Source organism: Pleuronectes platessa, chromosome 12 (genome assembly GCF_947347685.1).
Source record: "Pleuronectes platessa chromosome 12, fPlePla1.1, whole genome shotgun sequence".
Lineage (NCBI taxonomy): Eukaryota > Metazoa > Chordata > Actinopteri > Pleuronectiformes > Pleuronectidae > Pleuronectes > Pleuronectes platessa.
Window position 1 is genome coordinate 10334602 of NC_070637.1, and position 143384 is coordinate 10477985.

At 43.3% G+C, this 143384-nt stretch overlaps 5 protein-coding genes, 2 long non-coding RNA genes and 1 other non-coding gene across 17 annotated transcripts; 7 read left to right on the forward strand and 1 right to left on the reverse strand.

Annotated features, from left to right (window-relative positions):
- Nucleotides 1–3684: 3684 nt before the first annotated feature.
- b3galnt2 (beta-1,3-N-acetylgalactosaminyltransferase 2) lies at nucleotides 3685–18366 on the forward strand. 2 transcript variants are annotated; one of them, XM_053436968.1, is made up of 13 exons: nucleotides 3685–3796; nucleotides 4397–4523; nucleotides 4904–5004; nucleotides 7635–7834; nucleotides 8051–8146; nucleotides 9331–9438; nucleotides 9527–9605; nucleotides 10085–10268; nucleotides 10606–10731; nucleotides 10906–11065; nucleotides 11161–11217; nucleotides 11757–11927; nucleotides 16309–18366. In XM_053436968.1, the coding sequence occupies exons 1-12, from the start codon at nucleotides 3688–3690 to the stop codon at nucleotides 11892–11894; spliced, it is 1485 nt and encodes a 494-aa protein (XP_053292943.1). In that variant the 5' UTR covers nucleotides 3685–3687; the 3' UTR covers nucleotides 11895–11927; nucleotides 16309–18366. The 2 variants fall into 2 exon arrangements, with proteins under 2 accessions (XP_053292943.1, XP_053292942.1); XM_053436967.1 differs by lacking the exon at nucleotides 16309–18366 and having other exon boundaries at nucleotides 11757–13549.
- A 2092-nt stretch (nucleotides 18367–20458) lies between these two features.
- ggps1 (geranylgeranyl diphosphate synthase 1) lies at nucleotides 20459–33112 on the reverse strand. Of its 4 annotated transcripts, none has more exons than XM_053437057.1 (4): nucleotides 32580–33112; nucleotides 29381–29473; nucleotides 28256–28326; nucleotides 20459–22059 (listed from the first exon to the last, which is right to left on the reverse strand). In XM_053437057.1, exons 2-4 carry the CDS (start codon nucleotides 29451–29453, stop codon nucleotides 21256–21258), a joined length of 948 nt encoding a protein of 315 aa, XP_053293032.1. In that variant the 5' UTR covers nucleotides 29454–29473; nucleotides 32580–33112; the 3' UTR covers nucleotides 20459–21255. The 4 variants fall into 4 exon arrangements, with proteins under 4 accessions (XP_053293032.1, XP_053293030.1, XP_053293033.1 ...); XM_053437055.1 differs by having other exon boundaries at nucleotides 29381–29478; nucleotides 32580–33109; XM_053437058.1 differs by lacking the exon at nucleotides 32580–33112 and adding an exon at nucleotides 32364–32571 and having other exon boundaries at nucleotides 29381–29478.
- A 183-nt stretch (nucleotides 33113–33295) lies between these two features.
- On the forward strand, nucleotides 33296–75930 carry arid4b (AT-rich interaction domain 4B). 6 transcript variants are annotated; one of them, XM_053437049.1, is made up of 24 exons: nucleotides 33296–33510; nucleotides 35617–35665; nucleotides 45456–45566; nucleotides 51109–51174; nucleotides 51458–51548; nucleotides 53074–53153; nucleotides 53477–53568; nucleotides 57063–57204; nucleotides 58305–58384; nucleotides 61836–61912; nucleotides 63292–63440; nucleotides 63522–63594; nucleotides 64427–64521; nucleotides 64632–64729; nucleotides 65025–65223; nucleotides 65357–65547; nucleotides 68729–68911; nucleotides 69877–69961; nucleotides 70043–70241; nucleotides 70354–71601; nucleotides 71741–71851; nucleotides 72042–72266; nucleotides 72460–72606; nucleotides 73691–75930. In XM_053437049.1, exons 2-24 carry the CDS (start codon nucleotides 35660–35662, stop codon nucleotides 73834–73836), a joined length of 3894 nt encoding a protein of 1297 aa, XP_053293024.1. In that variant the 5' UTR covers nucleotides 33296–33510; nucleotides 35617–35659; the 3' UTR covers nucleotides 73837–75930. The 6 variants fall into 6 exon arrangements, with proteins under 6 accessions (XP_053293024.1, XP_053293025.1, XP_053293026.1 ...); XM_053437050.1 differs by having other exon boundaries at nucleotides 70354–71589; XM_053437051.1 differs by having other exon boundaries at nucleotides 70043–70178.
- A 1076-nt stretch (nucleotides 75931–77006) lies between these two features.
- Nucleotides 77007–79443, forward strand: tomm20a (translocase of outer mitochondrial membrane 20). The gene is made up of 5 exons (XM_053436058.1): nucleotides 77007–77199; nucleotides 77503–77549; nucleotides 77644–77725; nucleotides 78412–78554; nucleotides 79024–79443. Exons 1-5 carry the CDS (start codon nucleotides 77079–77081, stop codon nucleotides 79066–79068), a joined length of 438 nt encoding a protein of 145 aa, XP_053292033.1. The 5' UTR covers nucleotides 77007–77078; the 3' UTR covers nucleotides 79069–79443.
- LOC128453940 (small nucleolar RNA SNORA14) lies at nucleotides 78596–78729 on the forward strand. Its single transcript, XR_008341573.1, has one exon. It is a non-coding gene; the product is annotated as a small nucleolar RNA SNORA14 (small nucleolar RNA).
- Nucleotides 79444–97738: 18295 nt separating the features above from the next.
- LOC128453922 (uncharacterized) lies at nucleotides 97739–100235 on the forward strand. The gene is made up of 2 exons (XR_008341568.1): nucleotides 97739–98140; nucleotides 99451–100235. It is a non-coding gene; the product is annotated as an uncharacterized LOC128453922 (long non-coding RNA).
- Nucleotides 100236–106942: 6707 nt separating this feature from the next.
- Nucleotides 106943–109557, forward strand: irf2bp2a (interferon regulatory factor 2 binding protein 2a). The gene is made up of 2 exons (XM_053436029.1): nucleotides 106943–108128; nucleotides 108437–109557. The coding sequence occupies exons 1-2, from the start codon at nucleotides 107300–107302 to the stop codon at nucleotides 109153–109155; spliced, it is 1548 nt and encodes a 515-aa protein (XP_053292004.1). The 5' UTR covers nucleotides 106943–107299; the 3' UTR covers nucleotides 109156–109557.
- Nucleotides 109558–123596: 14039 nt separating this feature from the next.
- LOC128453896 (uncharacterized) lies at nucleotides 123597–126472 on the forward strand. The gene is made up of 2 exons (XR_008341561.1): nucleotides 123597–123808; nucleotides 125238–126472. It is a non-coding gene; the product is annotated as an uncharacterized LOC128453896 (long non-coding RNA).
- Nucleotides 126473–143384: the final 16912 nt, after the last annotated feature.

Consider the following 143384-nt stretch of genomic DNA (forward strand, 5'->3'; position numbering starts at 1 on the left):
ATCAGTAGTATTATTGAATATTTGTTGCATAGCACTCACAGCTACATGATGTGTAGTGCTACTGAGCTTGTATGATACTTAGGAAAGGAAACATTTATAAATCATGCAATTATTGATACTATCTGAGTATTTTTTAAATACAACTCTAAGGGTCGGTTTACATTATATGATCCCTTCGGTGGTTCAGACTTTTGCATCATCGTTTCTGTAAAATTTAAATAAATTTTCTCCTGGTACTTGAACTAGCATTAGGAATCAAACTCGGATACTGGACCATCACCAACTCAAACTATTGGACTCAAATTTTTTTCAGGATAAATATCATTGTTATTATTTCCTGTGTGGACAACCTGAGACTGACCTCAGGACGCTCTCACTGACCTCATCGTAAGGATGGTGCCAATTCTGAAACAAGAAATATAACAGCTAGAGATGAATATTGCATGGATTTATTTCTATCTATAACAGAGAGAACTATTATGAAATGAAATATTGCCTCTTCATTGAATTTTCTGGGTGCTACTCTGCACAGAATAATCTCATTGGAGTGCGGATATGTCGTGCAGCTGTATTCATGAATGGTATTATTGTTTTGGGAAACAATAGCATTTAAATAGCAGGCTTTGTAAAATCCTACTTTGGATCAAATGAATTAAAGGAAAAGGGCAACCCAGATGTGCCGTGTCTTCACTATTTCTGTTCCGTGTCTCTCTTTTCTGGATACATTCTCACCGATCACACTGATAACATGAATAGAAGCTGCTGCCGATTGTCCGGCTCTGACAGAGTTACATGATATTCTGGTGCGTGCGACCTCCTGTGGCTGAGCTGAACCACAGGCCATCTGGATGCACTCTACTTGTGTCGTGTGTATTTTTTTTATTTTTTTTTAAAGAATATGATTCAATTCAGCGTCTGCCAGTTTGCCTGCCACAGTGTCGCAGGGAAATAAGCAATACATCTGCTGACTCCGCAGGTCGCATGAATAATGTCCCCGATAATGATTCAGTATTCCAGCCATGCCTGCATTTATAGCCTCATCTGTGACAAAACTGAAATTACTATTTCACTATACTGTAGGCCTGGTGATCATGTTGGTTTCAAAATTGCTTTTTTCCCCCGAATAAGTCATACAAGGAAATCAAGTTGGAGATATATTAAAAAACAGCACAAGTACAGGTTGTAGAGAACACTACAGACGCTGGTGATGAACGACATTGATAAGACCCTCACGGATTTCTCTGAACTGAACCCAAAGCAGCAGGATGTAATTAAAGAGAAGCAGAGTCACAGACGAGGATTGTGGTTTAAGGCTCATCACAGCTGTGGTGTCGATTATGTATCTACGTTTATTTCAAGGTAAAGACAACAAAATGGAATATCTCTTTTAGTTTCTTCCAATTAATGATCAGGTGTTACATGAACAAACTATTTTGTTTTTCTAACCCAGTGAGATTTCTTTTTTTTTTTACGCTCTTCCTACAAAAAAGTGTGACGTCACCAAACCAATGCACCAGTGAGAACATAGCATAACCACAAAATGATCTTTGTTGATGGGTTGTTTGGGGCTATGATCACATTAGATTAGTTTGTCTGAGAATATTAGGAGATAATAATAAGTTTCATCACTTTAAATTCAATTGTTGGTCATTTACTGATGACTAATTTAGCTTCTAGCGACTCATTTGAAAAGGGAAAACCAAGTATTACACTGTATTATGTCAATTCTTTCTTTCTTTTTTTCAGTTTATATCCACAGACAACACCTTCAAAGCTTTTATGGGTAAATCAATTATAGAGGAGAGATATAAAATGGATGTACCACAAACTAAGAGTAGAAATTCAATAAGTAGGACTGAATATTATTTGGTATGCACATGGTTCCCAGCTGGGACCTGGCTTGATACAAATAAATCTATATATACATGGAGAAAAAGTACAGTGAGTGAGGAGTGTTTGGAACTGTGCAACGTGAAAGACAAACTGAAAGGTACTGCACACACAAAGGTATAAACAGTATAAATATAACATAAATCTGTTTTGACCTCCAGATAAAAAGTGTAATAAGAGTTGAGAGCATTTCAAAATAAGTTGGGATAGATAAGGTTTGGATATCTGCAGTAGAGCGAGATGTTAGGTTGTATTTGAAGAAATGAAAAGCTATGAATAGTCTTTGCCTTTCAAATGAATAATGTGTTGCATAGAGAAAACTAAATCACTGTAATGAGTATATCTATGATTTTGACTCCAAAAGAATTATATAATGCACAGGAAAGTAATTGTCCCTTAGGCAGTAGGTTATCTAATATCAGGGATCTGAGCTGGAGCAATTTTACAAATTGAGCAGTGATCCACCCCAAAGTGTATGCAAAAACACACAAGAAAACTAATAATTTCTGATAGATTATTTATCCACAGCCTCAGCCGGCTGTTCTGCAGCAGTTTCTCAATGATTTCCTCTCATAACATCGGCACACAATGCAGTTGCATGCCAGTGTTTTCCATTACTTTATTATTTACCCTGGAATTGGATGGTAAGGTCTCTAAAATAACAATGATGCCACAATGGAACTCCATTAAAATCAATACAAATGAAATGTTTACGAGCATGGCAGCTGGCGCTCTCGGTGGCGTGGCCCTCTCGTCCTCTCATGGAGAACCACTGGTGCTCCCGGAGTCAGAAGAAATAGTCGTCAAGTGTCCCTCTCCATGCACAATAGATTCCACTTAAATCATTCATGGGAAGCAATGAGGACCTGCTTTAATATTCCCAAATCTTAAAGCTTTTACACATCACCTGGATCTTAGAGGGATGAAATTATTCATATGATTATTTTCAATCTTTGTTACACTTCATTCAATTAAGCTTAAAATGTTTTTATAAAAGGATACTCATACTTCCTCATACTTATTTGTGTGATAAACATGGCAACAGAAAAGACAATTATATATTCGGTGTACCATACCATAGAGATAAAAACTAAATGCTCTTGCAAAATTACAATAATTATACGTAAATTAATGAAATGTAAATGAATGCTTCTGCAGTAGTGATACATGTGTGATAATAATGTGTATTTTATATTTACAGCTATTTGCTTTTATATGCTTTCTTGTTTTTTGACTTATTCAAAGCATGTTTCCGCATTATTAAAAGCGTGACATTAATAACGTATATTATTACTACTACTGATAACACTATTGCAGCCACAAATGATAATATAATATAATATGGTATGATATAATATAATAATTTAATGAAAAAAATATTTAGTTGTGTTCATATCATACATACATATCTTCTTCTACTTTAGCTAGAATATCAGAGAGAATGTGTACCAAAAATCAATAAATAAATATTTATAATTATTATAAACTATTGTTTAATTTGAAATACCTACCCTGACGTATACCTCTGGCTCATGCTGTGGTTGATTGGCTCGAGAGGTGGTGATAAACGCCATCTCCCAGTGTGCACCGCGACAGGGCTCCTCGCCTCCCATTGGCAGGGCTGTCGGAGCGGCGGAGGCACACATGAGGCGGCGGTGAGATGTCGGCGGAGGAGGAGCAGCAGCTGAGATGAGGCGCACTCTCAGAGCGGCTCACACCGCAGCTCCGTGCGGCTCCGAAGAGGCTCCGCGCCGCCACCGCTGAGAGGCTGCTCCGGCTGAATGAAGGGCTCCGTCCATGCGGAGGCTCGCGCTCTTTCTGCTGCCCTGTGCCGTCGCCGTCCTGGTGCACTTGTGGTTGGCACAGCGACCCTCTTCCGCTCCGCTGGACAACAACACACTCTCGGGTACTTTGTTTCTTCCACCGCCGGTGTTCACCCTCCGCGAAGCCGCGAAACTTTTCCACAGCCGGGCGGCTAACTTTGCTTTCACCGCCCCGCTGTGTCCGCCGTGCGTGTTAGTTTGTGCAGGAACAGGTAGTTGAGGCGTGTGTGCGTGTGTGTGTGTGTGTGCGCGCGCGCGCGTGTGTGTTCGTTTACAGTTGCATGTGTGTTAAGGTGTGATTATAAGAGTTCAGAAACGTTGGGCGTTGCTGGGACAGTCTAATGTCTGGAAACAGGCTGAAGCGAGCTGAGCATCTCCGGAGGATCAACCATTTGATCCTCCGCATGGGGACATTTATTTCCGTGGTGTGAATTATGAGATGCATCACAGTCGGTGCAAAGCAAATCTGAGAGGAGAGTGCTGTCAGAATCTGGGCTCGGGCACATCAGTCAAGATTTTTATTTTATTAATGATCTCTGGTTGATGCCTCATCATTGTCCCCTACTGTAGGCTGGTGGTCACATTTCACCCCAGCATCACTGTTGGCTGCTTCCTGGGGTTTGTGGGAAGTTTTTCTCTCAGAGCACATGAAAATTTCAGGATGTATTTTTCCTTCTTCACAGATGAAGCCTTACCTTACTATGAAGTTCTGGTGGGGGTGCTGTCAGCGAGACACCACTATGAACTGCGACGAGCGATAAGGGAGACGTGGCTGGGCTACATCCGGCATCACCCCCACTTCCAGCACAGGTCTGTAGGCTGGATCTCCAACTTCACCTCTGTTTCCCTTTCTCTTTCTGTCTTTCCTTCTGCCAGGTCAGATTCACACAGGGGGAATTAGACCCTGCAGCCGCCAACGAATAAGCATCTGCCCCATCAATCCTTTGTTGCCTCACCTGACTAGTGCCCAACACCGTCCCCTCTGTCATTCTTCCCTTTTGGTCCATTTCCTTTTCATTCAGTGATCTAGGCACAGATAAGGTGCGATGGCCTTTAAGCAACCCCCCCCTGTAACCATGGCAACGGAGGGTGGATAGATGGACAAGCTTTTGATATCTTGTTGCCTAATATCGTCCGCACAACAAACAGATGACTGCAACAACGTGGTGGGTTTGTGCTTTGTTTTCCAGAGTGGGGGTGAAATTTATCGTGGGCAAACATGGGTGTCCCATTCCGGAGGAGGACAGAGAGGATCCGTACTCCTGCTCCATCCTGAACTTCACCGAGCCAGGTACCCCTAAAAAAAACACATACCTTAATTGGTGGAGATCAGCAGGTAAAATACAGAGAGAAATTCTATGTGCAATCTGTTGCTTCCATCTGCAATTGTTGAGCTGAGGCCGAGAAGCCTTGGAGATGAGCTGAAAGAATTAAAAGAATGCTTCTTTAGAAAAGAAGTAAAACACCTTTGTTCACGTTCCCCCAGAGCTCAAGGACACCCTTCTTTTCCTTTCCTCACCCAAGGCCACAGCAGAAATGTCTGACAGTCGACGCAACTGACTTGAACAGCAAACTAACGCTCGGAGAGTGAGGCTGTATCAAGCGCTTACAGACAGTATATATAATAATTGAACAGACTCACTGTCAGATTGAATGTCTGCAGTGAATTGTCAGTGTCTCTCACCTTCACAGAGCTGGTCCAATTCAGATATTTCACTAATCTTTTCCCTGAGCAGTCTTCCACTGTCTACTGCTTTCACGTATAAAATAACAAAATTTCTGCTCTTCAGAATAGGCAGCGGCCTTTAGGGTCATGGTGATGTTTTATTTTTTCCAGCCCCCTTTTCTGCTCTCTGGCGTGTAAATGGTTTTAAGTGTTGACGTGATTTGCTTGAGAATGGGAGGCGGAGGGGCGGGAGCTTTGGTGCGAGATGCTCGCTGTGATTGGAAGAGGAAGAGACAGTGGCTGCTTTTGAGCACAGTTGGTTACCTGACGCACGCGCCTGAGCAGACATATGATGGTTGCTGCAATATCTTTCTTTCCACTGCCTCGGAATCTCTTTTGGGGGATCTGGGTTTACAATAAGGTGAATGCTAATTAGCATCTCAGACTTAGTTATAGTGATCTGCTCCCAACATAAGTGAAAGAGTCAAACTCTATAATAATTGTTAGTTTTTTGATCATTGTTCTATTAAGCAGTTTGTCTCTATGACCATAGACTGTAAATAAGATGGATGACATGACAGCTTGCCACAAATGAAGCCAAAGAGTCTCTATTTCCCCCTGGTGGCTGGCTGCAGTATGGGTGCAGTATATAGATGGGAGATGAGCCAAACTAGCCGAATAAATATTTTCTGAAAGATGGTTTCTGTCATGTTAGGTAGTTATAATGCTGATGCATCTCATTCTCTGTAAGTTTGGGTTGAAAGAAGTAATGTGTAAAAAGTATTGGTTAAATGTCTAAAAGGAATTAGACTTCTGTTATGCATTTGTTTACTTGTGTACTTCAAATAATTTTGTAACAATGTTCAAACCCCCCCAAAAAGATCTCCTGTATTATTAAAGGTCATCATGGTCGCTTTTTAATTGCATATCGTAATATCTGCTTTTCTCATGCTCTTGCCCTTCTCTGCTATAACAGACAACGCATGACAATTGAAAACCACACTGTTAGTTAGTCTGCGTTTTTTTTCCTTCCACTGTTTGTGTTGTTCACAAATTACTCAGCGCTGTTTGCTGTGTAACATGAATATAACTTAAATCAACATAATTTGTGGCTGAGTCCCGTCAGGTAGATTGTCATCTGCAGTGGTGGTGAAGACGACAACTCCCATTATAGCACACCGCCTCTTGTTGTCATCAAATTAGGTCTCTTGTTATTGTTGTGATTGAGAGACCCAGATTGGCCAAAGATACTTGTCGTACGTTTTACAAGTTATTTGATGTTATAAAAACTGGTGAAACATCATGATTGACAGTGCTACTCAGGCTCTATATATATATATACAGTATTATATATAGATATAGGGATATTCTGGCTTCATTTCATTGGGAGCAAGTAGATACGTGTTGTCCATCTTTATATATAGTTGACTGTGACTATCGTACTAACAATTTCTGTAGCAAAAATGCAAAAGAAATTCCCTGTTTCCACATCTCATTGCCCTCTTGTCATAAACTGAATTGATGTGGTTAATGGACTGTTGCTAAATAAGCTATTTATAGACTTTATCTTGGAATCTACGCAATAAAATGTTTCTGTATTTCTGATATTTTATTGACCACCAAAATAAAGGAATAGTATGAAATGTATGATGTAGAATACTAAAGAGCATTATTTTTTTTATAATTTATTGATTTTCTTTTTAAATAATCCTGCTGAAGGGAGCCAGGAGAAGCACTGTTGTTATTTGCCTTGGCAAGTTTGCACAAACAAAGCATTTGTATTGAGTCAGCACAGGAATACTAAATATATCTTCACACACTGGGTAAATTCTGCAGCTGCATTAAACTCCGTCAGTGTGAGAAACATTTTCTTTGATGAACGGCCGCTCTTTCTTTGACTGTGATTGGTTGCCTCTAACTGTCTTTTATTTTGGAGCAGGCAGCAGAAGTTGTGTCACATATATAAAGTAAAAGCCTGGTTCCCTTTTACAGCTTTGATCTTTTCATTGATCTCCTGGGTAATAAACTGCTCTTTTGTAATTAAGAAATCACACTCACGAGCAGATGCTCGCTTTAAAGACAACCATCCCAAGAAGCAGCTCCTCAAAGTGCTGATGGTGTTGCTTTACCTTCTTCTCTGAACATTCTCCCTCTCCGCGGTCCTCATCACTGAAAAGAGATGCTCAGCATGTTAGGATCGTATTAAATTCCACCTGTGCTTGTGCAGTGACTGTCTGCCCTCCCTCCCGTACCAGTCACAGGACAGGATGCTGAGATCGAGATCGTGACCGTGGCGGACCCCTCGATGCTCGCTCTGTCCGACGTGTCGGCCATTGCCCTGGATTTCAAGGTTCTGCACCCGGTGGTGATCACCAGGCTGGGGCTGTTTCCCAGAGGGACAGAGCCTGAGCTTCAGAGCAACATAACGGTGAAGCTTCTCCAGCTGGACCAGGAGGTAACAGGGCCTGGACCTTTAAGCATAATGCATCTGTTATGCTGTTTTTCTGTGGAGCCTGTTGGATACACAGCCTGAGGGCATCTGCTTCTGCTGCTACTGTTTACTGCCAATGAAATTATATTCTGTGGTGTGGTATTCAGGCAAATTTACACTGAGGCTGAAAAAACAACAAAATAGTGTTTGTGATTTGTTATGTACAACAACTTTCTGCAGGAGGCTGTGGTTACTGCTCGCTTCAGTGCCATCAGCACAGGGACCATGGTGAACGGAGTTTGGTACAAACCGGTGGAGCAGTTCATCTTGCCTAAGGTCAGTTTCACATACATTTTTCATGACTGTAGAGACAATGGGCCTCATTCAGCAATATCCTCTTAGGATTTTTTTCTTCAATTTGTTCTTAGTTCATGGGATAGTTCACCCAAAAACGAAAATTCACTCCTTATCTACTCACCACTATAACGATGGAGAAGTGGGTAAAGTGTCAACAAAACCCTTTTGGGGTAAACGGTGTTGCAGTAAGGAAGAGGATATCAGTGGACATTAGGCTAAAACCATGATGCCGTTTGAGTCTGTGCATCTGTGTTCTTATATTGATGAATGCCATGTCTTTGTAAGTCCAATGTGCGAGCCCGTATTTCCTAATTAGCATAGGTAACCCCCCCATGTCCATAAAAGGGCTTGGGACTTCAGTGACGTCTGCACACTGTACAGTCTATGTTCTAAATCACAGAAAATTAAAAGATCCTTTAAGAGCTGCTAGGAATGAATGAACGTAAATCTATAGAAGGTGCCCCACCTGACATTGTATTTTATAGTTTCAGCAGTGGACATAGAATACCACAAAAAACGAAACCGGGGAAACGGTTACATTTTCATCAAAAGCTTTATGGGAGAAAGTCGCATATTTGAAGTAAAAAAAATCGTCTGATCTCAGATTGAAGTCAAAATTAATATTTTCAAACAAAGAAGAGTGAGGTAAAAGAAAAGGAAGTGGAATAACTGATTATTTTACACAAGAATAATTAAGTTGTCAAGTGTGCGTAAGAGTGCACTTCAGGGTGAGTAGACTCTGGTTTTGCATAAGAACCAATACCAGATAAGAATACTTTGGTGAATGTCAGAATCTTCCTAAAAGCTGCCCAAGTGGGCTTTAAGAAGACATTTCTTCTTCAGAACGGTTGGTGAATGAGGCCCAATGAGATCATGAGTGGAAGTTTCCTAACCAACACCTTCAAACGGGAAGACATTCTTGAGCTGTTAGAAATCTTATTTTCTGCAGGTTGTATTCAAAGCAGCAGTCCTTCCATAGAAAAGTTATTATACATATTACTATGTAAAGTTTTTGTACTCCTATGTACCTATTAGAAACTGAAATAAAATAGAAAATGCAATTTGCAAAAATGCATACTTGGGTATAATATAAGTTTTGTAATTGGAGACAAAACAATCCCAGGCTACACGTGCAACTAATGAAATGACTGTTCTTCACTCAGGGTTTTGAAGGGACGTTGGTTTGGGAGAGTCTGGACTCTTCTGGATTGACAACGGTCAACTCCTCCGTGCAGCTCAATGATGGAGGAGGCGTCCTCAAGATCTCCTCCGTACGTGTCCATGTGTCAAAAATAAATGCATAAAGTCAATATTGTTTCTCAAGTTTTGAAGTTAATTATTTTTTTCTCTGCATTGCAGATTGCAGAAGGCATATTGCCTCATAGAAGTGCTCTTGGGTTTCCTGGTTTGGCGGGAGGGTTCACATTTACCATCTACGGTTTGTTCAGCAACAGAACTCAATATGAACTTGTGAAAAAACATGAAAACAGTTTGATCAAAATCACTCTGAGCCGACAGTTGTAGAGGATTCGCTCTTTAAAAATTCCTCAAATCATCGTTCACTCTGGCAGGTTATGAGATTAGCTCCTTTTTGCCTCAGGGCTCTTGCATAGGAACGTGTCAAATAGGAAATAACATGTTGTTTTTCCTCCCTGTTGTGTTACATTATTGATTTTACCTCCCGCTCATGTTTGCGTTTGAGTTTATCCGAGAATGGATTTGTAGCCATTTTGGTGAAAGAAGATTAAATTCCCCCGTTCAATATCTCTGCAAACAGAACTAATGATCCGTTCTGTAAAATGTTATAATTTTATCACATTGTTTTGTCAGTCAGTGATTTATTATCCCTCAAAAGAGCCTGCCATTACCCCCCCCTGATGTTCCTCTCTGCACCCCCCGCCACCACCTGTTTGTCAGATGGAGATGGTCTGTCGGGGCTCCTGCGGGGTCGCCCAGCCAGGATCGAGCAGCACGCCTCCAGGCTGAGGCAGGAGGACGCCACCTTGCAGCGGGAGAGCCTGAGGCACGGAGACATGGTTTTCGTGGACGTAGTTGACACCTACAGGAACGTGCCTTCCAAACTGCTTCAGTTCTATAAATGGTATGCCAAGTGCTAATGACTTGATTCTCTGTCTCCAAATTGCCCTTGCCCTCTGAGGAAATCAGCAACCTGAAATGAAAGTGTGTCGTCGCCTCGAAACATCCCGTTGTTAGAATCACAATTGCAGTCACTCAGTCAGGGCGAAAGTAGTTGTGAGTCATCATGTAGCAACACACTCAGAGCGGTCTTAATCTTCGATTCGGCAAGTGTTTTATTTAGTTGCAGGACCTCTTGCCCTTCTCTCTCAGTGGTATTTGAAAATAAATCCACTCTGGGATATTGCAAAAGAAAATATCAGAGGTGAGCTTTAATTAAGGTTGCAAATTTCCTCTGTCAGGTCTGTAGGAAACGCTGACTTTAATCTGCTGCTGAAGACGGATGATGATTGTTACATCGACATCGACTCAGTGTTAATGAAGATTGACCACAAGGGTCTCAAGCGCAGCAATTTCTGGTGGGGAAAGTAGGTACTATTTTGTGTCCTTTCCTGTTGAAAGTGTTTTGATGTTTTGATTTTGCTTGTGATTCAAGACTTCTTTTGTTTGCAACTTAACTGTGTTTGCATGGACGAAACGATGAAGCGTGGGGTGAAAAGGAGACGGGACATGATGATAATGTATCTCCCATCCTGACCTAGTTTCAGGCAGAGCTGGGCAGTGGATCGCATTGGGAAGTGGCAGGAGCTGGAGTACGCCAGTCCGGCCTACCCGGCGTTCGCCTGCGGCTCAGGCTACGTGGTCTCTCATGACCTAGTCCAGTGGCTCGCCAGTAACGCAGAGAAGCTCAAGGCCTACCAGGTGGAGTAGCAAGCACCAAGCACGACTGTGGGGAAATAATGGGCCGGCAGTGATGAATATAGTGTAAGGAATGTGTCCTGGATGTCTCGTCACAGGGAGAAGACGTGAGCATGGGGATATGGATGGCAGCCGTTGGACCACAGAAATATCAGGTGATAGAGGAACGATATCCAGATCTGTCTGCTCCGATGAAGCATCACGAGTTGGTTTATTGACAACCTTGTTTACAAAAGATAACTTTGAGATAAGTTTGTCAGAGATCTACAGTAAGGTCCAGATCAATAAGACATTAGAAACCATAGTTTTACTCACTTAATTTGCTACGATTTAGTCATGTGTTCTTCACTAGATCAAATTCAGTAATGGAATAATACGCATCAAAAATGTGAAATGATAAATAAGGGTTGCAGGCTTCGTTTTTCCAGTCATTTTAATTGTAGCCTTTAGCAAAGAATGCCTACATAAACTTCATTGTGTATTTAGTTTGAAATTTAACTCGCTGTTAGTAAGAGGCTGTGCTAGTTTCATTTGTATGAATACAAGGGACCTGCTGATAATGTGTTGTTTGGATGACTTCAGCGAGAGTGAATCGAAGGTGCATGCTCTCAATTTAAGTAAGACCTGAACAAACGTATGACTAATAACCAGATCAGTGCGTCCATGTTAACACAATCACCCTTTCTCAACTCAGGACCCCAGCTGGCTGTGTGAGAAGGAGTGCTACCTGGACATGCTGTCGTCCCCCCAACACACAGCTGAGGAGCTGCACATCCTCTGGGACAGGAAGAGGGCCTGCGGAGACCCCTGCGGTTGTCCCTGGGGCCACTAAATCTGGCTTACACCACACGCACCATGTGGCACTGTGGGTAAAAATGCACTCAACACTGGTTGTCGTTTCATTTTCTATGGTTTCCTTCAAACCCGACTGAAACGTTTCAGAGTTTTATCAATAGTGTCACATGATTGAAATTAGATGTATATATTTTTTCAAATATGTGATTTTCTGTTGGAAAAATATCTAAAAAATGTTCCATTGCAGGTTCTTAGAGGGGAAATCTGGTATTTTTCAGCCTGGGCCCCATGTTTCTATATGTGGTTGTGTAAATGAATGGTACTTTGGAATCAGTCCGGTGGATCACGGCGGCAGTGGCCACAATTGAATCTTATAGGGCAACAATTGCCCACTTTTGCTCAACTAGAAAGTCTCACTGCAGCAGTTTGTTGTCCCTCCTCTGCTTGTTTCTGCTGTCTCTTCTCGTTCGACCTTCAATTTGTGGGAGGTATTTGTTTGTATACTTTGGCTCAAACAAATAAAGACAACCATCAGAGTCAAATGCTTCAGTAAAAGCAGAAAAAGAATCAGCCATTATAGTTTCTCTCAGTAAAACCCAACTCCTCTCTCCAACTCAAGTTTCTGCTTTTATCTTCCTGCAACAAGCCAAGTCTCACAAGTCTTTAGAGTTAGACTTCTCGTCGAGCTAGACGTTTGTAATGTTGCCAGACTTTTAGCAAAGACCTAGAATAACAACTTTAGAATTTTAAGTGTACATTTCATGGATTGCTGGAGTAGCCCAATAAGATTACATTGTAGCCACTGTCTTCATGTCTTGGCTGCTGGCGTAGGCAGTCCACTAGACCATCTCCTAACGTTTCTGTAAGTACAATGGAAACAGCTCATAGTGATCAAGTTTGTCCCGATTTAGTTGGCGTTGCAAAGCACAAATGAAAGAAACAGAGAGGAGCAGTTAATCACTGACAGAGCAGATCAAAACTGTAACTTGATTACTTGATCCTTATCACCAAATTATTTAAACAGCACCACTGTACCATTCATTCACACACCCATATTTAATAACATAGGGCCCAGGTTGAAAAAAACACCTTTTTAATATTAACAACATACCAACATCACAAACCATTGGCAGCTTCAGAATGCATTAAAACACATTAAGCTGTAGCATACTGCCAGTATTTGTATCATGAAATCAATCATTCATTTAAAAATGTCTTCAGTGGAACAGACAAAAGACTGTGATGGTGTGAAGATGTTTAAGTCATGTGTTATGTGACAGGGACCATGTGCAATACCAGGTCATCCTATACAGAATCACTGCTGTGAGACCTGAGTACTTTGTAGTATCATTATTACTGGTGCTCTAATATTTGACGGACTCAAACCTCTGGGTCTAAAAAGGCATATTTGATGGTATTTTAAAGACGACTTCTTTACATTGCTGTATTTTGTAAACTATTGTCTTAGGCTTTTCATCCCCTTCACTATTTCTAGATTTATGATGAGCTTTCTCACAACCCCACAGTTTGTACTGTAACTGTCATTGTGCAAATCGTGATGTGGCCTTACTGTGTTTGTTAGGCATCATACATTTGCAACACAAATTTTCTGAAACTTGACAAAGAGACTCGCTAGTTTCACCCTGGTTCTATAAATCCTTCCTCACAGGTAATAAAAAAACTCTCATGAGAGATTGATTGTCTGCTTTTCTTGTTTATTTTGGGGACTGCTGCTGATTGGGCTCCATGTTGGCTCTGAAGCTCTGTGTTAGCCGTCAGCCCTGCGCAGTCAACGCACAGTCAGCAGACAGACTTTGCTCAGCTGTTAAAAAGAAGACGTACGTTTCTTCTTTTCTTAAAAAGGAAATTTAAATCACTCTCCTCTCCATCAGTGAGTGCTTTCAGCGAGTCGCCGCCCACTACTTGAATGATGAAGAGGAAAACCCGTGGAGCGCCTTAGCCCCAAATTGATCAGTAGCTTCAAATGAATCAATAGGACCAAACACGTGCAGTCAGCAGACACTTTGAAAATGTTGACAAGAAGTAAATGTGGTGAGTTTTCCCTCTGAGCATTTTGTGTGTTGAAGTATAATCATGTGATTGATGCAGAGTCACTGGAGTCAGATCACCTTGCAGCGTATTTGAGTAAATAACGAAAGATGATGCTGAATATTTAACTAACGGAGGATACGAGCAGCTGTTTATTCTACTGAGGCTCGCCCTACCTGCCATGAAATCTATCTCTGCAATTAACCCGACATCGAAGCCTACCTTCCTCTTCCTCCCCATCTCATTCGTGGGCCTGCTCTCTCTCAGCGAGCGGCACGATAACAACATCACATCCACAACTGGTCCTCTCTCGCACATAGATAAGGACGACGATTTCACCCCCATCAGCCTTTTCTCACCGATCTGGCTCCAAGCCCTTCATTGTGAGCCGGGAGGAGCTTGGAAATAACACGCGCTAGTGGCTTCTTTAGGAGATGAATGATGGATTTCTCTTAAGTTTGATTAATGTTGTGGGGATGTTGTCAGTCCTTGATCTGAAGTGTTTGAATTATAAGCATTTTCCATATCTGCCCTGTTCTCTCTCACGTGCTCATCCAACAAGACCATCAAATCAACCTCATCTACCTCTGACCTCTGATGTGAGAAACATTTGTACTTCCATTTTTATCTCCTGCCATTATACACTTAAATATAGAATTCAAATTGTTAATTAATGTAAAGAGAACTGCTTTATATTGAGAGGATTTGTTGGAATAAGTGAGAGTTAATCTTGTGTCGAGGGGGAACTCTGCTCTAAGAATTCCTTTTGTTCTCCGACAGATCAATATTTGTGAACATGAAGGCACTACCAAAGCTCCGTGCTTAGAGACTAAAGAAACAGAACGGGAATAATATTGACCACAAAACCGAGCATAATGGGAAAAAAAGCTCATCCCGCAAAGCCCGAATATCTGATTCATCCACACGACTGATATAAATAGACCCCACACGTCTTGAATCGTCTCTGCCCTTAAGCGCGTGTGTAATCTTTTCTAAGCGACGACAAGTGTACAATTCCCCGAACCACTGATTTATTTTCACTCTATTAATATTTTTCCATCAATGTGCAATCATCCGTTTAGCCCGTGACAAGCGCTGCTCGGAGAAAATAAGAGGGAAGTTAATTGTATTTATAAAACCCTTTTCATCTCGAGTCTCACCTCTTCCCCAAACTCATCTTCTCCTCGCGCTGCAGATTGAATACGAGACTGTGTTGACTTTACAAATTTCCGTCCCATTTTCTTGATGTCTGGTTCTGCCAGACATTTCATTTAACTGGAGTTTGATGTCTTTTTTAAATGTTGTCTCATGCCTCCTCACAGACGAGTCAGATCCGTGTAAGTGTTTAACTCAATGAGCTCCAAATATGAGCTGATTATTAGCTACACAACATGTAAACCAATTATACCATATTTACACAGTATTTTTCTACAGTTGAATTTTCATTGTTAAGGTTTCATTGTTCAGGTTTGCGTTTGTACTTCTACCACGAGTTGTCGAAACTAACACATCAACCATTCATCTGTTTCTTGCAGCAAATAACAATATTTCATTACTTTTAATAAACTGCTTCACCTGCTTCCTTCACTCTTATTTCTTAATAATTTAACTATTTCAACTGTTAATCCTATGTTAACTTTTTTCACTGTTTCAGCATTAACAATCTTGAGTGATTACCTGTAATTTAGCTACTATTTACTTTTATTTCGGCTGTTTATCCATCACTTTAATCATTATTAGCTTCATTGATTAAATAGATTAGTGGCTTTTAACTTTTGCAGCATTTATTCTATTACTTGAGAACATTTTAACTTTTTAATCATTACTTTTAAGTTTTCAGCTATTCATACGTTAATAACTTTAATTATTTGATCATTACTGATATCTATTCCAGCTATTTGTATTGTTGACTATTTTAACTATTTAATATTTAGTATTCCAGCTATTCATCACTTTTATTTTTTAAGAAGTTTAACACTTTAATCACTGATTAACTTTCCATACTATACTTTTAACAATTTTAACTATTGTACTTTTAACTTTTATCTAATTATCACATTTAAATATTCCAGTTACTTATCCATTACCTTTAGCTACTTCTTGTACTTCTTTAGATGCTTATTAATCAGTCAGCACTCCCACACAGGGTGACAACACTTGACAGGACATGCAGCTGTGTATTGTAAATAAACTCAGAAGCAGCATCACATCCATTAGTTCTCTTATGTGACTGTTGATTTTGTAATAGACTCTATATGTAGAAGCTGCTCTTTCGGGAACTGTTCTTAAACTGTTCTGAATGAAACAATCTGATTTACTAGCGTGAGACTTTATACTTTATAATGAGATTATATGCCACCAGCGAGGGGCATGTGTAATACCAGTGTGTCTTGTTTCAGCAGACTGAGCGACCACAGCACATCCCTGATGAAATTAAAACGTACCTGTGGTGTCGGAGTGAAGAGGCCGTGAATCAGATCAGGCACAGCTGTCCCAGATCTCAGACGGAGAGAGAGAGAGGAGCCTCCTTGCAGAGTGTTACACATCGCTGTCAATCAGCCCCCTCGTCTCCATCAGCGCCACCTCCCCCCTCCCCTGGGTGCACTAAAACGAGGAGGAAATCATTTATTCATGACGCCCGGCATCAAAAATCAGTATTTGTCTGAGTCTGATTCACGGCAGTGACGGGATATTATTAGACGCACAACTATGCCCTAATGGGGCAACATTTCCATTCCCAAACTTGAAATTGCACCCACAGCTCGCTCCCTCTCATTTCCATGGAGCGACACTGTCTCCGGCTGCTGAGGCGATGGCTGTCACTTTCTGCAAACATTAGCAGGACCTAGCTCGTGTGACATAGAGCCGCCGTTGGATGACACATTCGGTGGAGGGCTGGCTGTTAGACACAACACACAATTACACGTTCTCATTGTGCGTATTTGACAAAGTGATGCAAAGAGTGAGTGAATCATGAGAACACTTGACCCCTGCTGCAGCTACATGGCAGATTTACCATGACACTGTTTTGGCGCAGGACACTCATCTCAGTCATTACCGAACCATTACTGATGATTATTCTGCCCTAAGAGGATCATGAATTAGCTCATTGGCCTGATGGAGAGATTCTTGGAAAGTGATGCAGCGCCGTATATGGAGAAAATGCTGAGATGTCAGCAAAGTGAGTGCAGCTGCCCTCGGTTCAGCTTTCACGAGTTACTCCAGCAATTATGTGCTGCACTTAGACAAGGATGGAAGGCTTGCAGGAGCAAGATTAATTAAAAAAGAATTGATGCAGCAAAACACAAGACTTTTTAGTCCCCAGTGTGGTTAAAGCTCCAAAAACATACTTTTCCCATGATGCAGCTCATTCAGGATTATTTTTCTTAAACTTTAAAAAAGCCCCTAAAGAGCCACAAGCCGACCCAAAGACAGTTTCATGTAGGCGACTGATAGAGGTAGAAATAAGTGGGTATTTTTTTATTTCTACTTATGCCCAATGAGACTCGAGGTTTATACATATAACTGAGTGCTGTCCGAATAAATCATGAGAAGACGTGTTGCTGTGGAAACACTGACATGAAGACGATAACCATTGTAACGTGAACATTGTAACGTGATGGGAGCATGCAACAAGTGATATTAATGTTAAGAGCTAACAGTGAACTTATCCGGATAACGAGAATAGAGGATTCTTGCACCAAACCAGTGATGGTAAAAAGTCCCCAACAAATGTCCGACTGTTTTCCGAAGTTACTGAGCTTTGTTTGGGAGTGAAACTATATATTTGTGACCTATTTAAAAAGATGTCACGGGTAAGAATGAATGGGTTTGGACAGAGAGCAGCTGCAGCCTGAAGAAGTGTTGGTTGTGGTCATTTCACGGGATTGTTTGACAATAACTGGTCTAAACATGGCTGTGAACGAATGAATGATTCTCTCCCTGAATACATATTTAGGGTAAAAGTGATTTACTTCAAACCACATTGAAACCATTCAGGAGTTGTTTTCCCCTCAGAGTTTCTGTGGCTGGAATAAAACGTCCTGCCAGTTGCTCTAGTGGAGCAGCTCAGCAGCGAATGACCTGAGGTGTGAATGTGTCAAACTGTACATCTGTCAAACAATGTGCACCTGAAAGAAACTGCAGAAAGCTTAACCATAGTGAGCACATTTAAAAAGTAAAAGGTAAAACAACTCTAGGCAGTCGAACTTCAATTTAGTAGAATCAAAGGTTGTAATTTTGGGTTGAACACTGGCGGGGGATTGAGGTCAAATGGTGAAAGACTCTATTACTTATTACACTTGAAATCACTTAGAAATAATACAACAATAATTTGCGCATCATAAATGCCAGATAATAAAAAGTAGCTTTTAGGCAAAGTAGCTATAATAAAAATTGGGGTGAAATTTATTCTTTGTTCGTGCTGCAATAACTGAATCGAGAAACCCACCACTTTATGATAACCGCTTTATTTATAAAAGTTAATATTTTTCCTTCAGTGGGATGATGTGACTATTGGGGGTCGTACAGGTCGGTTTTGATTATCGGAGGGGTCCTACCCCCCCCCCCCCCCCCCCCCCCCCTGTAAATAACGCCCAAGGCAGAATCCCCAGAAAGACTGAAATCAGTGAAGGTTGACAAAACACAGCGGCAGCATCTCATTTCCCATTCTCAGCCATGAGGTTTTCAAACTTGTGTTGCTGCCACACGAATATTTATGAAACATCCGCCGGAGTGCTACCAAGCAACACAAACGAGCAACGCGCAGCCCAGTGATAAATAATCCAAAGCTTGCATAGGATGAGGGAGACGGTGAGCGAGCCTTGTCGCTCCACGCACAACAAAGCTTTTCTGTTTTGCTCCCAAAGAGAACTCAGACACTGTGGGTGGAGAAAATCAATCCGGTCGACCCAGAGAGCGGGAGAGGAGAAATGAGAACCGTGAGAGGCTTTGATTGTTGTGATGGACTTAGGCCGTCTCTGCAAAACAGCCACTTCATACGTCTCAGCTGTTTATCAAATCAGAGGAAGCATTTGCATCACATTTTCCCCTCGCTTGTGCCATGAAGGAAAATTAGCGAAGGAGCCGGTCCCTTAGATGTTCAAGAGTTTGACATTTTGATGAATAGATTTTCAAAGGAGCCTCAACTCAATCCCCACTTCCCCCGGAAGAAAAACTCCCACACAATTAATTGAATTGCAGCCGTCAGGAGCGATGGCTTCAGTGAGTCAACAGAGCTGCCTGGGACAGATAGCCTCTGTCCACAGGGCTGCGCTGCCTTTTCAGCGGCTCAGGACCGATCCCACAACAGTACAAACAGATAATACAGGGTTTAAATGACTGGTGCCCCGTGGTGACGATAAGAACACCAACCACGTCCATAGGCACCACCCTGTGAATAGATTCCTCAGAGGTAAACATGCAGCAGGTTGTTTTACAGTCACGCCTCACCTCACATCTTGCACTCTGCAGTTTGTTTGCACTTGCTTAAGTATCACACATGGATCGAAGGCTGCAGGGGAAGATTCATGATTAAGTAAAGTGTGGATAATCATGGCTCCATGTGTTTGAGGTGTGTGTGTGTGTGTGTGTGTGTGTGTGTGTGTGTGTGTGTGTGTGTGTGTGTGTGTGTGTGTGTGTGTGTGTGTGTGTGTGTGTGTGTGTGTGTGTGTGTGTGTGTGTGTGTGTGTGTGTGTGTGTGTGTGTGTGTGTGTGTGTTTTCACATGTTTGGGCTAAATTTGTGGGAGCAGGACCCCAGACCGTGTTTCTGCAGCTTTCCACAAGATCAATTTAAGACTTTTCAAGAGGTGGAAAGATATGAAGGAATATCTGAGTCCCGTTATTATTGCTCATGTTACGCGTTGGTCTTGCTTTTTTTTGTTTTATAATATTTCATTTTGAACTTCACATACCATTTACTCAACAAGAAGCCAAAAACTAAATGTCTTGTTGGTAGTTTTTATTGAAAATTACCTATAATTTATGACTGTATATTTATTACAGAAAGAAAGAAGGTAGCGATTAATTACCATTTACATAATTAAGACGTATTTAAGATCTAGTATTCATTATCTTGAAACTTTCTAAGGCCTAAAATTTGGTTAATTGGAAGCCTAATTGTCTGTGGGTGTTGATGATTGTTTGTCTCCATGTTGACCCTGTGATTCGCTGGCGACCTGTCCATGGCGGCTCCAGCTCCCACCACAACCGTAAAAGGATAATCAGTAAAGATAATAGATGGAATCTCAGCCTTTTTCCATTTTTTTTGGGGACATTTTAAGATTGTTAAAACCTTCTACATAAGAGATCAAGACCAGCGCAGGGAGGAGCCCTTACGTTGAGGTAAGGTTATTGACACAAATTCAAAGTTCTTGATTTTCAGTTACACCCATGTGCTCAGCAGATGGCGCTGCTCATCACTAGAGGAGATGGGCTCCTCTTCCCCGTCACGTTAGAACAACCTGTTCAGTTCAAAGCAGTGACGACCAAACTGGCTGAGATTCCTCAGACCGACGTAGAACTTAGCTTTAGAAGTCAGACGAGCCTGCAGGTTATTCTTAAATGTTGTTTTTTATTCAAGAGATGCAAAGAACAACAGCACAAAGTCCTCATTCCAAACATTGGAGATGTGAAGAGCTGCGCTGAATCTGAACAATAGACCAAAGCCTCAACACTGTATTCGTAAACAGCCGAGCAAAAACAACTTGAGTGCTACTTTGAATATAATACCAACATGTTACATCACAAGTAGACGATCGACTTGCAGGTCTTTTCCACGGGATTGGCACTCTGGTGGCTTCACGATTATCCGCAAATCACACATCATACGCTCGACACATCCATCCATCCAATCGTATCTTAAATAACACACCCAGCATTCACTCTGCGCTACATACACTTCACACTTTTAATTTGGTGGCAAAACATGAGAAAATACATTTATATGCACTGTATCGCTCATATCAAGGCTCTCAAGCTTTTTTCATTTTCATGAGAAGCAAACTTCAGTGTAGGAAGTTCTTTTGTATTTTGATTACATTGACAGCGCAGATACACATGAATATAAAAATTGGTGATGAGTACTTTCTTAAGCAACACTTGGAGGATGCTGTTTAGCACAGAAGATAAAGGCAACATTTGGGACTGCTCCTGAATGCAGTCAAAGCAGTCCACTAGAATTCATGTGTCATACTTTTATGATTGTGACTCGTAAAATTAAACATTAATATGTGTGTTGTGCTTTCTTAGGAATTTGTATGTCTGCATCAGTGTTGTCAGTGAAGCTTGTGTGTTAGTGGAGTGTGCAGGGTCAGTATGTGGGTACTGCAGCAGTGACAGCTGGATGAGGTCAGTGGTTTTCGCTGGAGTGCGGCTCAGGACTGGCCTCTGCCGTTGCTTCAGCCTTGTGATGCATTTTGCTGAGGTGTGTGACCAGGCTCTCCAGTTGAGGGTTCCCCCCACACTGCTCGATGAGACGGTACGTCTCGATCTCCAGGTCCCGCAGTGTCTGACGGGTGTAGGCAAACGAGCCGATCTTCTCCATGTAGTCCACACAGTACTTTTTTATGTCCATGTTCTCCGTGCGCTGCCTCAGGATGTTCTGCACCTGGGTGCTCTCTGGACGCGACCATATGGCATGAATGGTGGGGAAAGAGAACTTGCCCTCGGTGAGGTCCTCGCAGAAGCTTTTGTTCTCGCTGTACTCGCGGGAGCTCAGGTTGGCGTAGTCATCGCGGATCTGGAAGAAGAGACCAAGCGTGTTCAGGAGCGGTTTCAGGTCTTGTTTCCAATCGGAGAAGAGCTGCATCAGGCCCACAGCCAAACCAAAGAGCCCCCCAGTTTTCTGCAGCACCATGTTGCGGTACTCCTCCTCGGTGGGACAAGTGTAGGTGTCCCTCCAGTGGATGTCCAGGCCCTGGCCACGGTGCAGCTCTAGTAGTTGCTGGGTAAACATTTGGACGGCCTCGGGATGCTCCAGGGTTAGCACCTTCTCCAATCCCAGGAAGTAGACGTAGTTGGCTGAGTTGATGACGGAGGGAATGCCGTAGATGCTGTGGGCCACAGGGAAACCACGCCGCAGCTTGGAGCTGTCCTCTATGTCATCAATGAGCAGGCTGGCGTTGTGCAGCATCTCCGTCACCTCAATGATCACCTGGAAATCATACCAAAAAAAAAAGTTAGTTCAGGTGCTACCAAGGAAGAGCGTTAATCTGTTTTCTCTTGAACTAGTAGTAGAGACAGTAACAGGTTCTTGGGAGCTTTGTGTAAATAATGCATTACAACTTGTAAACAGCAGAGGGTGCCATGTCTTCACGGTTCCACTGAGCCTTAAATAGTTGTTGATGAATGGAAGCAGGCAGTAAGTCAGAGAGAATAAAGAGTTCCGCAGAGACACACCGCAGGCCTGTCAAAATCACATTCAGATTAAGACATTTTATCTGGTTTCGCTTTAAAACTCGGATTTGCGGGAAAGAAAGAGAAGCAGAGACAGAGAGAGTAAGCGAGAGCAACTGGCTTGATGAGTTTAGAGGAACTGTCACATGACCAAGCTGTTAGAGGTGACCCTGCTGAAAAGAGAATGACGAGGCCTGAGGACTTGACCTCGGAGCCCTAACGACCACAGTTTTGACAAACTCCAACAGCTCTAATACACTGCGACCCTGGAACAACCATAACACTCATGCACTGCTGCAGTGAGTCAAGGGTATTGTAAAAAAACACACACTGCGTAGATACTTGAGATGCCTGCTGAACTCGTGTCAGGAGTCATTTATCAGAGTAGCACACTGCCATCCACTGTGAAACATCCTCTTTCTGAAAACCAAAGTTGGCTTTGTCTCAGGTCGGCATTTGACACTAAGCAGCCAGGGTGTCAATCAGGTGTCTGTTGTCCTGAGCTGGCAGTGCAGCCTGCTGGAGTGCTCTGCTGATTTAAAACACAAGTGGTGTGGCCTGGTAATGAAAGCTGTTTGTACGCGGCAGGGGGAGCACAAAGAGACGCTCAGTGGATCGGGCAGATGGTCAAGACTAGGCCAGCTGAGCAGTTTATCCGCCAAACGCAACCTTTCCCTCGGCAGGGTCCCCGACACTTGCTCACCCTGCAACCTCAGTGAGCCACTCACAAGAGAGCAGTGAGGGGGTGGTTGGTGGAGCTACAATGAATGCACACACGAACGAGGGAGGAATATTATTACACAGAAGACAAAAACACAATTGAGGATTCAAAGGTTCACTGCAAACAGAATGTGGCCTATGTGAACTATAAGTCAATAAACTATTTCAAATGTGTTACAGTGATGTTCAGATGTTGTGATATGAAATTACTAGAAGATTTAGGCTACAACTGCATGGTTTCATAGGGGATATGAACTTTTTATTATATGTTGTGTTCCATCTTCATTTACTATGAGTAACCAGTATGTGATTTTAGAACAGTTCTTCCTTAAAATGAAAATATCTAAAGATGACTACACAATTTTTGGACGTTTCATTTTGTACGTCCTTTAAGGGCGTCATTTCTACTTTGCCTGTGACTTTGCCTGTCTCTGCTATAATTTCTGGTTTAACCAATGTATGGCAAAGGAAAACACACTTCTAGCCAGTTGGCTGTTTCCTCCTTCCACATGTTGTATTCCACACTTGTAATGGATCACAATTATTCATTGTTTGCTGTGTAACATGAATAAAACTCATAGGGGATATTCACTCTAAATTTTGTTTATCTAACCTAGTGTCATCTATACTGATCTATGCAGAAAGCTGATAAGTGTTTTCTTTGTACCAAGATTATTCATAGAGGCCCTGTAGTTGCAGAAATGTACTACTACTATGTACTGGCAGGGGCCTGGGAAAAGATTTAAAGAAGTTAAAGAACAAGATGAAGATGTAGTCACCTGGCAAACCTGTGACCAAAAATAAATCCGGACCCCAGAGAAGTGAAGGAACCTTCACTGCTCTGAGAGGATATCGGTCATTACCAGAGGTTATTGATGCAGGAACTCACTGTTTGCCAAAGCTACTATCAGTTATCCGTTAAGAATGCAGTGAATCCTTCACAACAAACTGGTCCAGTATATTGAAGGGGAAATAACAGACAAGTCATCCATGTACACAGATAAACCTCCTTCAATTAGAATAACTACAGAAGGTGCTGAGTACAGTGGTTAACCACCCAAAGAATGTCAGAGAGCAGGACCTACAGGGTCATTTAACACAGTCGTATTGTGTGATCACACTAGTTTCTGTAAAATTCTACACAAGCCAGTTTTATCTTGAGTTTCTTTTGAATCATGGATTGTTTTTGACATTTTATGGTATAGATTAAATATGTAACTTGGGCCGCGAGGGGTTTCTCAATCAAAACAACAAAAAGACCTAGTTTGATGATGCTTTGAAGCACTGTGGGATCATGGGAGTTGTTATATTCACTGGCATTGTAGATGAAAATCGACCTGGTGGGACTCAGATTAAGTTGTATTCACGTTATGCAGCAAACGGTAATGTATAATCATGATCCATTACATGGGACCATTACAAACAGAGGAAGAAACAATAAGAAATGTATTGTTGGATAATGTAAGTAAACAAAATATATAACATCTGTTGTGTTGGATTTTAATGAGGGATTGTAACATATATCTAGAAGCCCATGTGGACAGTGGAGCCCTGATTAACTGAAGGTACAGGGTGATCCTTCAGGTTTAGTAGATGAGGTGGACCAGCTCACTAGAGATAGACAAACCTTCACTGTCATCGTAAAAAATGTATAAACCTCAATACCACAACAGAGGAGCTACTTTGAATCGTGGAGCTCATATTTAATGAGTGTGGCTGTTGCTTATTCATCGACTAAACTGATCACAAGATGAGTGTCAGTATATATAGGGCTGACTACCATTTCCTGCCGACAAAAAAAGACCTGCTATGCAAATGTGTCACAAAAGTACTCTCTAGCCTGATCAGCCCTTACTGCACAACAATTTGTTAAATAATACAATCCCAACTTCTTATCTGGTCTGTGCAATGATAATCCTCTGCCATATTTCAGGCTCTAAAAAAATATGACCTGTCTGAGAGGGATAACTCAATTATAATAAGAAGCTCTGAGCCCGAGGCTGAAGACATTCCCACGCATGACACAAGCTGTCAAAGTGAGAGACGGGAGGCAGCATATAAAAGCTAACCTTTTCTACACTGTCAGAGAGAACAAGAGGAAGCCAGTCAGCTACAAGGTTGCAAGGCAACTGATGTGTAAGGAGGGAATTTCCTACTACACAGCACACATGGGGTTTTAAAGAAGAAGAAGAAGAAAAAAAAGCGCACTGCGAAATGAATGAGACCGTGTGCCACTGTCACTGCCTCAACTGAAGGCACGGTTGTTTCCATGGCGGCCACTTCTTTGCAGCAATGTACTAATGATGATGAGAGGAGTGCTCTCAGTCTGCATGATGGGTTCAGCAGGAGTTTACAGAGCTGTTATACAGAGATAGAGGGTTTGAGACAGAGGGGGCAACGTGGGGAGATGGTTCTTTGATATGTGAGGTAGATTAAACATCAAGTACTTGATGTGCAATAACATGGAAATTATGTCTGAAGGGGAATTATCCGGAGAACAATAAGAAGATATGGGCACAATCTGTGTATCAAAAACTGATCCCTCATACCAGTTAACATATGTAGCCTCCAGGAGCACATGAGCTCCCACATTGAAAATGTCAGCACTTCGGTGAAGAGCTGGGTGGAATGTGATTATTTAAAAAAATCCCACTTTGAATGTTGAATTGCTCTTCTTTAAATTTTCAAACTGCACCATGACACTAAGTACATACAGGAAACACAGATTTGTCTCCATATCTTTGCCACTAGATGAGGGACTATTTTGCCACAGTAATGCTAATGCTATGAGTATAAGGTCGATGGTCTGATCTAACAAAGGGGGAAGTAGTGAGTGTCCTGCTCAATAACACAAATAAATCCCTGAATAGTTCAATTGAAATCATTTATGAGTGAGGAGGAGCAGGAACGCCAATCAGCCGGAATAATTCATGGTTCACTGATTTCTATGAGTGTGATTTGGTGCAGCTTGATTGAATTTAGGGGTATGTTGGGCATTGGCAGAGATGTGCGCTCTACTGGGTACCAGTCTAGTTTAAAACTGTCACTTACACACTTCTCACAGGAGATTGGACCTGCTCACCATAGATACATCGAGCATCATTCTCACCCATGCAAATCAAACTAATCAAACTAATCTAGACTTTAAAGCCGCTATTTCAGGGTAAAAAAAAAAATTGCAATGCAGCTTAGAGGATTTTTACAAAAACAGGCATCTGACTTGCGAATTACAAATTTTAAAGGATTAATATCATGTGGTTATACTTTAAAGCCTTTGTAATAAACTCAATTTCTCAGCAACTAACATGTAGTAAGTTAAAAAAGATTAGTGAATAATTTAATGACACCTCAACTCACTGGGACGTCTTGCTTTCACTTTCTCCAGAAACACAAAACCACTCTTTCCAATTAGAAACTCAGCAGATCCCTGCTCAAACTGATTTTTGTTCTTTCAAGACGATGCTGATGAATAAGAGAAGGGAAAACTTCAACCATTTGTCTGAGTAGTACTTGTAGGAGGGATGAGTATCACATGACCAGCAAGCGCGCAGGCGCAGGCGCACACCCACACATGCACACACAAATAAAGATCAAGATGAGTCCACAACATGCGCAACAAGACAGGAAACAGAAACTGAGGAGAGTGAAAGTAGATTTTCGCATTAAAGCGTTTCTTCTTTTTTTTTTAAAACACATTTTCTGTGCCGGACACATTCTAATACAAAACAAAAGTCATTCTTTTAACTATGGATACTATAAACATACAAAACCTTAACACACTACAGTCACTTTCAGGATATAAGTGAGTGTGGAACATCTTTAACATCAAAATGCTATTAATCTGAACAGAAATGATAAACACTGTTTTTGTGGGCAGGTTCATCCTCTTCGATGAATGGAAACTGTATTATGGTTCTGTTAAATAATTTATTTGTTTGTATTGTGGCCAACTGTGACATTTACAGTTGGCACTGTTTTACTTCCCTTTGTTTTACTTTCCTACATAATTTAGAGAAGAGCTGTTCATGATATTATTAAATAAAGTTATTGTTAATGTGCCCCGACTGAGTGAACAGAAAACCCTGAGTTGTGAGTTGACACCTTAAATGAAATCTTGTCAGAGAAAGCCTTTTCAAAAATGATGAACAGAGAACAAACAGTGCATGTGTTTTTAATGAACCCACAGTGGGCAAATTTGTGTACTACTAACGATTCATGATTTAAGAAGCAAAATTCCTTAATGGCCCTATTAGTGACTTTTTGGAGAATAACTGCAGTCATTTTGACATTTAATTCATTCTGAACGGGCATGGATCCTTATTCAAGATTAATTGGAGCTCTCGTTGTTCTGAAGATAAGAAATTAATCTAGGAAATGGTTCAATAAAACCCGATCAGATGTGAACACAACACAGCCCCTGATGTCCTGATCTGACACTTGGTATCAAGAAAGCTGCTCGCACTCAGAGGGGGCTGTACGTGAGAATGTTCAAGTCAGTTGCTACAGACACTTCCCAGAACTTTTCCTGCCAGCCTCCAAGTAATATGTCAAAAAAAAAAATGTAATGCCAATATGAGAATGCAGGGGGGTGAAATATCTCAGGATGAAAAAGAGCTATCATAAATGTAGAATATGCCTACGAAGATGTCGACTTGGAAAGACATCGATATTCAAGATCTCTTGGTGATAAGAGGCGATGTCATTGTTTAGGTGCTTGTTGTGAACGCACCTGACCCGAACAATCTCCTGCTGTGTTCTTCATATGTGAAAGACAAACTACCAAAAAATGTAAGAACCCAATTTTCCAGAGATCTGCTGGAGTCCATGTGTTAAACCAACTTAAATCACATCAAGTGATGTCCATTGTTCTGCAACTGGCTCAACAGCATTTCACCACAGCAACACTTGATCTTTTTTAGATCATCTCTTAAAACAGCTAAACTACTGACTACATGCAGTAAAAAAACACAACGAACTGATGTATCCCCGAACTCTGCAACAGGAGCATCATCTACATTTGTTTAAAACAGCATAAAGGCAAAGCTGCATTTTTAACCAAAAGATCAAACAAATATAGATTGTATTCCGCTTGATCCTGAGCTGCATCAACACCCCAAGCTTTACATTTATATTCAGCTGAAAACACACTCTGGTTACATTCAAATATTAATTGCTTCAGGATACAACGAAAAACCCTCTGAATGTTAACAGACTTGAAATGGCCGCTTTCTCACCTGCAGTTTGTCGTCGGGAACATTGAGCCAGTGGTTGAATGCTTGGGCGAGTTTTGTCCTCACTTGCTTTCCTGAGGAGAGCAGAAAACAAAAGCTACCTTTTCTTAAATTTAGACATATGGACTGTAGTCAGCAAAGAGAAGTAAAAAGATAACATGCAACTGATTCCTCCACAAGGACTACTGCGGCAAATCATAAGCTCATGCTATGATAAGCAGAGGGGTCTTACTGCAGAGGTATTTCTGATATTAGTATTTTCCCTTTAAGTCTTTACATCACTGATATTTGTTGAGGTCTTGACACAGCTTGTGGGCTATAGCAACATATTCCTAAAGCTTCAAACTTTCCTGGCACTGATCTCACCCTCACTGTTTGTTCAGCAAGTAAAAAGCTTAACATAGCAATTATCAGCCTCACACAGATTCATAACATTTTAATTCCACTTATCAAAAGCAGCTCTGAGTGTGTATTAACATGGAAGTATGACAAACTCCCACGTTTAAAATTCCAGAAATTCATTTTCGGAAGAAAGTCAAATGAGCAACTGGAGAAAAACTATTTCAGCCGACTTGTCCTATTTACAGACACATGTAATTGTGGTGTTAGATCAGTCACTTCTCCACAGACAAAAAGTGACAGAGCAGACATGAAGAAACAAATACTAAAAGGTGGTCTCCTAAACAGCAGCACATTAGCGGTTGGTTGAGACAACTTAGCCTCGACAATACTGAGATGTTAAACATGTTCATAGCTGTTTGTTTTTTATATACAAATAACACATTTTTTAAACTCTTGTTTTGTAAACATTTAGATAAAATCATGTTAAAATCATTGCCCACAGTTTCAATGCTGAAATTTGAGTATTACATCAGAAAGATATAGTGCCTGCATTTCAATAGCGCAACATAAAACATCATGTACTTTGATTACAGATTGAACAGTTATAAAGGACAAATTTAATGCCTTTACGTTCAAGCTCATGCAATGTCTTCTCTGTGTACACTGCTTTATGCTAATGCCATGGTGCACTATGATGGATCGAAGGGTCATCAGCAGCAAACATGTCTCTTGATGATCTTTCAGCTTTATCACTCTGACTCCCACTAGTCACTGAAAAAGACTCACCTGGCAGTTGCAACAAGTACTTGTATGGCTCCAGCAGAATCCGCTCAGAGGTTGTTCCCGGGTCACAATCCATTGCTTTAAATGTACGAATATCTACACTGGAGGAAAAAGATAAATGAAGACTGTTGTTGAAGTATTAGTTGAGCCAGGCGATGTCACCTGATTCCTGAAATGTGGTAGATTCTCTACCTAAAGATGTCAACTTGTCAATGATAACCTAAGCTGGATATTTATACCAGGTCTGTAAGGGGTCTAACAAAGCATGTTAATGGTCCTCAGAGATGAAGTAAAACCAAAAAGACGACAAATGACATGCAAACGAAATCCAAAACATTTCAGACTAAAAACTAGTGGGAGCTACTTTTACTGTCAACATGGGACTCCACTTCATCCTCCAGCACCTCGACTCCCCCGGCACCTACGCCAGGATCCTGTTCGTGGACTTCAGCTCTGCATTCAACACCATCTCCCCAGCTCTTCTCCAGGACAAGCTGACACAGCTGAGCGTGCCTGAGCCCACCTGCAGGTGGATCACTAACTTCCTGACCGACAGGAAGCAGCGCGTGAGGCTTGGCAAGCTTGTCTCTGAGACCCGGACCATCAGCACTGGAGCCCCACAAGGTTGTGTGCTCTCTCCTCTACTCTTCTCCCTCTACACCAACAACTGCACCTCCAGCCATCCCTCTGTCAAACTCCTGAAGTTTGCTGACGACACCACCCTAATTGGATTAATCTCCAATGGGGATGAGGCCGCCTACAGAGAAGAAGTTAACACCCTCGCTTCCTGGTGCAGCCAGAACCACCTGGAGCTCAACGCTTTGAAAACTGTAGAGATGGTAGCAGACTTCAGGAGGTGCCCGGCCCAGACCGCCCCCCTCATCATGTGCGACTCCCCAGTTAAAACAGTGGAGTCTTTCAGATTCCTGGGGACTGTCATCGCACAGGACCTGAGGTGGGCGGAGAACATCACCTCCACCATGAAGAAGGCCCAGCAGAGGATGTTCTTCCTGCGGCAACTGAGGAAATTCAACATGCCGCGGAAAGTGATGGTTGAGTTTTATACAGCCATCATTGAGTCCATCCTCACCGCATCTATCACCGTCTGGTTCGCTGCCTCCACTGCCAAGGACAAGGGCAGACTGCAGCGGATCATTCGGTCAGCTGAGAAGTTCATCGGCTGTGACCTGCCGGCTCTCCTAGACCTGTTCCTCTCCAGGACCAGTAGGAGAGCACGCAAGATCATTTCTGATCCTTCTCATCCTGCTCATCTCCTTTTCCAGAGACTCCCATCCGGAAAAAGGTTCCGGGCCATCAGGACTAAAACATCGCGCTATCTGAACAGTTTTTTCCCTATGGCAGTGGGGCTCACAAACAAGCCCCCTGCATCACACTGACTCTGCTGCCCCCCCTTTCACATAATTTATACTTGATATATTATTGGCACTTTTACCAATCTCTGCACCTTAGCACCGCACGTGCCCATAACTCTGGTACTGTATATATTTTGTTCCATATTGTTGTTTTATTGTTGTTATATTGTTGTTTTTATTTTGTTGTTTTATGTTCAGTGCACCAACGAACGACAAGGCAATTTCCTGTAATCATACTTGACAATAAAAATAATTCTGATTCTGAAAACAACATTGACACATAAGTCGACCAGAGGTTGGTCGCTGTGCTACAGAGGGATTGGAACGTTACCTTGCATAGCATTTCAAATTAAATCCGATACAATATAGGATACAGTAATCTAGTAATCAATATACAGTACAGTATTCTATACAATATAGGCTGCTGCTGGGAGATGTTCCATGCAAACCAGTCTTGTATCATGTCCCTATCAGCACCCCCGACCCACAAAATAGACAGCTTTTTAACTAACCACGAGCCAAAACAGAACAATTCTCAGAAAGGAGAGTATTAACTTGACAAGAACTATGTCAGACTAAATACCAATTCGGTGTATCTGGCGTCAAATATAAAACATAAAATGCTGCTACACACTTAGCAGTACAATACACCACAACTGCATGGGTATCTATCTTCTATCCATTTATTGTACTTTTTCCTTAGATGGGTTCAATAGGAGATGCAAGCTAACGTGCAGTAAGGAAAAGCTTTACATTAAAAACTGCTCTAATTCATCTAAATCAGAATTATAGGTTTTGACAAATGTGATAAATTATGTTCATGACGTAATGAACTGGGAGTCTGACACATGTGCTGAGTCATGAATTCCCTTGTGTATGGCACCATCATCACATGACTGGATTAACTTGTGAATCATGCAAACTGATGAGAGGCAATGCGGCTTTACAAATAGAAAGATCCGGCTGTCAGTAGCAGTACATCATTCCAACAAATATAAAACTAACTCATTCTTTACAAAGGAAGGCCATTTATGTTAAATCTCATAAAAAGGCCCAAAACACATAATTTGTATCCAGTCACATCGAACTAAAAGGGTGAAACTGCTGTTTTACTAAAATAACAATTCAGTTAAAAAAAGAACAAGTCACTGCAGCTCTGCTTATCCTCACTAAACCATCAAATTGATTATCAGACTATTGTGACATTTTCTGTAAGATAACATAATGTTGCATTCTAATTCCACCAAGTTCAAATACAGAGACAGTGCAACATTGTATTAGGGAAGACCGGCTCCATAGTCAATTATACTGAGTCATCACTGCTTTTGAACAGATGGTACTCTAGCAGAGAAAAGTGTTACTAGTTTAATATGGGCAAATGTAAATTGCAAATAACTAAAAGAAAATACAAATCAATTATAATAAAAACAATTGCTAAACAGCTAATACTCTTAATTGAGTGTACGTTATAATTCCACCACAGTTAAAATTGCATATAGTGCATATATATATATACACATTTTATATCATAATTTACCATCAAGTCATGTAATTATCACTCTAAAATACAACAACCACATTTCCAAGTTCAGCAATGTCTCTTTCGTACTTACATTCTGAAGTGTTGATACTTTTTATGTTGAATATTTGCCAAATAGTTTGTTGCTGGTTATTGTCCTATAGTTTCCCCATCATGTTGACAACCCCTTTACATTATAATTTAGAAGACACTACAAATGAGGTTTGACTCATTAAGAACAAAATCATACAGACATACAGAGCACAACTTGAAAATGTGACATCCGGCTAATTTCCTAGACACCACCCACCTTAGATCAGGTCTGTCTGTCTGCTGACAAGCCGGGTCCTGTGCTCCAGTTAGCCACCCTGCTACTCAGCTAGCACTAGCAGGCTAAAACATACGCGCCGCTATACCACCGTTAAAACATTTTTTCTTTCCTTTACAAAATAAAAACTTTCCGCTGTATCGCTGGTCGACCGAGGCACTCGGTATTACTTCCACATGCAAATTTTCATAGTTTCGTTATGATACGCGAGTCACGGGCTAACTAACCGGATGCTGCGCTAAGCTACAGCCGCTCAGTGCACAAACGCCTCTAAACACAAGCTAGCTTGGATTGTGCGTTTATACGCCTCGGTTTGCTCACAGAGCAGGCGCAGGGTGGGTGGGGAATGTAACATGGGTGCCGCGGACACTGTGTATTGCAGTCACTTGTCCACAACACCCTGTAACTGTCCCCGCCTGCTCGGCAATAGGGAAAAACAACGCGTGTCTGCCTTGTCGGGACAGTCCGTGTACTAAATCGAGCACATCTTGTGTTTAAAAGCCGGGGGTTGTAGTTTTTCATAATTTCTTTCTCTCTGTATTGTGACGACCAACCAGGAGATGACTTCACAAACTCCACTGAGGATATTTTTCTCCCTTATCGACCAATCGCCTGGCGCCGGGGCGTCTCCCTTCACCGTGACAGCCAATGGGCGAGCGTGGATTTGGCGGAGGCGGGCTTTACGTGGCCGTCAATCGTGCTCTGGGGGCGGGCAGAGGATCGCACAGAGCTAGGCTAGAGGAGCTACCCGAGACAAACAGCAGCGCTCTGCGAAAACCACTTTTACCATCCGCATCCAGCGAGCACTGGGCGCCGACCAGAAAACATCTCATGTTCCGCACATAAATGTCCGCATGGATTACTGATACATTTTCGTCGACGAGCAGAAGTCTTTCTCCACTTGACGGCGTAGGTGAGTGTTGTTTTTGCTCGGTACAAGCCATCGCTATTTGGAACCTCTTTCACCAGCTCGCTTCCCCCTGCCGCTACCAAGCCAACCTTGACGTTAGCTAACTTGTTAACTAATGCAGCGATGGGATTTTAGGAAATGAATGAATTCGTAGGCGGCTTTACCGGGAGGCGGTCGCCGGGAATACAGAGGCAACTTGCTCGGCATAAAGTTACGCTGTTAAAGCCAGCCCGGATTAAGATGGTGAGCGCAGGGAAAGGTTATGCTACTCCCGGGGGTTGACTAGTCGCGAGCGTCGCTGGACGAGCACCAGCGGGTGGGGTGGGGGGGTGTTGTGTTGTTCAGCGGAGGAATCCTCGGAGGGGCTGGTCGTCGCTTGTCTCAGCCGTCAAAAGTGATATTTCACGGACCCGCATAAGCCCGACGTCGCCGCGGGATGTGATTCGTCGAGCAAGCGGAGTGTAGTTTCACAGGTACATGGCATCGTCTGGTGGTTTTCTTTTGTGCCACCACCGCCAGTGTCGTTAGCCTCTAACGGTCGACTCGTCCCGGTGTGGGCTGGAGGAGGAAGACGGGCAGCCTTGTGTCGAGGAACTCACCCGTTTGATCGGTCGGGGCATTGGATGCGAGGTGGACTATTTCCCCCTCTGCTCAGCGGAGACTATTCACTGTGTTGCGTGACCAGTCCTTTTTTTTTTTACATCACCGCGGCTGCAGGAATCACGAGGGGGGAAGCTCTAAATGGAGTCGGTGCTTTAGTTGACCGTGTGTTCTATGAGCACTGTGGGGGAAAGATGGTCGAGGCTCGGGCTGCTATTGACGGATGTGGTCAGTCGCTGTCCGGCGGATCGTCTGGGGCGGGTGACATTGTATGCTCCGCGGATCGCTCACCGACACAAACGAGGGCAGCGACCTTGGCTTCTTTTCCGAAACGTTGTGGGTATTAACGCGATGTCGCTGCGCCTCTTTTCCACGGCTCTTCCCCGCACGAACGTGACCTTGTTGCGAACCGCTCCGTCGACTTGTTTCTTTGTCAGGAGCAGAGCTCACTCCACAGCGAGCAGTCAGCGAAAAAAGCCAGACCAGTCGATACGGGCAACATTTTGTGGAGAAGAAAGTGACTTTCCCCTCTTTCTCCCCCTCGCCGGACGACTGGTTCCTCACCACTCTGTCCAGCGTTTATATTTAACATTTCCCTGAAGGTCTGAGTTGCGTTTGTCTGCCCACAAGCTGCGTGTTGTTACCGCTGCTGTCGAGTGCGCTCTCCGCAGAGAGCATAGCACCGAGACGAGGCACAGACACGAAAGGGGGAAAAGGAGCAACCGCCTCGAAGCTTGTAGTGTTCTTTTTAAATAATGGAAAAAACGAGGTAGGAATGGCCGTGGCGCTGGCAGGTGAATTGTTAGCACCGCTCCCGCAATCCCCATCGTTTGTGGGCTGAAGTGTTGTAGCCGACTGTCAGCTACAGAAATGGCGTCATCCTCTGCTGTATAGTCAGTGCAGTGCAGGAACAGCACGCTGCCCGACCCACAAACCCGAGCGCCCGTGTGGCTTTCACTGTGTCTATCAGTCCTCCACGATCCGCCACATTATCGGTGCGTTTGTGTCACCCGAGAGGGGGGGGGGTCGTCGTCTCTCTGGAAAGCGTATTGTTACTTCACGTTTGCCCGCCCTAAGTAGCCAAAGCCCCGGGTTGACTGGCTGCCTCCCTGCCTGCCTGGCTGGCTGGCTGTACACTTGGCATTACATAAACGGCTTTAAGGGCTCTGCGAAGGAGTGTGATCAGCCTGCCACGGCTTCACAGATATTGTTGGGGAATGTGGCTCGAAAGCTCCAACACGCATGCCACTAGCCTACTGCATTAGTCAGGGCTTATTAAAGCAAATGATCTTTCAACTTTTAGAACCAATTGCAGCCTCGATTCAGAGTGAATCCCGAATGTGCAGCCGATGAGTTGCGTTCATCTACCACCCAGCTTCTCTTTTTTTTCCGCGTGGCATCTAGAAGAAGTGATGTCATCATAACATAACCCTGTGTTGCTGTGGCAGACTGAAGTTGGCACCGTATCTGTGTGATGCCTCTAACAGTTTCTCCATCCTCTGTTTGCAGACCCACTTTCGTCACACTGGTCGCCTAGAGGACTCATTGAAAGATGAAGGTAGGATTGGTCATTCATTTTTTTCCCATACATGTAGTTTGATGCCACGGGAAACTCAATACCTCCATCGCTGCTGCTGCTCATTGTCGTTTGACTTCTGTATAAACAACAGGCAATGATAACTTCATAATAACTTTATTTATAGAGCACAAAAAAAAAAAACAGGATACAGAAAGAAGTTTGTACATTATGTTAATAACAATAAAAGAGATAAAGAACAATAATAGAACGGTACCTCAAATGATGGAAATATGCCCTTCAAATTAAAGTAGGATTTTAGTCAAGTCTGTCTCACGCAGCCTTATTTCCTCAGACGATTCATACCAGAGCCTTGAGGCCCCTATGGCAAATGCTCGTCCCCCCCAAGTTTTCAGCCTTGATTCATGAGGGGACAGCCGACCCTTGTCCAAAGATCGTAAGCTGCACAGAGGTAAATGGGGAATTAAAACGTCAGAGATATAGCCTTGGGCCAGGTAATGGCAAGCCTTAGAGGTAAACAGTATATTTTTTAAATCACCCCTGAACCAAACTTGGAGCCAATGTCCGATAACGATTAAACAGGTGTGATGTGATCGTATTTCTTTTGTACAGCCAAATCAAATACTGAACTGTTAAATCTAATATCAGTGCCTTTTATATGCACAATGTCATCATATCATGAATTAGTCGATAGTGTGAACTTGTACTAAATGTCTTTGGTTTTGTGCAAACGTGGCGAGGTGAGTGTCTTGCACAATGGCCAAAGTAATACATTTATCTGATAAGCATGGTATTGAGTTTCCAGTGGCGGCAGCTGTATTTGCAAACACAATTGGAAAACTGTGATGTTGATGTTATGCTTTGTTATTACATTATATGCTGAGATAGTGCCTGGAAGTGTTTCGGTATATGTGAATTAATTTTTAACACTGCTTTCGTGGAGTGTGCAATCTAAATCTATGACTAAGTTATGGTGCATAATATTATATGAATAATTGAAAGTATAAACTAAAGAAACTATTCTAAAGCTCTGACATTGTGTCCTCCAGCCCTATTCTATTTAAAAGAGTCGCAGCTGTCTTTGTTTGAGAGATGGGCTGTGATGCCAGCTATTCAATCGTTTCTTTTAGTTTCAGTGGATCAGTGTTGTGGCAGTTGTTATGACTGCAGGCTGTTGTGTCACTTGTTGTCATGTAAGCCATATGTAGACTACTAACTTTGCAAAGTCTCTTTACTTTAAAATTAATTGGTTTGACATAGAGAAACTTGGACAAGATGTGGTGTGTTGTTTGCAAAACTTGTATATATAGTTTGCCATGCTTGTGGGGGGAAGAATACAGCAAGTAGAAGATGTGAGCATTTTGTTATGGACTCTTGGTGTTGGACAAATTAAAAGCTGGTGCTGGCAATGATTTGTAGTCTTGTCACTTTGCTGTTAATGATGTCGTGCTTGTTGTGGTTAATCAAACTACACCACTGCACACTAATAGACAGTGCTGGACATAGATGCACAGTATGAATGTGTATTTATCTCCGCATATCAAACAAATCTGAAAAACAGCATTTTGGCTTTATTTTATACATTTGGTCAAAACAAGGTTGGATGAGGAAATCTGGTATCAAAGCTGTGTGTGTTGCCTGTATCCAAATTTGTCCTGTAGGCAATATTATCATGAACTGCAGAATGATTTATGGATATGTAATAACTTGTTTGTTTCACATGGAAGGTAATGTAATTCCGATTGCCACAACTAGAAATGCATTTCAAACAACAGAGCATGTACCCACAGATGATATGGAAACATGCAGAGTTGGCAGATACTTCCCTTATTCACACCTTAGGCTAGTTTGGCTGTTTAACTTCCTACAAGTTTCTACTTGAATAAAACCTAACTCAGGGAAATGCATTAAATGGTACTCATGACCAATTGGCAGTTATTATCCTCTCCAGCTAGATAGAAGTAACCTTATATTAGAGTTTGATTACACTCACATTTGCTTACCCACATAACCACTGCAGGGACTGTAAGCAATCTCACTGACATGGGCATTTTGCTTTAATGTCATAGCTATTGATGCTAGATGAGCGCTAACTTATTTTACTACTGTGTTAAAGAGCATCTGCTCTGTCTAAACTGTAAATGTTTAATGTAACGGACAGCCTTTCATTATGTTCACTTAGCATTTCATGTCTCTGGCTTTAGGTCTACAGCCTTTTCTTCACCAACTGCACACAATGTGTGTATGTTCAATAAGGTGTGCACGATAAAACACTGTCCATGAAATTCTTCAACTCGTTAATAATATAATGGTGTAGTCTGAATGCCTAAAGATTTGTAGTAAGACAGTGGTTCTTTTATTAAATACCAAGAACAGAACGTTGACTTAAACACAGACAGGGGACAAAAATAGACTGACATTAAGTGTCTAAGTAAGGTTTTAGGCAACCAAAATCTGAAAGAGCAGGTTCACTACACAAGTGGCTGGACTCTCCTGGAGGGATGGAAAACCCTTTCCCCCTTATTTGGTGTTTTGATGATGATGACGGCGGTGGAGAGAGCTGTCAAAAACCTCTCATAGGGGTTGAGTTAAGATTTGCTCATTGTGCACTGTCATGTGTTCTGTTCCACACATATTACTTGCTTAGTCATAGCCTAGCTTAGTCAAAGCGCTTTACAATCACATTCATTCAGCTTGCCTATACATAGGGCTTTATTTATCAAACACTATTCATACACTGTGGGCACCATTTGGGGGTTCAGTATCTTGCCCAAGAACACTATGGCATTTGTAAGTGGACAGGCCGATAGTTAAATTATAATGGCACTCAACAAATTGCACTTATAAAGTTGAGTTCACCTGTCATGTTGGCTGGGTAACACAAGGTGTAAATTCTCCTTAACAAAATAACTTAGATTGTGTCGTCAGTGATAACTCAGCTGAGTTTGAGAATTAATATTTAAAACGTACAGCGTGAGTTACAAAATCCTGCTGTGAGAATTATATGAATTTATAACCTATGGGAGGTCTCCTGAAGGATGCAATGACATTTTTGCTCTGGAGTTTTTTTGGCGCTTGACCCATGCTCAAAGGCAAATTCACCAAATATAGCTGCTGCTTCAAATTTGTGACCCTTGAAATATACACTATTAGGTGAGGAAGACAGGTTTGCAATCTGTTTACCTGCAGGTCGAAGTGTAGGTGTTGAAACCACCGAAGATGACATGGCAGTATTTAAACCTGAAAAAAGTAACATGGCCAAATATTTAGAACGGGAGCGCTGCAAATCATTAAAAATCTATTTGCATTATGAAGTCATTCGTACGTTTGTGACCACATGTTGGAAAGAGGTCAGATGCATCTTTCTTGAAAACAATAAGCATATATGAATGATGATAACTTGTCTAAAAGTTATTTAAAATTCATAGGTGTTCTTTTATCAGAAATTTCAAGTGTTGGCCATTCTGCAAGAGGAGAGGATTTTTCTCGCCTGTCCTAAATCTTGGGGAATAAATGGTAAAAAAAAAAAGGTTTTAAGACTCCCCCCTAGTTTGAAGCTATGCCATTGCCAAGGCAACTCCTGCTGAAGCACCAGTCACTGGAATTGTGGTGACTCTGTTTCGGACAAAGAGGTGATTCACAGCAGGATTATTGTACGTGTGAGCGAGGCTGGGAGGGAGCTTAATTCTTTCCTGCTTGCCTCTTGCAAGTCCCTTTGTTCGACCTACAAGCCTATTGATTATGTAATCGTTTAAAACTATTGTTTATGATATTTCAGTTAGGCTGCCTAGTGCCTGAATGGTCTTTATGCGGTGAACATTTGTATGCTTATGCACACATCAATGGATAGTCATTTTCCCATTGAAAATAATTGCTTTGTAGAAAGGACACCTAGTAAATATAATTTGATTTCATTGTTAAACGTGGAACGGTTTAGGTGGGTCATTGTGTTTCCTCCACCCCAATCTCTTCTTAGCATAATTTTTACATTGTTGTGTAGCTTCAAACATACCAACATGAAATAGCAACACATCCATCCTAATAACAGCATGTGCTATAATTAGTAAACTTGTCTTTAAAAGTCTCTGATCTGAACAGCACAGTGAACACAGTGGCAAGGCTTTCCTGTAATTTAAATCACATAATCTCTGAGTGATTCTAATTATTAGTTATTATTATTTGTGGAAGAAGAGTTGCATGCTTTAATTTCACAACAGAACTCATTATTTAAAGTGAACTGTCTCATTATGTTTTATATATTTGTCCCTATTGACACATTCAAATATGAGCAGCTTTTGAATGTTGTGGCCGGTCTAGCAAACTAGTTACGAACCAATAATAATGTGTCATTTGCAAACACAATGATCATTTATGTAACAGATTATAATAGTGCCTGCACACACACACACACACCAGTGTTTTCACTTGTGATGTCTACTTAAAAACTCCTTAAGGTCAAAGCGTTCACATAATGTGCTTGATTGACATCTCCTTAACCCTCCTACTCAGTTTGTTGTTCCGGTCAGGGCAGCACCATAGGATTTTTATGAGTGCATGGAGTTTGATGGATTCATGTAACTCCCTGCATAGCGATACATAATACACAACTGATGAAACTAGTGTGATGGAGATAATCCTGAAATTATAATATGATCAGTTTGTAGACAGTCTGTCAGTTACTAGATTGTACAAACAACATTGTGAGTATTAGGTGATAACTGTGCATTCCATGGTTTTGAAGCAAATTGTACTTGCTGTTCTGGGTTTATGCCCTCATGGTTGAATGCATTTATTGTAATTCACTTTGGGTGAAGGCATCGGCTAAATGAAATGTAATGTATGTTTTGGTTATATTGCATGTGACAATATGGACAGTGCAACATTGGAAGGGGAGGGGCTGGTGCTAACTAAGGTTCACTAATAATTATTAGCAAAAATCTTTGGCATTAGCCATGCAGTGTGCAGCCATGCAGCATTTCATTTTCAGCTGAGCATCGCTGTCGCCGTCTGCAATAACAAATGTGCCAGTGGTATGTCGCATGAGCTGCAACTAATTAACATGAGGGCAGGTCTAAATTGAACTTGGCTGGTGTCAGTTTGTTTGCTCTCTGCTCACCGCTATCCTGTCAAAGATAGTTTGTCTGAAAAGAAGCGCCTCTCTGTAACACAGCCGTACAACCACGAGTGAATCAAGTGCGAAACCAGGGTGAGACGTCTTAGCGTTTCCCGTCATGAAACTGAGCCTTCATTTATGTCATTTCAATAAATGGCGCTTAATCAAACTTGATATTTATGACGTTTAGCATTTGGATCAAGATGCTCATAAAGCACATGGTGTGAGATTAAAAAGTCTGCAGCTGTGTTATTTCAATGTGTCTGATACACAGGTCATTCAGTCAACATTTAAAAGATGAGAGATGCCACCTACAGACCCGACCTGGGTGACATAGCAAATTTGTGGTTCGTCAAGCCTGAACTTTGACATGTGAATCTGCTAGGGCTAGTTTTATAGGAACGTAATGGGCACATTTTATTAGTGCGTGAGAGGCTGAAGAAATATTTAAAGAGCCCAGTCCAGATGCAATTAGCAGGGGTTGTCTGTATGTTTGCATTGGTCCGTTACAGAGAAACAGCCTGTCAGGGATTCCCTGATCCTGTCCCTGATGACAGATATAAAACAAGCTCATACACTCACTGATTTACAACCCATATTAAGCATGCCACAACTATGCCGTTTTATTTTTTATTTTTCACCAGCTTTATGCTTTCAATAGCTGCCATTTATTTTTACTGAGCTGCCAAATAAATACTCTATAGTCATTCATGCTTTCCAAAAAATGCACCATAAGCAGTGGCTTACTTCAACGCACACTCTGTGGAGTGGGCTGTTAAATTTTTCATGACCCAAGACCTCTTTATTAGGCAGAAACGAATCTCGTTCTGTTGCTGCCAGTGTCACTCCGGGATATTTTGTTACTGTAAAGCTGGAATGGTTTCAGAGCCCTGACTGAATGTAGCAGCTTTTCCTGTTTTGTCCCCCTGACTAGAAAGGCTTGAATACTGAGTAGGCCTCGGATCACTAGTAATCAGCAGAGGTGCGAGAGCTGTTTAAATTGTCTATATGATTCAACAGCCAGGAAACTAGTACTTTCTGGCCAACCCCCAGTGTACGGTCAGCTCTGCCATTTGTCCCTTTTGTGGATTGAAGAAAAGCTTTTATAGCATGAATAAATATACGTTTTCTCTAATATGAGAGCTGTGCACATTAGCCTGACATTCAAGTATGATCTTTTCAAACATGTATCTTTTGTTTTTTGTATTGCATTTCATCCAAATCAAGCTGCAGTTTAGGTTTGTTTCTTTCCCTGCCAGCCCCAGGTGCGTTTGGCCAGCCCATGCCAAATCACATTTGTATGTGTTTAATCAAGCACGTGTGCCTGGAGAGTATTTTCCACATCACTGGCGCTAGGTGTGTAGCCAGAAAACTGGTCTTGATTATACTACTGCTATTACCCTTTTGTTGACTTCTTCATGGAGTAGCCGAAGTGGGCTTCTGATAAATACTGCTGCACTTTTTTTCTTATGGCAGCTCTTGTTCGGGGCATGGGGGTATTTGGAGTTGGCGAGAGGATGTTACGCATCCTAAAGGGCTAAGGAATTCCGCCTCTCTGAGCTTAGTCATCTGGATTGCATGTTTTTATTTTATTTTCCAGTCGGGGGAACATTGTCTGTTGTTCAGCACTATCAGGGGCAGTTAAAATAAAAAAGAAGAAGTCAATGTTTTTCTCCAGATGGCCGTAGGCTAAATGGCAATCCATGATTTTTCTTTCATACATTTAGCTGAATACAGGGAGGCGGGGCTTTGTCACCGGACACAACCATAGACTGTATATAAAAAGGACACAACAAGCCATCCCAACACAAGCAAGAACAAAGGAAATCTTGCCTCAGTTGTGTGTTATCACCCATGTCTTTTTAGGTTGAGGAGGTTTCATAGCCCCAACTGTCAAGTTAACCCAAGCTGCCTTCTTCAACTGATTGGTATGACTTTTCAAGTAGTAGAAGAGATGGACAGGCTTTGAGCAGGAGTAGTAGTACCAAAGTAAACCTGGGATGTTCTGGTATTATATATGATATACACGGTGGCAGTCCAGCTTTGTGTCACAGGAGACATAGCGAGAAGACATGGCTGCTGCCGTGCTGCGTCATGTAAACTCTGTGTTGGCGAGGGCAGCTGGAGCTGATGCCGGATGCTCTTAAGACAAACGAGGTGTTTTATCTGAGAGGCAGGGAGGCTGAAGTGCGCTGGACTCTGTCCCTGAATACCATCTGTCAGAATCTCAGACAGTGGAGATGAGGCACATGTCCTGGTTTGACTGTTACAAGTCTTGGTTTCCTCAGCCCAGAAAAACACGTTTCTGGAAATTTGTCTCTTTTCTGCAGACAGCTCAACATTTGACTTAGCATAATTTCACTCTGCAGGGATATTTTAATGAAAGGAACACATCATCATTTTTGCACGAACCCATCTTTACTATTTGTAACTAAAGCCCAACTGATATAGATTTATGGTGATTTTTATTATGTAAAACGAAAAGAATTAATGCAAATCTTTTTTGCATTGTATATTGCGTAAAATTAAAGTGTATATATTGGTGGATATCATAGACTCGCATTAAGAAATGTATGTTTAAGTCTCATACCACCTCATATTATTGGCAAACTGATATATTGGACAACTATTTGCAACCACAGTACACAGAACTACCCATCAGTAAGAGCTGCATACAAATAAAGAACTAATAAAAAAAATCACTAAAACACTACTTGAGGTAAAAAGAGTATTTTATTAGTTATTTTACCTGAGAGCTGAACTGGGTTAGAGAAACCATTTCTACTTTTTGATATCGATTGTAGGATCTCAGTTGAATACCAGCGAGTCTCTCGTTGTCTGGAAATAAAGTATTATCAGATTATTTTCTTGATTCTTTCATTTGCATGTGAGTCCCAAAATTACCCCATGCTTTATTTGTCTGTCAGATCAGATTTATGAGTGACATGAAACCCTGATGTTCATTTGGGTAATTGGACCGTGTAATCATTACATTACATGTCATTTAGCTGACGCTTTTATCCAAAGTGACTTACATTTTTAGAACACTCGGCATTTATGCCAAGGACACTTAGTCATGCAGATGGGATAGAGTGGCCTAGGCCACGCTAATCGTATAGCTGTTAACACGTAGTAGTGTGATTTATGGGGAACGGCAACATATCGCTATTGCATATGCTGTTAATTTCATGTCCTTATTATTTCAGCTTGTACACCATCCATGTAGACAATAGTATTAGCATTAACAGCTTCTGTCCTCAGGTTCAAATCTAACATTCTAGCAGTGGTAAAAAAAGTGTGTTGCACCTGCCAAATTTGTCGAAATGGAGTCAAAAGGGGAAGTTTTTCTCCTCCAACCGCCCGAAGCTACTGGGTTCGCTGAACCACTCCATCAATGTGAAACGCCTCTATAAAATGGTTGGCTGCTGTTTATTGTCATTTTTTTCATGCCACTCAAGGGTTTGCTCACGTGCATATGCTAGGAACAGCTTTCAGTGTTTACACAAAGGCAGTAGGTCTTTTGTTGGCTGGTGTACATGCCCCCGGGTTACAGTAAATAAAGAATCTGACTTGGACAAGGAATTATAAAGTGGATAAAATCATCTTCAGGACCTGAATGCTTTGGAAAAACAATGAAAATAACTCGCAAACAGTTAAAACATGTCAAAGGACTCATTCGCAGATGTCAGTCCTGAAAGCAGTCTGGTCATGCTACAAGTATGTGCCACAGAGGCCGAGAGCATCTGGTGTCAGTGATTAGTTCCTTCTCACTGGTTTGAGTGCTGCTAAATGCTGGATTAGTTGTTAGTTGAAATGGCAACCTGTACACTCTTTTCTTTTCCTCCTCGTGGGAACAATGAACAGCTGCTATGAACCCAGACACATACGATTTATGTCTGTGATCGGGAGAGAAAAGTCTTCTGAATAATAAACTATCAACTACAAAGGCCATAACCATCATTCTGTGGTGATTTTTTTGGAGATAACCTGATATTAAATTGTAAGAGAGCTCTTTCATTACGATTCAGTCAGTTATTAATCCACTCAGAAAGTAAGAAAATGGGTTTTCTTGGTCAGTTTAAAAATTGGTACATTGGAAAAATATCAGCTCCTTCTCAAATGTGCTAATTACAAGAGTTAAAATCTGCACTCATAATTAACCACGCTCAAGTTTGACATTGCAAAAGGTTTCGATGTGTCCTGTCAGCAGGAAGTGTGGCCCATTTTGAGTTTTATTCTAGAAAGATGTCTAAATATACCAGTGTTGGGTGAGGCTTTTTCTCAAGCTTTATACAAAACCCTTGTCTGCCCTCATCCACACACTGATCGTCTGTTTTCTCTTTGTACCTTACCCTCTGCAAATCTGTTCTTGGGGGGGTTGATAAACATCTAATAATGACACAAGATGGTGCTATGTGTTTCGGAGAGCTTCCTCTCTGTAGTCATCAAAGCAGCAGAGAAGTGGCCTTTTTGTTTGCTCCCTCAGAGGCTTGTTTTCCAATACCCAGAGCAGATGGTATGTGTTTTCTAGGGATGAATCACTGAGCCGGGTGCAGTTTGCGTATCCAGCCCAGACTGTGTGATGCTCGTATGCGTGTCCTCCTGCCTTAGCTGAAATAATACACCTGTGTCAGTAAGCTATATATATAATAAAATACTTTGAACTCACTTGTTTTGTGTTCTTTTTAATTTCCTCAGACTCTGGAGGAGCCCCCCTACCTGACAGTAGGGACGGACGTGAGTGCAAAGTACCGAGGGGCTTTCTGTGAGGCCAAGATTAAGATGGCCAAGAGGCTAGTCAAGGCCAAGGTAAGTCACAAGTGCTATGTTCTAAAATTATGAATATGGTCTGTAAAGGTGAATGCATTAGGGCGAGGGTCCCTTGTCTTTGTCTGATCACTGAGCTCAGCTTTCTTGTTCATCCGCAGTGGTTGGATACGAGATGGTCACATTTTAAAGCCACTGTCCAACACATTCCTTTAGAGATGAGACTGTTGTGATGATCAGAGATGTTAATTGTAGACTTTGAGAAATGATCATTTCAATGATTTCTGATGTTGCCAAAGATCCATCTGGGCTGCTTACACGCTGGAGCGCTTCCACCTGGTCTAGGTTGTTAGTACTGCTCAAACAGATGAAACACTGATCAAGCAGCCCAGCTGTGACAGATAGAGGAGCTTGGCCGCCCCACCAGGTACCTAGATGTCCTCAGGCGTCCCGGTCGCCAACAGCTTCCACCTCCCCCATTGGTTTTATGCATTGCTGATGAGGGCATTAAACGATGCACGTAGTACAGTATCTCATTTCCCAGTGGGACTGGAGCATCTGGGTAATACAATAGAGACAGATCGCTTGTCTCTCGTTCTGCTGGAGTGTGTGGGAGGAACAAAGAGTGGATGCTGGCTTTTTCACTGTGTCAGTGCACTACAGTTCCCCTGTAGAGACAAAAGAGCAGCAGCGTTCTGGCATTCTGGTCTACCAGCTGAAATCATCAAATGATGTGCCGTATTGTCTCATGGACAAACGATCTGATGTTCTTCATTTAAATATGATGGGCTTAAACGAAGATAATAGGACAGTCTTGGCTCATAAATGAATTACCATACTAATTGGCTGAGCGTGGGCTTTGTTTTTGAGTAGCTGTAATGTGGATGTGAGCTCCGTTACACAAACATTGAAATATGACATTAATGAATTCCTCTTTAGCTCTTTGGTTTATTAATCTCTGCTTGTTAACCAAAGTCGATGGTTGCACCGTGTGTGTCGCCAGTGTCTTTTCAGCGATTTATAAGGCTCATCAAAAAGGTCTTGTGTTATTTAGGATGATTTAGATGACCTGTAAAAAGTGAATTAGCACCATGTCGTTATCACTTATAGTTAAAGGTTCAGCATGCATATGGTCATTCATGACTATCTTACAAGCAGAGAGCCCCAAAAATATATGTTACATGCTGCATGTTTATAGAGCATTTTTTTGTGTTTGTCTTTACCGATTTCATGGCAGGATGCAAATGCAAAGCATACAGTGCCTTGCATAAGTATTCACCCCCTTGGACTTTTTCCCCATTATGTACTGTTACTAACTGGAATTCAAATAGACTTAAATAAACGTTTTCCCGTTTGATCAACAAAACATGTTTTTATTACTTTGGAGGTGAAATTTTTTTTTTATTGTGACACGAACAATAATGAGAACAAAAAAGTTGTCATCTGTTGGGTGCATAAGTATTCACCCCCCTGTGTCAATACTTGGTAGAACCCCCTTTCGCTGCAATTACAGCTGCAAGTCTTTTGGGGTATGTCTCTACCAGCTTTGCACATCTAGAGATGGAAAGGTTTGTCCATTCTTCTTGGCAAAAAAGATGAAGCTCAGTCAGATTGGATGGAGACCGTCTGTGAACCGCAATCTTCAAGTCTTGCCATAGATTCTCTAATGGATTGAGGTCTGGGCTTTGACTGGGCCATTTTAAGACATTAACATTCTTTAATCCAAACCATTCCTTTGTAGCTCTGGCTGTATGTTTAGGGTCATTGTCCTGCTGGAAGATGAACCTCCGCCCCAGTCTCAAGTCTTTTGCAGACTGCATCAGATTTTCTTCAAGGATTTCCCTGTATTTGGCTCCATCCATCTTTCCCTCTATTCTGACCAGTTTCCCTGTACCTGCTGAAGAGAAGCATCCCCACAGCATGATGCTACCACCACCATGTTTCACTGTTGGGATGGTGTGCTCAGCGTGATGGGCAGTGTTGGGTTTTCGCCACACATAGCGTTTTGCATTGAGGCCAAAAAGTTCAATTTTGGTCTCATCTGACCAGAGCACCTTCTTCCACATGTTTGCTGTGTCTCCCACATGGCTTCTGGCAAACTCCAAACGGGATTTTTTTATGGATCCCTTTCAACAATGGCTTTCTTCTTGCCACTCTTCCATAAAGGCCAGATTTGTGGAGTAGACGACTAATAGTTGTCCTGTGGACAGATTCTCCCACCTCAGCTGTGGATCTCTGCAACTCCTCCAGAGTAACCATGGGCCTCCTGGTTGCTTCTCTGATTAATTTTCTCCTTGTCCGACTCTTCAGTTTGGGTGGACGGCCTCCTCTTGGTAGGTTTGCGGTTGTGCCATATTCTTTCCATTTTCTTATGATGGATTTTATGGTGCTCAGAGAGATGTTCAAAGCTCTGGATATTTTTTTATAACCTAACCCTGCTTCATATTTCTCCACTACTTTATCCCTGACCTGTTTGGTGAGCTCCTTGGTCTTCATGATGCTGTTTGTTCAGTAATGATCTCCAACAAACTCTGAGTCCCTCACAGAACAGGTGTATTTATACTGAGATTAAATTGCAGACAGGTGGACCCTATTTACTAATTATGTGACTTGCAAATGTGACTTGTGAATGCAATTGGTCGCACCAGATCTTTGTTAGGGGTTTCACAGTAAAGGGGGTGAATACATATGCACTCAACACTTTTCAGATTTTTATTTGTAAATAATTGTGAAATCCATGTAATATTTCCCCCCACTTCCAAATGATGCACTATTTTGTGTTGGTCCATTACATAAACTCACGATGAAATAAATTTTAATCTGTGGTTATACCATGACAAAATGTAGAAAAGTCCAAAGGGGGTGAATACTTATGCAAGGCACTGTATCTTTATTAAAAAGAAGTTCAATTTTACTTTCAAAAGCATCTCAAGAAAATTTAGCGTCAATGTTTACTGGTGGCTTAAGATTTTTCTATCTCTGGTGTTTTTATTAAAATGTTTCCAGACGCTATTTCTCAGAAGGTTTGTCGTCATTATGATCTTTTGGACATGCAATTTAGTTTATTATTTAAGTTTTTGTGAGTTTAACGTGCTAGTTTCGTCCATTTATCATAATTTTCATTTTAATTGTGAATTCGCTCAGATCAATACGTATAATCAGTTTACTTTGTCCATGTTCAAACAATAGTTTAAAATGTTGAGTGTTATCCTCACTCCTTTTGGCTCTAAAGAAAATGTAGTGTAGTTGATACATTGTCAACAAGACAACATGTAACGTCAGGAGAAGGAATGCTTCACTATCTGAGCAGAGAGAGGCTTTGAGGCAGGAAAATGAGTGGAACAACTGGAGTTGCTGTTTATTTTTGTCTGAGCTGTCACCATACTGTTTGTTGTGAGCCCGGGTTCATGCCCTTCTGCTGCTTATGGGCTTAAAGGCAAAGAAAACCTTTGCGGTAATCATGTTTGAATAAATCAAGATCAAAGTGCACTGTTCAACTACAACTCTGTATTTTAGAGCCGGGCCAATATTTAACTTTTGGGCTGAGGTGATTTTAGAGATTGAAAATGATAAGTATCTATGTATCGGCTCGTGTTCTTATTCTATATAGGCTGTCACTGGTCGTTCAGCTGACCAGGTTTTCATGTTGGAATAAATTGGTCAACATCATAGACTGCATATAACGCTGGAGGTCACGTCCCCAAAATTGAAGCAAAAGTGTATAAATTGCCACCTGGGGGCTGGCTTCAGTATAAGTCATCAACCCTGCATCCTCTGTTAGTTGGATGGGACATGGACCAAATGAAACCACTTTTGCAAAAGACGATTTCTGTCATTTTCGATTGTAGTTATCTCTTGATGTTTATGTTTCAAGTTGGTTTGGTTTTATGTAGTTGATATTCTCCAATCTGGGTGAATCTTAATGATTGGCAGCTACCTGAGACTGACTCATGATTGGCAGAGTACATGTATCAGTGGGACCTTCAATACTTTGGCTCCAGCCTCTGATCACTTCTGCACAGTCTTTGGCTCCTAATGCTCAAGCTGTCAGTGATTGTATCCAGGATATTCATTGATAGTAGGACGGAGTACAGACCTGTTGTCCATCTTTATATTAGATATATGGTCAGCTAAATATTGATACTAATCGTGTATCAATCTGTGACAGACAGCATTGACTCATGAAACTGGTCAACTGATATATTGATGTGGCTCTAGTATTATGTAAACAGGAACATAACATAATGCAATTTCTAAATTTAGTGAAGTGAAATATCCTGCAGATTAGCTACATTATGTTATAATAAATTGAACTCCTGTTAAACATGTTATTATTTTACTAGCTTATTTCAAAATGCGTTGTTCAGTCTAGGTGGTTCTACAGTTTATATGTATTGGCACAGACTGCTGTAAGAACCAAGCTCACAGTGAGGAGGCTGTGAGAGGTTGTTAGGTGTTACTGACGCTCTCTAGCTGGGTCTTCGGGCAGCTTCAGTCACCCTCCTTCTGTCTGTGGGGAGCTGAGCCTCCTGTGCTGGTCCCTGTAAAGAAATGGATTCCTTTATTCCACCCAGCAGGAATGTCATTATCTTCATGACTGATGATTTGTTGCCTCAGGATGCTTTTTATTCTTCTCTCCTCCCTTTTTATTTTATGACCTGACAGCACAGCAGCATCTTACAGTATATATTTCTCTCATTCATTGTCTTGATACTGTCTTCACAGCCACACTTTGATTGCTGTGTCTGCTCTCGACAAAACAGATGGGGGTGTTTTAACATATTTTTCTGCCCTTGTGTGGCGGTTGATTCCTAACTAAATCACAGTCAAAGTGACACCAATTCTCCATTATAATTATGTTACTATTTTACTAACACATGCTCTAAAAAATTACTTTAATTTCCCTTAGGAAACAAAAATTGAAAGCACATGAGCTTTTTAGATAGAAAAAGTAGTGAAAAGCTTTCTCAATGCAAAACTGACACATTTCTCATATGACCCTTTAAAAATCGGCAGAGAATGGCTTTATGTTTGTGCGTGCGCAATTGTGTGTTTGTGTGTATTGGCCGTATGGTCTATTTTTTGTCACTCAGCATTACCAGGTCGCCATGCAAATGCAAGATTACCACCGCATGATCAGATTATGATCTACCATGGCTCACTTATAGGAGGCTGCAGATGCGTCGAGGGGTTGGGGGGGTGGTCAGTTTGCGTAGCCGTTAACGTTCACTTCAGAAATCCTCCACAGTTGGCGCCAGCAGTCGAGGCGCAGTTGTCAAGTGTCTGGCCCTCACTCAACAACACCACAAATGAGCTATAGTATTTAATATCCACAAACATGCTGCTGCCTGACGACACTAACAACTATCTGCCAGTGTGTTTCTCTCAGGCCTGTGACCTCTAACAAACCCATCCAGCTGAAAGAGTCCATCGCTGTAATCAGCGTGTCAGCAGTTATAAAGTCCAGCAGGGATGTGCTTCCTCTGTGAAGTGGAGGATTGATGTGGCCCGGTCAGGCTTGTGGGGGATTGTTTGTTGATTCTTGTTAGTGATTCTCCCCCTCTGGTGCCTCCCCCTTCCACAGGTGACCTTTAAACCAGATCTGTCCACAGCTGAGGTCCATGATGAAAATATCAAAGGACCTCTTAAGGTAAGGCCAGAAAGATGGAGGGGATTGATGCTTTGTTAAATTCAGATAGTGTTTTTTATAACACGTCTATTATTTACACTTAATGCATTTTTTTTTTTGTAGTTGATCCTTTTTGTTTAAACTTCAAATTAATTCCAATTATGTCACTTTTTATGTTCCACTACTTTGGTTTTTATCTGTTAGCATCCATTGCCTGCTCATTAATTAAATAAAAACAACCTAATTAGAAAATAATAATTAGCATCTTGATATGCCAAATAACATCATTGAATCTGTCCAACAGGTGGGTGCTGTTGTAGAGGTGAAAAATCAGGATGGAGTTTACCAGGAGGCCACAATCAACAAGCTGACTGATGCTAGTATATATACTGTTGGTAAGTTCACAACAGACCACCTTCTTTACCTCCTATCATGAAGAATCAAACTCTCCTCACGGCAAGCTTATTAAACGTGCATGTGGACAAACTAACCCACAAAGCGTGGAAACCATTGTGGATTTAAACTTGTTATTGCACTAAGTTGTTGCCAGAACCATCTGCAATTTTGGTGTGTGTTGGATGATGTTGACTTTATAATTTGTCAGGGTCTAAGGATGTTGTTGTGTATTGTGCAGATTGTATAGCAGCTTGTTTTGTGAGATAGGGCTATATCAATACAAATTAAATTGACTTGACAGCAGTAAAGCTGCTGTGCTGTATCTGCTCAGTTATATCTGCAAACCATCAAATCCCAAACAGCTACTGTTGTTTTCTTGGTTATTTATAATGTACAGGAAAACTTAAACTCAAATATATTATGTTTCCATATTAATATATTTCGAAATATTGTCATCCAAAGCAAAGAGAAATACTGGTCAAGACAAACCCATTAAACAATTGAGAACTGTACCAATACTGGTGACTAATTCAAACGTATATTTAATTTTAAATAATTAGAGGTGGATCTCTAGAGGTAGAACATATAGTTAACATAGTCATTCAAATCTGAATTGATGGACTTATCATTTGGTCTCTAAAATATAAATAAATTGTTAAAAGAAAATCACAGGCCGACTTCCTTGAATTTATTTTTGCGACCAATCCTCCATCATTCTGAGGTATTTGGTTTGCAATTAAGTTAAAGAGAAATGCAGCAAGTGCTAAATTAATATTTGAGAAGTTGGAACCAGCCAAAAGTTAGAATTTTAGCATGAAGTATGCAATTTGAGTTGAAAAACTGTTGCTGTAGTTTTCATGGCAAGTTGTAAGTGCGAGTCTGTCAAGCGCACACAGTTAAAATGTTAAATAATCCAAAGCACACAGCGTAAAGGCTGCTGCTCAGATCTGCAGTTTCTCAGCAGCTGTTCATCTCTTAAAAAACGCCCATGGGGTTTTTCCTGTCTTGAAAACACTTGTCTTTTCTTTCATCAGTGAGAAAACAAAAACACAAGTCACTGCGGAAGTAACTATAAGTGTTTTTTCCCCTCATTGTTGTTGCCAAATACATTTGATTAATGAGATTTAAGGACTTACACATCTGGGTTTATCTGAAAGCGAAAGGAAGTCGGTTTTTGATCCTCAATATGATGTATTTTGTATATTGTAATCTTATGTGGCCGCACATTGTAAACATCTATGGCCATTTGATATCAGTCGATGCATTAGACAGTTCCCCCCCCCCCCCCGTCTCTTATCTTGCAATTTACTCCACTCTCTGCTGCACAGAGGGTCCTTGAAGCTCTGATAGAGCCATGAGCTGGAAGCGACACTGTCACTGCCTGTTGGATTTATCCACAAACATAATTTGTTTTCGGCGGATCATAAAACAAGCAGACATTTTGTAACTCTGTGTGTGTGCGTGTATTGGTGGACTCCTTGCCTACATACAGCAGGCTAATAGTTTTCCCTCTCATCTCTGCAGTCTTTGACGATGGCGATGAGAAAACCCTGAGGCGTTCCTCTCTCTGCCTGAAAGGAGCGCGTCACTTTGCAGAGAGCGAGGCAAGTATTGCGCTGTCCTTCAGCTTCCTGGGGACTCAGAGTCTGTTTCATAGCTTTGTTTAGTCAAAACAGTCTCACATCTCTATTCACAGTGCTCAAATTAAAAAGCTTCTCATGAATAGCACCATATTGGCCTCTAGAAGTTCAGCAGTGAAATATTTTCAGGATGTGTAAACTCACATTACAGGAAAGTGCTGTGATGGTAAATCTCTCTGTTTGTAACTGTTGACATTTCTTCAGGGTATACACAATCCATCTTCTGTCTTCAAATTTAGTTTGTGACAAGACGCCACTGAGGCTCATTTCTGTTCTCTCCTCTGCAGACACTTGACAGACTCCCTCTCACCAACCCCGAGCACTTCGGCACACCTGTCATCGGCAAGAAGGGCAATCGCGGGCGACGTTCAAACCCTATGTGAGTGTTGGCCTCCGTCTCTGTACATCCTGCAGGGCTGGTATCATACTTGATGTATCAGATGTCTGTGATGCCGGTGGGGAGGTTTTTCTCTGCCGACCCAGAACCATCAGTAATGGGCTCAACCATTTTTAAGCGTGCTGCTGACAGCAGTTGAACTGAAAGATTTACACTCATCTCCTTCGCCTCATAAACAGCCCTTGAGGCCTGCAGAGGACGGCCTACTTGCCTCCTCAAGTTCCTTAATCACGCCTGGCTCCTGTGTGTGCATGTGTGTGGGTGTCCTGCTGAACTAAATGTTCCAATGGGTGTTTTGTGCTCTGATATGCCTACTCCTGGTAGACTGCAGAGTTTTCATCAGGGAATAGGAACTGCTGAGGGATTTCGTTTTTGTCGCTGGAAATAATTGTGGCTTCACACTGTTATAAAGAGGACACTCTGCTACATAATCTCATTCTCTGACACCCATTGCTAATGGCACTCAGAGAAAAGTCAATATTACTCTAACATTGATGCAATATTGACCTGGAGCGGTCCCAGCTGCACATTAGCACCTTGGACCAGTTGTCTTCCGGTGCACTAAAAGTCTAAACTGTTTAATAACAAGGGCTGACAATGCAGCACATTTTGAGATTTTAAAGGAAGAGTTCAACATTTTGGGGGGGAATTTGCTTTCTTTTGGAGAGTCCTCATGTGTGGACCATAAAGAATGGAAACGGGTAGCCTGCCTCTACTAGAACGCAACACATTATGCCTTGTTTGTTTAACCATGAGGTTGCCAGGCAACCAGCAGAGATACCAGGAAGTCACTGGTACTGGTCAATAACAGAAAATAAAGATGGCTGATGGTAGCTGGCTGCAGTATAAGTCATAAACTACACTTCCTCCATGTTAATAGATGGGAGATGGCCCAAATAAAAATTCTCGCCAGAGAAAATTTTCCCAAAGAAGGTTTCTGTCATTTTACAGTTGGCAGCTGTTATTGTGGCGACATATGTTCAGGTGCTCAACTTTCTTAGAAATTTAGTTTTGATCAATTATTTTTGATGCTATAAAAATGAGATGAGATTTTATGATTTACGGCAGAGACTTGACTTTTTACAACTGGTCATGTGGGTTTATCGAATTTCTTTGAATTTGGCGACAAAAATTGGTCACACACAACTAAGATTTCTGCACCTAATATGTAAATATCGCAGACAGATAATGAAATGAAATCATGATATGGTGAAGATCAACTTCACAACAGCTCAATTAAAGATATAAAGATGCCATTTTTGGCAACCGGAGACTGTGTCATGCTAAACCTAGCGTTTAAATATTTGGTGGTAAATTGCTGATATCTTTTCAGACTTATCATTGGTGAAATTTCTCCATGGTGGCCCGACACAGCAAAAAGAAAATGTATCTATCCAATCGATCATCACTTTAACACCTCAATGACTTGTCCCGGCACGTACTTAGTTTAGTGGGAGCGACAGCACATCTCTTTCGCTACTTATAGGTCCAGGCTGAGTTAACTTGGCTCCTATCCCTGTTCTCCTCCCTTTCAGTGACATCCTTTCATTAGGTCTTATACTGTAACATGGCTGGTACATCTTTCTTCTATCACTGTTTATTGACTTACTGGAGACGGAAAAACTGTCACCGAAAAACAACAAGCATATATTAATTCATTTAATTATTAAATGTTTGTTTACCTCCATAGAGAAAGGGAACATGGATAGGGATAGAAGACAGAGTTCAGGGAGAGACAGGTGAGGAAAAGTAAAGAAAAAAATAGAGGGTGGGGTAAAGAAAGATAGATGAGACAACAAATTTACTTATCATAGGAAGTCTGGATTGTATCCCGATTGGTCTAATAGTCCAAGATTCAAGCCTTAGCGGTACCGTACTTCAAAAGGCAAGTTTCCAATACAAATTAAATACGAAATAAATGACAATTATTAATGCAATTATAGATACAATTTTTTTTTAGTCTATTAATCCTTTATTTATTTTTCTCAGACTCCACACAGTCACATTGCCCCCATGGCAAACCTTTTGATCTGGCTTGTGCTGGTAAATGGCTTGTAGAAAAACTATTTGGCCAGTATTTATTTATCTCCTTTTAGGTTAAATTAAATTGTATTTGCATAACGCCAAATCTTAATGAACATTATCTCAAGGCACTTTTCATAGAAGGTTGAGACCTTAAAATGATAAAGAAGGTCATTTTGGATCCTAGCCATGAATCAGGAACAAAAGAGGAGTATTTCCTTTAACTCAACACAGGTTTTATTCTAGTTTAGCTTTGGATGGAGCAAGGCTAGCTGCTTCCTCCTGCCTCCAATCTTTGAGCTAAGCCAAGCTAATGGGCGGTTGGCTGTATTTTCCTATTGAGCATACAGACATCTTTTCACAGAACCGGCAGCAAGAAATTTGATTAATAAGACTACTTAAAATGTTAGTTACTTAAATAACACTCATTTAATTATATTTTATATCTAACAATAATTGTGTAACTGTAACATTCTGTGTTATAGTTGTCATTGTTTTTGGTTCAAACTCTGTTCTAAATTACTTGTAGTCTCTTCATTCAGTCACTAAGAGTCGTGTGATTATGACTTTGATGTAAAGCATATTCAATGTTGTTGCTGTTGTCGTAGGAGTTTTAAGTAGCAGCAGTCTGGCTGATTTACAGTTCTCAGAGTGTGTGTGTGTGCGTGTGTGCGTGCGTGCGTGTGTGTGTGTGAGAGAGAGAGAGTGTGTGTGTGTGAGACAGACAGTGCTGTTGTCAGAACAAGCCTAGTGAGGCATAAAAAGAGGATGGAGGGCCTGTTTGCCTGCTGGAGCTGCTTGCATTATCATTGGCTGCCTGTCTACGGGCCACGATGACGGTTAAGACAGCTGAGAATGAGCCGCCTCGTCAATACGCTGATCCTAATGAGTGAGCACATCAATGGAACCAGCCTCATGTTTCTCTGTGATACATAATAGTTTGTCTACACAGATCGCTGGTGGTTTTCTTTTGCTGTGGGTTGTTAATTGGAGACTTTATTATGCTTTGTGGCTGAGTAGCTGTTAAATGAAAAGATGATTTGTCAGCAGAAATCCTTTGTCTGTCTATACTGAGAAGGAACTGTATTACAATTTTATTTACCTAATCCGTTTATTTATAGTGTGGAGTAATATGAAATATTTGCAGCTCTATGAACAACCAGGATGATTTTCTTTCATTAAACAACACTGCTAATAGGTCGACTTTTCTCAATCAACTGAGAACAACAATCTCATAACTAACTCCAAATAGAAGCAAAAAATGTTAACATTCTATAATGTCCATAGTGAATTCATCATTGACCCACAGAGAAAAAGCTAAAAATAAATGAAATCCTCCAAACTGAGAAGCTGGAACCAGAGAAAGTACTTTGTTGCTCTAAGCTGTGAATAAATTCACAGGGCTGAATTCACCGGATGTGAAGAATTTAAATATATGTACTTTTCTCCCACAGTCAAGAAGAAGAGGCTTCTTCATCTTCCAGTGAAGAGGAGGAGAGTGATCAGCGGCAGAATGAGGAAATGTTTGGCAAAGTGGTCTGTGTGGAGGGGGTCACCACCGGGGACAAGAAGAAGAGCACGTGGTACCCTGCACTGGTGAGTCTCCGTTCCATCACTGTGAAGAAGAAAGGGGCTGCCACTCCTGGTCCTCATGTTCACTCACATCATTGTATAACCACAGCACTATGCAGGTTTATGGTATTTAAATGCTGGAAATCTCCTTGTTTATACAGTTAAATAGCTGATTTCTATAAAGACAAACTTTGTGCAGCAGCTGCCTGACTGAACTTGATGAGTTTCCAAGAGTCAAAACAGCTTGACTCATATATTAAAAAAAAAGACACTTCAGCTTATTTTCCCTGATGTGTGTAACAGTGCAGTATAAACTTAGTTTGGATATTTTCAGTCTTTTCCCATCCATTTATCTCATCCAAGCCTTAACCCTCAGCTACTGCTTGTGCATAATGAAATAGTGACAGGCGTTGTTTGTTTACGTAAGTGTTAAAAGTATAACTGGGCGAATGAGAGAGGGTGGGGAAAGCTGTGCTTTTTAACAGCATAGTCATCACAGCCCCGCCTCCAGCATTTGTTGTTCTTGGCTGGCCATTGACCGAGCACCATGCTGCCTCCTTGTGACAGCCCAGAGAAGTACAATACACAGTAGCCTGTCATTGTTTATACTGTGACCGTATGGCAGAGGCGTGGAGTTGTACACTGGTAAATCACTCATCTGTGACAAACTCTGTGCTCTGAAAATGCCAAGTTAAATAAAAGACAAACCAAACAGGGACTGTAGGAGCAAGCTCTGTGCATTCATTTGCAGATTTCCAGCACAGCGCATGCGTCAAAAAGGGAAATGAACTCACAGTGCAAACACAAGTCATGGTGTTCAAGTAAAATCTTCCCCGCAGTGAGTGTGTGTTTGCAAGCAGATAGTACTGGTATAAATCAGACAGTGCTGCTTCCTCTGGATTAGACCCTGATATGGAAAAACTCTCACTGTTGTGTCTCTAGTATAATAAACCCTTCAGCTCCTCTGCCTGTTTGTCTTAATTTCATGTATGCATATTCTGTCATTTAACAGCATTGCCTATTGCTCAAGCTACTGCCTCTCTCTCTCTCTCTCTCTCTCTCACAAACACACATGCTACCACCTCATCTGACCTATTAACCGTCTCTTGTTTGTGTTCAACAAGGTCATCTCCCCGGACTGCAATGAAGATGTGAATATGAAAAAGGACAACATCTTCGTCCGCTCGTTCAAAGATGGAAAATTGTGAGTCATTACTAATTAACCAAAATGCACACTTATGATTATCAGTATATTAATTTACATTTGTATTATTAACACATAAATTATGTTTATGTTCAGCTTATCATTTCAAAAGTAACAAGGAAAACTGAATTTAGCATAGCACCAAGTTGGTATGTGATGGTTACTTAAATAATTATGGGGAAACAGCAATTCTTTTGAGAAGCTTTGGCAATAAGATGATATGCATGTTCATTTTATGAATGAGCTTAGTTGCTCCTGATTAGTTTTCTATATCTGTTCATCTCCTAATCATTAAGTCCCGGTGTAAAACATCCCCATCAGTAGTATACAGTAAGTAAATGCGGCCTGGAACCACACTGCCAGATTGTTTTATCTGTGGTAGAGAGAGGAATAAGTCCTGTCAGGAGTCTGCGCTCAGCAGATCGTGTCTTACTGCAGCTTTTCTGTATGTGGGTAGTGACGTGCCGTAGCCCACACAGAAGTTAATCTGGTGTTTCCTCGCTGCTTCAGAGACTTGCCTTATTGTCTGTTTTAATTCCACTGAAGACAGAACAGCCCTGAGTCTGCATTCCTTCATAGATATCCCGTGTAATTCACTGACATGAACCTTAATCTGCAGCTGAAGACGACACACTCGCAGCACAGGAAGTCTTATCGCTTGTATGTTGTCTAATGGTCAGGTGAAGGGTAGAGTTGATGCGAGGGATAAGATAAGAGGGATAAATCACCTAAGAACTGGAAGTCATATACTTGTAAAGTATTTCCTCTCTGAGTGAGCACGGTGCCCTGTGGTGGTGTTTGCTGCAAATTAAATCACACAGGGGCAGTCTACCCTTCTGTTTTGTTGCAGTTAAGTTCACTCATTGAAATCCGCATATCCAAGGGCGGGCGCTAGACATAATAATGTAGGGTGTCGGAAAATCTATATCATTATTAATGAGTTTCTTAGGTCTGTGCTTCCCCAAGTCATCCTGCTTTTATGCGGATGGAATAATAAGGATGAAAATATATTATTACTGTTACCCTTGATGTATCAGTCTGATGCATCTGTAGCGATGCATCTGTAACGTCTCTTTGTTTTTTACAGTATGATTTATAGCCGGTTTTGCTGATTATATTATGACACAAAACACCTAAGCTTTTTATTGTTCCTGTGGCGACGACAGGGATGCAGTCACTCTGATGCACATGGGAGTAAACTGCATACATGATCAGTGGGAAATAACAATAATCAATCGTGATTAACAGGCCAGGTCTACCCAGTCCTAAGCAAAAAGGTTTTTTAATGGTTTTTATTCAGAAAGAGCAAAATATCCACATGGTGCTGTCAACTTTGAGACCCAGGGTGCAGAAGACCTGCTAAGATGGTACCAATGTCTAGTTTTTTTAAACTGATAATATAAATCAGTCAAAATTCTTAGTCAGTTAATATTTCATGGTCAATAATGAATAGTTCACATTCGTCAACATCAGGTTCAGACTGTTTCTACCCTCTTATCAAAAAATGTCACAGTTTCTACCAGGCTGCCCCATTTCCTGTAGCCTTTTTTACACTTGAAATGTTTTCAAGTGTTTTCCCTTCTTTAACACCCGTACCCTCGCTCCACCTGACATTATTTATTATTTTACTCTTTATCATTCATGTCAGCCTCTTCTCGTCCCATTATTCCTGAATTATTTCAACTTGCTGCTCCCTGTGCGATGTGCTGTTGTTGTTTATTTTAACAGGGGGTCACGGCCATAGACCATGTGACCCCTCCCCGCACAGCACCTAGGTCAGTGTGTTCATTTATCTCTGGAGAGTGAAGTATTGTTAGTGGTCACCGTTCAGTCCGGCTTTTCCAAAACAATGGCTTTGGAAAATGTTTTTTCAGGGAAAGCAAGGTCACATCCAGAAGGGAGACCGGAGCTGTCAGGAAGCGGGTATTCTTATTTAGTCAGATCAGGCTACCATAGCAACAATGGAAACAGTTATTTTTTTTCTGGTCTTTTGGCTGCCTGGCAAACTTGAACGTGCTATTGAAGTACGCAGAGAAAAAAACAGTTTAATCATTGCACAAATGTTTTTAACTGAGCCTTTCAGAATCCGATAAACAAAGCTAGGCTGCAAACTGCATGTTTAATGTTGTAATTAATCGTTTCATAAAATTCTGTATGAAAGGGAATAATAAATAGTAGTATAATTCTGCACCATGTTAGTGGCATGGCTTTAGGGATGGCAAGGGCTTTGGAAATGAACTGCTGTGACATTTTGTGCAGATGATCATGGTCCCCAGAGGCTTAATCTTGATGATTTTTGTGATATTTCATCTTTCTGCACAATGAGCGTGACATTTTATCTCGACAGCTATTTGTTTATGAAAATGACTAACAAATGACATTCCCATCGGCCTCAACAGTTTTTGTGCTAATTAGCAGATGTTATTAAGCATCTGATAGCATTTAGCTCAAAATGCTTCTGTGCCTTACATATTCACAGAGCTGCCTGAGTGGCTGAACCCCCTTTTAATCCTATTTATCCTTTTAATTAATCACAGTTAAATAAATAAATAAATCTTTGCACCATTTGTAAACATACAAGTGCATTAGGGAACCCGTGGCACTAACACAAACACACAGAACTGAGATTTAGGAGGTGGAGCGGGTCACCCACTTGGTGGAGCGGGTCACCCACTTGGTGGTTCAATCCCCGGTTAAGATACTGAACCCCAAATTGCCCCTGACCGCTGTGCCTACAGTGTATGAATGGTGCGTGATAGAAAACTGCTGCACATAGAAGTGGTGAATGAATGCGTGTGTGAATGGGTGAATGTGGCTTGTACTGTAAAGCACCCTGGTTGGTTAAGACTGGAAAAGCTATTTACTAACACGGTTTTTAAAAAAAAAATCAGGAATTAAAGGTAATGTCTATTTTCCATGAGCTTGTTGAGCTGCAATAAACAGTTTTTTTTATACACCGAATAGCAATTCTATTGGATCAGCTCAGCTGTCGAAAGATACCACATCAAATCGTCACCCTGGCACAGCAGCCGAGACTTTAACAGATTTCAGTTTACAAGCTCCACTGATACATCTATCTGATGAATCACTGACACTTTGGCCAGTTGCTGTAGAGATGCTGGAAGAAAAGAGGCTGTGTGAATCTGGTCATGACTGTTCATGTCTGTTCAACTTCTGAAGTTGTTGCTGGTGCTGGGCTCTACGGTTGGAAACTATTTTCACTCTGCCTATAAGAGTTTAGGTTGTTTACTCTGTTGCTGCTATACATCTTATTTTTTGAGTCCAACTTTCCTTTCAGTAAAACACAATTCTGCAAAAATCTTTTGGCTGGTTTCTACTTTCACCTTCAGTCACATCCTAGAGCTGAACCATGGTCTAGTATCAAGCTGTGCTGTTCACACTATCATTCCTGTGCACATTTTAATCAGAGTCGCTGTGTTTGTTTTTGTAGCTCCACGGTGCTGAGGAAGGACGTCCGTGAGATCAGTAGCGACTGTCCTCCAAAAGCCGACGCAGGGCTCAAACCTGGTGAGTTTAAAGGAAAGCTTTTATCTTACAGAAGCCAAGCAAAGTGCGCATCGAGTCCCAGACATCTGTGAGCTGGTCTGTGTGTTGACACACTTGGCAAAAAATACTCTGAGTAGGTTGCAGCGAGGCAGACTGAAGAAAGAGAAGTTCTGTTTTTGTTTCCGGGGAATGCAGCAGTGAAGAGTGCCTGTCGCTGTTGAGTCTATTTTTATTTGAAGTCATCACCAGGATTTTTATATATTGCCCCTGTTTCTTTTCTGCTGCAGAGCTCTGACATTCTTATAATTACTGTAAGGAAGCAGCTCTGTATTATCCTAGTCTTCACAGGTGGTTGACTCACAACTGTGATATTTCCCGCGTTGCAAAACCATGAAACCAGCGTCTGCAAAGGTGGTTAGATGCTGCTTAAGTACCACCTGTGACATTGTGGCTGAGCGCTTCTGCTGCTCCGCGTCACAGCAAATACTCATGACAGCTTTTCATGTTGCTGGGTTCCATGGCTGAATTCTACTCATGTTTATGTCAGTGTCTTTTCTACTGTCACACTTTTGTACACTATATTCAGATGTAAGATTGTAGTTGTAAATGTAGTTAATCATCACTGATTCTCTGTTTAAAAATAATTAGCCAGAGAATTATCTGGTTTCCTTCAACTGAATTCCCTGTGTGATGGGTTCACTACAAGCAAATGTACACGTAGGACTCCAAATACCCACACACCATACATACACACCCACACCCACACACAAACACACAAACCTAGGGGCAGATGTCATGAGGTTTAAATCTAATAAATGGAGGTATTACATTTGAAATATATTGTCCTCGTGTTCTATTGATTTAAAATATTTACTTTTCTCTTTCATGTGGTTATACCTGATCCTTTCTTTAAAATATAAAATATTTAGTTATTAAGCAGCAGTAAGTAAAGATCAGCTGCTTGACTCAGTCCACAGAGCCCTGAAGCTGAGCTGTTCACCTGTTTATTCAAAGCTAAGAGAAGTTTGACTCAGTACACAGTTTACAGCTGGTCGCCTGTCTATTCAAATTGTATTAAAAATGAACGTGTCCAAATTGCAAAAAAACAGACTTTGCTTTTGCTAGTACACTCAACAATACACATGCTAAGTGTAAAGCCGATTAGATAAACTGTTCTTGAGATATGTGCTCCACTTACAGACAGAGATTTGTAGAATTAGTAGTATTGAACCTGTGCTCTGTTGATTTATTACTCATCTTTTTACTTAGCCTGGTAATTGTTCTATCTATTAAAGTCAAATTTTACATGCTCAGTTTGTGAGACAACTAGCAGCAGGGAATGCCAAGCAGCACACACTGGGTTGAAATGCCATAATGCATTTTCCTTGTGCGTTTGACAGCGCTGGACGCAGCCTTCGAGTTCCAGCATCAGTTGCTCGTGCCCAGCACCTGGAAGACAGAAGTGAAAGAAGAAAGCTCCAGCAGTGAGGAGGAGGATGATGATGAAGAGGAAGAGCAGCAGGCAGATGCCAGTGGTGAAGAAGAAGAGGTAATGGTGGTGCACATGATCTTATCCCTGCTACATCAGAGTTGACAAAGATTTTCAAAGTGTATCTTTTCCTGTCGGCAGGAGGAAGTGGAGCCGTTTCCAGAGGAGAGGGAGAACTTCCTGCAACAGCTTTACAAGTTCATGGAGGATCGAGGTAAAGTCTAAGGAGCAGATAAACTGATGTCTACATTGACATATAATTTCACTTAAACGTGTCTTTCATGTTTTGTTTTAGGTGCACCCGTAGAAATAAAAAAAATGTTACGACAAATTCTTCACACTAAGATTAGGTCCAGGAGGGTTAATGGAAACACAAGTTTTTATATTTTTCACCTTTTAGTCAGAGGTTTGTTTCCGTACCTCATTGAGCTCCACAGCCTTTAACGTTCCCCATAACTGTGATTAATCTTATCACAAGAAATATCTCTGTGTGGATGCTTTTTTTACCAACTGTGTTTATTAAAATGTTTTAAGAGCCATGATGGAAAGTATATACTTTACCTTGGTTTCTCTTAGTTGACTTGAGTTTTTACTTCACTCGCACTACTCCAAGAAGAAACTATTTTTACTGCTACATTTATTTGATAACTTCAATTTAAAAAATGTAACACAAACGCATATGATCAGACCATAAAATATGATGTGCTGTTGTTAAATGGTTTATAATAAGTGAAACTTCAATAAATGAATGAATTAAACCACCTCCGCCAACCCAAACAGTAACAGGAGCATTTTGAGTACTTTTAATGCTTAAACTACATTTTTTAAATAATACGTGCAGACTTTTACTTATGTGATGTTTTCAATGCAGGACTATATTTAGAAAAGTTTATTTCATAGTTTTCCTATGTGAAGGGTCTGAAAACGTTTCCGCGTTTGTTGAAAATCAGGACCAGTCAGCTTAATAAAAGCTTTTCCATTGAACCAAACATGCAGCTCTGCCTCTCTCTGTTGAAATAAACCTGTTCTATGTTCCTCCTCCTCAGGAACTCCCATCAACAAACGACCCGTTCTGGGCTACAAGAACCTGAACCTGTTCAAGCTCTATAGGCTGGTGCACAAATTGGGAGGCTTTGAGAAGGTGAGTGCCGCTCTGACGATAATGCCTGCTGCCGTTTGATTCTGGTCTTACTTGTGTTGTTGTTGATGTTGACTGACTCAGCAACTTTTCTGTGTCCACTTTTTGAGCAGATTGAAAGTGGTGCCGTTTGGAAGCAAGTCTATCAGGATCTGGGAATCCCTGTCCTTAACTCTGCCGCTGGCTACAATGTAAAATGTGCTTACCGCAAGTAAGTACAGGAGCTGCCTCCGCAGCCTCTCAGAGCTTTTAACTCGACTGGAGAAGCAGCTTTTGTTTGTGTCATTCTTCACCCAGACTGACACATATTTTTTACTCTGTTTTACTTTATGTCCATTTATTTACGCTGCTTACTCATTTTAGCAAACTCCTCAAGATTAAATGGATCGTTGTAATATCTTGCTTTTTGCTGTAAAGGTGTTGGAACATTTAATGTTTAAGAAAAACACTGAAATTACACATGAGGGTCTTCTGGCTGTGTTGACAAGGAATGTGTTATCATGCAGGTACTTGAATGGATTTGAAGAATACTGCACTTCCACGGCCATAACCTTCAGGATGGACCTCCCCTTGAAGCAGGGTCCTAAGGGGGAGGTGAAGTCTGAGGGGGAGGCAGGAGGAGCAGCTCCCACATCCTCTGGATCAGAGGAGCAGAAAGCCCAGGAAGATGAGGAACCTTGCAGTGCACAGTCTGTAGTCTGCAAGGTGCATTCTCCTTAATACTGTTTAATTTAAAATATAATATATATATATAATATTTAACCAAACCTTTACTTTCCTACTATTTTTGCAGACCACTCCTGTATGTGTTTATATTAAAATCATCCCTCTCCCTTAGGAGGAGAAACCTGATACAACGGAGTCTGAACCTCCAAAGTCTGTGGAAAAGGAGAGTACGGATGATGAAGATGGGGAAGAAGACGCCCCCCACAACGGAGACGCAGAGGAGGGCTCGTCGACTGCTCACCTTGCAGCCGAGCATGTGAAACAGGAGCTCGACGAGGAGCAGGAGAGCAAGGACAACTCTGGGTAGGTGGTCTGAAAGGACGGTTCCTCCACCAGGGTGGTAAAAAAGAAAACATCCTCATGGCACAAACACAAGCTCCATGCGGGGGCCCCATGCTGGGCCCCTGCAGGGTGAAACTGTGTTGATATTCAGTCTGGCCTTCTGTTTTGAAAAATTGTAAAAGTTACTCCAGATAAAAAGACCTGAGGCATCCACTCAGAGGCAAGGCCTAAAAGACTGTTAGCAGATGAGAAGAAGTGACCCCTCTGACCTTAATGATACTAATATGCCGTTTACCCACAATCACCTCTACCTGCTAACCAGAGAGGAAAGCTCTCCCCCCTCTTCCTCTCTCTCATCTAACCAAGCTTTTACCCCCTGCCCCTTTTGCCATCATTATTTTTTGTGGCTGAGCTGGCATCAGCTGGCCGAAAAATCTTAGGGCACCAAAGCCTGACTGCTACTTTCCACCTGGCACGTCATGCTGGTCTCGCTCTCCGTCTCTCTCTCTCTCTCTCTCCTCCTCCCTCCCTCTCTCGGTGGCTGGGTTTGTTTGACTGCGTCCAGCCCCATCTCACTCGGTCGCACACGACATGGCTGTGCTCTTCCTGGTTTCTCCCCCTCTCCTCAACACTTATCTCTGTCTCTCTGGCCCCCTCTCTTTCTGTCTTCTCTCATTTTTTTGGCTTTTTTGATGTTCAGCTTTAGTAAATGTTCCATGTGTGTGAGTGTTGTCACTGATGCACTAGCACACTAGTCGCCAGATAGAGCTTCAGAGGCAGAAACTTTTAGAGGGTAAAAAAGGAAAATCTCTCGGCTGATAAATGTTTGTTCTGGGTAGTTGAATCGTGAAGTCTCGGTTAGATGTCTATTCCCTTATTGTTTCCTGTCTGCGGCTTCAAGATCAGTGCTTCCTCTATAGTTTAGATGTGTATTTGTTCAGCCCGCAGGTTGACACTTGTGTTAAGGGCGGTATGGGTCACTGGGGACTAGCTTGAAAACACAGCAGGGAAATATAAACAGTCCAGCTACTTGGTTTATTGCAGCTTTTTAAGTCCAACTGAACTTCAGGATGTCGTGATCACACGCTGCTGCTCTTGGGCTACATCCATACTGCTATGTTTTGTCAACTCTGATACCGATATGCCTGTAGTCCACACTACTCCAGAGTTTTAGAGCCATTTGAAAAGGCTGCTGGCCCCTATTTAGTTTGAAAACTTGGTATTCATGGTAACATGGTATTCTGGACTAGGAGAAACAGGGATGTTCAGAAACGAACCGTCTTGTTGTTCATGGACTTCGCCTATTCATCAGGCAACCGTAGCCTTCGCTACCAGTGTAAAACGCAACATGCATAATAATAATATAATTCATAATCAATTACAAGAATTGCTGACCCTGTTGTCTTTGCAGTTAAATTCAGCATTTTAAAATGGTTACATGCATTGGAGACGAGCTGTTATTCGAGCAATCTGCAACTAACAACAAAATTCTTCCTGTTTATGCTGACACGTGCATTGTGTATGTGAGTGGTCACATGATAAGCCTTTTCAGGTGCATTAGTCCTACTGATACAAAATGCTCGTGTGGGCAATGGATAGTGTTTGTTTAGTTGAGTTTTAAATTAAAATGTAGTAGTATGGATGAAACATTAGTTCATCTCTCTGTGAAGCTTTCACCAGCCATGGCTGTGGGCACACTGCAATATGATCACTATCATATGTGGACAGGCTGGAGGCTCCCTGATCTTCTGACGTTGTCAGGGTCACAGTTCCTCAGATGTGTCAGTGTGACGGTTCACAGATTCACACAGCGGACAACCCGCTGGCTGATGTAATCTGATCCGTCCTGATTTCATCAAACCTGTTTGATCATCACTGTCTGTAATCTGGATCACACTGTGTTAAAGCTAGTTTAAAGGGAACTTTAAATGAGAACAATTTTAATTCACATTAATGATGGTAGAGAGAAACTCTTGATCTTCAGTATTTGTAAAGTTAGTGCCGGATGCTACTTACCTTTTACCTTTTTAATGATGACGAATCTCTCATGAAAAGAGTTTCTATAGCCATTTTCATGGATCCATTTTAATCGCTGTTGTGAGGAGTTAATATGCAGGTTAATCGCTTGATTTAGCATGGTGACTTAATTTGATGTATTATTATGTCTTTGACCTAAAGTACAAATATAAGACCTAGAAAAAACGCATATTCGCACATTTGAGAACCAACAAGAAATTGGATGAAAATGACGTGTTAATGCAGCTCTGTGTGTTTGTGTGTGTGTATGTGTTATAACCTATTGGCGCTTATTCTTTTATTCTATAAAACTGATACATGCAGTGGGTTTTCAACATCATTTTTAATTTAAAGTTAAATGGGTGTCCCCAGTTGAGGGTGGTCAGTTTCCTCAGTTGTCACAATTTGATAGTGGCTTCCTCTTCAGCATGAAGCTCATGCCCTGTGCAGTTAGTTGTGAGATGAATTGCGCGGAGCACTGATGTTGTTTGGACCTTGCAGCGGTGCCTCCTCCCAGTGTCATTAGTCTGGCTTTCAGTCGCTGCCTGCCAAGTTGTGCTTTGCCGTGCTAACCTGGCCCTGTGGCCCTTGCGCCTAAACTACTTACCGGCACTCCTGCACCGCCCATACACCCTCCAGCTTCGACAAGTCCTTACTGTTCCCCACTAGCTCCTCCTTGTGGCTGCTTTGTTTCTTACAGTGAGTGTGTGCAAGTACGTGTGAGTGTGTATGTACGTACGTGAGTGTGTGTTTGTGTAAATGAGAATTCCAAGTAGCTGCTGTGTGGATGTAGGGGTAGATAGTCTAACAGTAGAGTAATTTCCCATACAAGATGATTTATATTTGCCATGAAAAGATGATGTTTTATTTGCTGAAACTCTCCATGTACTGTTCTTTGACTGGCTTGCTGTAAATGATTCAGTTGTTTATGCTGCAGTTTGCTATAGGTTAGACTGGACCAGGACAGAAAATGGAAAGTTAATGTTTGTTTATAGACAAGGGCCTAGCGTTGTAATGGGACATGGCAGGCGAGGGTGGAGCAAATATGATAGAGAACAGGCTTTAATAAGAAGCAGGAAGAGCAGCAGCAGCAGGCAGTGAGTCGGGTGGGCGGCTGCGGGAGGGGCTCTGTGGTGTTCACTGGGGAAGCCTAGGGCCAGGAAGTGCTGAACTGTTTTTCTTGCAGGGATGACAGCAGTCAGGAGGGGGAGGAGGGGGAGGAGTTTGAGTGTTACCCCCCGGGGATGAAGGTGCAGGTGAGGTATGGGCGAGCCCGCAATCTGAAGACGTACGCGGCCACTGTGAAAGAGGCAGACGTGGAGGGGGGAGAGGTGCTCTACCTGGTGCACTACTGTGGCTGGAACGTCAGGTAAGACAGGACCTGGGGAAAAATCACCTAACGTCTATATTCACCCTAAAGAAAGAAAGATCAAAAGAAAGACACCTCTTAACCTTTGGGATCACCGCTACACTGGGTATCCCTTCAGTAGTAACGAATCCCTTCCTTACAATTCTGCTTCATCCAATCCAGTCCCATGGTCAGTACTCTGATTATGGAGCACACTGGGCCCTCTAGTGGCAGAAACAGAATTGAGTTTTGGGTCGATGTGGATCACTCCTCAGCTTCCCTCACTCAGTTTTGACTGAATCCCCTGTCTGTCTGTCCCCCAGCTGTCTGTCTCGTAACTAAATCCACAGACAGACTGAACTTCCACCAGTTTAACCAGTGGTTCTGATTCAACTAAATTTACGAATTGGTATTTCAATGTGAGCTACCCTTCTCTGAATCCTCTGAAAGGCCAACCAAAGTGCTGCTACACTCACCTCTACCTCTCAACCCTCTCCCCCCTCCCCAGCGGGTCAGGGTTAATGCAGTGTTAAGTAGAGTGTTAGGGTACCATGACACAGAGGTTAACTAGTGCAATCAGCATTCCATTGTCTCAATGTCGTTGTGTGGTCCTCTAGCACTCTATGAAACAGTGGGATGTTTCTCTGCATTGTGTCTGTCGTGTGTGTGTGTGATGTTGTGAAACTGTTCATCTCCCTCATACGACACAAGTAGCACCCCTGGTACTGTCGGAACTTTGTGGAACATGATTTGTGTGGTGGTCGGTGTTAATATTGTTTCTTTCTCCATCGTGAAAAGGTTTGTCCTCTTCCCACATTAACACCATGGGATTCCTCCCTGTGCTGTTCAGGCTTAGTTTGTCACAGCAACATGTTGGGGTCAGACAGTAGAGGTGTTTGTGTGGTGGGTGGTGTGAGAGACTTCACGCTCCTTTCAAAGATCAGAATTATGAATCTGTTCCTTTTCCTTTTGTACTTTTTTTTTAGATATGATGAATGGATCAAAGCTGACAAGATTGTGCGCCCCGCCAATAAGAATGTTTCAAAAATAAAGCACCGCAAAAAAATAAAGGTACGAGTTTGGAGAGTTGCCAATTTTCACCTTAAACTTGACACTATGACGTGACTCACTGACTGTCTTCAATTCTGACAGAACAAAAATGAGAGGGAGCGAGACAGGCTGGAGAGGATCAATGACAGAGAAGTCCTTGGCCCGTCGCCGAACGGTAACCGCGTCCCGCGCTCCAAATGTGGCCTGAGTCAGGATGTCTTTTCCAAGATGGACGAGGGTGAGGACAAAGGGACTGCAGTCAAGTCTATAGAAATTACCTCTATCCTCAATGGCTTGCAAGGTAGCAACACTCAATAGCCTGCAGATTAGGACTGTTTGACTCTGAATAGGTTTACTTATGCTTGTTGATATACTACTGAAAACTAAGTGGTGCTCTGTTTTGTTTGCCTCAGCCTCGGAGATGTCCTCTGACGAGAGTGAGCACGAGGATGACGAGTCGGAGCATCTTGAAGAGGATCACCCAGGTTGCAGAGGCAGCCTCAAAAAGGCCCCACTAGAGTCGCCGCAAACATCAGAGCGTTGGGAGGGCGGGACTCCTCCTGAAGGATCCAGACCTGCTCCAGTCTCAGGAAAGAGCCAGGATGTAGTCAATGCAGATAGCACAGATTCTGGGAAGCGCAGAAGTCATCCTGAGTCAGAGGGAGAGGCAAGCACCAGGAAGAGGAAATCTGACAGTGCAGCTGAGAGGACCCTGAAAGGCCAATCCAAAGCTAAGACGAGGAACACCAGAAGTGCCGACTGGTTACCTGGAGGCTCTCCCAGGAAAATGGATGAGAGAGCGGCCGGTCCCGGGGAGGAGAGGGGCCCCTCATCTAACAGCAGCTCAGATTCTGAGGGTGCAGCGCTGGCCGAGGCCCCGGCTGAGGGACCTCAACGAGGCCGCCCAAAGACCAAAGGTTCCCCTTCTAAGAAATACAACGGGATGAAGGAGAAGTCCAAATCAAGCAGACAAGCAGGGTTTTGGGAGATTCCTGAAAAGAGGGCAAAGGCATCTGGGAATGCTGAGGAAAGGCCCGCTGTCCGTGCTAAAGGACAAAAGGATGTGTGGTCAAGCATCCAGGCGCAGTGGCCGAAGAAAACTCTCAAAGAGTTGTTCTCTGACTCGGACACAGAGGCTGCAAACTCTCCTCCCCCGCCTGTACCCTCGTGCCCGGAGGACCCGAGTCTGGACCAGGATGCTGGGCCCGAGGAAGAAGCCTCAGAGGAGCAGATGGAGAACGACAAACTCCAGGAGTTTCCGAGCAGCGGCAGTAACTCTGTACTCAACACACCGCCAACAACGCCTGAGTCCCCCTCGGGAGGAGGCAGCACCGTGGAAGACTCTGTTCAACTGCAGCCTTCCTCCCCACCGCCGTCCATACCCCCTGCCTTGCCTTCAGAGACACTTGCTGACGCTCTTCCCCCAGGACCCATACAGGAGGAGGTGGCAGGCGGGCGCAGTGAGACGGACAGCAGCACGGTTGAGGTGGAGAGTCTGGGCGGGGAGCTGCAAGACCTCCCTCAGGACGAAGGGACGGGTTCACCCTCGAAGGTTTTCGATGTCAGCCTCTCCTACAACAACAGCAGCAGCAACTGCAGCCTCGAGCTGAGCAGCAGCAGCCAACAGGAGAGCGAGCAGAAGGCCAAAGGTACAAATAACGGTAAATGTGATATTTCGTGTATTTTTCAATGACAGGATTCATTATTTTTCTTCAGGATTGAAAAGTAAAGAAATACATGCCGACACCTCATTTCACAGTCTGCCTGTTCACTCAACCTTTTTTCTGTTTTTCTTTGCAGCGTCTGCAAGTCAGAAGCGGCAGAAAGAATTGCAGACAGGCGGAGCCTCAAAGAAACAAAAGCCAAACCGCAAGAGCATAGGTGTGCCTCCAAAAAAGAATAGGAAAACAGGTAAGGAGATCTGCACCTGGCTACCCTTCTTATTTCCAATTCTGCCAATTCTTTTATCAGCTGTAGAATCTCTCTCAGATTATCTTGTTTACTGACAGCGTTTTACCGAATTCAGGCAGGAAAGGAAATGAGATTGTCAGATCATTGTCCATTTTCTGTTTTCCTCACATCTCTGTCTTCGCTCCTCCAGCCCACAGCAGTGACAGTGAGGACCAGTCTGTGGTTGAGGGCAGTGCCAAATCCACTCCCTCTAAGATCAACACATCAGACGTGAAGGCTGCCGCTTCACCCAAGTGTCACGGACGATCTCCGCCCTCGAGCCATAAGTACCACAAGCAGAGTGAAGCCGACCACAGCCATCACCGAGACCACCATGGGAGATCGCAGCGTGTCTACAAGTGGAGCTTCCAGATGTGTAAGTGTCACAAAATACCAGAAATAACAATATTTCAATCAGGCCACATTAAAATAGTCAAAATCTGGATATTTTTCTCAGTTTAATAAAGTAGCAACTATTTTTTAAAGTTGAGCTTTATGCATGGTTATCTTAACTATGCGTCTATGTCCTTTAAAATCCTTTAAAAAAACATTATTCTGGTTCTGCTCAGCTGACCTGGAGAAGATGAGCAGTCTGGAGAGGATTTCATTTCTTCAGGAGAAACTGCAGGACATCAGAAACCACTACCTCTCCCTCAAGTCTGAGGTGGCAACCATAGACCGACGACGAAAACGCATGAAGAAGAAGGAACGGGAAAGTGAGTGCACACTTTGTTGTCCCCTGATTACCCCCTGGACTTCCTAAGTTCATAGTAACTGAGAGCTGAATCCAAAGTGATTTACTGAATCAGTTCGTACCATTAAGAGCTATTAAATACATGTACTTTGTACTATTGTGTATTATTTTGTTTAAGTGTTTTCAGGGATTCTAATAACGCATTTTAGGACTAGTGGCACATGTGATTATGCTAATTTAGCTGAGGCTATTTAGTTGTATCATCCAACATGTTTGATATTATGTTTATTTATCTTGCTTCTATTTGCACGATAATCTCGCTGTAGTATTTTTAAAACATTGTTCCCTTAATGCTTTAACAGAACATTTATATCCCTCAACTAACTGAAACTGATTGAATTGAATTGAGGACCAGTTTCGCCTGAATTTGTTACTTCAATCTTAAACTATTGAAGGTATTTTAGCTTCTATATATAAGCCTCAACCTCTTACTGTTTGCAATGTGCTGCCTTGTTTACTGGATTAAACCGATACTGAAGAAAATATAATTTTTTATAAATTTTAAGATTAAGTAAACAATAGATAAGGTGATATCCCCCTGAATTCATGTGTTAAGGTTACTTTAGTTGTAACCGTAGGTAGATTTGTTTTGCAGCAATAAAAAGAAAAGGCATCCTGCCAAAAGAGTACAAAATTATAAACACACAGAACCACAAAACCATGACAAAAAGTGCTCAAATGCATTGCTATCAACAGAAAACTGGATAGGGACAAAAGTGCAAATTTGTCTATAACCCGTTCAAGTAATCAATTGCATATGGAACAAAACAATTTCTGTAGCGTTTAGCATTAAGTCTGTTTGCTTAGTTTTGACTGAATTATGGCAAAGACTGAGTCTATGTTCATTCTCTCAGGGACTCTGATCTATTGAAAAGTAAAAGCTAAAAGTTACCCAGTGCAAATAATAAGTAACAACTTATCTGTTTGTAAGAACTTCTTTAAGATGATACAATTTTAATTTAGTGATCCATAAAAATCTACATAAAAAGACCTGCAGCTCTGCCTACGTGCCTCAGAACTGACCATCAAATTTGTTTCTGTTTCAGGTACGGTGGCTGCTTCCTCTTCATCCTCCTCCTCCTCCTCCCCGTCCTCCAGCTCTCTGACTGCGGCGGTCATGCTGACACTGGCTGACCCTCCGGTGTCATCCTCCTCCTCTCAGAACTCTGGGGTATCAGTGGAGTGCAGGTGACAGGACGAACCAGTAACAAGCCACCGCACCAAGCACTTAACCAGCACCCTGGGGTCACCGCCCCCATTCCCTTCAAACAGGACGGACAACTAAACCTACATACTGTAACTACTGGGGCACAAAATCCAGACCAGAGACAAAAAAAAAACAAGAAACAAGCACTATTTTCTATTGACAACTGTTTCCTTGGCAAGCTAATGGCACTTAAGTGCACTTTTATGAAGATTGTGTAGGGGGGATGAAATTTGTCAACAACATCAAAAATATTGTCTTTAGTGCTCTCTTTAATTGAACATTTCTAAGAATTGTTTTTGCAAGCAATAATTTTTTTTCCATTTGAAAAAGTTGTATTGGTAACGGATGATTTCCAGCAATGACCCCTTGTGCTCTGTCCTCATGGCTCAGCATGGCACAGCCTGTGTTTGCCGTGTTTTTATTATTCTGGGGAATTCCGAGGAACACTGCCACATTGGCATTATGGGCATTTTGAAATTAAACTTTGCCAGTTTCTCTGTCCACTCGCATTACAAGGCCTTTAAACCTCGAGCGGTTGATGATGGTCTTCTCATGTAAAGGGGTGTGGTCCCGTAAGTGTTCCCACTGAGTCACACCAGGTGGTGATAGAGGGTTTCCAGCCATCACAGGTCCACTGACAGCCTCAGTGGATGAATATGATGAATAAGGAATGATACTGTAGTGCCTTTTTGTTATTTTCTGCTGGGCACTTTGAGAAAGGACAGCACCCCCCCCCCCCCCCCCCGACCCTCTTCTCAAATCAGAGGGTCAAACTGGAATAATGTGTCCCTTATGAAAGACTGAAGATTTCTGCATTAGTGAGCCGGCAGTGAAGGGCTGACACTGATAACAATGTTTTTGATCAGTGATGGTCATTTTGAAGAATTGTAAAAGCAGAGCTCCTGCTATGGATCACCTGAAATCTAATCATTCAGCTCGGGTACAACAAGTTTGGCAGTGAAAATGTGCAATGATGGAGTTGGCGAATGCAGTGGTCACATTACTTGAGTTCATTTGCCTTTTAAAAGCCCATCTGCTTTATTTTTATTTTGTTTTCATCACCCCGATCCCATCGTCTTCACTGAATGTGATGGTGCACATCAGTGGAAGGCAGCCGCCACAGCAGGAGAAGTTATTTACAGCATGAACTCAGCTCTGACACATGAATGCGGCCGAGTTCCACATAACCAGTGTTTTCATGACGTTATTTAATCAAGTCTCATTTTGCTTCATAAAATAAAGCAACAGCATCTCATTCTCATTTACTCATAATCAGTAAGGACACGCCAGCTTCCTCTCATACTCATCCCTACCAAAAACGTTTGGCTCTGTTTCCTGTGCTAAGACCAGATCAAAAGGTAAAGATATTGTAAATGTGCATTTATATCATAAAGTGACGTATGTGTGTACATTTCGGAAGATCTCCAGTGTTTCCTTTGTATAGACTCCCTATTGTACGATAAACTGAAGTTGCGTTTTGTTTGGCACTTGTATGTAATTGTATGCTTTTGTTATACATTTGTATATTGAGAAGTGTTTTGAGTCAAGCTATTTAATATCTTGCACTGTTAATAACATGTACTTTTCTGTACAGACAGTTTTACGGTTTTAACTGTAGATTGAGTGTAAATACTGAGGGTTACAGCATGTTTGTTCTCCTCCTTTGTCCTCTGTTTCTCTAGGAACCAATTTATTTGAGTTTATTTTCTGTTCTGCCTCTTATCTTGAGTTGTCTTAGTCTTTCCTTATTTCTTTTTTTATTTCATGTTTTTGCTTCAGTTCATATTCCTGTTTTTGTTTTCCAAGAGCTTGTTGCTTGTAAGAGGAGAATGGTGGTTTTCGAATGCGGCAGAACTATTTTCCAACCTGTACATGGCCTGAAGCTAAAGCTGTATGAAGCTGTATATGGAGAAAAAAAAGGGTCGGGATCATAGATAAAGAGAAAGTAATGGAGCTTATTGAAAAATGCTCAATAGTATTTATTAGGCTCATCTGATGATGGTCATTGTGTAATTTATTGTAAAAATGTAAGCAAAGCAGAAGCCTCTGTTTGAAATAAATGCCATAGTTTGTGAAGTACTCTGTGTGTCTGTGCCGTCAGTGGAGTAAGTTAACGTTTGCTTTTACTTAACTTTTCTCCTCCAAGTTCAGTAGTTATTTTTTACATATAAAACATCTGAGAAGCTCAGGGTATGATGCATTTATAAATATGAACGCCCAGTTAACTTCTGTTGACTCCACCTGGATTAAACATGACATTAAAGGGCCTGTTCACCCAACATTTTTAATTAACTCATAATCAACTCACCACTATGCAGATGGGGGGGGGGGTGCACTTTTAGAGTTTCAGCCAATTCAATACAGTTAAAGTGAATTGGGGCCACGTCTGCAAACATTACAAATAAAAACAAGAAACGTAGAAAAGATACATGGTGTTATTCACACCATGTTTCTAGTCTAAATTCTGTGACTCATATGGCTGCAGAGGAGGATATCAGATATCCATTAGGGAAATGCAGTCTCACAATGGAGCATTTTACACTTAAAACATTTTCATTTTCCTCAAAGTATGGCCTTGAGCAAGACTGCATTACAGGGGCTCTATAGTTCCCCTCGCCCTCTTGGCCAATTTGGTCACATAAACAAACTCCTTTTGGAATATGCGCAGTGTAGGAAAAATAGTAGCTTAATAACCCATGGTGTTCAAAGCTGAATTCTGATTCACAGATCTTCAAGAGAGGACCACATGATCAGCAGTGTCCTGATCCAGTCACCACATAGTTGACGTGGGGCTTTAGGGGCCTGACAAAACAGTCTCTGCACCTCCATTCTCCTGGTGGTGAGGCTCCATCCGTCTGAATATCTCCAACTGCTTAGATTGTTTATTCTATAAAACACATTCAGTGACACGTTTCCTACAGAAACTGTTAAAATAAATATAAATGTAGAAATAATAAAATAGTTTAACCAAACAATTTATGTATTGGTGCATTTGTTTATTAATAAAGTTATTGACACAATATTTTTTTCTTTAATTTAGTTCTGACCGCCTCGATCCTCTATTTAGAAATAAACGTAGATTTACTCAGTATCCAAACATGTGGCGTTTTAACGTCGACGTAACGTCTTACGTCACTGCTGACGTACTTCCTCCGCAGTGTACAAGCTGCCAGCTAGCCTGCTCCACTGCTGCAGACCGAGTCCGTGAGCAGCGGTCCTCAGACACGATGAGCGGCCAGACGAGCACGATCGTCGCGGGGATGTGCGGAGCCCTGTTCGTCGCATACTGTGTTTATTTCGACAGGAAGCGGCGGAGCGACCCACTCTTCAAGCAGAAGCTGCGGGAACGTAAGTGTCCGAGGTGGCGGGGGGAGCTGTGTTAGCGCAGTCTAGTACCGGATTAGCATGGTAGCATGTTAGCTTCCTGCTCCATGTGACAAACACGCCACAAGTGGACTATTTATTGAAAAACGATGCTTTATACATTTTATTTTAATTGGTCGAAGCTTGGAGATTATTAACTTGAACATTAACTTACTCCCGTGACATAACTGAGGCTGTAACATGTGTTAGCCATTAGCTTAGCTTTGAACCATGCGTGTCGTGGAGTTCTGCAGGAAACCGTGTAAAACCTCTTTTTTTCCCACACAGGGAGACGGAAGAATAACGTTACTGGAGCAAACTCAGGACTGTCGAAGGTAAAACACATCACACTGTTCATTGGAAGTCAGGTTGAGTTTCTAATTGTTTCCTTATCTAACATTTCTAACCTCGTGCGTGTTGACTTTGAAGCTTCCGGACCTGAAGGACGCAGAAGCTGTTCAGAAGTTCTTCCTGGAGGAGATCCAGCTCGGAGAGGAGCTGCTGTCACAAGGTAACATACGTGAACCCAGACATTTTCCTCTTGGCCTCATTCATACTGATCACGATGCTTTGCTCCTGTGTAGCAGCGGATTATGTTTCAACAGTTATGTTACGAGCCCCGTATAGTAGTAATGGCGGCTGCGGCCTATTGCACTGGGATTCCAACTTAACTGACTCAGACCCCCATTTGACTAGATTTACAGGAAGTGTGTGTGAATCAGTCCAACCATAGGTCTTTGTGTTACTTATGATTTAATATATTTTGGAAATAAATTAGGCCTTTTTGCCAGATAACCCTCAAGTATCATCGGGGGTCCCATGACCCTAGTTTTAATACCCCTGGCCTATGTCCTTAACCGTTACACGTTGCGGTTTTACTTTTGGGGCCTTTTAGCCTGAAATATGTTCAAATTGCTAACATTTTAGCTAGCTCTGGTTAATGCTACGCTACTGCTTTTTTGGAGCTGCAAATAAGTGATTTCTGGGGAAAGTAAATTGCAGTTTTATTTGGGTGAAACAAATATATTTTAAAGGCGTAGCATCAGATTGGTTCATATAGTAGTCTGCTCACAGACCCCCTTCCTGGTGTATCCGAAGCTGGTGTCAGAACATGGAACCAACCTTAAGCTCTTCTCATCATCTCCAGCCCCCATGTTTGTTTTTAAAGATTGTTTTCCAAACCTGTTTCCAACACAGGTGAGTTTGAGAACGGTGTGGACCACCTGACCAATGCGATTGCAGTGTGTGGTCAGCCTCAGCAGCTGCTCCAGGTTCTTCAGCAGACGCTGCCTCCTCCGGTCTTCCAAATGCTGCTCACCAAACTGCCAAGCATCAGCCAGGTGAGGATATGTCCTATTTTTAAAAATGGACCTTAGTGGCAAAGCATCCTTAATAAACCCCCCAGTTGTCATATTGTGGTTCCTGGGACAAGATAGGATGCAAGATCAATCTTAGAACTATCCAAAGCTAAGAGCCCTGTCAGTAGCTCTTGGCTATTTCACCTCTAAGACAGAAATAATAACATTACCAATCACATCTGGTTTTTATATCTGCTATTTGAGAGTTTAACAATATTACATATGTCCTAAGAGCTGCTTTTAGATATGCACTGAACTGAACAGGCCCCTTAGTAAATTGTATGGAACATGTGAATTCAGAAGGAAATGTATGGAAAATTCGGTCAAAATGTAAAAAAAAATCCTCAGGGTTAATGTATGAAACTGCATCATATTCATGTTTATCTATTCTGTTAATCACCTTCATTTTTTTTGGCACCGCCTCTAAATGGGAACTTTTCTTGTCTTTCAGCGGATCATCAGCTCCCAGCCTTTAACAGAAGACGATGTGGAGTGAATGTATAAAAATACTGTTATGTTGTAAAGGGATTTCAGACACTGTTATTCATTAACTGTTTGGTACGTGTGACTGCGAATGTGTGAAAGCATTATTATGACCCAGTTTGATCTTTGGACCTCAGATGACGATAAAGCTCCTCTGTCATAGCACTGCAAGGTTAGAGAACAATGTCAAGGTTGTGTTTCCTGGAAATGTTAATCACATTCCATCTTTCTGAACTTGTTACCCCCATGTCTCATGTTTTATAGCCTCCTCTTGATTCTATTTATTTTCCTAAAACTTGTGTTTTGAAGGGGTGGCTGCTGATATGTTGTGTACATAGTAAGAAAATAAATGATTGCTGTGCAGTTGATTATAGGGTGAATCTGGTAATCTGTGATTCCTCAGTCTGTTTATTTCCTGCTCCAATAAAGTCCAAGTCTGTAAGTTAGCATGGACATCATATGAATGACATCACATGACTTCTGGGGATGATGTCACAAAAAGGGTCGGGGGGGATAAATGTCCACCAGAAGCGCATGGCAAATGATATGAATCTGTCACAAATAAGACAAGGTTCCTTATTGCTATCAAATTATGTTTGTGATGTTTTAAAGCAACAATATTTTATTGAAAATGAACATTGTTTAGTTGTCGCACTTTATCAAACCTGATTAATAATATGGGACATCATGCTTTGGCTAAACAATCAAGTATAAATGAGAAATTAAGGAGATGTTACATGATCTATAGTTGTCAGACAGGGGTCAATGGTAAATAGTCTGTCGAAACTAACTAGCACATGATCCAAGAAGTGTCTGTCCTGTGGTCGGCCGCCATCTTTGTTCCCTGTGTGACTCAAAAGTATGAATATTCTGTTATTGTTGATGCACTTTAATAGATTTTTTTTAATTCACCTTATTTAAGCCAGGGTTCTTAATTAAACAATGCCTTTCATTAGTCAATATGAATTATTTGCATTTTTTTGAATAATGTAATTTTTCTTATTCATCCTACTGTCATTTCTTCATAATGCTAAGAAGTTGCTAATGTAGAGCTTGTCATGCATAAAGCAAAGCGATTTAGGCTTTTTTAATAGCCTAATACAAGTGTCCTAGATAAACAAATACAGGTAGACTTTTTATTTTTCGATGCATAGAACACTAAAGTCTGTGTAATGTGTCCTTAGATATTAGAGAAAGGAATAATATGTGCAAAATATTTATAGTCTTTCATATCTGGACATATCTTTGTGTTTAAAATCCGACAATAAAACATGAAAACACTCTCCGGCTCTGAGTTTGTGTTGTGGCCAGTAGATGGCAGTAGCAATGCACAGGAAAAAGTGGAGCCTTTATAGTTTGGAAATATGGACTGTGGGCAGATATAGACATTTTGCTGAATGGAAAGAGTGGAATGTTTAATTCTAATATAAAAACATTGCTCAAGACTTTTTGAAAATGATACCACAGGTAAAAAGATGTTTAACACCATGGAGGAAGGCAATTTAGGCAAATCTCAGACTTAGTAGAACTGTGCTAGTGCGTGTTAATGAGTCCTTGACACAGGTTAATAAAATGCAGACACTGCCAGAACAAAGCTGACTCGCCATCCTGAGAGTGGCTGTTTCCAACCAGCTTGTAGAAACACACGTCTTTATTGTGAATGGCTTTATTGTGTTTACTGGAGAGTGAAAGTGGAGCAGCTCGTAGGGGAAGGGAGTAGGTCTGCTCGAAAGTGTGTCTCTTGGAAGACAAATAGAGCCGTGATTATTTTTATTCCAAGTCTGCAGCTGTTTTTCTAAGGGCTCTAGCCAGAGCAGCCCGGGCCTCGAGGTTGCCAGGAAAAGAGAGCGAGAGGGGGGGGCGGGAATAGTTTTTCTACATTAGGAATGAAAAATGAAATTTGAACGGCGGCCCAGAAATGTCGAGTGGAGACTAAATGGTAGACACTGTTCCATTTTCCATGAACTCATGCACTCGCTCTGCAGCCTTTGCTTCAGCACTCCTGCTCTTTTTGCCATTCGGCGGAAAGGGAGAAGCTGTCAAGAGGTCGGTCTGGCCCAGAGTGTGTGTGTTCGTGTGTGTGTGCGTGCATGCAGAAGAAGTGGCTCATTGTTAAATCTGTCCTTCTGGGGAGGCAGAGGAGAAACATAACAGGCTGTGTTGGAGGTCAGGCTGTGGTCTGCTGCTGGCACAGGGGGATAGGAACAGGTTCAGACCCCCCCCCACACGGTGAACCGCCGGCCTGCTTCCCCTGTAAATAAACACGGTGCAGCCGGGCCGTGCAGCCACGTTGTCCCCTGCAGACCGAGGAGAGGGGTCACTGAAGGATACCAGATCAGCGCCGCCTGCTCTGAAAGCACGCCATCATAAAATAAACCGAGTGAAACAGACTTTGACACGGGGCCTTGACCTGCTGGATTTCAGCATGACACAGCAGATCTGTAGTGTGTATAGTGTGTATCGGGGACAACGCCTTCACTGTGTCCTCGTCCTCAGTGGAATATTGATGTGGTTGATTTGATATTTGTTCTACTTCTTTTGACTTAACGTCGTTCTTGTAATTTATACCCTTCTCCATTTCAGTCTGTATGAATGGATTATGAGTCAGCTCCTCATATCTGAGGAAGCAGAGGGGAGGTCAAAGCGACTCTCGACTCTCGTGCAGTAGGGGGCACTGTGGCTCCAGGCGGACTTTGGACAAGTGCGTGGAGAGAGCAGGGAGCACAACAGCTCCAGTTGACAGCAATAACAATGGCTGAGCCTGCAGCACAGAGACCATGTGCTCTGGAGGAGTGATTTCCCCTTTGTAATCCCTTTTTTTGTTCTAATGTGCTTGTGATGACAGGTGCAGCCTGTTCGTTCATTACAGGTGAAGGAAATAACCTGTTCGCATTAAAATCCCTGAGTGGAAATGCAGAGAGGCTCCAACCGGCTCGGACCAGAGCGGCCTGGCTGCATGTGGGATTCTGGTTGAATGTAGAAAGGTCGGATTGGGAATCTGATCACCAGTGGAGCCTCACGACACGTTACTGGAAACAACACAGCAGCAGTTACCCGTACTGTGTTGTTCCATTTAGTGGCATCGAATGTGTGTGTGTGTGTGTGTGTGTGTGTGTGTGTGTGTGTGTGTGTGTGTGTGCGTGTCCGCGCGTGTGTGTATACCGTACACGCACGCGCACGCACAGATTGGATATGCGAGCGGTGGAGAGGTCTGGTTATGCATGAGCAGCTGTGTTTGGGAGTTTAAAGGAGGCCAGGAATAACCCGGTTGTATGCGGTCGCCATGGCAGCTCCACGTAGCTCGAGATCCTCAGCGCGTTCCCGCGGAGCAGCGGAACCCGCAGAGGCGTGCGCCGCCCCGGAGCTTCACTGATCCCTGACGGTCACCCCCCCCCCCCCAAAAAAAAATAAAAGCCTCACGAGGATGCTCAGGTAGTGCGGCTGTGTGCGTGTTGTCGCAGAGAGGCCAGAGACTCGAGACGTCGTCCGAAGAGGCCCGTGCCAGCAGCTTTAATAAAGACTGCACTGCCACTTGTGTGCACAGCAGCAACACAGTGTATATTAATGACCCGGCAGCCTTCTCCGTGTCATTCACCAGTGAGGTGGAGAGGAGGGGGGGGGGGGGGAGGAGGAGGAGGAGGAGAGGAACAATTTTTCCGAGGCACGTCCTAAAAATAAAGCAGCACTGTACGTGCTCGGAGTATTAACTTCCACACAGATGACCCATTTTTCCATCTCAAAGGGTCTGCGGATGGATGGAACAAAAAAAAGGAAAGAGAGAGGAGGAGGATAAGGGGGGGGGGGGGGGGCAGGAGGGGAGCCAATCCCGTGAATCTAAAGCAGGCTACACATCCTGGTGGATTTCTCCTGCGGGGCAATGCCTTCGCTGTCTGTTTTTCCATTTTCCCCGCCGCTCTCCTCGTCGGTGATTGAACTTGTGCTTGTGCCCTTCCTCCTCCTCCTCCTCCTCCTCCTCCTCCCTACCCGCCGTGTGTCGCCTGGCCTGTTGCTAGGATACACAGCCCTGTTGTTTACATTCCCTGTGTGTGTGCGTGTTTGTTTGTGTGTGTGAGCACCCAACCACCCTGACGGCCTCTCTCTCTAATGTCATCCTGCCCCCCCCCCCCCCCCCCCCCCCCCCCCCCGCGCCTCCAGCCTGCACCTATCTCCTCGTCGCTAGATCTGTGATTAGGGCCTGAAATTCAATAGCTCCACTCCTCCCGCCTGCAGGGAAGTGAGTGCATCACATGACCCGCAAATTCCTGTTTACGTTGGGTGTTTTTTTTTTTTTCATTCATATTATGGTCTGTCACGAGCCCGTCTGGGGAGCAAAGAGGTTAATAGCACTCGGAATGCATGGGAGAGGGGGGAAAAGAGAAGCATCACTCAGCTTGAGTTCTCATCCTGTCGTCTGTCATCAACGTTATCTTCTGCAATGTGGGTTAGGAGTGGAACGAGAAGAGGGAACAGGAGGGTTAGGAAGGGGTTAACCGAGCAGACTGAGTGCAGTTATTTCGCCCCCCCCTCCCGCTTCCTCCCTCTCCCGCCCTGTGATCTGTCTTCCTGTCTCATGGCCAGTGCAGTGCAGTGGCTTTGAAAACTCATGAGAGAGTCAGACAGGCTTGTTTTGCATACTCTAGGTCTCCTGCATTGACTTGTAGCAAATCCCTGCCCTCGGGAGGCATGTCAGAGGGGATTAATGGGAGGGCCGGGGCCTCGCAGCAGAGTTTCCCATTGACGCAGCCCCAGCCGGCCCCTGCACTGTATTTTCAGCCTGCAGAGTGGGAAAGAGAGGGAGCAGGTGGGGCAGGCGGCGGCGGTGGTGGTGGTGGAAGGAAGGGTTTCAGCTTGCGTGTGCAATGTATGTGTCTGTGCAGGCGAGGTGGTGGGGTGAGGGGTGTTGCACACTGGTGTTATGTCCCTCTGCCCTGATTCTTTTCAGCTGAGGGGAGGGAGGGGAGAGCAAATGTGCTCTGTGCAGCTCTGCTTCCACATCGATTTGGGTTTTTCTTCTTCAACCTGAACCCAAACTACACACTCAGTGGAACGCGTAGCTCCTCCAATGCACAACTGGCCTTTAAGCTGCACCACATTTTTATTGTCATCTATTTTTCACCAAGATCCATGGATTAAATAAGTGATTAAAAAAATTCCTGGATTAGCACCAACATTTAATGGGTTCTTCATGGCTCCATGTCCCATCCTTCCACCGAGTACCATGGAAATCTGTTGTTTTTCTGTAATCTTGCTCACAAACAACCAAACGGACTGGGGTGATAAACATTACCTCAATGGTGGCCGAACATAAAAGTCATACACATATCCTCCATAAATACATTTTGGGCAGCAGGATTAGTGTTTGTAGTATTTTTAATTTTGAGATTTCATTTAGGTAATTGAATTCATAGTAAACGCTCTTTATTGTATTAAGGAGGAAGTACATCTCTCTGCTGTCGAGCTGGGACCACATGTTCCCTTTTTCTTTCAGCTGCCATGATTTTTTTGTCTCTTCCTTTGTTCGAGTGTCAGTTTGTGGTCACCTGCTTTCTCTCCCTGTCAGTTACAGAGGTATTCGGCCAATCTGTAGCTTCTGTTCCGAAACACTCGAGTCTCGAATCCACATTCTATTTTAGTCTCTTCTTTCCAACGTTTCAAAATGCTACTTTCTGTGTTTGTTGTTTTACACTTTGGTTTATTTGGAAAGCAGTGTTGTTGATTGTGTTTGAGGATCAACAGCAGATGTGTGGGGTGCTGGATTAAGATATTTAAAGAATGTGAGTGCCCTCTATTGATTGTTGTTTATCAGCAATTTGCCTAATTCTGCCTTTTTTGACATTTCCTGTTCTTCTCCTACTGAATGTTTGATTTTTTTCCAAACAGTTACGATTACCAGCTACGTCACACGGTGTATCACGATGGCTAGGATGAAAGGTAGAATTCGAGTTGTAATTTGGAATTATAATAACATATCTCTATGTTGCATTTTGCTGCATTTGCTGCCACGTTGACACGAGGTACACGTAGCTCACTCACTGTTCACTGACTGCATTATTGATGGGGAAGTTGTGTTTCCTGACTTCAGGGGCATTGTAGTTTTACTTCCTTCATATTTACTGTTGGAGCTCAGTTCTGCCTGTGTTTTTCTACCATGTCCTTCTGTGGCTGTCGTCCCTGTTCGGGGGGAGATAGCAGAACAAGGTCATCAGAGAGAGAGACACTAGGGGCAGCACATCGGCAAAGTTACCAGCAAGTTCCGATATACAAACTTTAGATAATGTTGGATGTAAACGGCACTATGTCTCCATTTTCAACCGCACACCCATTTCCAGATACATTGATTGACTGGGATCATGTTTTGCTGCGTACACCACACTGCAGACGTGTGTAACAGAGTCCTTTGTGCCACACAGCCTCTTCAATTCTCCCCTTATCTCTCCTCGTTCTTCTCCTCTCCCTCTCCCCCGGTGTTCCAGCGTTTTTTTTTCTTCCTTCTGTCTCCCACACCTGCTGTTTTATGGTAACGATAAAGGGGACCTCAACCTTGAAACATGACAGAGCACCCCCGACTCCCACAACTATCATCGAGAAAAGACACAAAAAAACACAACCAGATCTCTTCTGCTCTCCTCTACACACGGAGTAACCTTGGTGTAACTTTTGCATTTCATCCTCTTCTCTCTGCTGCCGTATCACCCCGCGCGGCTACAACCCACTCCTTCACCCGAGAACTACAAAGTGGGTTTGACGCCTTGCATCTTGTGTAACCGCGGTCTTTGAAGACTCTGGCTTTGAGCTGCGTGTCTCATCAATTCCCTACGCAAAAGCTAAATTTGAATCTGAGGCGAGCACATAAGGGGGTAGCTTATCTGCCCCACTCATTTAATGTTATTCATTCATGCACACTATTTTTATGACAGGCCGTGCATGCAGAGCTGTTTTACATTTTTGGTTGTTTATGTAACCATCATGGGTCTAAATCTGGATGTGTGTATGTGCACGTTTAGAGACCTTACAGTAAGTTCTTGACTTCCCACGAGAGACCAACACCGGTTGCTTTTGCAGGATGTGTGAAGTTTGTAATGTTCCGCCTGAAAGTTATGAGCTGGAGATGGAAAATAAAAAATGAGATCACAAGTCTGGTCAGTTGAGTTCTTTCTGGGTCGCGGCGCTTTGATGTAAATTCACATCTTAACACTAGTGAGAGCAGAAAACTCAATAAAACAGATACCCCCCCCCCCCCCCCCCCCATTTCCGGTCTCACCGCAAAGTGAGTGGTTCTTATCACAGTGAATTCCTGAATTTTTTGTCATCTGGGGCCGTGGATTTGTCACTTCAAATCTGCTTTTCTCAATGAACTAGGGAGGGGGGGGGGGGGAGAGGAAGATTACAGGCTCATGACGGCGAGTCTCTTTTTCCCCCCACTCAAATGAAAATCTTCAAGAGGATGATTCAGAGAATAGGGCCCCGATCTACACAGCGACATCTGATTCTCACGCCACCACTCAAGCTCTTTCTCTCCGTCCATCTGCAAATATGATTTTTAAAATGACTTAAAGCTGCCACAGCCACGCCACTCTTCTCCTATTCTTCATGCCGGCCAGAAAATCGTCTTCAAGGCTGATCCAGCACTTCAGCGTCAATATCAGAGGAGGGGAAGGAATCGCTTGTTATCGCTCTGTCTCATCAACTCACATGTAATTGATTGGCATTTTCTCAATATGTTTTGTTATATTTTCGTCCTCAGCTCTAATTCTGTCCGTCATTGATCTGTTTCCACGTCTGCTCACACTAGCACTTCCCTACTTTGCTCCGTTTGCTCAGAGATCCAACTGAGCCACATCAAATATCCTCCCTATGACCTATTTTACCATGTTTGTTTGGATTCTATTTGCAGCTCCTCTGATGATATGATATTACCGCCTAAAATATGAGCGACTTGTTATGTTTGTTTTCAAACCGCAGTACTACTTGCATTAGCATATAAAAGGCTTTTTTTGATAATCCTTATCTAGTTTGAGGTGTTCCTCTATAAATTATTTCACACCATTTCAGAAAACTTGCATTCTCCATCTGATTTGAATTTAATGGACTTTTAGATGATTAATGAATCAATTATTAGATACAGCGTCGGATCTTGCAGCACAGACGCTGACAGCTTTTCAAATTGAAAGAAGCGGAATCGTTGCAGAGAGAAGTCGCCCGCCCGCCGACTCAGTGTTCTTCATGTAATTACAGATGCATGAAATAATTGACAAACAACTCCACGGCGAGGTCGTTACACGTCGGGTCACTCGGGGTCAGCAGGGCGGCCCTGGTGGAGGGAGGCAGACGACGGCACTTTGTCTGAGAGGGACGGTAAGGCACATTGAGTTCATCTTGTAGCGAGAAATGCACCGCAGGCTTTTAGTGTGGATGACGCTCAGCGCGAGGCCCCTCCTTCCTGCTCAGTGAAAAGCTCGGGGAAAGCGCACACCACCACCCACCCTCAAACGCCACATCTACCATCCACACTCACTCTCTCAGCCCCTCCCCCCGTCCAGCTCCATTCTTCCGGAGGGACGGCTTGTTGACATCCATTAGGAGGTTTCCCAGCATCGAGCCGGGCCAGGAAAGAGGACTAATGATGTAATTCCCTGAGCGAGGACATTAAAATGTCAAAATGCCACAGATGACATCATCCATTTAACACACATTTTCCTATAATATACATTTGTCTTCCTTTTTTCCCCTTCCGTTAGCTTTCCTTTCTAGAAACTGGAGCTCCCCAACCATTACCAGCGCCTCCATTAAGGTGTGCAGCCACTCGATGGAGGACAGACTGGACTAAAGCGTGGGGTTATCATCAAACCCTGTCTTCTCCCGCTGCTGTAAATGCCCTGCTCCAGAAAACAGGCTATGTGTGTGTCGCGTTACATCTCTCTTTCCCTTTAAAAAAAAAAACTTGACCTTTGCTAAATCACGTTGGCTGCAAAACAAATCTCAATACCCTGGAACACCCTAGACTTCCTCCATCTCTTTTACAGCTCCTACAACATGTGGGATTGATTTGACCTCAGTTATTTATACTTAACCTTAAGAAGTGTGATCATAATTGTGCTCAGACATGCAACAGAATGAGGAGAACATCTCGTACCATTTGCACAAGATGTTCTCCTCATTCCTGCAGCGAACAGGTCGACAAACACACAGAGAAAAATGTGCAATGTGAGTTATATTTGTGTGAAGGAGACTTGACAGCCCTCTATTCTTCAGCTCAGTGAGTGGGCAGGCTGAGGCTTCAATAATGGATGCTTGAAGGCAGAGTAAGTAGATGTGAGCTGGAAGCAGAGAAGGGGGCTGCGCCTCACTCAATAATGAATCAATTGATCCCTGCTGCAGATGATGGATCAGGTTGCCATGACGACAGATGCACTGTTACCGGGAGCACGGAGAAGTGGTTGTTTCCCAGAACCGTGCTCAGCGAGCGGCTCTTGGCTTTTAAATGTGTTGTGAGGCAGTTTTTTGTTTTTTTTTAATAAAGAAAAAAACAGAAAATATTAAGTGGTGGATTAATGCAGCCAGATGGATCCTCTCCCAAGAGGAATTACTGTGCACAAACAACAATCCATCACATCACGTGAACAAATCCAAATCTATTTTTCTCTATTTTTACCACGAGCACAGATGTAAAGGTGCCGCAGGTGCATGAGATCCTATTGGCAATCGCCTGCAATCGTTGACTAATCGTGGCGTTCCTGCTTTGATGGATGTCTTCTCACAGACTCAGAGCCGAATACACATGTGGGTTTTATCGTGCTTGTAGCGCTCGCTTCTAAAAAAAAACCTAACATGTTTACTGTGTCTGTGTGTGTGTGCGTGCGCGTTCTGTTGCCATGACAACGTGGCTGATGCTGGGTCCAGCTGGGACCGTGTTGCCAAGTAACAGCTGAGTTATGAGCGTGGAGGAGAGGAGCGTGGGCATTGTTCGGGGGGGGGGGGTGGAGGCAGCAGCGAGCAGGTTACGAGGACTTCTACAAAGACGGCAGGCAGCAACAAAGACTGGAAGCATGAGGGGGAAAACAGCTTCGAGGGTAAAAAAAGAGGAGTGTTTATTTAGGTTACGGCTCTGGATTGAAAAACAAGATGTTTTTCATCTCCCTCTCTGTGCCTTCCTGCCAGAGAATATTTATATTCAGCGCATCCCTGGTCTTTACAAGAAGCATGCAGATTAACTGAGGCTACATCCATACTGCATATATCTCTATTTCATCACACAACGTCTATACAGCAACATTTTAATCGGAAAACAGCACTGAAGTGATCTCTGTCTACACAAGCATGTTGGCTTCTTATAGGTGCTTTTGAGATGGACTTGGTCTGACTGCTCCCACAGTGTTTTGGGGGTCACATGACACGATGACGTTTTGAAATGGCACAATTTCTAACCAGCTTGCATCATGTTAAGTCAGCGCTGCGCAGAGCCACATGCAGTGGATTGCACCTAGTTCTGATCCCCATCCAAGCTTCCATGCCTGAAATCACACATCGCAGATAGCTTGTTTCCTACGCATGTAAACAGTTGTATCATTGTAAAATAGAGATTTGAACTACTGTTAGCAAAGACGACACTGTCAGATTCTACTTGTTGTGTTCTGCACTGCTAGTCATGTGATAGGAGCCTGACCAATCAGTGAAGGCCACGTCGTGAACAAAAACCCTCCCAATCCGTGTTTGTGAGTGTCTACGTCATCGTCAGTTTCTGCCCGTCCACTTAAATGAAGACTCTTGAGTCCTCATAATAAAAGTAGCAGTGTTTCCAAACTTGGAGTGTTGCCTCCACGTAGCAGAGCTGATGCATTTTCAAATGAAAACATTGCAGTTTGGATGAAGCATAAGCCCCGGCAGCGTCATGAGAGATTTGCTCCATACTACGCAGCAGCCAGGCAACTCTGATTATTTCTTCCATGAAGAGAAAATTGGAGTAATGAGCGAGGAAGTGTGTGTGCAGAGGTCTGGCTGCACTGACCCTGCGTCTAACATGACTACACGGAGGGCATGTAGCCTGGGATGACTCACAAGCGGGCAGAACTATCGGAAACAGTCCGGGTCCAAAGTCCTCAGCTGTAAATTATTGTGTGTCCTAGTGGTGCAGGAGGCTCAGGCATGGAGCTGCAGCGATTGGCCTGTTGTTGAGTCAGCAACACACACACACACACACACACAGACAGGAGGACGTGACATGTAGCTCACTCCTGAGCTCAGTCACATGGCCGTGCTGCGGAATCGTGGCCTGTGATGCAGTAGGCCGCTGAATGGTTAATGGTTTGTGATCGCAGCAGCCGGTCGTGTTTTTCAGGATTGTTTCAAAGACGGGCCACACCCACAAAATCCCATCTGTGTGTCAGATGATTAAAACGAAAGGATGACGGTATGTTCTCATCCATCGCCTGACGTGCTCATCACACAGATACTCCCATGAATCGTTGCGGCTCAACTGTAATTCTGCTCCTTCCTCGTGCTGACGATGTGATTATGCGGCTCCACTGTCGTGTCGGTATGGTCTCCATGATTTTCTTCATGCTCATTAAGTACACCTTCCTTTCCCTCTGTCTCCTGCCGCCTGAACAGTCTGATTTGTCGTCATGGAAACTGGTCATGAAGTGCCTCCTTTGGTTCGGGGGACTAATTGTCATCCCCCCCGAACGGAGCGCATGCTCTCACACTTGCACTCGCCGGCCAAATCGCGGCATTTCTCGCTCTCTTTGTAATAATATTCTCATGCTCCAGTACTTCTGAACAATAACCGCCATCCCTCAAAGCCCCCCCCAAAAAATTCCTGCACCAGAGTGGAGTGAGCGAGTGAGCGAGCGAGCTGAAAACAACAAACTCCACCAAACCCCCAAAAAAACCGTCTATTGAACTTCCTGGAACTGTTCCCCGGCTGCTCGCTTCGAAAAAAACGCTTGATGAGTTTTTCCACCACATCAGCCTGGGAAATGTGAAATCCGACACTTGTGTGCATGTGGCGGCCACGTCCGGTCCTCTGCTCAAGGGGCGTTTATGCGACACGTCAGAGATCATGGGACGCCGTGTCCTTCTTGATATGTGCAGTTCACGGGTTACAGGTGGAGGCAGTGGCGACCAGAAAAACCAAAACAATGAAGCCAATGTGGGCCCCCGCGCTTTATATAACAGAGCTCGCCTGTGGCAATTGTGCAATGCGGTGCAGTTGTCTGGGCTGATGTAAACAGAGCCTCAGTGCCTCTGGAGGCTCAGCCATGTGCCTTGATGCAGCAGTTATGGGCACATGCCCTACTTTCATAAATCAGAGCTGGAAAAAAAAAGAAGGAAGCAGCGGGAGGGGGAGAGGAGGAGGAGGAGAAGGAGCGGGAGGAGGAGGGGTGAGAGGGGATGCCGGGAGAGAGAGATTTTTTCGAGGGAAGGAAGGGAAGGGAAGGGAAGGGAGGGGGGGGGGGGGGGTGGTCGGCTGAACAAGGCTCATATTGATGTTCCAAACACAGCTGCAGGCGTCAGCTGACTAGCTGGCCTGAAAGCAGCCCCGAGCTCTGCCTCCTGTCTTTATCAGCTTACACTGTGACCTTTCTCTCTCCACTGGAATAGATCCCCCCCCCTCTAAACCTAAACCCACCGGCCAACTTACTCCCCCGCCCCCTCCACCCCATATCTGGCCCTTCACCATTGCCTGACTCCGGACACTGGTCTGTCCTCTCTGACATCTGACTTCTAGCCAGGGTGGTGGGGAGGTTAGGGGGGTTGTTTGTATCTGCATGCCTCCAGAAACACTGTCTCTCTTTACAGCACATCAGCACTTTCGTTTGTCTCACATGGCCGCGTTTTCAAGCCTCGCCCCGCGCTCTTACACAACTCACCATGAAGTCACTGTTGCTCCTCACGTCCGCACCCAACGGTGGAGGACAGAGAGAGAGAGCGATAGAGAGAGAGCGAGAGGGATGATGAAGGGCTCGGTTACTTTGAAAATACATGTCAGTTCAGCAGGGCGGTTAGGCAATGTTAAAGTCGTCTCGTGTTGGGTTTCAGCGAAGCGCAGCTCTAAACAAAGACAGGAGGAAGGATTTGGATCCTGTTCTTAAAGTGACAAGTCAGGTTTGGACATATTTAGTAAACGTGGAGCTGGCCACGGTTCAGGGCGGGTTGGAAGCAGCAGTTGTCGTCAGGAGTCTGTCCCTGAGGGGCGGTATTCAGCAGAGGTAACTGTCAATCACAGGGCTGCAGGCCTCATGGGCTTTTTCTCAGAAAGCCGCCCCCTCCATGCACCACACACACACAAACCCAGCACACCTCCCCTTGATGACGCTCTTCAAGTGTTACTGGATAGTGTTTCTATGGGAGCTGTCCACCCACACACACACAGCAGTGCCTCGCTCCCCTTCTCCCTCCCCTCCCAACTGTTTGCAGGAAACACTCATGCTTCTCTGGAGATGTCGCTCGCGGCGGCTCATGCACTTATAAATCCCGGGGTCCTTTCTTGGAAAAGAAGGTCTTGAAAAGATACATACACATGCACACTGAGAAGGGAAGAAGTAGTGGGGGTACAGGGAGGGGTGGTGAATAACACAGCTTGCCAAGTATATCTCCGCTGGAGAGGTTGGATCGAGTGTCTGCCTTCTGTGGGAGGCAAATAAGGAGCATATTCTGTGCTTCCCCGGTTACTGTGTGTGAATCGGAGACACTGCGGTATCCAGGCAGACCTCAGCGAAACCCAAAACATCACAGGAATGAGAAGTGCTTGGCGGCGGAGGACAAAGAGGGACGGATGGAGGGAAGCAAACAAGAGAGGAAGGCATGAGAAAGAATAGAAGCGTTTCAAGGCAGCCATCGCCCGGCTTCAAATGTCAGTCAGCTCCGGGAGAGACAATGGAACCCAGCTGTTGCTAAGCTTTGAACTGCAGCTGTCTGTCTGTTGTTGGCATTACTCGTGTGTACATGTGGTTGTGTTTGAGCACAGTGCTGCTATAAAGAATTACAGGAAGATTAAGTGTATATTCAAATGTGAGAGGGTGGATCAAGGTCATGGGGCGTTTGCAGAGAGACACATGAGGAGGTGGCGAGCATGTCCGGTGTGCCTGATTTAGACACCCTCGAGCAAGAGGCAGAGACGAGGAGGGGTGGGGTGGCCGAGCGGCCGCGGTGCTCAGTCTGGAGTGGGCTGTAATGGTTTGAGGTTGAGGGTCAGAGAGGGGGAGGGAGACGAAGGACAAATCTGCAAAGGACATCTCACTCACTTAAAAAAAGAGAGAAGAAAGAGAAATCTGCATCTGATTGAGGGGTTGGGAGAAGAATCAGGAAATGAAATTCGATTGCCTTTCTTGGCCGGTTCGTGACTGAGACGGCTGCAGTGTCCCCGTCACGCCTGAAAAGTCCTTTGAGTGCCTCATTATCAGTGTCATCTGTGGATCAGTGGAGAACATCTCATCCTCATCTCAGCTGCTTTTTGATCATCCTCCAGACAATGCGCCATTAGGCCAGGGCTGATTTTCTATAGCACAGCTCAATTACTCGAGGGGAGATGCATTAGCATATCTGAAAGCACAGGCGTGACTCTGCAAATAAAAGAACACATTAGATCCCCCCCGAGCCCCATTCGCCAACAATACGTTTCCATAATTCATATAATGTAAGACTGTGTCGTCAAATCTAGTTTGCATTCAGTCGAGGAAGTAAAAACGATCATGGATCTCTCTCTTTCAGCATTTAGGAAATTTCACCAGAGGTGAGAGCGCGTTCAGCAGCTTCGTCACACGCACACGAGTGAGAAACCTGACAACTTGCCTCAGCGTCATTATGTCGTACATGTCACTTTTCACGCTCCACCATTTTGTCACAGTAGTTGAGAGTGCCACCCCGGGTGCCGATTCAGCGCCTGCTCAACCACACAAGCTCCTCAATTATTCATAAGAGGGAAACACACATGCACACACACACACGTGTGGTCTCACTTTGCATGTGTGCATGTGTCTGTCTGCAGACAGATGGCCCAGAAACGAGGCCTCAGCACCAATCCTCCTAGAAAATGCCCTCAGCGGCGATCACAGTAAATGGAGGCGCCTCGGCCTGTGACGATCAGATGACTCAGCATTATATCAGAGGAGTTTAAATGGAGGAAAGAAGCCAGGATATCAGCTCTGTCTTTTTGTTGAAGTGTTGCGTGCAGCGAGGTTAGAAGACTAGGAGTAGTAAACTTCAGCCGGAATACAGAGGGAGTTTCCTTGAATAATATATCAGCCCCTTGATTCAACCTCACTGTTTTTCTGCATGCATGAGTAAATTCCAATGCGTGCCTGCTGCAGTGCTGCTGTACATGAAGAATGTGTGAATATGTGTGGGTGGGTGTGTTTATTTGTGTGTGTGAGTGTATGTGTGTGCGTCAGCCGCTGACTTTGTGTTCATTCCACAGTACATTGATCTGGCTGCTCACTAGACTGGATGGAAAAGGGCCCGGGGCGAGAAGTGCACACTGCATCAGCAGATGGGAGAGCCCACTGTGTTGCCATCACAAGGCATTCCTCCTCACTGGGCATGCTCAGTGGGCCACGCCCCACATACACACACACACGTTATTGCCCCCCCTCCTCCCAGGGCCTGTTTGAACCAGTCAGTTGGAGGTGGTGGCGGCGGCGGCAGTGCTCGCTCTTGTTTCTCATCTGACCTTCAAAGCTAGGGGTGGGGACAGTAGGTTTATGGGGGAGGGAGGAGGGGTGTGTTTTTGCTCTAAAAGCTCTTTGGTGTAGCGCGGCTGATATGTCACTCATTATTTCCGCTCTGTGCTTCTGCCCTGTCATGGCCTCCCGAGATGCATGCAACAACCCAGAGTCTCACACGCGTGGCCAGCACAGACTTCACTATAGTCAGCTATAAGAAGACATGACACCACCCTCAGAGTAACCATGACCTCACGGATGTGTGGTTATAAACACTTGATTCCGTGTCTTAAATATACACATCTTGAAATGATCGTCATCACAGCTACAGGTCCGCATCTATACACAAAAGAGGAACTTGATATTTAAGTGTAATCATTTTAGTCCCCTTACATAACTTGATAAAAATAAAAAACAGGAAATCATTTCAAGCACTTTTTTACACACATCGTGCTTGTGTTTGTTTTGAGGTGCAGTCGTCCTCTGGGACTCATTCAACTGAAAGACGTAAATAAATGCAGGAGCAGGTTCCCGGCCCAAATATAATGTCCCTCTGCAACAGATTCACCATATTCACCTGCAAAATCTGTTAATAGAGATTACCATTAAACAAACTGGACACAAATATTCAACTTTTAATCTGATATGTGGACGTGTAAAGATACAAAAACCCACCACAGACACAGAATGAATTTCATGACATGATTGTTGTTTATGAGTGGCTTCCTTCTGCGGTGTCCTGCCCCGACGAGCACACCATAGTTTACACATCACCACTATTATCTTCTCACGCTGGCTGCTGACAACGCAGAGAACTGAATCACAAGCTGAATGCCTCTGTGAGTCACATGGCCCGCTACAAACAGAGAGACCTTTTTTTTTTCTTCTTCTTCTCCTCCTCTCAAATCTAAATCCCTCAGGCTTCTACACATGCTCTCTTTGTCTTGCCACCACATTCTGCTTGTCTCCGGTCCTTCCGTCTTTGTTCGCTCCCCTCTCCGACTTGCACGGCTGGCTTCCTGTTTATGTCAGGCGAGCATCAGGCCAATCAGCTGTGAAGGCTGTGATCCTCCTCGTAGCTATTTACTACCCTGTGGTCTGTTTAAAAAAAGACTGAAAACGAGCTAAGCTGGGCGCAGGCTGCTGAGTAAGCAAAGACACGCAAAGCTCCTGTCTGAGTCCACAACTGACCTACATATACCTCTGCCCCTCTGCTTATGAATCTTTGTTTCTTAGTTTTACTTCATGCTGCCCCTGCTCACGTGGTGGAGTATTCGTTTATTTGCTTATCGTGTTTCTCACAGCGCAGCAGGATCTGCACGCCGACACTCTTGTTTTGTTGCCGCTGAGGCCTGGAATGTGCTGCTTTGCAAGTTTTGAAGATAACAAAGCAGCATGAGGCGGCTGCGTGTAAACTTTGGATGAGGTCACTGTCCGCCAACACAGCACGCTGTGACATGAGAGGGGATTTTGTTCTGGATTCTCCCTCGTGGTGTCATACCTTTGCCCTGTTTTCTCGTAGCCCTGTTTGCTCTGTGCACATTTCAGATTACAATTGCAGGTTATCAAAACCTGCCAGCCCTCGCGCACATCTGTTATAATATGGTTGGAGTAAAGCACCGGCTGCATTTGAAAAACAACAGGAAAAGACTACGTGGTGCATGCAGAGGCCTGTTCATGAGTCCACCCAGTGCCAGCTCTCTCTGAGTTCACAGAGCAATATAAATCTGTTAGACAGGGGGGAAATATAATCAGGGCTTTGCTGGGGCATTTGAGTTCACTGCAGGCATTACATGAGTATTAATGCCTGATTCAACTCTGGCTCTGGCAAACATGCCTGACATTTAGTGTTTACACCCCTGAATGAAAGCTGCTAGTCAGACAGTCTGATAGCTCGGCCTGGAATTAGATTCAGGAAGTCATGAGATTTCCAGGTGGCTTGGCTTTCCTAGAATTGTTAAGCAGGGATTTTTCTACATGTTGCCAACACACATTAAACTGAAGACACTCTTCTGTAGAGGGCTACAGGGATTCGTTTCCTGTTCTCATCGCTTCGTCTCATAAACAAATACTGAACAGAGTAGAATAAAACTCCAGTTATGAAGAAAAAAAAGAGTGAAAATAGCTAAAGAAACCTCAAACTATTGGACCTTTTCAGAGAGCTGAGGCTCCCTGGTACCGTGGTTTGGAGCAAAGAAATGCATGAATAATGAATCTGTGCTGAACTCCTGCTGAACTCTGTGCACCAGCACCGAGCCAGAGATCAGCACCACACGACATCCAGCACACACACATGCACCCAGTGACCTCTGCAGAGCTCCAAACATGCTAGGCAATCTACCGCCGAGTGGGATGTCGGCTGTATGTGAATCGTGGCACTGTGCTGCACCTGGCTGCAGATGGAGGGACGACTTCTCCTCCGATAAACCTGATGACCGTTGGCCAAAGTGGAAAGATAAACACAAACTGGTGACTAACCGACGCTGGAGCGGTTGAAGCGTCCGCCCATTTGGCAGCTGAAGTGTGTGTATGTCTGTGTATGTGTGTGTGTGTGTGTGTGTGTGTGTGTGTGTGTGTGTGTGTGTGTGTGTGTGTGTGTGTGTGTGTGTGTGTGTACGTGTACGTGTGGTTGGTTCAATGTTTAACCCTTGTGTCAACAGCTCGCATGTGTCACAACAGCATTCCTGCGAGGGACACGTCTTGTGACAGAGCGGTTTCATAATGGGAGCATTGCCGGCATGCATTGTTCAGTGGCAGCAGCTTTGTGTTGCTGCAGGATGACTTGTGGCCCGACGAGTTTCGTGTTCCTGCACGTTGTGTGTAAATGAGCGGGGAGGTGAGCTTAGTGAATAGCAGGGTTAACTACTTTAAACAGCAAACACAGCACCCTGTTTACCCAGAACGAGCCTCCCTCCCTCCCTCTCTTCCTCCCTGCTGTAAATGGTTAACTGAAAAATCATGTGAGAGCTGCAGTTACATGGGAGGTGAACTTTGTCCCCACTACCCCCCTCTGTTGTTAGGCAACAGTGTTTTTGATCCGAGAGCGAGTTCATCATGTGAGTGCAGAGCGTGTCACGCAGAGCCGGAAGGAGGACGGGACCTGAGCTCTCTGCAAAGACGTTTGTTGTCGAGCAAAGAGGAAAATGTAAATTTGTAAAATAAAAGTGTGGAAATAGGAAACGGGGGAGGGTGGTGTGAGAACAGGGAAACCCAGGGTGTGTAGCCTGAGTTGTCAGTCACGGTGAAACCATTTCCTCTTCAAGGCTGTCTGGCTCCTCCCTCCCATTGTGTGGCAAAACAGTGTCGGTGAACTTTATCCCCCTCGGTGGAGAGAGAGATCATTCAAATGAGCACGGAGCAAGGTCAAGTTACACTTCTGTTTGCCTGCTGAACAATGTGGGTCCCATCACCTAACATCAAGGAGGAGTAAGCGCAACCTTTTATATGTTAAAACCTGGTAACAGCGTCTGCTCAAACCTGTATGTTGACTGTGTAAAACAATCCCAATATACACCCAGTGTTACGTTACCGTCCCACACTGAAACCACACAGGCTGCAGTCACCACACCCAGTTCCAAGTGCCCTTTGGTTCGCTGCAAACACGTGGTGTAGGACGGCGCTCTATCAGCAGAGTGCTCGTAGTCGTTACAAATTTGCACAATACAAACACAAGGGTTCATATCACCTCGGGCTTATCAGGCTTCTTCAAGGGCACTGAACTTTCCCACAGCACTCCCTCCGCTCCGTCCCGTTGAATCCCTTTGGGACTTTACTGTTGCGTCAAGGCTCTCCTATTAATGTCGTGTACTTCCCACAGTATTACTGTACCACACCGGTGCAGCTCGGTGGGGTGACTGTGACTAAACTATGTACTATGTCCCTGTGGAGCATAATGACTAAGAAAGACACAATCTACCATTTACTTTTTTTGCAAAACTAGTGTGAGGTAATTCAGTTTCTAAATAAAGGCCGTCACCCCTTTTATTCATGCAACAAGAAAGATTCTAAAACAGCAGCATACATTTGATTTAAAGTGTTAAAAGATAGATCCAGTTTATTTTGTTTATAGACTTCATCATTGCTATCAGTAGCTAACAGGCTAGCATCATTTTACTCACAAGGGCTGTCGTACTCAAACAAATGTGCTTGAATAAAGTTTAACCAAAGTAAATTAAGATAAGATAAAACTTTGTTAATCCTTTCACTGGGGAAATTCACAAAGTCCCAGCAGCAGACATGCAGGTCAGAATGAGGTTGAAAAGAGAATAAGAATGGTGCTGGCCTTATCTCGCCCACTCATTCTACAATGCTACAGTGGCTTCAATAATAAAGCCATTTCTTCTCAAATTAATTTTGCCTTATATACTATATTCCACCACTACCAACCACCCACACCCACACAAAACATAAAATCACAAATATGAAAATAATCCAAAACAATAAAAAGCTTACGATTATTATACCATTGAAGTATTATTACTCTAACTGAAGCTCAAGCATATTCTGACTCGTCGTAAACATGTTTACGTGCTTTGCCTCCAGTCAGACTTTTTTGTAGAAATGTTTCAGATTTAAACAATTACAATTGTTTGTTTATCCAAACGGACAGAATGAAGGACCAAAACAACAAAAATAAGACACAAGTTGCATCAATTCTATTTTATCTTCTCCTGACCGTCCTTATACTGACACACATAGAGATGCACATGTGACTCCAGCTCTATCTTCTATTTCAGGCCTTCACATCGAGCCGTTCTCTGAGAGACGTCTTTGAAATGAGGGAGGTGAGGTGTTGTCTGCCCACATGTCCAGACGTCGTGGTTAAAGGGACTTTATCACACAGATGGGGGACAGCGCTCATATCTTGCTTGCCCATCTTTCACCGCGGCGGGAGGCTGAACGTGACTACCAATGCTCCCCAGCTGCCGGGGGGTGGAGAAGGCACAAAAACCACAGGCGCATAATAAATGCCACACCGTCTTGACAACTTGCACTTTTATAGAAAGGGGAGGTAGGACATATCTGGCACAGATGCTCGCAGTGCATGATGAAGCGTCCTCCATAAACCAGACAATCAAAGAGAGGGCAGCGAAGCATCTGTGGAATCTGTGTCGGGAACCTCAGCGGATTTATGACCACGACCAAAACAGGGCAGTTTCAAAGTAAAAGTTTTGGAGCTTGATTGAGGGAAATCTGCAGAAAATATCACTTTCCAAATGTAACCACAACATCTGTAAATGATGCATTGCAGTTACTTTTTTCGCTATGATCTACCATTCTTTCCTGTTCTGAATAAGCCACATGCAATCTATGAACCGTTTCCCCCCAAAAGTAGGTTTTCTAATTAGGTCACTGTTTGCTTTTCTAGGTTTTCCTTCATCTCACAGTCATGTTATTTTCTATACATCACAGAAATGACTCTTTATATCCTCGTGCTTTCAAGGCAAACGTTAGGAGCAGCTTTGATCTTCATCCAGCAGCAACCCTGAAATATCTTCTAAATGAAGGAGTTATAAATATGCATGTTTGCACACATTTGTATGTATTATTTACCAGGGATTTTATGCCACCGTTTGGCTGAAAAGAAATAATATATGCAAAAGGAGTAAAAACAAATCAAAAGGGAGGCAGCAAAGTGACAACGATGCCCTCGCTCGAAAGCATGACAAACTCTGCACCTGCAAACCGAGGCTGAGTGCTGTGGTAACTGCTGCACCGGGGATGTCAGAGTCCATTTTCTAGCAAGGCAGCTCAAAAATAAACAGGAGCTGTGTGTGTGTGTAATAAATAAGCCTACTTTGGGCAGATTTTATTTTGGCTCAGTGAAAGACGTTACATAACACATGAAATACTCCTCATTCTTTTGTGGCTCGAGTAGCAAAAGCAAGAAATGTAACCTCTGTCGAATAGAGATGCAGGTGGAAGAACCGCTATGTGTCCAAATATAAATGTCCCTCTAACAAACAGTCATACCTTCAAACACTTAGTGCACATACATATTCATATTATGTACCACAAATAGCCTGATGATGTGTCGGGTCCGTCGGGAGTTTGCATGAGGATGAATCATGCAAGCAGCTCAAGTAGTGCAGTACTGTTGTGGACTATGTTGCCATTAAAAATGTGTGTGTGAAAGAAGGCTGCAGACTTACAATGAGAAAATTGCATTGTACTGAATGTAGTTAGTCACTAAGGTGGAATGACTCCACAGTTTAGTTCATCCTGCTGAACACAACAAGAATGAGTCATGAGGGAAACGCCCTTTTATGGGCAATAAATGCTCTTTATATGTGCAGGTAATGCATTCTGGTTCAGTTAATTCAAAATACAGTTTGAGCTGAATTTATTACAAAAAAGGCAAGGCAAAGGTTGTTTACATCAATGTTGGGTTGTATAAATAAGCAGATACTAAATATATATGTAGAGAGAGAGAGAGAGAGAGAGAGAGAGAGAGAGAGAGAGAGAGAGAGAGAGAGAGAGAGAGAGAGAGAGAGGTGTGTGTGGGGGGGTTCCATCGGACAGGAAATGATGGCACCAGCTCACTTTAGCATAGAATTACAGAGGCAGAGCTCTGGTCTTTCTGTTCCTGTTTGCTAAAACTGAACCTGCACTGCAACCCACTGAAACTACCTTCCGTTTAAAAATGGATATGACAACATTTGCATTCATTTACATTTTCTGCAGGGATTTATTTTCCTCCCTCCACTTTCCTCTCTCAGCCTTCCACTATTTACTTAAATCGTCTGTCCCCTGACAAGCCCGGCAGATTAAGGGGATATGTTACCGTCTTGTTTTTTTTCTAAATGGATACACATGTGGCACATCTGGGTCCAAGTCTGACTCATTACTCACTTTTTTTTTATGTTCCATTCTCCGCAGCCATGGCAACTGCTGCATGTTTGGCAGAAAGCTTTTGAAGGCAGTGGAAAAAGAGAGAGAGCGAAAGGGAGAGAGAGCGAGAGAGCCAAAGGAGGGAACATAAAGGGAGAGGGAGAGAGGGAGGGAGCGAGAGCAAGCTCTCAGTAGTTGGCCTACATCCAGTGTAATCATGCCATGGAGCTGAAATGAGGCCTTTGGCAGCACACCAGGTTTCTGAGAACAAAGATGTGAGCTTCTAATGTTGGCGGTGGGGCCTGCTTGGCATCCTTTGCCATTTCCCAGCAGCCCTTGCCTTGGCCGACTGCCAATCCCCCCCCCCATCCCACCAACCCCGCCGGGACTGCAAAGAGGATCAGAATAAAGAGAGAGACTTGTTTTTCACTCGCCTCTTGCTCTGGCCCAATGACATCACCTCTGCAGCCTCCAGCCCCCAGATTCCAGCCGCCCAGCACATTTTTCCCCTTCGCTGTCGTCGACCCTCCATTTTATTTGAATTCCACCATTTTATACCGACATCAAAGTCGACTCCGTACAACGCTTATTTACCTTGTCGTTTACGTTTGTGTGCACACACATGCACACGCTTTTCTCTCTTGTGCATGTGTAGCTAGAATAGAGAAATGATCCAATAAATAATTTTCAGGCTTTTCATTACAAAAACAGGAAGTAGTACGGCAGTTCAGGAGCTCCCCAAATTTGATCTGTGCTCAAATCCTCGCGGTGCAAATCTGTGGCTATAAATAGCACCGTAAACAGGATATATATGGTAGTTGGGGTACGGTGATAATCTCCATGGCTACCTCTCCCTGCTACATACAGTGCCTTGCATAAGTATTCACCCCCTTTGGACTTTTCCACATTTTGTCATGGTATAACCACAGATTAAAATTTATTTCATCGTGAGTTTATATAATGGACCAACACAAAATAGTGCATCATTTGGAAGTGGGGGGAAATATTACATGGATTTCACAATTATTTACAAATAAAAATCTGAAAAGTGTTGAGTGCATATGTATTCACCCCCTTTACTGTGAAACCCCTAACAAAGATCTGGTGCGACCAATTGCATTCACAAGTCACATTTGCAAGTCACATAATTAGTAAATAGGGTCCACCTGTCTGCAATTTAATCTCAGTATAAATACACCTGTTCTGTGACGGACTCAGAGTTTGTTGGAGATCATTACTGAACAAACAGCATCATGAAGACCAAGGAGCTCACCAAACAGCTCAGGGATAAAGTTGTGGAGATATATGAAGCAGGGTTAGGTTATAAAAAATATCCAGAGCTTTGAACATCTCTCTGAGCACCATAAAATCCATCATAAGAAAATGGAAAGAATATGGCACAACCGCAAACCTACCAAGAGGAGGCCGTCCACCCAAACTGAAGAGTCGGACAAGGAGAAAATGAATCAGAGAAGCAACCAGGAGGCCCATGGTTACTCTGGAGGAGTTGCAGAGATCCACAGCTGAGGTGGGAGAATCTGTCCACAGGACAACTATTAGTCGTCTACTCCACCAATCTGGCCTTTATGGAAGAGTGGCAAGAAGAAAGCCATTGTTGAAAGGGATCCATAAAAAATCCCGTTTGGAGTTTGCCAGAAGCCATGTGGGAGACACAGCAAACATGTGGAAGAAGGTGCTCTGGTCAGATGAGACCAAAATTGAACTTTTTGGCCTCAATGCAAAACGCTATGTGTGGCGAAAACCCAACACTGCCCATCACCCTGAGCACACCATCCCAACAGTGAAACATGGTGGTGGTAGCATCATGCTGTGGGGATGCTTCTCTTCAGCAGGTACAGGGAAACTGGTCAGAATAGAGGGAAAGATGGATGGAGCCAAATACAGGGAAATCCTTGAAGAAAATCTGATGCAGTCTGCAAAAGACTTGAGACTGGGGCGGAGGTTCATCTTCCAGCAGGACAATGACCCTAAACATACAGCCAGAGCTACAAAGGAATGGTTTGGATTAAAGAATGTTAATGTCTTTTAAATGGCCCAGTCAAAGCCCAGACCTCAATCCAATAGAGAATCTATGGCAAGACTTGAAGATTGCGGTTCACAGACGGTCTCCATCCAATCTGACTGAGCTTCATCTTTTTTGCCAAGAAGAATGGACAAACCTTTCCATCTCTAGATGTGCAAAGCTGGTAGAGACATACCCCAAAAGACTTGCAGCTGTAATAGCAGCGAAAGGAGGTTCTACCAAGTATTGACACAGGGGGGTGAATACTTATGCACCCAACAGATGTCAACTTTTTTGTTCTCATTATTGTTTGTGTCACAATAAAATTTATTTTGCACCTCCAAAGTACTATGCATGTTTTGTTGATCAAACGGGAAAAAGTTTATTTAAGTCTATTTGAATTCCAGTTGGTAACAGTACATAATGGGAAAAAGTCCAAGGGGGGTGAATACTTATGCAAGGCACTGTATACAGGAACTGTGTACAGCCTGCACATTAGTCCTACTCTCCTCTGTCACTGCTCAGCTGATAATCTCCAAAGTAGGTCACTACAGCAGATGCTTAACTTCAGTTATATGTCCTCACACTGTCCTGCTATAACCCCCATTTGTGTCAGTGCAACATGTGACAGTTCAGTTCCGTGCTTGTCTCAGCGATTGTTCTTGAAACGTTATATAACATAAATGTTGGTGGGGAGAAAACAGAATAAAGAAACATCCAGTGTGATTATCTGCTTCGGCACAAAACTTTAGAGAGAATTTGCAATGGTTCGCCTCCATGAATAAAAGATGGGCGATATAATATTTAACAGGCTCAGAAAAGCAACAGAACAAAAATAACGTCATCTCATCAGGCCTGTGATGCTGTCACATGCTGGGTATTCCCCTGACCGGCACCTTCCTCTCGCTCTTTATTTAGCTTCTTCATGTCTCAATTTACATACCCCCTCGGAAAGAGAAAAAAGAAGCAGCGTTATACAGCTACTCCATCTGGTTTAATGGGCAGACTGAGATGAGATGGCTGTCAGCCGGGTCACACTGCAGTGATTTTACTGTATACATGGGTCATATTGCCAATCCGAGCCATCTGTGCACGTCTGGCTCCGTCTCAGACCTTTGTCGCCTCTGTTCGGATCAACTCTGCCTTCGCTTTGAAGCCTGCAGCGTTTTTGTTAAATCAATGGATCCTCCTATTATAGAATCAGGTCATTTGGGATTTAATTGAATCCCAGCATGCCTCCGTCTTGCATAATAGTGTGTAGCTATTTGCTTGCACAAACATCGACTGAGTGGAGAAGCGAGGGATCAAAGCGTAAGGCAACTGCTTCCCACCAGTCTTGAGGAAGGACTTTATTTTACCCCCTTGCTACAGTCATTTCCTAACTGTGTCATAGAGCCCCGACAACACTTCCCTGTGTTGTTCGCCCGGCGAGGACTGAGGCTGAGAGAGAGGGCTGATGGGAAACAACGTGTTAGTTCAGTGGTTTACAGTGAGGGCTCTAAAACCTCATGACGTCTGTGAATGTTCTACAGGGAATAGGCTATTATTGTGCTGCATTGTTAGGCGTGCTCATTCGTGTGCCAGCAGCTTCACAACAACAATCACGCAAAAGCATATGGCGGGTGCACTGCAATCATGTGTGCTCGGTGGCAACAGACGAGCGAGGTTACTGCTTTATTTTGTTTATAAAAAAAAAGGCTTTAAAGCCCAGCCTCATGCCACGGCGCGCAGAATCATGGCTGCGGGCGGCGAGCCAAGTGGCCTCATGTCCCTCAGATGGGTGAGGCGGATGAGGGTACGTGACTAAACATTGCGCTTCCTCTTTCCAACGTCACATGGACTTGCACAAACATATCCTGCTTTGTGTCTGCAGGTTTCAGACGCATTGCCTCACCCAAAGCCCGGGGCAAAGCTGCAACGAGTTGGAATGAGACCAGATGAGACGGAGGAATCCGAAGTACCGGGGCACTCCTCCACTTCAAACCTCCACTTTTACTTCAGGGGATTTTGGCTGGGTTTTTGGTATATGAGCTGTTTCTAGTCAAATAAAGTTTCCCCCTCCCATCATGTAAAACACACAACGATGAGAGAGCAGCCATGAATCTGACTTCACCTCTCACACTCATACTTTCTGTTGTTTGTTTTTCCTTTTTTTGCTGCTTGATTTCGAACTCACTGAGTCTGGGCGGCTGATTCATTGCGGTGTAATTCAATTCAGCGGTGGCAGATGTGGATGACTGACTGCTCGGCGCACTAGAGTAAAAATGTGGGCAGAGCTACATTCATGCTGTAGCCCCGATCGATTCAAGTTTACAACACGTTGGCTGGAAATCCCCACCTCATGACAGCACTTCCTGGTTACTGGCTAATGGAGGCGCCTTTTTACTTCCTTTCTTCTTTTTTTTTCTTCATTATAATCCTGCAGGGGAAATATTATCTAACTGGTGCTAAAAAGTGGTCAGTGAATGTCGACTTCATGCTGGTCGGCTGACACAAAAAGAATGAGCAGCAGAGAGGGAAAAAAACAGGTAGTAAAAATCCCTCTATTAATGCTAAAATATTTTCCCATATCAATTGTTATGCTGCCCTTCGAAAATAAAGTGCAGCACAACAGTTCTAGAGTAATTTCTACAGATTGCAGTAGCCTGGTTGCTTTTGCTGTAGGGTCGAGCCACCTCGTGCATTGCACAGCAGTGCCAGCAGCAGGAGCAGCAGCAGCTCATGGCGGCGAGGAGCTGTGTGCATAGAGAAAAACAAGCTGCAGCAGCAGAAGCGAGTATTTCAGCCTGAACCGGATAATGCTGGGAATTTAGGACAAAGCAAGTGGAGGAGCCAGAGACATTGTGTTAGCCGCACTATCAGCTGTGTTTCATTTTTCTCTTCAAATAAATAAATGTCCCATGCAGTTATTGACCAACCCGGGTATATGTGATAATAATAGCAGCAGCAGTAATTTAATCTTTGTTGTAATAATAGCTGTGTTACTCGAGGTTAAGGTGATCAAATTAAAATGAATCAATACATTTAAATAAAAGATATTACAATTTTTGGTTCAAATAAAGAATTCTCAGTTTTTAATGATGGACCCAGAAATGTCTGGCAATAATATTACTAGCTATATTGTTAACAATAATGCTACCAATGAAAATAAGAATAACAACAACAACAACAACACTAATAGTGTGAGCTGTGTTCAAGTGACATTAGAATGAATTGATAAATAAAATGAAATAAATAGAAAGCAGTGAGTGACACAGGATGCAGTAAACCGGAGAGAGAGAGAGAGAGAGAGAGAGAGAGAGAGAGAGAGAGAGAGAGAGAGAGAGAGAGAGAGAGAGAGGGAGAGAGAGAGGAGGGGGGGTGAGGAGGGGGGAGTCTGTCGAAGAAATCAAGTCAATAGAAACTGAAGTGGAAGCAGGCGTTTAGAGCTCCGTGCTGACGTCACTGCTCCACATTGAGCCAGTAGTAGAGAGTCAGTGGAGATAGATCGAGCAGCGCTGTAGTAAAGTACACACTGACAGGAACTCTCTATAACTTACACGTTGTTGCTCCATAACTCGGGACAGGACCACTTTACACCTTTTATTTTTTCTTCTCTTTCTCTTCCGCCAACGGACCGTGCTCTTTCTTCGCCTTTTTCTTCAGCGGGAGCCCGGAGGAGAAGAGCAGCCGCAGGAAGACACGACTATTTCGGGGTTTTTCTTCTCGGGGGGTCGACGTCGACGAGCGCTATGTCGTCCGCGGCGGTCGCTGCTTCTTCCAGGAGGCAGTCGTGTTATTTATGCGACCTGCCCCGCATGCCGTGGGCCATGATCTGGGATTTTACCGAGCCCGTGTGCAGGGGATGTGTCAACTACGAGGGAGCGGACCGCATTGAGTTTGTCATCGACACAGCCCGGCAGCTCAAGCGGGCGTTCACGGAGGGCAGGTCTCCCGGGCCGGGGAAGTCGCAGCTCTCCGGGAAGGAGATCCAGGCGATCAACCATGCCGTGGCGGGAGAACCTGTCTCCCGGCCGCCGCAGCCCCTGGACCGCTACCCGCTCTCCTCCGACCGCCCGCCCAGGCTGGGTCCTGAGTATCAGTCTGGCCGGCAGGCGAACGGCATCCCAGTCCCCAATGGATTTCCTAAGCCCGACGAGCCGCCGGAGCTGAACCGCCAGAGCCCCAACCCGCGCAGGAATAGCGCCGTGCCCCCGAATCTAGTGCCTTTGGTTAACGGGAACATGGCCCCGGTGCACGCCGTCAACGGTAGACAGGGCCAGATGGGGCTTCCCTCGGCGCTGACGGGCGGTAGTCCCGCCGATATGGGCAAGAGACCCGCTTCGGTCTCCAGCAGCGAGCACGACAGAGAGGTGAAGGACAAGCACAGACCCGACAGCCTCACGCCGGAGATCCCCGAGAGCCACAAGAACAGGGCAGACCCGGACTGGATGGGGAAGGGCAAGACTGTGAGAGACCTGATGGCTCTGCACACTTTCGACAACAGGTTCAAGAAAGACCATGCGGCCCTGCAACAAAGGGTCATGAGCTACGAGTCCAGCGCCACCGCTTCCAAATCAGGTGAGCACCCAGGAGTGTTAAAATTCAACAATAATATGTGCTCCCCTCAGTTTCCTCTCGTATTTATTAACCCGTTGGAGCTCAGGAGTGGGGTAATAATGGTCGGATGATAAATACAGTTTCACATCAATGAAGTTAAAGTGGCATAAATGGTATTTTTTCAATTATTCCTGTGCTTGTTATTATTGCTCTGTAGCCTGTGGTGCAGCAGAGAGCAGAAAAAAATGCTTGCCCCCCCCAGTGTAATTGTTGATCCCTGTCTGAGCCCTGCAACTCAACGGTTGTGTTTAACCCTTTCCCACCTCCAGACAGAGGAAAACATCCCCGCAGCATGAAGAGAAAAGCGTCGCCTGAACCAGAGGGAGAGGCGACAGCCGCCAAGCTCAACGGAGAAGGACAGCAGTGGTTACCACCGCCCAGTGACAGCCTGAAAATGCCTCCAGTTCCCCCGCCAAGCTTCAGCTCCCCCCCTTCCACAATATCCCCCCACTCCCGCACCACCCCACCTGAGGCTGCCCAGAACGGCCAGTCCCCCATGGCGGCTCTCATCATGGCGGCAGACAATGCAGGTGGGAACAGCTCCCCCAAGGACTCCAACCAGGTCCACTCCACCACCCGGAGGAACAGCAGCAGCCCCCTGTCGCCGTCCTCCATGAACCAGAGGAGGCTGGCACAGAGAGACGGCTCCGGTGCAGGCACCCCTCATGTGCCAGGCATGGACCAAGTGCACCCCCAAAGCATTCCGGACTCTTCGGTACCCGGCAGCATACCCCTGTGCTGCACGCTTTGCCACGAGCGTTTGGAGGACACACACTTTGTTCAGTGCCCGTCTGTGCCCTCGCACAAGTTCTGCTTCCCGTGCTCCAGGGAAAGCATAAAGCAGCAAGGTGCCACGGGTGAAGTGTACTGTCCAAGCGGAGAGAAATGTCCCCTGGTGGGCTCGAACGTACCCTGGGCTTTCATGCAAGGGGAAATCGCCACCATCCTCGCAGGAGATGTCAAAGTAAAAAAGGAGAGGGACCCTTGATTTTGTTTGAACACTTCTTTGGGGAGGGGAGGCAAAAAATATGAGTATAAATATATAAATATCACATACATACCATTCAAACAAACTAACGGACTTGTACATATTGGACCCAAGGGAAGAGTATACTTCGTAAACATGGTTGTATAATTTTTGATTTTTGAATACATTGTGTTTCTATATTTTTGAAGATAAAGGTATGTACTCATTATAATGGACTACGTTCCTCTTTGTTGATGTTTAACAAAACTCTTGATGTACTTCTAGGTCTGGTGGCAGTTCCTGTTTAACGTAGAATGTGACTAATGCTACTCTACGAGCACTTGGCAAAACTGAAATGCTTTTAGCTGTACTTGTATGCACTTGTTTAAAAATTGCCAAATACAATTTCTGATCTTGTATGAACATATTGTCTGGGCTTGCTTCATTTGAGTGATTAAGTTACACGGGGGCTGTAAGACGATGATGACGATGGAGCTCTCCGCTCTGACACACAGGCTTGTTGTGACGGCTTAGGAGACTTGATTTACGCTGCAAAAAATAAGTAGGCTACTGTTCCATGCTGCAGGACGGCAGCTCTCCTGCGCACAAGCTCTTAGTGAGACGTAGGAAAAACGCATGGTCGGAGGGGAAAACAAACACTTTGCTCCCGCTTGTGCATTGCTGTGGCTGATTGCAGCGTTACAGAAATAGGTGCCAAGTCATGTTCAGTCAGCTGGAATCTGTCGAGTCAGTAATGTGAGAAGTGCACCATTGTCAACATGATAACCATGTAAGTGTATCCATGTTGTGTAACCAGAAATTAGGACCTAAGCTCACATTTACCACCCGGAGGAGCATTTTCCGACATATTTTCAAGCTTGTATGCAAATTGTGTTATGACGATGTTTTGCTTTTAATCTTAGGTCAATCCACTATTTTCTACTAATCATACATTTGATTCACTAAGCTGCTGACAAATAAAAAAATAGCGAATAAAATCAGCATAACAAACCATCTCAAATCATGAATTAGCTGCATTAGCACTGCACCAACCCCCCTTTACTTTCAGTTTGTGTTGTGCCACACAGATGCACTATCGCTGATACCACAACATTCTCCCACATGCAAAGAACTGATTTCTGCCTCGGTATGCAGCGTGCGTGCCTTCAGACCAAACAATAACGCTGTTGCTGCCTTGAATACCAACCAGGCAGTGGATCTGTTCAGATGCAAATTTAATTGTTGCAGATTCATGGCGGCGCGGCCGTAAAAACAGCAATAATGGCCGTTAGGCAGCCAGACTCACCTCTGCGAGCAGTGAGCGGCTTATGGTGTCGTTAAATGACAAATTGCAGTTACTGTGTCTGCGAAAAGTAGCAATCTTGAGAGCTCTGCCTCCCCGGTAGCTGACACTGCACCAAGCGCAGGATAATATCTAGCAAAGAGGGGGGGGGGGGGGGGGGGCTTGGTGTAGCAGGCCGTTGCGTAATTATTTGAGGCATTATCTGCTTCCTGCTCGTGTTTTATCAAGCTGTCACAGCAGCCCCCAGAATTCAAGATTGTTTTTCTGTGGTTGAAGGCCCACAGACCGATCTGATGTCTGTCCTTACGAGTCTGTTCCTCAACTCATTGACCTCACTGCGCTAGCAGATGTGTTTTTTAACTGTATTCTGGTTGAGTCTGAACGAGGATTACCCCCTCTTGCGATCTTTGCACCCCACTGTTCAGCCAACTTAGGGGGCCATGGATCTTTACTGTTCCCTAATTGGGAAGAATAAAGGGCAGTTGTGGACAGAATTAGCTCTCAGCAAAAAAAAAACATTCCGAGCTAATAACATCTTTTCTATTGCGATTTGAGACACGACAGCTTCCGACCGACCAAAACCTGTTTCGCATGAGTGCACATTTTGAAGGCAGGTGTTTGTTTATGGTCGTTTTCCGCTCTCTGAAAAGTTTTCTTATCAGTTGGACTTTAAAACCAGAAACGCAGCCCAGTTGATAAAGGGTAACACTTAACTCTGCTCATCTGCAACACACCCACTCCATGTTCCAGCTTACATGCTGATCTCAGAGATTTTCTTTTATTAGTCTGAACGTTGACCTACTTGTTCCTTCATGACAATGTGCTTGGAGCCCAAAACTGAAATTGCCACATCTGAGAATATCAGAAACAAGAGCCAGCTTTCCGTAACCTGTCATTAAGTATGATGCACTTAAACGCAAAAGAACATCCCTCCCTCTCTCTCCTGGCTAAAAATCTATCACAGCACAGCCCATACCTGTTTGTTCAGTGCTGACCAAAATAGCCTGCACCGTATCTAATACACTGATGATAATGTGTCCCTGGAAGTAGCTCTGCCATAACACAGGGCTCTGGCGTTGCGTAGTTACCGGTGAAAATCGGAGCACGGCAGTTGCTACGGTGCAGCCTGTCGATTCATATGCAGGAGGGAACATTATGGGGAGATTTCAGTAAACAACCAGCATGTGAAGAAAAGGTCACACAGAGTTGATGGCATCATGTTCTGCTTTAATGTTTCTTATTATAACAAATATATTTATATAATTAACTGAAAGGTCTTCTATTTTTATGCAAGGGTCATTCGTGGTTAATGACTCACAGGCGATCATTTTGTTTACTCATGAGAACCGACAGGGATAAAGTCCGGCTTATGAGACAAACAGTGCTAACCCTAACCTTAGGTTTCATGTGGCACTGTTTAACCTCGGACGACGTACCGTCTGGGTCTGAGTCAGGTGAAGTCCAGGTGAAGCTGATATCACTTTGGGCAAATATTAATTTAGATACCTTGTCCTTCCGCTGCTTTATGACAGTGGTGTTTCAAGTCGTGTCGTTTGGAACAAATCCCGCTGCGCCTATGAAGTACCTCTCTGGCCCCGCATTCTTTATCTGGCGGTTGCAACACATTACCTAATCAATGGTCATAAAATCCCTCATTGACTGCTAGATTGATTTACTTGACACGTCCTGTTAATCAAGCTAAGTGAAAGGCAATAACAGACAGGTGAAGAAGAAGAAAGTCTGTGGCCTTTTTGTTTCTCCCTTTAATGAGTAACTCGACTGTGGTCTGGTATGCAGTGTTACACAGAGATGTTGATGTGATAGTAAAGCCATAACCCAGTTGGTCAGAGTTCATATTTGCTGTCCTTGGAGCATGAGGTACACGTCCTTCCAGCTCCTGTCGGCTACTAAACACGCATTTGTTGTTTCTGGATTGGTTCCTCTCCCTTAATATAGTGAATATGAGGAAATTATACAAATGGTGCTGTTTATAAATGATAAGAGCATTTATATTCATTTTCACAAGCGAGAGCAGCGTAACACTAATGCTGACAACATCTACATTGAAGAGCAATGTAAATCCTTCTCCCCAGGCATTCATTTTACATAAAAATCGTGAATATGGTTTTGTGGGTGGGTGGAGGAATGGGGAAGGCCTGTGTGGAGCGCTCGGTGTAGCCAGCTGTTTCACTAATGAATCTATGTTTAGCACAATAAATCAAAAGGCATGCTCGTGCTGCTGTAATCCCCTGAAAGCGAGCAGAGACAGGGACGCGCCAAAAGGAGAATCTGGTCCACATTTCTCCGCTCCCAGTATAACTGATCCGCTCGGTTAATTTTAGACCTGTCAGGGAAAACAAGGTCACAGCAAATGTTGTATCGAGGACACGCTCAGATCTGCCTCTTTTTCTTTTCATCAATCAAAGTTTCCCTTTGGAGTTGGGTCCCGGGCTCCTGCGAGACTAGTAATGACGGTTTCTCCGCTCAGCGCTGGGGGAGTAGCTGGAGCTCCAACCAGCAATTAGGAGGAGCACAGCTGAATCCGCAGGATGTGAAAATTTCCCTTCTGATTCTTGGCTTGGTCCATAGAAGGAGGGGGGTTGTACATCAGACTGGTTTGGTCTGGTTATCATGAAGGCCAGCAAAGTTAGGATGATTACAATGCCGAGAGCCAAATTTGCCTTCTCTCAGACTGGCTTGAGACCCAATTACTGGAAAGGGCCTGTTTTGTTGTTCAATGTGTTCAAGATCTTTTTTTGTCTTTCAGAGTAGTGGTTTTCTATATAGAGCGAGGCTTTAACAGGTCACACACACACAATGAATTGTTATTTTTTTTTATTTTTACTACGCTCTTCAGATATTTAGTGACAGTTTTCTCCTTTTTCCATCACTTTGATCTCAAGGTTTGGCACGCCACTTCTTAAAACACACCGCCATCCTGCTTTGTGAACCTAATTTTCCATTTCTTCCTGCGATCCAAGATCTGTGTCTGCCTTATCTTTCCATCCTTCCTTTTCCCCCTGACTTGCGGTTACGCTCAACCTCTTGATATTCCCGTATTCCTCCTCTCTGTTGTGGTGTTGCTGTGAATCGAGTCTGTGAAATGGAAATGAGGACTCTCTCGCTCTCCCTCGCTCTCTGCCTCCCTCTCTTTCCAGACATCAAAACGAGGCTATGCCTCCAATGTTTTTCTCAGATCTTGGAGTGCTGCCAAATCTTATAAGTGGAGCAGAGAGGGAGCGAGAGAGAGAGAGAGGTGGAGGAAAAGAGTGAGCAGAATGCAGAGGAAGGAGAGGGGGCGCAGGACAAAAAGATGAAAGCAGAGGGAATGAAAAATGAACGAGAGAAAGAGGCAATGTGAGAGATGAGGACAAAGCATGGGACTGATCCAAGAGCGTTTGGGCTTTTTTTTTTCATATTATAGCCGAGCCCAACACAATCCCTTATTTTTCTGCTGAGCAACTACTCCTAGCTTCTGGCTCAGGATCAGCTGATAAAATGGCCTGCTGATACTCGGCTAAATGAAAAATAGGAGGTGAGAGAGGGGAGTGTTGTCTCCTGCCATCGAGGATATTCCGTAGATAAAAATAAGGCTGGAGATTATAGTCCACCAGGGGCTCTAAATTTACTCCATTTGTGAAAATCGTAATGTAATATATAGATTCAATTGTGAAAAATCATTGGCACTGATCTCCTTCCAGACATGTATTTCGGGCCTCTGGGTGTGGCATGCCAGTCACAGTAGTAAGATGCTTGTTGCCACCTCGGACATGCTGAGCTAAACTTAGATATAGCTGTCAATAGCAGCCGTGCTAAAAGTAAACATGCAAGCAGGGAACGCAGCTTTGCTTGGGAAGGATTGTCGCCCAGTTGCCCTGCTGATAAAACCACAAATGAACATCCCCACACAGCGTGTATTCTGAGAAATGGCGAGCAAGACCTTTTCAAACACACTGATGCAATCACGGTAATTGTCGGTTGGCCGATGTGCTGCTAAGAAAGGCTGTCTTCCTCTCTACGGCTCGTGAATGGGCTTCTGGCGGAGCTGCCAGCTTTGTGGTGGCTTTTGGTGTTTGTGTGTAAAGGCACGGAAGGGTAGCAGGTGACTGTCTGTCCCCCCTGCACCCCCCAGGTGCTTGTTTAGTCAGCTGAGAGCCTGGGTTCAAATGGTTGTGATGGTTCGTGAGGGCCGTCTGTGCACAGCCTTTTCAGCTGAATAATGACACAAAGCCTGTGTAGAAAAACGCAGAAGGCGCCTGAAGTCACGATACGGAGGTTAAGCAGATCATTTAAAATATCATTTGGAATAATGGGCTCATACAGAGATTCACGTTTGGATAAAGAAAAGGAGGCAAAACAGCCACAGAGATATGATGCAGTAAAAAGGCCTTGTGAATGCCAACTTTGCTTTACTGCTCTGCGTCTGTGAGGGGCCTGACGAGGGGACGGGCTGGCGGGCTGATGAATGGCTCGGCTTCTTGGGTGTGTCATCAAATCTTCTGTGATGTATTATGGGAGGCTCATTTCCTTCCGTCCCTTTCTGCTCTTTGCTCGCTCGCTCCTCACCAGGGCCTCAGCCACGGACGAGTATCGCCAGTTCAGGCTGGGACACAGTGCTCCGTGTGTACTTGCAACCAAATCAGCTGCCTCCACCACGACCGCACAATTAAACTCTCACCAGCACGTTGCCAAACAACAAAGCCCCACAACAACAAAAACAACAAAAAAAGCGTCTTAGACGACTTTCATGTGCTGCACGGATCCAGGATTCCGTTGATATCCTCGTTGTGTTGTACATCAGCTTTCATCTCAGTGAAGGCATACAGTTGTCAGAAGATAAGAGCAACCATTTAGATAGGCTGTCACTTTTGTTTTTACCTGGAAATACTGTGTGTGTACCCCACTACTCCCCCCCGACACACATATTCACGTAAGCACATGCACAGTAATACCCATCCACACACTCGCTGTAGTTTCTTTGTAGGTTACATAACTGTGAGTGGGAGCTATTTCTCCTCTGAGTGCTAATGTTGTTGTCAATCAAGGCTTTATGGCAGCCACTGCACAATCTCTGCAGAGGCAGAATAAAGCTTTTATCGCCTTTGTTCTCTCTCCCTTGCCGCCTACAAAAACTATTCTATTCACCAGCTTCTTTTTTTGATTGTGTGACCTCCACCTCTCGGTCCTCCCTCTCTTTGTGTCTCTGTGTTATTTTAGGGGAAATAATTTTCTTGAGAGGTGTTTATGTTGTCTCCCAGCCATGGAACATTTGAGTTGGAGTTAAGGAGCGAGAGGAGGTCAGGTCCACGCAGAGAACAAGCAGGGACTGTGTTTGACAGGTGTGTGCTATTATTGGAGCCGGTGACTTCGAGTGTATTACACAACTCTGTTGCTCAGACAGGTTTATTTAGACCGCGGGCAGAGCTTTCGGAGTATCTGATAACTCAGGCAGAGCATGTAACAACAGGTGTCAGAGGGGGGTGGATGATGGTAGGGTAAATAAGAGAAGTGTTTTTATATATCTCAAGGTTGATCACAAATTTGGAATGCCTGGAGAGAGAGAGAGAGCGTTCCTGAAGTTAATTCTGCGGCACTGGCATGGAGGCGATTCCAGCTCCAACAAAAGCACACTTGTATTTAGCCATCATCGTAGAAAGCATGCTAATGACCGGTTGTGCTGGATCTACTGTATACATGTCTGCTGCTCTGTAATGATATAATCACAGAGCAGAAACAGCAGCCGCTCCCCTCCCTTGTCCTCCTCGCTGGCTGGAATGTGCAGGGGGAGAAAAATGATCTAGTGTCATCCGGAGTGATGGAAGCTTCGCTGTTGAGCCAGAGGGAAATGTTCAGGGGAGGGATGATGGGGAGAACAGAGGAGGAGGGAGGGCGGATATTTCTGGTTGAGTGTGAGTTTGAGTAAAACCGGGCAACGGGCCAAGCATGCCGATGGAAAGGGAAGGGAGGGTGAGTGAGAGAGAGAGAGAGAGAGAGAGAGAGAAAGGAAAGAGATAGAAATCCTTTTGGGCTGGCGCACCGTCAGCTTCACTAGCACACAGCTGCTTCTGGAAAATTCTGCACCCTGCCCTACTAAACCGCCAGGCATGACATGAATAACAAGAATGGCCCTAGCCGTCACCAGAGGATACTTTTTTCTTTTGACGTGGGCCCAACAGACTGGTACAAATGCCCTGGTCTTGCACATAGTGGAAAAGTCAACAATGAAGGGGACACCGGGGCACAATGTGGAAATGGAATCCTGGGTTTAGAAGGCTTTGTCTGGACAAGGACGCAGTTGACACAGACCCTGGGGGCTTTGGAAAAGGCTATGTACCTAAAATGCCAACTGATGTGTTTTGATGGGGTTACTTGTTCACCAGCCAGTCACTAATTGGAGTAAGAGCTCAGCTAAAATACTTTCAGACAGCGTGGAGCTCTTTGCAAATGTCCTTTCCAAGCTGCATGTTTCATTTATGCGAAAGGCAGCGGCGGCAAAACAAAGCAGGCACTTGAAAAAGCACGTACTGGCTGGAATGTGTTGCTATGTTTCTTACATGATCAGTCAACACTTGCCCCAGGTCTAAGTACAGCCTTTGCAGCAATGTGTGTGAGTGAGTGTTGCTCTGCATATGAGATAATGCTAGCCCTTATCCATCCATGAGGTTGTTAGCCATGCACAGCCCTCCCTGGTGTTGACATTTCCCTGCCCGACCTGTCTGAACACATAGGGCCATGCAGGCTCCTCTCGGGCTGTCTGTATCCATGGCAGATAAAGAGGTGAGTCACCCGCTCATCTTTCCTTCTCCGCTCCCCCTCTGCCTGGCAATACTCTTAGCCTTAACCCCCGTCATTCTCGTTTACAAGGCCTTATGTGTACATCCAGCACATGGTGGATTGTATAAATAGCAGCGACCGCGTGGCTCGCCGCTGACACCTGACATTTCCATGCCCCAGCAAGCCGTGGATACATTTGGCGCTTGGCACGCATTCTTCTCCCGGGTTTATCCATCTGTTGATGCGGGGCCCATCCCCCCCCCCCCCCAGCCACTACTATGTTCCTGTAACACAACACGAGGCTCGCCTTTCCCTCTATTCATCTTAACATGCGAGCACTGCATGGCACAGACTCCGCCCCTCCCTCCTCCATGTTTTTCCCCCCGACACTTGCTCGCTCGCCTTCCCCATCACGCCGTCTTTCTCTTGCTCCCCCAGTAAACACACACACGACACAATCCACCCAAGTCATTAGTCCTCAGATTGGTGTTCAGCTGGTGTCAGAAACCCGCCAAGGTGAAGAACAAAGAAAAAAAAAGGAAAAAATAAGAAGGGAATTGTGTGAGGCTGAAATGATAGTGTTGGCAAAAGACAGAAAGTGAGATTGTGTGTTGGCAGGGTGCTTCCTGGCTGCCAGCCAACCTCCAGCAGCACTGCAGCATGTCAATACGCCCGTTGCCAGGGAAACAGGGAGAGCACACACAGCAACGCAGCCCATAGAAAACCTAATCGTCACAATCGTTTCCTTTCTTTTTTTGAATATATTTAAAATGGTCAATGAAATGTTATTCCTCCACTGTCATCAGCAGGGAACAATTTATAATGACATCCCCCTATACCACCATCACCAGTTACAATTAGCCTACATCCTCCTTTTACATTTCCGTTCAACTCCGAGACACAGAGATGTTTGGAAATGATGACGCAAACACACAATGTCTTGCTCATTGGGACTTTTCCGGCCTTCGCTGATTCGTCTGGCTCCTATCACAAGACCCCCCCCCCCCCCTTCTGGGAGAAAACAAATAGCATTAACGTCGGCTACCAGTGTAGAATGCAACATGGATACTCAATCTCAAGCGTAGCTGAACCTGTTGTCTTTGCTAACAGCTGCTGTGCAGTTAAATTCTGCGTTTCACAATATGACGACTGCTTACATGTTTCAGAGATGAGCTGTTATTCGAACAATCTGATGCAATTCTCCTCGTCCTGTTCACACTGAGACGTGCATTCCCATTGTATGGGAGCTGGTACTTGATATGCATCTTCAGGCCTTTGTTGTGATCCGGCCCAATGTCTTTTTATTTTGGCTCTTTGCAGTAATGGTCTTAAATGTTTCAACCACATTTGGTTTGTTAGTATCCTACTTTATCTTCTGCCATGTTGGAGTTAGTTTTGGAAATACCCAGAAATTAAGCATCTTCCTCATTTTTCTATTCAAACACACGCGTGTTCTTACTGGAACAAAATATGCCCTCAATGCTGCTTCGCAGGGTGTGAATACCTGTGTCCTCACTGCACATGCTGTTATCAGGTTTGGAGATTGTGCCCTGGAGCAAACAGCTTGGCTGTGAGTTATTACTGGCAGGTCCATTCTCCTCCGTCAGGCATTGTGAAAGAATGACCTCAGATACATCAGGCAGCGTAGAGGCTCTGTTGCAAAGTCACTACTTGCAACATAAGTCATGTGTTTCAGTCTGTTGAGCCACAAAGTGACAAAGCAACCTCCTCAGTCAGTCTCCAGATATGACCTTGATCACAACTACCTCCGCCATCTTTGCAGATAATAATGATATAAACATATTGTTTTTGTTCTCCCATTGGATAGAGGTAAAGTTAAAAATCTATATTTCAGGGATTCTTTTGTGCCCTCATACAGTTTCATTGTGGAACTGTGTGTAATGTTCTCTGTTTACAGCACTGTCAAAAATGACCTAAACATGAAATGAGGAGCCCATTATCTCTCAACCTGTTCTCAGCACTAGATGTGTTACAGCTTTTTAATCACATACCATGACTTACAAATAAATAAAAGCATACAAAATAAACATACCCATGTTTCTTATGGACATACATTATAAAACATGATTATATTTAACCCCTGGAAAGCCACTTATTCATTTGCAATCTAATAACCTAGTTGTTGCCAATATTACAGTGTGGTTTTCATGTGGGGTCATATTTCTGTGTGGCAGAAGGACGGCTAAAGGACAAATGTCAGCCACACCTTTCCTGGCACTCTTATCCAAGTCTGGCTCCGTCTGTGCTCGTATCACCGGAGGGGAAAAGAGGGGTGTGTGCCAACTATAGCACCTTGGTACTTTTTAGAACTCTATCTGTGCCTGTGAGTGGACTAACAGCTGCTGCTACAGTGTCTGAACTTGCTCGCGGATGCAGATGAAAGTGCTGATGTGTCCTGTTATTTTGGGTTTTGCGTGGTGCCCCCGGGGGCCAGAGGAATTTTTGGAGGAGACCGGGGGAGATTTCAAGGAGGTGGAGTGGGGCAGTGTGCCCAGAGGGGATCTTAGCCTAGAGTTTCTCTCCCAGAATGCAATGTGACCCTCGTTGCCACATGGCGGTGTGGGAATCCTGAAGGGGCGTCGTGGAATTGCTGACAGTAGCGGGCTGAGGGATGGGCACAGCCACAAGCACAAAGATCGCTCGTGCTATCATCTGTCTGATGATTGGCGGTATCTCTGGCTGTCTTGTGTACTTGACGGGAAGGGCTGCTGATGGCAGCTCATGCTTGATGAGCTTTACCCATCAATTGATCCAAGCTACACTTCAACTCGAGTTTGAAAATCCATTCTTGACAATGACAACACAAGGTAATCAACCTCAAAGTTGGTTTAGTCAGCTATTTGGAATGTAATCTTAATCAGCAGATGGAGTTTGAGCTTTGAAGACTGAACTTTTTAAGTCAGCATGGTGGAACAGTAGAAACTTATACAACCTCATAATGATTCACAAGCACTGCATCTTTATACTAGTGTTTGATTAATATATATGGTTATTAACTCAAACATTGAAGAGATACATAACTGCTTAATTAACATTGTCTGCTGAGTTATTCAGAGATATAACAATAATAATATACAAGTAACAAAAATCTACAAAACAACAATGTAAAAATATATCTAACATACAACCTACAATAACTATATTACCAGTGCTAATATGAATTAGATATGAATGGATCATATGAAAGTTGATTAGCAAGTTAAGTCCTTAAGAAGGTTATACCTCTTTTACACAACAATCACCGGTATACGAAGGTTTGCCTTTTTCTTATCCTTGGTGTGTCATATTAGACTTTGCAAATGTACCAATAACTGAGGCGATCTCTCACATCAATGTGTTGCCAAATTTGTGCGTTCACCTGGTTGTCACTTTTCTTTTATTAGTTTTGAATGTACTTTAAATCAAATCTGTGTGTTTGAACCCTGATCTGTTGTTTTTTTTGTTACAACCTGAAGTAAACATGACTTATTTTCTTCCCCTGCAGGTTCCTCATCTTGTTCCTGTCAATAAAAGTGTAAATTAAATAATTCTCCTCACGTTTCTCAGTGACGGATGATGTACAAAACTCTGAGGAACACAGAAATATTTCTTTCTCTCAGGCTATTGTGCAGGCAGCCCTATTATTATGACAGACTGTCATGTTGAATTGCAATGCTGCCGATACAAGCATTTTAACTCATTCTGCTCAATCTGACTTGCTCTACATCTGTTCGTGCAGCTGCTTCATGCCTGAAATGTTAATGTCAAACATCATGCCACCATTAACACTCTCTGCTGGCTGTAAATGTTATCATAGATCTTTGCCCGGACATAACACACCCATTTCCATTCACGTCACACGTGGTAGTAATGTCGCAACCCGTTTGGCTCCTTGTGTGAGAGAAACATGCCATGTCATTTACTTAATTACACATCCCCCACCTTGAAAACGACTTGATTTATGTGGTTGCTGCTTACAGAAAAACTGTCCAGGATTCCCTGTGTCTTCTCATTCTGTGCTTCATCAGAAAAGCCTCATCCATGTAAAATATGACACTATATTAATTAAGAGGGATACTCACAGATTGCTCCATTAATCATTTTTGCTCACATTTTCATGCTTGGTCTAACATTGCAATTTGCATCTTGTTCCCCTCATAACAGAGCAAAAAAGGGCGGTGGATTTGTGCCTCATTGTCGTGTTATCCTAAAAGGAGTTTGACAGTCACCTCAGAAGGATGGAATATAACTGTGCTGACTCACTGATGTCGTTCTCTCCTCGACATCTGGGGCATCAAAGAGGCAGATATGCCGGATTGAAAATTAAAGTCAGCATGCACATTTCTCCTCCTATCTAAATCCCACAGTCATTTCACATTATTCCCACAGCAGGTCTAGAATGTGTTGATCAGTTTTTAATTTGATTTTTGCACACATGTTGTTGTACCATCCATTATGTTTACTGCTAGAGCCAATCCTAGATGACATTGAGTGAGAGGTGGCATACACCCTGGTAGGTTGCCAGCGTGTTGCAATCAGACATACAGAGACAAACGTTTACATTCACACAGGGTCAAATCAGAGTATCCAATTAACCATATTCTAATTTGCATGTCTTTGGACTGAGGGAGGTGGCCAGAGTAACCGGAGAATAGTCACGCAGACATGCAGAACATGCAAACTCCACACAGAAAGTCCCCAGCCAAACTGGCATTTGAACTGGAAACCTTCTTGCTGTGAGGTATGGACTTTGAGATATAAAAAAAAAAAGTATATATATAAAAGAAAATATATGCAATTCTCTTTGAGTGTGAGTTTGTATGTATGTGTTTCATTATGAGTAATGCACACACACCGGTAAATAAAGGCTAATTCTGTCCTTCAATCGGATGACTAAGCTTATTACGATTATTATTATATCATGTGACAATATTTGTTAGATTCGTTGGAAATCTGCACCACATGACTGTGTTTAGACAAAGGCTCAAATCAGCCTGCTTTGTTATTTTAGCCTCTCATGTGATGCACTCAACACCAAAAGAGCCTCTTTTAGAGTCCCCCCGCCCCCCCCCCCCCCCAGCCCTCCGCAGACCGACACAGAGAGACTGTGTTACCAGAGAAACAAAAGTCTGTGTACAGTGTCGTCACACTCTCAACTCACAGGACGAGTTTTGAAAAAAAGAGAAAGAAAAAGGGGCCGCAAACAAACATCCTTTGTTTTCACCAAAACAAGACGCAATTGTTGTTGCACTCTAGGCTGTGATGTCATCGTCATGGTTCATCCTCTCCGTGACCTCTGGCTCCGTGGTTCTCAAACAGCTTTATCACAACACACAAATGCAAACATGCCTGCATTCATCGAACATCACGAAAAAAGTTCAGTGAGTTCACTCTAAATCTGGTCTTTTTTCCCCCCGTGGGAAGCTGCGCTACATAGACTCTGCTTGCTGGAGCAGCACAGAACTCTATGATCTGTGCTATATTGTCTGAGCAGCATCATTATCTGAGACAGGGGAGGAGACGAGAGACATAAAACTGATTATATTGCAAGAAAATATTGTGACACTTCACAGTTAACTCTTCAAATCACAGCATGCCTGGAGACTGCAGCAGCTCACACAGGGAGCCGTGAACTCCTAACGCAGTCGACCTTTGATGATGTAAGAGATGCAGTACTCATGATAGATGCATCAGGCTTTGGCCTTGGGCTTCTCTGAATGTTCCATTCCCTCGAGGCCTAGCAGGCTAAACGGGCCAAAGCAGACCCCATTAATACACAGTGAGGCAACACTCACCTCAACCACTGCAGTTAATCTTGGCCTTGTAACACATGGACAGGTCTTCATCTCAACGACAAACAAAACAAGCTCTTTACTGTGGGATGATGATGGTAGGGGTCAGATGTTAATTTGCCTGTAGCTCTGCAGTTATTATCCTAATAAGTGGAGTTACACTCCTCCTTCACCTGAGATTAAACATTTAAACGCAGAGTGATCGAATTGGGATTATTCTGCTAAACATTGCCACAGCAAAAGAAGAGGTGGTATATGAAGATTGAAAAAAACACGAATGTTCGTCTGCCTCTTCAATGTGCCTCTTGTTCATTTGATCTGAAAATATGTTTTATGCTTTATTACAATGCTAGTCAGATTGAATTTATCAAGGTCGTTACTTCCTGCAGCAGCAGGCCCGGCCCGAGGCATAAGCGATACAAGCGGGCGCTTGGGGCCTCCTGACCGCCAGGGGGCCCCCTATCGGGAAAAAAAATAATTATAATTAAAAATAATTAAAAATAATTATAATAATAATATTAAATAACTTAAACAAGTGACCTGATTGAATGAAATAAAGAATACATCTATACAAGAAAATTCTGATTTTACGATCAATATATCTGCCAGCGTTCAAGTCATGCATATCAACTGCGTGCTCAATCTGCTGACAGATAATTCGCGGTCATAGACAGACACTGCATAATACTCAAGGTTAAATTGGAAGGGACATATATAAGCATGTCATCTAAAAGGACGTATCTCTCTGGTGCCCAAAAACGGAAAAAGAAAAGGACAGAAGATGAGTAAAAAGAGCAAGATAAAGGTATGATTGCATGATTATTTAAAATATGTTTTGAACTCATTTGAGGGAGGAGCAGCTCAAGCTATCATAGGAGTTAGCTAGCTAGCTAGCGAGTTAATGTCATCTTATATTTGCCATCATATGAGCTATATTCATCAACAGTGTATGTATCTCATTAATATACATTTATCTAGGTGTATATCAGATGTCAACGATATTGGCAGTGTTTAGGATGTTCAATCAAACATGTACTGCTAGTTCTTGCCAGGCTTAATCTAACGTTAGCTCGCTGACTGAGGTGGACATTAGCACTAGTAGCTAGCTACATGAAAACAGTACTGTTTTATAAATGTGACATAGTGATGAGTCTGACAGCGACTAAAGGCCTCAGTATGCTTCTCCGAGTCCGTTTCGGACTGACGGACGGACGGATCGGACGGACCCTTTTTGATTTATAGTTCTACGAGCCTTTTTGTTGTGAAAACAATTCACCGCCAGAACAGTAGATGGCGAGACGGAAGTCGAGCTTAGACAAGCCTACCTCATGAGGTATATAGAAGAAGTCCACGCTGGTTTTATTTACGTCCTCCCGGCTCCTCACACACAGTGAACGATGGCAACTAACAGAAAAAGGATGTTGATGACGCGACAGTTTTTGCTGAATAAAGTGACACCCAGCGGGTCAAAATGCTTTTGTTATCGTGTCTTAGCGCAGCGGTTCCCCGGTCTTGTTTCCAAACTGCGTTGCTAATTCAACAGCTGCAACAGCTTGAAGCTACACGGAGGCAGCTAGCTTCCCCCCAGCTTCCACACACAGTCAGCACGGACAGCCGATACTAACTACTACCAAGTGTTTGCTTCTAACCTGACGGTGTTTGAGAAACAGTGTCATGAGAACCGTGGGATTAAAGTCAGCGGGTTTTTGCGCTGTTCCCACCGCAGTTAGCATGGTGGCTAGCCCGCTAGCCCCGTTATCAAAGTTCGTTATAACCGTATGTGACCGTACACACAAGTGCAGAGTCTTAGTCCGTGAGATATCGGTTTATATTGGAGGAAACAGCCAAAGGTGAACTTAACCTTCTAGGTGTAAGGGATGCAAGCTAGCATTGCTGTGCCTGTGCACGTTAGTAAAAGTGACATCTCAGCCAAAGATGGAGCACAATGTGCGCTCTCTTTGTTGAGAGATGGCCTATTGGTCTTTATGAGAAAACACCATGTTGAAGTGAGGAGACGTCTGTGATAAAAATATACTTATATTGTATTAATATTATATTTAGGATGTTAAGTGTTCACCACACTGCAATTAGGCTGTGCCTTATTTTGCCTCACTAGAATAGGAATGGTTAGGTGTGGAATTGTTTGTTGATGAGTGTAAGTAATGATGGCAAAATAAACTCATTTTTCATAAACTCACTATCAACTATGCACTTTTGCAATGTTATTTTTTCAGGAACACTGTTGAAGTATTTTGGAGCACAACCAACTGTACCTGCCCCCGATGTGTCATCAAGTGTAAGTGCCTCCACAGCTGATGATACAGCAGGTGAGGTTTTTCTTGATGGCAAATGGCTACATAGTCTTTTAATATGACATGACACATTTAAAAAAAAATAATTACATTTTTTTTATTTGTTGATTTATTTATTTTATCTTTGCAGGTTCACCCCCAGCAGACTTACAGTCACCTGAAAGTGAGGAAGAACTTTTACCCATTGAGGAACAGTTACCAGCATTGACAGTCACTGATACACCGACTTCAACCTCTGCCGGCATAACAGGTCAGTTAATCTAACAGTTTTTGTTTTGTGTTGCCTTACTTAACTGTGAAATATCTTGTGTTATGTTATGATTCTATTTTTGTATCTTTGTATTAGTATTAATAGCAAAGTTGGCCAAGCAATATCATATAATGATGTCATCAATGACTTTGCCTCCCGAAAAGCTAGGAAGGAAAGATTTTGAGGACAGTTACATTGTATTGAGACAGTTGGGAATATTTTCACAATAATTGATTGTTGAACCCTTGCTGTCATGTTACTGACTTATCAGTTTTGTTATTATCGTTTATTTGAATGTTTTGAAACAGTTTGATTTTAGAAGTTCCAAATAGTTAGTTTAAAAGGTTAATTGAATACTGAGTCACTTTCATTATTTAATCTATGTATCTATGTAACGTTCTATTTTTTATTATATTCATGCTTGTCTATTTTGGTTTTATTTTGTAATTGGAAATTGCTAACTTAATACGCATTTGCACAGTTGCAAATTATTTATTTAATATGTTTGTGATCGTTTGTTTGGAATACAGAGGCACTATCATTATTTTTTTTTTTTTTTTTTAATGTTATTTTTGATAATACTAATGTTTGTGTATTTTGATTTCAGTTTAAGATTGCACATTTACAAATCTGTTGAAAGATCTGTTTATTAAACTGATACTTTAAAAAAAAATACAAATGCTGTTGTATTTAATTATTTTACAATTTAACTTCAGTAAACCACACTTGATGCTTTACTTTGAATATGAAAGTTTAAAATAAATCTGTGATCTAAGTGCCCTCTAAGGTTAAAAGGTGACTGTTTTGGTGTAAATAACGACTATAATAATACAGGGGTCTATCAAGGGACAAAAGTCTAGAATATTTTTGGCATGAGAGCAACTGAATGAGCCTTCCAGGCCCAAGAGGTCAAGGGGCACTGAAGGCCAAGTCACCATCTCAATAAGTCAAAAAGCAAAATGCTATGAATATGCTTAAATTTAGGTATTTCCCTTCTCCAGCTGGCCATATAAAAAATACAGGAATCACATCTACGTAATTCAGTATTAATACAATTGATAATGTCAATTAATTCATTGTCAAATCATTGTAGTGTGACATTTTTGTCAATAATCGTCGAGCGCAAATGACTCCGCTAGGTGGGAGGGGGGGCCCCAATATCAAATTCTGCTTAGGGCCCCCGAAAGGCTTGGGCCGGCCCTGTGCAGCAGTAAGACTTTACAACCAGATATGCTCCAAGTAAAACTACATGCACCACCACTATGGTGACTTAACACTTCTCAACTGTGCAATATTCACTGTATTATACTCATTTGTAAAAAAAAGTCAGTGCAATAGAAACCGTTATGTGCAATCCATTTCCTGTACATATTCTGACACATAATATATTTCTTTACATTAAATATACAGGTTTAATCACATTTAAATTGTTTCAATATATTGTTGTGTATTTCTATTTCTTTATATTCCCTCACCCAAGAACTGTTTGCTACCTATGCGATGTATTGTCTGTTGCTGTAACATTGGAAATTTCCCCTTTGCGGGACTAATGAAGGACTTCATATCTTATCTTATTTACAACACACTTCGGGGAAAGTACCTGAAGGATGGCTGAAATGTCTCACCAGATGTGATATGTGTTTTTTTAAAGTCAAGCTAAAGTTGTGGGAGTGTTAGCTTAGCCTAGCTAAGAGCAGAGTCAAGCTCCTCATTATAGGCTTTTAACTTGCATCAATAAAGTGGGTTTTATATGACTTCAAAATATGATCTGACTTACCAAGCAAGTGTAGCTCCCTGCAGCAGCAAGTTGAAATAAAGTCATGGGGCTTGGTTAAAAAAAAACATTCACCTGACACTGTCAAATGCTGCTGAACAGAAACTGTGGCCAAAGGAACTGGATGGATGACAGCAGTATCTGACATTTCCAAAAATATCTCCCCCAGAGTGTGTCTGGTAAAGTGGATTGACATTAGCTAGATAACCGCATGACTTTAAAAGGTATATATTTACATATATATATTATTTGTTCAAGTAGAGTGTGGCCTTTAAAGTAGCAGCAGAGTTTTGTGAAATCAGATTTTAAATGTAGCTACTATAATGAGCTGCCGTCTGACCTGAGGACAGTGACCTATCTTGAAAACAAAACAATGAGATGAAGGGTTCATAATTACATAACTGTGAATTGTTCCCTAGATTCATACCATGTTTTAAGTAATTAAAATGTGATTTGCTGTAATGGCGGTGCCACGTCTGGTGCATAATCAGCTGAGTACACCGTGATTCAAGAGATTGCATAACCTCCATATTTCACGAGACTACTCTGGTGTTGCCTCATTCTTGTGTGTGTTTACAGAAGCAGCGTATGAGGAATGCAGCTGTGAGTCAGCGCAGAGGAATGGCAGCGAAAGTGAGGATGAGACAGAGGTTGGATTATACAAGGTGATGTTTGAAAGAAAGAGTTCCCGTCATCAGTCCAGTATGTTCTCATGAATTTCCAATGAATAACTCAGGTGAGCTGTCGGTGTGACGGAAACTGTTCATGGGGCCTGTCAATATGTAGCCTTGTTCTACTGTCACAAATGTGACGATTTGACACATTTATACATGTGTAGCTTATGGTAAATAAATCATACACAGGCAAGAAATGATAGCTCTGATATCAATAGTCATTAAGACAGTCTGGTAAAATCCCCACAAGCAGTCTGGTGGCCTTTATTATCTACCAATAAATGGGCTGGCCCCTTGCGATGCTAATCTTGAGCTATGTAGCATAAAGGTCAAAATCAGTAGGAGAAGATAAAGAGCAACTGTGGTGATGACCTACACATGGACCTCTTATTTTCTGTATCATTCTTACTTTAAAACACAATGTACTGTTAGATCATATTACTGCTAACCAGTGCTATTTTCATGATAAAAATCCACTCTCAAGATCCACTCATTTCTCCAGAGCTTTCTACCATATCTCATCAGTTGTTTGTCTTGGAGATGGACCAGTTCAGTAGCTGCCAGTAATGATGCCAAATTAAGAATGAACAGTTGCTGAGCTCGCTTGCTACACCCGGCATCTGAGCGAACTCTGATTACTGATCAGGACCATTTAAAATGAGTGAAATCTATGGAAGAGGACCAAGGAGAGGACTCTATATGGGCTCAGTTTCCATATTTAAGAAGTGTGGAAGTAAACATTTCTAATGCCTCTGCCATGGAGTTTGTGTCTTTGTTTGTTTGTTTGTCTGTAAGTTAGCAGGAATAGGCCAAATTCACTGGACAGATTAACACAAAACTTGGTGGGATGCAGTTTGGGTCAGGGAAGAACCCAGTATGCGGCCTGCCTGTCTGAGTGAACGGTAACAACTTTATGGACAATAGCATGAGTGAGCACGTGTGAAATAGTGTTGCTTTCAGCTATACAATGCAGCAACAGAGCAACACATCAAGTTAGGATATCTTGTGTTATTATTAGGAGTTTAAGATATACTTTTGGTTCATTATGAAACTGTGAAATGCCATATTAGAATATGGAGGGATTATGTCTAGATTATTAATGGGAAACATTGCTTTGACATGGCGAGATAGGGCATTAGCCTTGGCGGATATATAAGCACTCACTGTGCCCTTCTTGTTGTGATTTAGTAGTCATATTTCTTTATTGGTGTTATTCAATGTATTCATAAATTATTGTAGATAGCAGAACTAAGCAAACACCTTAGTTGTATCTATGTTTACAGTTTTTCTTTACTTTGTAAATGTTATGCAATATAAATGTAAATATCAATGAGAAGAACCTGTCCTTTCGAGACTTTTGTGACCTCCAGACTTTTGCAGCCACACACAGAACCCCCCCCATCTCGCTGCCCTGAACATGACAAAATAGTGTTATGTCAGCGCACAGAAAAATTGCAGTAAATTGGGAAGCGGAGAGGTACAAAGAGGTGTGGAGGGAGGGATGGAGGGATGGAGGGAAGATGAGGACGAGGAGAGGGGTACTGAGATTCAGGCTGTACCTGAGGCATGGAGGGGTACATCATTATTCAGAGCGGAGCTTTGATGTTGAGGCTGGGTGGATCTCAGGGAGCAGGCGAGAAGCAGTTCTAATTAAAATAGTAACAATGCAGCCTGAGTTGCCCTGCAGAAACGGGGTCTTTGAAGAGTCACTGAATGCCCCATTTAGTGCCGGCTGCCCACAGATAACAGCAGATATTACGCTGACGGACTCTGAGGTCTCTGTCGCAGAATGGGTATTTTTTCGCAACAATTCATAAAGCATTTTTTTCGATGTGTCTGTGTGTGTGTGTGTGTGTGTATGTGTGTGCGATGAGTTCTCGGTGTCCTACTTTCTGGGCTCTTTGGTGGCGTTGTGGGCTTGACAGGAGTGACAGATTGAGATGGGCTGCTGGTACTCAGAGGCCAGGCGAAGACAGGGAAGCCTGGGGGATCTTGGTGTGACAGGTAGACAGAGGAGAGACAGAACTTCATTTTAACAGTGGTATAGTGGGGAGAGTTATAAAAATAGAATTAGCATCCTCAATCAACACAAGAAAAATGTCCAGGCTTTCATACTTTGTGTCTCATAAATTTGACCTACAAAAGCCCAATATAATGCAAAGTTCCCCTGATCGCATCGATAGGGCTGGTTTATTGCTTGTTCAAAGCAGATTTTCCCCATGTCCGCCAAGCCTGTTCGTGTCTCTCCTCATATCTACTGAGGCATATTGCAGTGAAAGGCACAAGTGGGCTGTGCAGAGAGCTGAGTGATGCTCTGAGACAGCAGCAGTTCAAAGAGACTGTCTGCATAGAGAGAAGGGTCTAATTTTAACTTGGAGACAGAGGGGCTCATGAAACAGCTCTCCGCCTGACTACAGCTCAATTATTCATCAACACAAGAAGTCTCTCAACTAAAAAGCCTGACACGTTATTCACCCCCCCTCCACTGCCATGCTGTTTCATTCAGACACAAAACCAGCCACCCACCCACACACGGACCAAAACTACCCGACACTAGTCTCGAACCATACGGTGTCCTCCACAAACACAAGCACGATGACGGCGAGACTAAAACACAATGCACTAAAATGCATTATATTTAAATTTGCTTGCTAACTGTCTGCAATTCTGAAAGTAAACTCAAGTAACCTTCACGACAGCTACATTCACTCCCAGAGATTTTTATTGTTATGAATCAAAATAAGTATTATTAATTGGGTGAACGTCAGCTCAGTAACCAACCCCCACGAGTTGGGGGTTGGTTGTCAGGTTGGTTTATTATTTACTTTGTTCCATTATGAACTATTCTGTTGACAAAATAATGTCAAGGTGTTGATAGTGGTTTTGACCTTAAATGCATCTTGATTATTCCAAATAAACAAAGGACTGTCTTCTCTATTTTCGCAAGTCAAAACAAAGACTTGACAGGATATGAAACCAGAGACACAGTGAGGAGGAAGTGTTTAAGGCATGGATTCTTAACCTGATGACTCGCTGTCTGTTTTGTTGTAGCGTGCGTCATCTCTAACAGATGACTTGTCATGTGACACTGAGCTTATTCCTGCAGTCATGTAATAGGAGAAATTACTTAATGAAGCAGAGCCTCCGATCACTCAGTCGTCTTTTCCTAGACTCCTGAGAATGAAAGCTTGGACCGACACAGACTGTCACTACATACATTTTCTATTGCCACTGTAAATTACGCTTTGGAGGATACAGCTGAACAATATTTGAGAGGCCATAAAATATTTCACCGTTAAAAATAATTTTCTCCGGTGCAAAGCTTTAAAAATCCCACTGGGCTTCAAAGAAGCTTCCCTTCTGTTACTTGTTGAATTCAAAAGCATAAGCTATGCCAGGTCTTATGACTGCAGCTGCACATTAAGTCTGTGTAACTGGGTTGTGACCATTTTGGAAATAAGTGTTTGACCTTCACCGGAACAGAAACAGATTCCTGGTCAGCACAGGCAACAGCTCTTCCCTCAGGCCTCTGAAGGATGTGACGGACGCAGCTGACTGAACTTGTTGCATGTTTCAAATACGTGTACGGCTTTGGGAGTCACTGGGTGGCCTTCGGTAAGCAGTGCAACCCCAGGCGATCTGGGAGGGGATTTGCGCCTGCTGTGATAATGACACCATTTTAAGACCCATCCAGACAAGCTGACAAACTAATGCTGAGGCTGTGTTTTCATGTTGACTAGCGACTGTAAGGCAAACACTGATAAACACATGGCTCGGCCGCTCTGACAGACAGCAACAGGACGATGATGTGTGCGAATTTATGTTTCATTTCAAGAGCTAATATAAAATGCCGGTGAGAACCGAAGAGGCTTTGTGTAAACATCTCACTCAATGTGTCAGACATGTTTTATTTGTTTGCAGCAACAGACAACCAATCCAAGTGTGGGTGCATAAATCTACAGGATCAATAGAGAATGAATAATAATGCATCCTCAGTATTATTGCTCTGCAATAACTTCTTCCCTGAGCAGAGAGAAAACCGAGATTTATCATTACTTTTGTGTTGTGTGTGTGGTGTTTGCGTTAATGTGGACAGCCTGGCTGGATTTAGTGTGAGCTAAGTCTATCTGTGACAGGCAGCAGGTGCTATATATGTAGCCAGGGAGATAGGGCTAGTTAAAGACAGTCAGGTGTGTGTAGATAAGGCCACAGAGGCTAACTTTAGCATCTGACAAGAGGAAGCGAAAGCTGTGATTGCTGTTGCTCTGGAACATTGGCTGCAGAGATTGAGGTGATTTCTGCTCAAACCTATCTCCTTCGGATTTACAATACATGTCGGCTTTAGACAGGTGGTCAAAAAGTCACGAAACACTGAGATTTCAGCCATTGCTGAAGTTATCCATCAAAAAGCAATTGTCCTCTCTAGGCTTCATGGCCATGGAGTTTGGAAGCTAATGTCTAAAATCAAACAGTTAGATGATCAAAGGTGCAACAGATTATACACTGCGACCATCTGCTCTATCCTAGGCTGCGACTGGACGCTTATCCAGCTAACTAGCTCAACACCAACAGTAACGAATTAAGCCTAGTTCCCTCTGCATGTTGCCGTGAAGTTTTGAAAGTCAACAACACAAGCCCCAGATTGGGGCCAAATTGGCATTAGACTGCATGCAATTACAAACAATCTGGACAAATCGCAGACAACTACATCCAATCTGCATGCTGCTTTTATGCAAAGTACAAACATTTTGTAAGTTTGAGCAATGCAAAGTAAAAAAATGGTGTAATTGTTTTTTATTCGTATACAACTGTGATGTGAAGACTACTGAAGGGTTTTTATGTCCTCCAGCTTGTCGTTTAATTCTGTTGCAAGATGAGTCCAAAGAGCCGGAGGATGTGTGTTTTAATGATCACTCGTAGTTTGTGGTCCATACTAGTTGGACATTTCCTCTGGTGAAAGATTGTGCAGTGTTGTGTAGTATGAACTCTCAATCAAAAGACAGCAAGTCATGTAGTGTGAACTTTGCTTCAGCATTCTACTTCCAAGGCCAGTGAGTGCATCATTAACAATAGATTACATTAGTTTATGGGGTCAAAGGTTACGTTTAACAGCCATGATTCAAGACTCACAAATCCACTTTGTGGTATTTTTCCACCTTGAGTAATCTGATGCTGGAAGCTCTAAAAGTTTAGGCAGACATTATCCTCTCTGTCCTGCTTTAATTGGATTTGGAGTTTTGGAGTTTACATTTAAGCAACCTCAGCCAAATACGAAGAAATATTTGCCAAAACTCATCGCTAAACCTTGTACCATTAAAGTGAAGTGTTTTTGTTAGAATAAAATAAGTCTTGCTTTACAAGTGCATCATCAGCTGGCTTTTGCCTGCAGTCTTGCCTCAGTCCTTTAGCACAATGTATGTAGTCATGAAGGAGCCCTTTACAAGATTTGTAAAAACCTTTTACATGAGTGACCTGGAAACTTATAAACTCAGAGGCACCATTTTAACAAACCCTTGTTAACCTTGTATATATTTTACACCCAAAATTAGCGTAAATTAGTGTTCGGATGTTTTTAAACGTGGGTAAACCTGCTAAAAAGAAATAATTGACTATCCCATTGCTAGCTTGTATATATATGATTTTTTTCTGTGGTACTCCATATTCAACATTAAGAACGCACCAAAAACAGAAGCTCTCTCAGCTCGCTGTCCTGTGTTCATCCTGTGTTCATCCTGTGTTCACCCAGGTTATCATCACTGCCCATCAGAGCCAGAGCCAATCAAAACCTCGCTCTCCCTGTCATTTGACCTGGGAGTGAATGTCGATTGTATCCATTCCCATTGCAGACAAAAGCCAGATGTTAGCGAGTGTTGGTGGGTTGTTTGACCGCTGGGATAGGGGTTTTAATAAGCTATGTCTGGTGGAGCTGAGGAAATCTGCCATCAACATTTCAGGTGTTGCAATTGATAGTAGCTGGATAGAAAGATGGCTTTTGTCTATCTCTGTCTGAAAAGGGTTGTATGAACTTTATCTGTTAAATTGTCCATTGTTATCACTGTAAACCACACTTCTGCCGCAGCGGACCTGAAAGTTTGTCATAGCAATAGTGACTAGGGTGACCAAGCTTAGTTATTGGTCAATGGTAACATATCCGTCATCTGAGAGGTTGAGGTCATGGATAATGTCCTGTCTTATCTTGCCTCTCTACGCCGGTTTCTGTGTGAATAGTGTTTTTTTTTTCAGAGCGGGAGCAGATAGATGGCAGGACATCGTGACAAGGACGGACGACAAACACTTAAGAGTTTCCTGGCAGCATGGAAACGGCAGGGCACCCCCGCTCTTCTCAGCGCCGAGCAGTATCTGCTATCTGTCTGTCTGGCGTCCTGGATAAACATGTGTCGCGGCATCAGAGACTGTGCCAGCACCCCTTCAGCTTCCCATATACCTCCACCTACTCAACTGTATGTTCTCCTGACAAGAATATGCCATCCCACATGCTAAAGACATGATTTAGCCTCACAGATATTAGTGTTTGCGAGTGTCATAGAATTGCTTTGATGTGCCCCCCTCCCTGCTTCCAAGCCCTTTTCAGCACAGTAGGAGTTCATCTGGAGTTTTATTCCCGCACAAGTTTGTTTTTCCTGTGTCGAATCTCTGTGATGGTTTGGCAAAAAAGAGCTCTCTGAGCAATGCATCATCCCTTTAGAAGCTGAATGCAGTGCCAGGCAAGCTAAGTATTTGGCCGCAGGCAATGAAGGCAAGAAACTTCTTTTTTGCTTAGTGGAATAAGCAAACCCAAAAGACAGAGCATTAATTATTTACCCTCCCTGCACCAGTCTGACATTCTGATTATAGATGGAGGTGGTTACAAGGTATCAATAAGGTTGCAGAATAGTATTTTTATAGAGCTGTTGCTATAATGTCTTTGCTGCCAAGAAATATGAGGCCTCTACGATGTGTAAATTGCCTGCAGGGGATCAAAATGAATAGTGATAATTCTTGGGTGGTGAATGTTGCCTATTTCATGTGGCCACTCCCCTGGAAGGAGAGACAAGGTAATTACTAGTCTCATTATTTTGTGAATGACATTGATGGTCATTTTGTTTCCCTATTTCAATAGCCTGCACATGAATGATTACTGAGTAAAGCGAGACATTGTTTGCCTTATCTGTGAACTTGTGTAGGTGACAGACAGAATACAGAGATACAGAAAGGGAGACTGATACTTGAAGGAAGGGTGTTGGCGTTTCTGGTTTGATTACAGGTGAGCAGGTCTGTCTTTGTCTGGAAAAATACTGACTCTCTGCCAAAACAAGCAGCCTCGAACCCTCGAGGGCTGAGCTTTGAAAGCTACCAGTGACTAAACAAACTGTACTTCATGGAACTATGCTATTGGGGTGGCCGGGCCCAACAACACAGTCATCTTTGTTTTGTTGGTTCACAACATAAAAATACCATTGTATGCGAGTCACATTGCTGCGGCGGTCTTTGTTAAACACCAGAATGTGATCTGGTGCAACAGCTGCTCCGGCAAAGTTTGTGGAGGGCAGGGAGTTGACGCACTGCGCAGCCAAGGTGGAGCTAATTGAATTATAAAAGCTATTTACAGCCCTCAATGACAGTAACAACCTCAGGCAAACAATGAGCTTATCTACCATCCCACTGATCACAGGGGCATTTGGCTTTTTTTTCCAAGACCGGGCAAAACAAATCCATATCCTGGCGGGAAAATGTGGCAGCACACACTTGCAGCAGCATCAGCACGACGCTCTCCTGCTGTGTGGAAGTGTGGGTAGTCTTGGCAGGCCTGCGCGGAGAGGGGTGCACTGTGAAACCTGGCATGTTGATGCTTTCATGCCACTGTCACGCTGTTCACAAGGTGCCCCGGAGGAGTGTCACAACGCATTCTTCTCACTTAGCAGAGCATGTCCCTGTCACACTCTGGCTTGCCGTAGTCAGACGGCATTCCCCTCGTGCCATCTGTCGCCGCTTTTATAGTTGCATGCAATAGTTACTCAAGTCAACTAGGTTCACGCTCAGCTCTCAGAGGTGCTTTATTGTGTTGTGCTGATGCCACAAAAACAACCGCAATCTTCTTTTAATATTAAATGTCGATGATCAGATCATTATTATCTGATGTACTGCTCAAAATACCTTTGGTTTGAAGTAATTCCACTGAACGTCTTGAGGAAAAATACCAGCTGCAAGTCATAATAAGAAACAAATCAACAAGTCCCAGCATTTGAAGGTCTGCAACAAATCTGCCTGGGAGGAATCCCTTTCTCTCACTTTCGAAAAGGTTTTGCATGCAATGAGCAAATAGTAATCCTGGTTATTTGTCATAGGCAACATCCATATTACTACGTTCTCTTTTTTAAACAGCACTTTCAGATTAAAACAATCTCAGTCCACACAAGTCAGTCCGGCTGGACACGGTAACTGTCACAGATTGCTCGACTAGACACTCGTCTCCTATAAGGTTGTAACATTGTAAAATTCTGAATTTAACCATACAACAGCTGACAGCAAAGACAACAAAGACAACAGGGTCAGCAACACTTGCAATTGATTATCCATGTTGTGTTCTACACTGGTAGCCGAGGCTAGGTGTTTTTTTTTGTGGAAGGGGGTAATGTGATAGGATCCTGACAAATCAACGAAGGCTACGTCATGACCACAAAGTACCATACGGCGAGTTTTCAAGCTGATATGGGACCAGCAGTGTTGACAAACTTCTCAGCTTTAGCAGCTCTAAAACTCTGGAGTAGTGTGAATGCCAGGGGTATCTGTAGCAGAGTTTATGTGTTTTCAAACAAAACCATATAAGTATTGATTTAGCTTCAGAAAGCTAAAATGTTTAGCTGCTAACACTGAGTGAATAGCAATCCTGGTTAGTTATTATAGTCTCCATTTAAAGCACTGCAGGGCACAAAGAGGAAGTCTTTATAGTTTATGTGTGAAACGACTACCCCACACTTTTGTGACAGTGTTATTAGCCCAAGTCTCTGAAGCTGTTTGGAAGAAGGCACCACATGGTAAAGCTGCACACAGCACATGGTTTCGGTTACGACCAAGCTGTACCCTAGTTTTCAGCTCTTTCAAGTCAGTAAATAAATACCCTTTCTGCATGTGGTCACATAGATGCCGTCTCCATGTATTTGCAAATGGTTGGTTGTGTCCGTCCATTTCTCTGTGTCTGTCATCATGTGACCATGGTAATATGAGTCAGAGGAAGCGGATGAGTGGGAAGGCTGAGATTTAGCGCTAAGAGCTTTAATTATCTCAGAATCATTATGCAGAGTACAGCATGTCAGGATAATAACAGCTAAATGAGGCCGAGTCTGATCTAAATGTGGGCTCTTTGATTTAGTGTCATGCAAGATACCAAAAACCTACATCATTACATTTCAAACATACATCAGAATTATTAGTTCACATGAGACCAATTACAGCTTAATCTCATTTCCAATACAAAGACAGGGAGCTATTTTTATTTATGTTGCAAGCTCCCCTCACAGTTCAAATCAGTCTCCTGTTTTGTTGGTCTGTCACGTCAGCTGCGGCAGAACATCGGTTAACTACCAGGGATGAAAGTGAAGCATATACACAGAACCTAATTGCAATCAGGACTTAAAAGGCTGCAGCTCGGCGGAATATATGATGTGATGGATGCATAAATCACAGATAGAGAGAATGCATTATGCGCAGTCCAGATAAGATGGACATCATTTGTCTACTTCCATTTGGAGTCCAGGCACTCAAGGCAATTTGACTGCAGTGTTTCTCTTCGGAAGGGCAGGCATTAGCTATTGGCAGAATAGCTCAGGGCCAATAAAACACATCGACTTCCACCTTTGCATCCTATTTCCTTTCCTGTCCAAGCCCTTTGATGGGCCCATTACATTTCGGGTAGTGCATCTTATTTCAAAATTCAGCACACACACAAAAAAAAACACATGGGGAGTCGTCCGTGGAGGTTATGAAGCAAACTGGAGCCACATCTGGGTGAAGTGTTCAGGTGTGGCTTTTGGAAGGGAAGAAACAAATCATTTGATGTGTCACCTTGGAGATGGCAGTTGACAGCTGTTCCGTGCACAGGCTTGGTTTAATTGGCAGGGAAATGAGTCTGACCTTGACGGCGGCGGTGCGGCCGACGAGCCCGCCTGCCGTTTGAAATGACATTGTTGTAATTTTCAACAGCAACGAGCGAACACACTCTAAGCATTAATTATACGCTGGAATGTGCCGTGGTGCAACGGACGCACACACTGAATACTTATGTAAGCTGTTGCTCCAGTCTCCATAGTAACCCGCAGCATTCTAACACATGCCTCCTCCGATCCACCTCCCCTGAAGTGGGCTGTTTCCATGGAAACCGGGCAGCTGCCTTTGATGATGGCTCTCGTGAAGTGACACCCGCTGATAACGCCGGCTCCTCCGAGTCTCCGAGAGGGAGGACGGATGGATGGGCGGGCGGGTGGGTGGGTGTCGGCGGCGCAGGGGAGAAATTATGGGGAAAGGGAAAGCGAAAGACAATCATCCCTCGCCGAGTCTGAGTCACGTAACCGCAGCACAGCTCGCCTCTCTAGCCCAGCTGGAGCGGTTTACCTGGCACCAAACAGGGAGCGACAGGAACATGAGAACCAGATGAGGCGTAGGAGAGGCGGCGCTCAGCCACATCAGGCCTGGCATGATCCGCTCGCTTCATGTTGATTCATGTGTTGTGAAAAAAAAAAGTGTCATCAAATTTTTGTGCCTTGGCTGTGAGTGTAGGAGAAATGTTTCAAAATAAGTTCATGCACCACCACAGCTACTGCACTGCTTCTTCAAACAGAGTCAGAATACTCTTCTCCGCTTCTTATTTACACGCTTACCACCAGCTCTAACATTATTTGGCAATGGCAGCACAACCCACATTTGTATCTGCAACTCTCTGTACTGGCTTTTTGACCCAGCACACCTATAACTTGTGAGAGATCCTGTTGCATCAGGAGCAAACAGTTTGTGGTTCCAAGTAACTGTTATTCATCACTGTTGTGCAACATCCTCAAACAACCAGAGACCGTTCTTGGCAATCCTAACTGAAATTAGCTCTCGATCGACTCCACCTCTTCCTCCTCCATCCAGCGAGGGTTTTTGTAGGTGCAGTCTGGGTGTCGGTGGGAAGATGAGATTCTACTCTGAATGTGTGTCTCCTGCCTGAGGGGTTAATGCAGCCTGCACGCTGCTCGCTGGGTGGAGAAAATAGCTTTGGCACCGGCAAGCAGATCAAAGTGATCAGACAAGTAATCCCCCATGAGTCAGAAGGGAACCAGCTCGGGGGATGGGGATGTGTGTGTGTGTGTGTGTGTGTGTGTGTGTGTGTGTGTGTGCATGCGTGTGCGTAGGCAAAGCAGCTTTATGTTTCTTATTTCATCACTCTCCCTTATTTACATCTAGACGAAGCAAGTATGTGTGTGTGTGTGTGTGTGTTCAGACGCCTGACATCCTCCTCCAGTGTTTCAATTCGAACTTCCTGTAACATAACTTTGAAGTTAAAGGTTATTTTCACTTTGACTGGATCAGAAACTCACCCAGTGAACACTGTAATTTCCCCCCTCTCTCGCGAGGAGGGAGCCAGCTGTGTGAGCCGGGGAACATTCAGCAACACGCACGCTCGCTTCAAAAGCAAATCTGACGGGCCGAATGATCTTTCGTTTCTGAAAGTGAGACGCGTCAGTCTCACAAGTCAACTGATCTAACCGCAGTGACAGAGACTCTACTGGTTTGGGGTGATGCATCGTGATAGAGTGGATTGAATGTACAGCCCCCGAGAGAGAGAAGGAAGGGGAAAAAGAAAGAGAAAAGCATGAAAACAAATCCAAGCGTGTTAGGGTGTGAGCCGTTGAGTTGCTGGGACAAAAATGTGATTTAGTGTTGAGCTCGGCTACATATCTTGACCGCACACTCGGCATTCAATCCGACTTTCATTAACGCCGTCTAGCAGGAGGCATTGCTCAGCTCTGCCCTCTCCACTGATATGTCATTGATATTTAGGATGTCGAGCGTCGCTGAGCTCCAGCATGGTGGTAAACTTGTGAAGTTTTAATTGTGAGGCAGGGACACTTTCTAATAATTGAAAAAAAAGGAAGGTTTCCGAGAACCCTCTGTTGTGCCTTTGTCTGTGGATTAGCTGGTAATGAAGAAATGTCATTAGCTGGTCGACTCACTGGAAAATGTCACGGTGAGTGTGTGAGAGAGAGAGTTTGTGTGACTTAAGGTCTGAGCGTTTTTTGAGGGAAGTTTTAGTGCTCGGTGTGACTCACATTTCCCTCACTCTATCGCACTCAGTGGGTGGACTCGCCTTCCCTCAGCAGCGAGTCAGACACCGAGGGTGGTTTAAAGCACAGGTGCAAGTGAAAGTATCATGATGTTTGTTGGGGCTTTGTGCCAAAGAGGAAGTTATTCTGCTCTCGAATGCATGGTTATGAAAATACAGTACACTCACACAGATGGCCGCTATGAGTCATGTCACATGGCTTCCTCCTTTTCTGCTAGATAGTCCTCATCAGTTAGATCTACTGTCAGCTGGCGCTCAGCACCAGTGAAATTGATGCCTGAACACTCCATGGCAGAAAATCTGGGCCTCATTTTTTTGTCTTTGATGGGTGACTCACTTTTATTGTTGGAGCTTTTCTCTTCGCTGAGTTTAGATGATTTATTTACAAAGCCACTGGCATTCACGGCTAAACCCTCCCACCAAGTGCTGTCATGAATAAAGACACAGTTGCATCATGGCGGGTTTCATCATCTGAGGCGCACCCAAAAGGGTTATAAAAAGTGCTTTTGTGGGAAGGACGGCGGACGGCCTCTCACCTGTTCTCCTACTGTTTTGAATGAGGCGTTGCTTTCAGGGTATCAGTGACAGGAAATGGACCCAGATTTTCGGAGGCTCATGTGCTACTGGAAATGTAATCCTCGTCTCCCTCACAAACAAAGACACAATAGTTCAAACACAAAAAGGAGCTCAGACTCAACCGCGTGAGAATATAATCACTTCCTGTGCTAAACTTGACCTTTGAACCTAATGTGTATCGATTCGTTTAACAGGTGTGGTAGAAAAGGGGCAGAATTAGACACTATGACTACCATTTCCATAATATATATGTCACATGACCCCGTTGCCATTCACTAGCAAGATAACATTGTTGCTGGATGTTTACTGACATCTCAAATCTATTCTTGTCTGGTGTTGACAGATATTTCAATTAATTCTATAACTGCCCAACTGCACTTATCAAACAACAACAAAGGAAATGATGTGTGCATTGTGAAGCGTGTTACTTGTAGTGATGAAGTGTCACCTGACTGCGCAGTTCCCTGCTCAACAGTGCGTTTTAGCATCTTTCAGCTCATTGTTTTGTTTTTTTATCACTTTAAACTCATTAACTTTGTCGTTCAGATGGCAACTGTTTTCACAGTAAACCTGGTGAACCTGCTATATTCTATTACGAAAGACAGAGCTAGTGGATATTTGGACTTTTCACAAGAAGGTTGTTCAGAGAGCACATCTCCGCCAAGGCCAATGTCCTATCTCGTCAAGTCAATGACAGTGATAAAAAATGTGTTCCTGTACCTGCCCTTTTTTGAGAACGTGTAACCAAAAGTAATGGGTTCTTACTTGGTGTCCCTGCCTTCGAAGTTGAAATCAGTTTGGTAGTTTTTGCATAATTTTGCCATCAACTGAACAAATTAAGTAACAATGTACAGGGGGGAAATATAACCGCCTTGTCAGAGGTAATAATTGACAATATTGCTTAGCGTCTGCTGGAGGTCTAAACGGGTCAACTCTTTACTACATGCCTATCACTTCATAAGGGATTCATTTTGCATTTACGGCGCCTCCTCTTTGAAAAAATAAAGACATAATTATTTTTCGGTATAAGTCTTTCGGTATAATTTTCTCTCCTTGGACTCATGAGGGCAACAAAAAGAAATGTTAAAATAATGTCTGACTGCATCATTGTGGCCTAATAATGAATAAATAAATTTTGAGTTGCACTTGTATGTTACAATTACATGCAGCATTTGGTACTTTGGCTTTTTTGAAGCATGATTCTGGCTGTTCTTGATTTTTTCCCTCATGGTTTAATGCACCTTCAGGAAGTCGCATTGGATAAAAGCCTAAGCTAAATGATATGTAATAATAATAATAATAGTGGTGAAGGGGATTAAATACATTTAAAAAACAGGAAGGAATTAATCAACTTGACTGAAGCCATGAGATGAAACCTGTACGGGATTTAGGAGTGTGGGGCCAAATTTCCAAAGGAAAAGACTAAAGCACCTCCTTCCTCTTAGTTAATCATAATTACAGTGTACAGTATCTGTAAGTCCTCGTGCAGGAGGGGGGGGGGGGGGGGGGGTAGTAATTCAGTGTGACTGTGTGTCTCTGTTGGGTGCCGTAATGGAATCTGTGAATGGTGCAAATGCATGTGTTGTTGTGGTGTGAACAACACTTACATCATGATGTAGGTGTGACAGAGTGAGAGAGAGCTTTGCCGTACAAGAAATGAGGACACTGCATCTGTTCACTGCTAAAAGTGGGACAGCTTCAATAACACAGTGCATGCGTGATATCAGGCTGTGTTATTTTCCTCAGGCGGCGCACACGCTTTAGTTTTTGAGCACAAACTTCTGGTTTGCTACACTACGTACAGAAGCCTCGGGGGCACGAGGCTGAATTTCTACTGGTTGTTTCTGTTGATTCAGGGAAAAATCCATTTTACAGCGTGTGCAGCCAGCCAACTGTCCAATTAGTGCTTTAAGATTTTTTTTCCCCTCATCCAGGCAGAATAGGAATTACATTCTGTGAATTCTGGAGCCGTCCTTGCCAAGGTCTGACACGAGGGAATCAATGACTTCACTGAAATATCAAACTGTGTCATAAATTAAAGTGTTTCATTGCCTACAACCTTGATCCGCAAGTCAATTTCACCATCTTTGCCGCTGAAGATGAGGCTCGCCACTCAGCTGCACTCCTGCGGATATTCAAATAATTGTCCCCAGCTCTGTGTGAGAGAGAGGGAATGAATTTGAATAATGTATTGCAATGGGAGTGAGGCCACGAGGCCTCGGAGGTCGTAAATTCTGCTGCTACATCAGCTCAGTCCACGGGAACGGGAGGCACACAGGGTTGTTTATAAAATGCCCTTGGAAAAATGAGTCTAATCCCCAGCCAAACCGTAAGCCATGGGGAGAGCATTAGATAACCCACAAGCTGCAGAGTAATGAGAGTAATGAGCGAGATGGAGAGGCAGAGCCAGGACAGAGAGAATGTATCCATTTATTGGCTGTATGCTCTGATTGCCCAGACCATTTGAGACAAACTG

What these genes read in the sequence shown, in the direction of transcription:
- b3galnt2 (XM_053436968.1), top strand. Translation starts at nt 3,688, where the DNA reads ATGCGGAGGCTCGCGCTCTTTCTGCTGCCCTGTGCCGTCGCCGTCCTG. An exon ending in CACCCCCACTTCCAGCACAG is followed by an intron (nt 4,524 to 4,903) that starts GTCTGTAGGCTG and finishes TTTGTTTTCCAG; the next exon opens with AGTGGGGGTGAAATTTATCG. An exon ending in GTTCACATTTACCATCTACG is followed by an intron (nt 9,606 to 10,084) that starts GTTTGTTCAGCA and finishes CCTGTTTGTCAG; the next exon opens with ATGGAGATGGTCTGTCGGGG.
- tomm20a (XM_053436058.1), top strand. Translation starts at nt 77,079, where the DNA reads ATGAGCGGCCAGACGAGCACGATCGTCGCGGGGATGTGCGGAGCCCTG. An exon ending in CAAACTCAGGACTGTCGAAG is followed by an intron (nt 77,550 to 77,643) that starts GTAAAACACATC and finishes TTGACTTTGAAG; the next exon opens with CTTCCGGACCTGAAGGACGC. An exon ending in AACTGCCAAGCATCAGCCAG is followed by an intron (nt 78,555 to 79,023) that starts GTGAGGATATGT and finishes CTTGTCTTTCAG; the next exon opens with CGGATCATCAGCTCCCAGCC.
- arid4b (XM_053437049.1), top strand. An exon ending in AAAAAAGAATAGGAAAACAG is followed by an intron (nt 71,852 to 72,041) that starts GTAAGGAGATCT and finishes TCGCTCCTCCAG; the next exon opens with CCCACAGCAGTGACAGTGAG. An exon ending in CAAGTGGAGCTTCCAGATGT is followed by an intron (nt 72,267 to 72,459) that starts GTAAGTGTCACA and finishes GGTTCTGCTCAG; the next exon opens with CTGACCTGGAGAAGATGAGC.
- ggps1 (XM_053437057.1), bottom strand. Translation starts at nt 29,453, where the DNA reads ATGGATTGTGACCCGGGAACAACCTCTGAGCGGATTCTGCTGGAGCCA. An exon ending in GTACTTGTTGCAACTGCCAG is followed by an intron (nt 28,327 to 29,380) that starts GTGAGTCTTTTT and finishes TGCTCTCCTCAG; the next exon opens with GAAAGCAAGTGAGGACAAAA. An exon ending in TTCCCGACGACAAACTGCAG is followed by an intron (nt 22,060 to 28,255) that starts GTGAGAAAGCGG and finishes TATGATTTCCAG; the next exon opens with GTGATCATTGAGGTGACGGA.
- irf2bp2a (XM_053436029.1), top strand. Translation starts at nt 107,300, where the DNA reads ATGTCGTCCGCGGCGGTCGCTGCTTCTTCCAGGAGGCAGTCGTGTTAT. An exon ending in CGCCACCGCTTCCAAATCAG is followed by an intron (nt 108,129 to 108,436) that starts GTGAGCACCCAG and finishes TCCCACCTCCAG; the next exon opens with ACAGAGGAAAACATCCCCGC.